Below are 133302 nucleotides of genomic sequence, written 5' to 3' on the forward strand. Positions count from 1 at the left end.
GGTAACTCCCCAGATTGTGAAAAACCTAATCTCTATTCGCAAATTTACTCGAGATAATTGGCGTTCTATTGATTTTGACCCCTTTGGTTTTTCTGTGAAGGACCTTCTCACCAAGAAAACCCTGCTCCGCAGTGAGAGCTCAGGCGATTTGTACTCTGTTCCAGCTTCCATCAAAACGCAATCGCCTGCACCTTCCACTGCTCTTTTAGCGTCTTCTCGTTTTTGATGGCACAAACGACTTGGCCAAACAAATAAAGCTGTTTTAAATTCCCTTTTTTCTTCAAATTCTATTCAAATCAATAAGACTTTGTTTCCATCGTCGTGTGAACCTTGCCTAATTTCCAAACAATCAAAATTACTATTTCACAAATCATCTACTCAAACTACTACCCCTTTTGAAATCGTCCATTCGGACGTTTGGTCCTGATGCGCCCTAAATTAGGGAAGGATCACTCAATCGGACTTAAGGAATATGAACTCGCCAAAAGAGAGAACTGATGGATTGAATGGTGACACAATGGGTTGCGGATGGTCCAATGATAGTACCAGACTTCAGTTGGTGCTTGATGTGACTCACAAGTCCACCAAAAGAAGGATTTCTAAACGTTGCCTGATATGACGCACAAGTCCAACGAATTAGAGGCTGTTTACTCGGAGATAACCTCACCAAGAAACAAATAAGTGTTCTACAAAGAACAAAGAGTTAAACTCAAATAAAAGGGGAAAAGCTTGTCTTATTTCGTGGCTCTTAGGCCCTATATATAAGATTACAAGTTGTAGAAATCCAAAGAAGAATGTGCTAAATGATGATAGGAGTTTCAAGGCTCCTAATCAAATGTTGTAGAATAAAGGATGTCAAACCAGTTATAAGTGATTCTAAAGCAAAGGGAATGCAAGACCATCCTTAATCTAAGTGTTATCAATTGGTGAGATGATTTTTGAACTAGAATGATACTAAAATGCAATAAAGGACAAAGCTTTCTTTCTTATAGGATAAGAGAACTCATGGGCTAAAGGAATTGACCTTGGGTGATCAAGTTTCAATCTAAAGATGTTAACTTTAAACCAATCTATCTACCTTAGACCTAGACACCATCCTAAACAAACTCTATCTCTAGATGAATGTTCATTTACTAAGATAACTCAAGCAACAAATCTCTTTGGTTGAATGTCATCTAAGTAATCATTAATCTCAAATCTACTAGCCATCTTAACACCTTTAACAACAAATCTCTTTGGTAAATAATGTTAAAAGCTTAGGAGAGTTGGTTCAGACATTTCATCAAACACCTTTCAGGCATGAAATGCCTAGAGCTCAACTTTAGAGAGGCCAACTCTAGAGTTGCATTAAAAGCACTCTACTAGCAAGGAACAAGATAGATCTATACTAAAACACCTTAGATCTAGCTTATTCACCCTTAGGCTCCTTAACCCATGAATCCAAAGATGACTACTCACTACTCTTCATGATGAGCCCAAGAATCAATGATGATTTAGTGCTAATCATGATTAGTGATCCCAATAATCAGACAATCATAAGAGAAAATGATCAAGATAAGATCTTTCACCTAAAAGTTCTTTGTGATTAGATAGAGAAAACAAAATCCTCCAAAACTTTGAGATTACAAGAGTATTTATATCTCCTTGGTAAACCTAATGGTTTCCACTAAAAAGTCTAAAAAGCCCTTAAAAACATTAAAATTTGACTTAGGATAAATATCGACTCGGGCTGGAGCGACTGGGCATACTGTAGCGACCGTGTTCCGAAGATCGATGTTAGGATGATCTAAGGACTGACTGGCTGAACTGTGAGAACGTACTGAATGGATTGGATGATGCTAGAAAGAGCTGATCAGAGTTCGAAGGACTTTCCGTGGGTGGATGGGAGAACTTGGATCGGCGCTTGATTAGTAGCGACTGAGCGGAACCATGTACCCGATTAAAGCTAGGAACGGATCTGTTTTTGAGCCAAACAAAGCTCCATCAGTCGGTCTTACGCTCGGGTTATTGGACAGGCCGTTCGGTTTGTTGAAACTCAGGATGTTCGGACAACTCGATGAAAATCCAGGCAAAGCGGAATGTTCAGACAGCTATGGTCGGATCCGGACAAGTGTTGTTGGATTCGGACAAGACGGTTGAGCTGGTCGGCTAGACAGCGATTGTCGGAAATCAGACAAGGTGGTTAAGTCTGCCGGCTAAGCTGTGATGAGCTGATTTAGTAGTATCAGTCTGATTCGGACAAGGCGTTAGAGTTGTCGACTGGATCAGTCAGCTCTAGCTCGAGTTTTGTCTAAGTAAAACTGGCGGGAACAGTTAAAGTCCGAAAAGGGGAAAAACTCGCGCTGGAACGCTTTGGAGCGCGGGGTGGCGGTTACGGACTTAAGGGCCGCGAGTAAAATGAGCGGGGATGGTTAACTTGGCAGTTTTTCGGGCCTAAACCGCCCAACTGCCCATTTTAATCGTCTCCTTTGCCTTATTTTGCCATTGCTGTACGGGAAACAGAAGGGAGAACCAGAGAGAAACTCCGAAGGAGAAAAGTCCGATTAAGAGAGAGAGTTTTCGATATTTGGCTGGATTGATCAAGTCCGAGTCAAGAACGATCGTCTGTGGGGTGAATCCGACTGTCTGAACGTTCGAAGATCCGACGGAAACCGCTCAAGGGGTGTCAGAAGAGACCGAATCAAACAGAACAAACCGACTCTAAGAAAAAGGTGAGTGCGTGACCGTAGTCTAACGTATTGAATCGTAGTCTGATTGATAGGAATGTTCTGTGTACTGATTGCTTGTCTAATTCGAATTATCTGCTAAGTTCTGGCTTGGTCCGAACAGTCGGTTCCTTCCATCGACGCATCTGGATCAGATCATGCGCCTAGAGCCGTATTGGCCTGCTAGGGCTTGACTGAATCTGATGGCGCTTTGGCTTGGAACGATTGGGTCGGCTAAGTAACTGACTGATGATAAGCATGTCCGTTTATTGACTGATTGACTCGATTGCTTTACTTGGCTGAGTGGGACGGGATGACCGCTCTCACTAAGCAAACTGTTGCTTATGCCTCCTTGTTTGGATGCAGATCAGGACCAGACCCGAAAGGGTAAAGACATAGCTTGAACGCGAGACAAGGGCAGGAAAGAAGGATGGTGGGTTTGGGTAGATATAAGACGAGATTAACATGTAATAGCCTATAGCGAACTGACTTGTTAACTCGAACCTCAGATTATCTATTCAAATCGTATTATGCTTTACTTGACTGTCTGAAAAAGAACTAAAACTCTGAAATAATTCTAAGTAAGGAAAAATTTGGAAACGGCCCAAGTCTGATCGAGGAAGTCGAGCCAGACTCGTACTGGTGTTACGAAAAAATGGGTCGGGTCCTTTCAAGTGGTATCAGAGCGGAGTCGAGTTCTAGGACAATCTAAGTATAGTGGGTTATTGGGGCAAACCATCCTTCCACGCCTGACGTCTCGCGGTAAATTCTGTGATCCCAAGTTAGTTTTGACTAACTTGCCTGTGATCTGTTTGCAGATGGCAAAAAGTAACCGTAACACAAGAAGGACTGTGAATGAGACCGCTGAGGGGTCTGCGAGCTACGTGGCCAGGAATGAAGCTGGTACGGAAGAGGCTCGGAATGCTGCTCAGAATGCAGCGAATTTGAACAATGCTGCAGCGGCTGGTGCTGCTGCTGGAGCTGCTGCTGCTCCGGTGGGATTGGAAGCCGTTTTGGCTATTTTGGCGCAAGTCTTGGCAAGATTGCCTGCTGCGGCGGCACCTCCAGTGGCTCCACCTGTTGTGGAGGAAGTGGAGAACGTGGTGCCGGATGGAGAAGAGGCACACGTTGCTAGGAATCCGTCTTACCTCAAGGTTATGGACCTCATGCAGAAACTGGGAACGAAGTTCTTTTCTGGTGGTTCCAAACCAAAGGAAGCAGATCAATGGATTGACAGGATAGGGCGGAACTTTAAGTCGATCCGTTGTCCTCTTGCTTACAAGAAGGACATTGCTGTCCACTACTTGGACGGTGATGCACACCTCTGGTGGCGAGGTGTAGCGGCTCGGATTGGTGCAGAGCATTGCACATGGGCCAACTTTAAGACTGAATTCCATGGGAAGTATTTTCCGCCGGAAGCATTTGACCAGCTCGAAGGAGCTTTCCTCAGACTGGAACAGGGAACTATGACTGTGAGGGAGTATGAAGCGGAATTCAACAGCCTCAAGAAGTATGCTGGGCGTGAGGCCGAGTCGGAAATCTCCTTGGTCCGCAAATTCATGCGCGGACTCAGGGTTGATCTCCGAACTCGTTGTAAAATCCGCAACTATGATACTGTGGCCGAGCTGGTGGAAAAGGCCGCAGAACAGGAAGCTGGAATCAGTGAGGAAGCCAAGGTGTTTGGCACAGTGGCGCATGTCCATCCTGGTAAGCATGCGGGAAAGAATCAAAAGCCGGTGAAGGCTGGCTCTTCCAGCAAGCCGAATGCAACAGGTCGCAGTGCATGTTCGACTTGCGGGAAGATGCACTCTGGTGTCTGCCGTGCTGCTACGGGAGCTTGTCACCGTTGCGGAAGTATGGACCACAAGGTGCGTGATTGCCCTGAGGAAGACCTAAGGCTGAAGAGCCAGAACAAGGGTACTGGGGAACGTGTGTGCTACAACTGCGGCGAAACGGGGCACTACAAGAATCAGTGTCCGAAGGATGCACAATCTGCTGGGAAGCGTCCGAGTGATGGGCCTCATCCGGCGGCAAAGAGGCAGGCCATCATGCCGCGGGTGTACACAATCGGTGATGAGTCAATGGACCCAAGCACGTCTCGTCCGATCACTGGTGAGTCATCCTATCTCTCACTTTTGCCTTAAGAATTTCTGTGTGAAATTGCTTGCTTGTAGAGTAGGTCCTTAGTGTTCCGAGTGAATATGTAGGGACCTTAGTCATGGGTGGAGTGGCAACCCATGTTCTGTTTGATTCCGGTGCATCTCACTGCTTTGTGCAACCTGAGATGATTGGAATTGGGGAATTCCAAAAAGAACCAGAAGAAGAAGTAAGAGTGGTTCGGGCAGCTGGTGGTCAGATCATGTACACTTCAGGGAAAATCCGAAACGTCTCTGTGATGATCGGAGGAGTGAACATGCCAGCCGACTTGGTCGTTTGTCCAGTGAAATCATACGATGTGATCCTTGGAATGGATTGGCTGAGTAAATACAAGGCACATCTTGATTGTCATCGTGGCCGAGTTCAGTTTGAGATAGGCAATGGGAAGCTTGTCTATCAAGGGGTCAGACCGACCAATGGGAGTCTGATCATTTCAGCACTTCAAGCAGAAAGAATGCTAGAAAAAGGATGTGAGGCTTATCTGGCTTCAATCACAACTGTGGAAGTCGGACCTGATACTGAGTTGGAAGGGATTCCGATTGTAAAGGAGTATGATGACGTGTTCGAATCCTTGGTAGGATTACCACCGGACCGTGCTGATCCTTTCACGATTGAGCTTGAGCCGGGCACAAAGCCAATCTCGAAAGCTCCATACCGGATGGCTCCGGCTGAAATGGCAGAACTTAAGAAACAGTTGGATGAACTGATGGAGAAAGGGTTTGTGCGCCCAAGCAGTTCACCTTGGGGCGCACCGGTTCTGTTCGTGAAGAAGAAAGATGGTAGCTTCAGGCTATGCATTGACTACAGGGGAATTAACAGAGTCACAGTGAAGAACAAGTACCCTCTTCCAAGGATAGACGAGTTATTGGACCAACTCCGAGGTGCTACTTGTTTCTCCAAGATTGATTTAGCTTCGGGATACCATCAGATCCCGATTGCTGAAGAGGATGTCCGTAAGACAGCCTTCAGATCGAGATATGGCCACTATGAGTTTGTGGTCATGCCCTTCGGATTGACCAACGCCCCTGCAGCCTTTATGAAGATGATGAATAACGTTTTCAGAGATTACCTGGATGAATTCGTTATAGTCTTCATAGACGACATCTTGATTTACTCAAAGAATCAGGAAGAGCACAAGGACCATCTGAGAAAGGTTTTGGACAAGCTGCGGGAACATAAGTTGTTCGCCAAGCTCAGCAAATGCAGTTTTTGGCAAAGAGAAATTGGTTTCTTGGGTCATGTGGTCTCGGACAAGGGAGTGTCCGTGGACCAAGAGAAGATCAAGGCCATTGCGGATTGGCCCAGACCAAGGAACGCAACTGAGATCAGGAGTTTTCTCGGACTGGCTGGATACTACCGACGGTTTGTTAAGGGATTTGCCAGCATGGCTCAACCATTGACAAAGTTGACCGGGAAAGATGTTCAGTTTGTGTGGACAGAAGGCTGTGCTGTGAGTTTCAGCAAACTCAAGATGATGTTGACGACTACTCCAGTATTGGCTCTTCCAATGGACAACGAGCCATACGTGGTGTACACAGATGCATCCAAAGTTGGACTTGGGTGCGTATTGATGCAGCAAGGAAAAGTGATCGCGTATGCTTCTAGACAGCTAAGGAAACACGAAGGGAACTACCCAACACACGACTTAGAGATGGCTGCTGTCGTGTTTGCCCTGAAGATATGGCGGTCATATCTCTATGGTGCTAAGGTCCAAGTCTTCACGGACCATAAGAGCTTGAAGTATATCTTTACTCAACCAGAGCTGAACCTTAGACAGAGGCGTTGGATGGAACTGGTTGCAGATTACGACTTGGATATTGCCTACCATCCGGGAAAGGCAAATCTGGTCGCGGATGCCTTGAGCCGGAAGAGAGTAGCTTCGGCTTCAGAGAAAGACATGGAGGAATTGGTTCACATGGTTGGAACCTTACGATTAGCTGCCTTGACTGACGAATTGGAACCGTTGGGTCTTGGTGCAGCGGATCAGGCGGACTTGCTGTCCCGAGTTCGCCTTGCACAGGAAAAGGATGAGGATCTGATCAAAGCTTCCAAGAACGAGAAGACAGAGTATCAGACTTCAAACAATGGGACAATTCTGGTTAATGGCCGAGTGTGCATTCCTAACGACAAAGGATTGCGGGATGAGATCCTAAAGGAGGCACATCAGTCAAAGTTTTCGATACATCCAGGAGCCAATAAGATGTATCGAGACTTGAAGAGATACTATCATTGGGTTGGAAAGAAGCGGGATGTTGCAAAATGGGTAGCTGGGTGCCAAATCTGCCAAATGGTTAAGGCAGAAAATCAAGTTCCGAGTGGACTACTTCAGAGTTTACCCATCCCAGAATGGCCTTGGGATAAGATCACGATGGACTTCGTGACTGGCTTGCCCATCAGGAACGGCAAGGACGCTATCTGGGTGATAGTGGACAGATTGACCAAGTCCGCACACTTCTTGGCTATCAACAAAACAGACAATGCAGCGGTGCTAGCCAAGTTGTACGTGGAACAGATCGTCAGACTTCATGGAGTTCCGGTAAGCATAGTGTCAGACCGAGACTCCAAGTTTTATTCGGCCTTCTGGAGAGCTATGCAGAAGTCGATGGGGACCAAGGTCCATATGAGTACAGCATATCATCCGCAAACGGATGGACAATCAGAGAGGACAATCCGAACACTTGAAGACTTACTGCGATCTTGTGTTCTGGATTGGGGAGACAAATGGGATCAGTACTTGCATCTGGCTGAGTTTTCCTACAACAACAGCTATCACGCAAGCATTGGAATGTCGCCTTACGAGGCATTGTACGGACGTCCGTGTAGGACACCGCTATGCTGGACCCAAGTGGGGGAGCGCAGCATATTTGGCCGAGATTTTGTGGAAGAGACAACTGAAAGAATCCGAGTCTTGAAACTGAAGATGAAAGAGTCTCAGGATAGACAGAAGAGTTATGCAGACAGACGCAGAAAAGACCTTGAGTTCGAAGTAGGAGACATGGTATATCTCAAAACCGTCACCTACAAAGGAAAGGACCGATCCTCAAAGAATGCTAAGCTAAGTCCAAGATACATGGGACCGTACAAGATCCTGGAAAGGATTGGAAAGGTCGCCTACAAACTGGAACTGCCCTCATCGATGGCTCAGTTTCATAACGTGTTCCATGTATCTTTGCTGCGAAAATGCATAAGGAATCAAGACAATGTGGTTCCTGAACCACCATCTGACTTGAGAGAGAACCTTACTGTGGAGGGACGACCAGTCCGGATCATTGGTAGAAAAACCAAGCCTGAAGGCAGAAAGAATATCAAAATGATTCAAGTCGTTTGGGACTGCGATGGAGAGGAAGAAACGACTTGGGAGCCAGAGGCGAGAATGAAAGTTGAGTTTCCAAAGTGGTTTGACAAACTCACAGAAGATTCAGGAAGAAAGACTCGAGGACGAGTCTGAGCCAAGTGGGGGAGAACTTGTAGCGACCGTGTTCCGAAGATCGATGTTAGGATGATCTAAGGACTGACTGCCTGAACTGTGAGAACGTACTGAATGGATTGGATGATGCTAGAAAGAGCTGATCAGAGTTCGAAGGACTTTCCGTGGGTGGATGGGAGAACTTGGATCGGCGCTTGATTAGTAGCGACTGAGCGGAACCATGTACCCGATTAAAGCTAGGAACGGATCTGTTTTTGAGCCAAACAAAGCTCCATCAGTCGGTCTTACGCTCGGGTTATTGGACAGGCCGTTCGGTTTGTTGAAACTCAGGATGTTCGGACAACTCGATGAAAATCCAGGCAAAGCGGAATGTTCGGACAGCTATGGTCGGATCCGGACAAGTGTTGTTGGATTCGGACAAGACGGTTGAGCTGGTCGGCTAGACAGTGATTGTCGGAAATCAGACAAGGCGGTTAAGTCTGCCGTCTAAGCTGTGATGAGCTGATTTAGTAGTATCAGTCTGATTCGGACAAGGCGGTTAGAGTTGTCGACTGGATCAGTCAGCTCTAGCTCGAGTTTTGTCTAAGTAAAACTGGCGGGAACAGTTAAAGTCCGAAAAGGGGAAAAACTCGCGCTGGAACGCTTTGGAGCGCGGGGTGGCGGTTACGGACTTAAGGGGCGAGTAAAATGAGCGGGGATGGTTAACTTGGCAGTTTTTCGGGCCTAAACCGCCCAACTGCCCATTTTAATCGTCTCCTTTGCCTTATTTTGCCATTGCTGTACGGGAAACATAAGGGAGAACCAGAGAGAAACTCCGAAGGAGAAAAGTCCGATTAAGAGAGAGAGTTTTCGATATTTGGCTGGATTGATCAAGTCCGAGTCAAGAACGATCGTCTGTGGGGTGAATCCGACTGTCTGAACGTTCAAAGATCCGACGGAAACCGCTCAAGAGGTGTCAGAAGAGACCGAATCAAACAGAACAAACCGACTCTAAGAAAAAGGTGAGTGCGTGACCGTAGTCTAACGTATTGAATCGTAGTCTGATTGATAGGAATGTTCTGTGTACTGATTGCTTGTCTAATTCGAATTATCTGCTAAGTTCTGGCTTGGTCCGAACAGTCGGTTCCTTCCATCGACGCATCTGGATCAGATCATGCGCCTAGAGCCGTATTGGCCTGCTAGGGCTTGACTGAATCTGATGGCGCTTTGGCTTGGAACGATTGGGTCGGCTAAGTAACTGACTGATGATAAGCATGTCCGTTTATTGACTGATTGACTCGATTGCTTTACTTGGCTGAGTGGGACGGGATGACCGCTCTCACTAAGCAAACTGTTGCTTATGCCTCCTTGTTTGGATGCAGATCAGGACCAGACCCGAAAGGGTAAAGACATAGCTTGAACGCGAGACAAGGGCAGGAAGGAAGGATGGTGGGTTTGGGTAGATATAGGACGAGATTAACATGTAATAGCCTATAGCGAACTGACTTGTTAACTCGAACCTCAGATTATCTATTCAAATCGTATTATGCTTTACTTGACTGTCTGAAAAAGAACTAAAACTCTGAAATAATTCTAAGTAAGGAAAAATTTGAAAACGGCCCAAGTCTGATCGAGGAAGTCGAGCCAGACTCGTACTGGTGTTACAAAAAAATGGGTCGGGTCCTTTCACATACCCCGCGTCACACCACCCACGTCGGATGGTTCTTTTCCGTCATGCACGCGGGTACTGGAACCCACGGCCTTCGTCCCGCGTCAGACTATCGAGGCTACTCTCTCGTCATGCGCACGGGTAGTCGATCCCGCGTGGCTCCGTCCCGCGTGACTCCTCGGTCCCTTCTCTTCGTGACGCGGGTTGAGACGATCGACACCAACCCGCGTCATCCTCCCCGCACTGGATTTTCGATGATTCTTCTAGCTCGTGCGAGCGGGTACTCGACCCCGCGTCGCTCCAAGCCGCGTTGGAGTTCTTCATTATGTTCTTCTCGACGCCTTGACGCGGGTAAGAGAACCCGCGTTGGCTCAACCCGAGTTGTGCTCGCTTGAACTCGAACTAACATCATTTTCCGATTCTTCTTGAGCCATAATGCTTCTAAACACTTCCAATTACTCCATAGGACACTCCACTACCTGATTAGGACATATGAATGCAATATGGATCCTAAAGATGCTAAATTCCTAATCTATATGATCATTATATGTGAAATGGGAACTTAAAACAATGCAAATATGCAAGATATCAACTCCCCCAAACTTGTTCTTTACTTGTCCTCAAGTGACTTTGCAAGAACTCATAAGGGAAAGAGGTTTGAAGGTGGGAAATCATAGCCAAAAGTAACACTCCCTAGTACTCAACTTAACATCCTAAGGAAACATAGCAAATAGCATGAGCAACTCTCTTATTATACTCTAGCTTCTCTAGGCCTATCAATACTCCATGTGCCTCTACACAAGTTGCAATACTCATCAACCAACAAGTTCTTTAAACCAGCTCTCACATTGATTCACACACACACACACACACGGTGAATTCTCACAAATGGGCACATGATCTCAATTGTTTGGCTAGGTAAGGATGGTCTAATATGAATGAAGAGAGAAAGGTTCAAATGTCATCATTTCAAGGTGGTTATCACTCAAAAACAAGGAGCTTGATCATTATGCAAAATTTATCTAAGATTAGAAGCAACTCATGCATACATAGATTCATTCTCATTATACTACCCCTTTTGTTATAATCACAAGTTCTACCCCTTTTTATCATCATCTCAAAATCAAAGCAAACCCCTCACATCACTCACCCAATGAACAACTCTCTTTTTCTTTGACTCAACTACTAGGGATTTTAATTCACTCTTTACAAACTCTAACTCTTTTTCATTCCCTTCCCCAACTTCTCTTTGATTTTTTTTTTCTTTTTTTTATATTTTTTTTATTAGGGGGAAGGTTCTTTGTTGCATAATCAAGAGTTTCACATTTTCTTTTTATCCCTAGAGTTTTCATTTCTATTTAATCTCTTTTGCTCATCTCTCATATCTTTCTCACTCTCCAAAACCCAAGATATTAACATTTAGAACACACAAACCCCTCTCACCATACCCAAATACTAGCTTATTTTGCTAGCAAGAGATGAGAACAAATCTATGTCGCCTCCAATACTATCAAGATTTTGCACATGACAAGCTATCAAAAGAGGCCTCACTCATGCAATTAAATGTTTGGTTTCAAAGAATGGCTAGGGTTGTAGGGTATGGAGTGCCATTTGGGTTAACAAAGATTGATATATAAAGGAATAAGATAACCCAAATGTGTATGAGATCCATGATCAAGTATGCAAATGCCCATATGCAAGAGAGATTAAGTTCATTCAAGCCAAGTTCGGGTTGGAGCTGATCTCAAGAACAATGCCAACATCAAGCAAGCAAACAAGTTTCAAGAAGAGTTTTCAAGGCTTGAAGCGTGCAAGGTTTTCAAGAGATGCTTAAGCTACTTGTGATATGTTTAACTAGGATGTCATTTTGAGTTCTAGACATGGGTTCTTTGCAAGTTATTTTAAATCATTGTTCCCAATGCATGTGAATGCAACCTATATGTTTTAGACTCAATCCTAAAAGTGCAAGTGATGCAACTACATGTTTCTTTTTGTGTTTTTTTTTTTTTTTTTTCAAATTTTTCGATTTTTTTTGGTTTTTCTATGCATATATGTATGTATAATGCAATGCATGAGACTCAAATCATCAAAGAAACGTGATCAAATACTTGATACATCCCCCAAACTTAGTTCAGACAGTCTCGGTGTTAGGAAGTTGAAGGAGATATCGAAAAGAGAGAAAAATGCAAAGGAAAACTGGTATATACAATGGGAAGTGGTAGAGTACCTCTCTATGAAGCGTGGGAGGAGGCCGATGCCTCATCCTCGGTGTCAGCTTTCTCATCTGTAGAGGCAAGGGATGGAGATTTGTTTCCTGAGTCGGACTGTTGAGCTGGTGGGTTTCTCTTCTGGCGGAGCAGCTCTTTCTCGGTGGCGGGAAGTCTGAGTGCTAAAGGACCAATTGAAGGCTGAGGCTGGGGGGTAAGGAAGTCAAAGTCTGATGATGAACATCCCGCTACAGCTCCTCTAGTCAGTATATCAGCTACCTTCTTCATGAACTGAGCTGAAGCTTCTACTTGCCTCTTCACAGTCTTACTCAACGCCTTACACTTGTCTTTGAGCTTGAAGATTGTTCTGTCCTGAGCCTTGTTCCATCGTTGGAGTTTGCTGATATGCTCATGAGCCTGGCGAAGGGGTCCATGGGGAAGAGCTCCCGGATGCTGCTCAAAGTAGCAACGAGGAGGACCATATATGAGCTCGGAGTTTGGACCGGAAGCTTCTTCTTGGAAAACACCACATCTATCTGCTCTCTTCTTCCTCTTGGGAGATCGTATGGGGCCTAGAGGACCATGGGGACCAAGGAAGTGCTCACTCCCAAAATCAAAGCTAATAGTTCCAGGCCTAGTCAAGCTTGTCAGGGCGGTGTTTGGGAGAAACACTTCAACTTCTCGTGTAGACTGTATGTAAGAATACACGCAAGTTCCATTGAACCTTCCACTGAAATACTGAGCTTTCTTCAAGTAGCTTCCGTCTAAGAAGGCGGGACCAGTTGGATTATCTTCTAAGGGTATATCCTTGAACTGAAGCAATGGGGTTATCATACCACCAATGCCAACCTGAGGCTCTGAGTCACTTGTTGTCCAAGCCCATTCCTTGTAGTGGACGAGGCGCTTCACAAAGAATCCCACCATGCCAAAGTTCTTGTCGAAGTCAGCATCGACCAAAGGCAACTGAGAGGGATGAGCATAATGCTGAACGGTTTGGTGAAGAAGTTGTAGCTCCTCATCATTAACAGTGCCTGGTTCCTTTCTTGGAAAGATGGTGTGGACAATTAACCGGTGGAGATAGCGCACTGAAGGGTGGCGAATGGAAGCATTCTTGTCACGGCTTCGCTTGCGAGTCTTCCCTGCCAACACTTTCCAAACCATTCTAGCCATGCTTTCCTCCCTAGGGACATCATACAGGATAGGGATGGAAGATTCCTCCAAATCCTGAAGACCAAGAGCTTGTCCAATCTCCTTGAAGGTCATGTTGTAAACCTTCCCATGGATTTTGAACTTGATATTTTCCCATCCTTGCCTCACATGTTTGGCGGTGTGGAAAGTAGCTACCAATGATGACAAGAACTGACAAGACTCATCTTCGTAGGTAGGATAGGCCATAGTGAAGAAGCTTTGCATGTTCATGTGCTCCAATATTTGCTTGATGTCGCACCTATCTCCAACTCTTCCATGATCTTGATATCTGCAAATCAAATTGGAGGCCACAGTACACCATTCTTCAAGTGCCCATATAGCTCATCTTCAGTTGGTGTCTTGGTTCTATCCCTCTCAGTGTCGACCTTCTTCCCCGTAGACATTTTGGCTCGCTTGTGCGGGGCTTGGTCTTCTTCAGTGATGTCCTCATTCTCCTCATCTTGGGGAAGAGCTACCCCCTTGCCTTTCGGTTCCTTTGACCTTTTGGAATGGGCTGACCTTCTACCACTTGCATCCACACTCTCAGCAGTGGCGACTTGCTTGCCTTCTCTCTTTTTTGCTGCCAATACTTGCTGCCTAGAAGTTTCCTCCCGGCGTAGATACTGAGGATAGAGACTTCCCATGTCTAGCAGTCTCTTGCCTTGCAAGCTCTTGTTTCTCTGCTTCCATCTTTTGTTGATCCTTTCTCCCCATTTGTACCTGAAAATTTCAAACCTTGGAAAAGGATAAGCAAATGGAAGAAGGAAACATTATAAATGCAAATGTGAATTCAATTCATGATCACTTAGCTAAAGCTAATTAGCACAATGCACACAAGTTATTTATAGAAAGCTACAAGAGATGATCACAAGCAAAGAATAAGGCTTTTAAGTAAATTTTAAGTATCAAATGAGTTCTTCAAGTGGACACTTATCAAATGAGGTTCCCAAACATCTTAACTAACCCAACCTAGCCAAAGTCGTATGGAATTATAGGAATTTCGAAAAATCTCCAATTCTCATGAACCCTAATTTTTCAAAGTTCAAATTTAACTCAATTTCACCATAGAATCAACAACCCAACATGAAATATAAGCTTTCTCTAGTCTATTTCACAAGTATCAAGCAAAAGAAAGATCAAATTTCAAGTTTAAATTTCTAGGGTTCATGGGACCTACGAAATTGAACTTTAGGATACAATACCTTGTTTTGGATGAAAGGAAATGTAGATGCGAAACAAGAAAATAGACTACAGGGACGAAAGTTTTGATTTAGGAAGAAGAATTGATTGATTTGGTGAAGAATTGAGTGAGATATGAGTGATTTGGTGAGGGAAGTTTTGATGTTTTGTAAAAGTGAGATGAGGGAAAACGAGAGAGAGAGATGCGGGGTAGGTGTTTTTAGGGTGTAACCGGGTCGGGTTTAGGGTTAGAAACCATACCTGAGCGGGTTAGACCCGAGTGACGCGGGTAGAAGTCAACATCGGGACCCGCGTTGCCTTCCCCGCGCCGTCAAGCTATCGAACTTGTGCGTCGTGCGAGCGGGTTGAGCACCCCGCATGACTCCACCCCGCGTCAAGACATCGACTTGTGCATCGTGCGAGCGGGTTGAGCACCCCGCATGACTCCACCCCGCGTCAAGACATCGACTTGTGCGTCGTGCGAGCGGGTTGAGCACCCTGCGTGACTCCACCCGCGTCAAGACATCGACTTGGTGACGCGGGTAAGGCATCCCGCGTGGACTAACCCGCGTTTCAACTGTTTTTTTTTTTTTAGGTATGTACAAGGATAGACTTGGGACTTCTTCCCAAGTGAGCTTGTTTTAAGTCTCTAGCTTGACTTTGCTTCCCTTTGGCTAGGCGGTGATGGGGTCGGAGAGTGAAACCGAGATTCTTTTCTCCTCTATTGTGGTTCCCATGTAGAGCTTAACTCTTTGTCTGTTGACTGTAAAGTCTCCACCATTCCTATCCCATAACACAACTGCCCCATATGGCCTAACTTCTTTGATCTTGAAAGGACCGGACCATCTTGACTTAAGTTTCCCGGGAAACAACTTCAGTCTAGAGTTGTAGAGAAGCACTTGATCTCCAGCACTGAACTCTCTCTTCAAGATCTTCTTGTCATGAAAAGCTTTGGTTTTCTCCTTGTAAATCTTTGAGTTCTCAAAAGCATCCAGTCTAATCTCATCGAGCTCATTGAGTTGGAGAATCTCTTCTCCTTGGCACTTTTGATGTCAAAGTTCAGTAACTTAACAGCTCATAATGCCTTGTATTCAAGCTCAACTGGTAGATGACAAGCCTTTCCATACACAAGGTTGAAAGGTGTGGTTCCTAAAGGGGTTTTGTAAGCTGTCCTATAAGCCCAAAGTGCATTATCTAGTTTGATAGACCAGTCTTTCCTTGTTGTCCCCACAGTTTTCTCCAAAATAGACTTAATTTCTCTGTTGGAGATCTCAACTTGACCACTTGTCTGAGGATGGTAGGGAGTTGCAACCTTATGCTTCACACCATTCTTCTTGAGAAGACTTTCAAACAGTTTGTTGATGAAGTGGGAGCCTTCATCACTGATGACAACTCTTGGAACTCCAAACCTTGGAAAGATGGTGCTTTTAAACATCTTGATCACCACTCTAGCATCATTGGTAGGACTTGCTACAGCTTCTACCCACTTGGAGACATAGTCAACAGCTATAAGAATGTATTTGTTGCGAAAAGATGATGGGAATGGTCCCATGAAATCAATACCCCACACATCAAACACCTTCACTTTTAGAATTGGGTTTTGAGGCATCTCATTCCTTTTGGTGATGTTCCCTCTTCTTTGGCATGAATCACACCTAGAGACAAAGTCTTGAGTGTCCTTGAACATATGAGGCCACCAAAACCCAGCTTGTAACACCTTTGAGACAGTCTTGAAAATAGCGAAATGACCTCCATAAGATGATCCATGACAGTGTGTGAGAATCCCTTCAACTTCTTCTTCAGCTACTACTCTTCTATAGAGTTGATCTCTACAAAGGATGTAGAGGTAAGGCTCATCCCAATAGTATCTCTTCACATCTTTGTAGAACTTCTTCTTGGCATATTCGTCAAGACCCATTGGCTCTCTTCCACAAGCTAAGTAGTTCACCAGATCAGCATACCAAGGACCTTTTTCTTCAGTTGCCTTCACCTCTTCAAGCTTCTTTCCAGTTTCACAAACCGCTACCACTGCTCCAATTGCCATGATCTGTTCCTCTGGAAGCCCTTCATCAATAGGGATCCCACTATCAATCTTTAGTCTAGACAAGTGATCAGCTACACCATTCTCGACTCCTGGCTTGTCTCTGATCTCAAGGTCAAACTCTTGTAGCAGCAAGATCCACCTCAACAGTCTTGTCTTAGCATCCTTCTTGGCCATGAGATGTCTCAACGCAGCATGATCAGTGTAGACTATGACTTTTGACCCAACCAAGTAGCTTCTGAACTTCTCAAAGGCGTAGACAATGGCTAGCAGCTCCTTCTCAGTTGTAGCATACTTCATTTGGGCTTCATCAAGAGTTTTACTCGCATAGTAGATCACATGAGTCTTCTTGTCCTTCTTTTGACCAAGAACAACTCCCACAGCATAGTCACTAGCATCACACATGATCTCAAAGGGGAGATCCCAATCTGGTGATTGCACAATGGGGGCACTAACCAGCTTGTCTTTCAACTTCTTGAATGCTTCCAGACATTCCCAATCAAAGTTGAATGCAGCTTCTTTGCATAAAAGCTTAGTCATTGGCCTTGCTATCAATGAGAAGTCTTGGATGAATCTTCTATAGAATCCAGCATGACCAAAGAAGCTTCTAATGTCCTTAACCGTCTTTGGTGAAGATAATCCAATCATCACTTTGATCTTGGCCTTGTCTACCTCAATCCCCCTTTCTGAAATCTTGTGTCCAAGCACAATCCCTTCCTTAACCATGAAGTGACATTTCTCCCAATTCAGCACAAGGTTTGTCTCTTCACATCTCTTGAGGACCCTACTAAGATTGGACAAACAAGCAGAAAACGAAGATCCGTACACAGAGAAGTCATCCATAAATACCTCCACAACATCCTCTATAAGATCAGAGAAAATAGACATCATGCATCTTTGGAAAGTGGCTGGAGCATTACATAGCCCAAATGGCATCTTTCGATAAGCAAAGGTACCATAAGGGCATGTGAAAGTCGTTTTCTCTTGATCATTTGGATGTATGGGGATTTGGAAGAACCCTGAATACCCATCAAGAAAATAATAATAGGGATGAATTGCAATTCTCTCTAGCATTTGATCAATGAATGGCAATGGAAAATGATCTTTTCTAGATGCTGAGTTAAGTTTTCGATAATCTATGCACATCCTATGTCCTGTTATTGTTCTTGTTGGTATTAGTTCATCCTTATCATTTTTGACCACAGTAATTCCTCCCTTCTTTGGGACAACATGCACAGGAGACACCCATTTGCTATCTGAAATAGGATATATTACTCCTGCATCTAAGAGTTTCAGAATCTCTTTCTTAACAATATTTTTCAAGTTGAGATTCAACCTTCTTTTATGTTCTATAGAAGTCATAGATTCATCCTCTAGATGTATCCTATGCATGCATAAATAAGGTGATATCCCTTTCATATCATCTAGTGAGTAGCCTATTGTCTTTCTATACTTTTTAAGTTCATTCAAAAGTTTAGACTATTCATCTTCACTAAGCTCACTACTCACTATGACAGGGTAAGTTTCATTAGGGCTAAGGAAAGCGTACCTTACACCATGGGGAAGAGGTTTAAGCTCCACTTTTGGTGCCTTGAGTTCACTCCAATCATCCTCTTGGAGGTTCTCTTGTTGAGTGGCCGAGGAAGCATGGTGAGCCTCATATGTAAGCTCCTCATTCTAACCTTCACCACTAATCCCCTTGTGAGAATCCAGCATTTTCACATAGGCATCACTTTCTTTGTTCTCAATCACTTGGACTTCTCTCTCAATTGTTAAAGCATGCTGTAGAGAGTCTTCAAGTGCCAACTCTTCTAGAAGCTCATCAACTAGAGCATCCATTTCATCAATGTAGAAAACTTGGTTTTGGATGGTTGGCTTCTTCATCACTTCATTGATGTCAAAGTGGAGAATGTTCCCTTGTCCAAGATGAAGATCAATCTTTCCTTGTCTAACATTCACAATAGCTCCTGCTGTGGCTAAGAATGGTCTTCCAAGGATCAAAGGGTCTTGGGCTTCCTCCCCCATCTCCAACACAACAAAATCAGTAGGGATCTCAATGTTACCAACCATCAAGGGGAGGTCTTCTAAAATACCTACAGGAATCTTCACTGATCTATCAGCCAACACCAAAGAGAGTTTACACTTCTTGTATTGAGTAAATCCAAGCTTCTTTGCAATAGACAAAGGCATCAAGCTGACACTAGCCCCAAGATCGCAAAGACACCGTTCAAATGCCATGGGTCCTAGAGCACAAGGTAAGGTGAAACATCCTGGATCCACTAGCTTCCTTGGAACATCTAACCTCTGGATAATGGCACTGCACTCGTGGGTAAGGATCATCATGCCCTCCATCTCTTTCTTCTTTGCAGCTACAACATCTTTCAAGAATTTGTTGTATTGAGGAACCAGCATAAAAGCATCAATGATGGGCATTGTGATCTGAACTTCACTCATTTGTTTCTCAAAGAGTGCCTTGTACTTCTCCAATAGCTGTCTTTTGAATCTTCCAGGGAATGGTAGCTTTGGCTCATAGGGAGGAGGAACAAAAGAGGAGTCCTTTGTTGGAGTAGCAGTTTCACCATGTTTCACTGTCCTCTTCTCTTCTCCAACCTTTCCTTTACCCTTAGCTTCAACATTCTTTTCTAGAATTTCTTCATCAACCTTCTCATCTACAATCACCACTTCATCATCAATGTTGATAGCCACCTCCCCACCTTGCTTTTCACCATCCTTGGTGAGAATTCTTGGAGATAACTGTTTACCACTCCGTAGGGTGATTGCTTTCATAGTTTCCTTGGGATTTTGCTCTGGCTTTCCAGGTAATGCCCCTTGTTGGCGACTTGGTTGAGAATTCATTGAAACAAACTGGTTCTCCAAATGTCTGATCTTGTTGTTGAGCTCATTGTAGCTTTCATCAATCTTGGAGTGAATGTTCATGAACTCATACCCCATTGTCTTCTCATTCTTTGCCTGAAAATCCAAGAGTTTCTTGAACATTGCATCCACACTTGTATCTGAAGTTGGAGCTTGGGAAGAACTTCCTTGAGCCTGAGTAGACTGATTGTTGTTATTGTTGAAACCAGGAGGGGTGTTTTGTCTAGGTTGATAGCTCCCTTGCTGAGTGTTTTGCTTCTGTTGGTATCCTCCTTGCTGGTTGTTAGAGTAGGACCTTTGCTGGTAGTTGTTGTACTGAAAGTTAGGCTCCTTCCTGTACCAAGAACCATTGTTGATGAAGCACAGCTCTTCTTGGCCTTCAAAACCATCAACCTCATTGATCTTGGGAGGAACCTCTTGATTAGGACCACCCACAAAGTTCATATGCTCTTGCTTAGCTTGGTTGGAAAGAAGCAAGTCCATCTTCTCTTGCAAGGACTTGATCTCTTTCTTTGTCTGTTGATCATCACTTCTGTTGACCCTATCATGCTCCTCACTGTAGACCAAGTCACTCTTACCCATGTTCTCTACCAGTTCCTCTGCCTCTTCCTCGGTTCTCCCCAAGAAGAAACCATTGCTGGCAGTGTCAAGCCTGTTTCTGCACTGTGGTAGAGCTCCTCTGTAGAAGGTGCTAAGCAAACTCTCCTTGCTGAAACCATGATGAGGGCATTGAGACCAATAGCCCTTGAACCTCTCCCATGCTTCACTGAAACTCTCTAGACCTTTCTGTTGAAACCCAGAGATTTCGTTCCTGATCTTATCTGTCCTTGAAGTAGAGAAGAATTTGTCTAGGAAAGCTCTCTTACACTCTTCCCAATTGGTGACAGTGTCACTTGGAAGAGTCTTCTCCCATTGGTGTGCTTTGTCTCCCAAAGAGAAAGGGAACAGCTTCAACTTGAAGGCATCTTCAGAAACACCATTTGTCTTGGACAAGCCACAATACTTATCAAACTTGTACAAGTGATCAAAAGGATCTTCAGCAGCAAGACCATGATACTTGTTGTTCTCTATGGTGTTAAGCAGCCCTGACTTGATCTCGAAGTTGTTGTTCTCCACTGGTGGTGCTCTGATTCCTAACCTATGACCATTAATGTGAGGTTGATCATAGGCTCCAATGGCGCGAGCTTGGCGTGGTGGGTGTTGTGGCTGGCGCTGTGGTCTAAGGTGATCAGCTCTTGGATCAATGCCTCCTTGGGCATCACCATCTTGAGGTAGATTTTCCATATCAAACCCCAACCTTTGCAAATGAGCTTGTTGCTCTATTTCTCTTCTCTGTCTTGCAATCTCCCTCTCAAGTGCTCTAATGTCTTCAACTCTTGGAACTAGGTTTGTTGGACCTCTGCTCCTTGTGTTCATACACCTGAAATCCAAAGGGAGAAAGAAGAAAGAAAAACAATAACACAATTAAACAAAAATTGACTTAGTCTCAAGCAAATGACTAAATCCCAATGTCACAATCAACTTAGAATTTGGCAACGGCGCCAGTTTGATGATAGGAGTTTCAAGGCTCCTAATAAAATGTTGTAGAATAAAGGATGTCAAACCAGTTCTAAGTGATTCTAAAGCAAAGGGAATGCAAGACCATGCTTAATCTAAGTGCTATCAATTGGTGAGATAATTTTTGAACTAGAATGATACTAGAATGCAATAAAGGACAAAACTTTCTTTCTTATAGGATAAGAGAACTCATGGGCTAAAGGAATTGACCTTGGGTGATCAAGTTTCAATCTAAAGATGTTAACTTTAAACCAATCTATCTACCTTAAACCTAGACACCATCCTAAACAAACTCTATCTCTAGATGAATGTTCATTTACTAAGATAACTCAAGCAACAAATCTCTTTGGTTGAATGTCATCTAAGTAATCATTAATCTCAAGTCTACTAGCCATCTTAACACCTTTAACAACAAATCTCTTTGGTAAATAATGTTAAAAGCTTAGGAGAGTCGGTTCAGGCATTTCATCAAACACCTTTCAGGCATGAAATGCCTAGAGCTCAACTTTAGAGAGGCCAACTCTAGAGTTGCATTAAAAACACTCTACTAGCAAGGAACAAGATGAATCTATACTAAAACACCTTAGATCTAGCTTAATCACCCGTAGGCTCCTTAAACCATGAATCCAAAGATGACTACTCACTACTCTTCATGATGAGCCCAAGAATCAATGATGATTTGGTGCTAATCATGATTAGTGATCCCAATAATCAAACAATCACAAGAGAAAATGATCAAGATAAGATCTTTCACCTAAAAGTTCTTTGTGATTAGATAGAGAAAACAAGATCCTCCAAAACTTTGGGATTACAAAAATATTTATATCTCCTTGGTAAACCTAATGGTTTCCATTAAAAAGTCTAAAAAGCCCTTAAAAACATTAAAATTCGACTTAGGATAAATATCGACTCGGGTTGGAGCGACTGGGCATACCCCGCGTCACACCACCCACGTCGGATGGTTCTTTTCCGTCATGCGTGCGGGTAATGGAACCCGCGGCCTTCGTCCCGCGTCAGACTGTCGAGGCTACTCTCTCGTCATGCGCGCGGGTAGTCGATCCCGCGTGGCTCCGTCCCGCGTGACTCCTCGGTCCCTTCTCTTCGTGACGCGGGTTGAGACGATCAACACCAACCCGCGTCATCCTCCCCGCACTGGATTTTCGATGATTCTCTGGCTCGTGCGAGCGGGTACTCGACCCCGCGTCGCTCCAAGCCGCATTGGAGTTCTTCATTCTGTTCCTCTCGACGCCTTAACGCCGGTAAGAGAACCCGTGTTGGCTCAACCCGAGTTGTGCTTGCTTGAACTCGAACTAACATCATTTTCCGATTCTTCTTGAGCCATAATGTTTCTAAACACTTCCAATTACTCCATAGGACACTCCACTACCTGATAAGGACATATGAATGCAATATGGATCCTAAAGATGCTAAATTCCTAATCTATATGATCATTATGTGTGAAATGGGGACTTAAAACAATGCAAATATGCAAGATATCACTAAAAACAAGCATTGAAAATAGAAACAAAGACTTGACTAAATAAAGTCTTTGACTGAAACTTGGACTGCCTCTTGATATAGCCACGACCATGACTTTGAAAATTGAAGAATATGCTCCTGATATGGGCCAAGACATGTCCCTTTGAGGCCTGGTAGACATCCATCTTTTTCCTTAGCCAATATTTTATCGGTTTCTCTATTTGGCCCAAACAAGTCTGTTTTTGAATCTTTTTGAAAAATATCAAGCCCAAGACTTTCTTGGATATTTATAACATGAATAATCACCTTTGACATGATTTAATTGGTCGCTGTATCATCAGAAAGAAGGTTAGTCATTTCCAGCTTCTCGGGTATTCTGTACTCGCGAGAACTGAAGATCTCCTGATTTGTAAATGGCATAACTGTCACATATGAACTCCGTTTGATCTGATTCTTCTTCGAGGAGGTCTGTAATTGAGTTGAGAACATTCTCCAAGTGATTTCTTGCATAGAAGCCTCGTGTTTTGGAAGATATGAGGTAAACAATGAACATATATCTTTACTGCTTCTCATGATCAAGCCATGCATGTTTGTTTTGCCCGGTGCGCTACCCAAGGGCACATCATTAACTCCCTCTTGAAAAGGATTTGACCTCAAATCCATTTCACCTGTATCAAAAGGAAATGGATGAGGAAAAAAGAATCTAAAGAACATGTAAAATATAGTGAAGGAAAATTTTGGAAAGAAACTTCCTTGGAGTTTTGAAGTTGTTTTCCTTAAGTACTTCCATCTCCAAATCTTAGGCTGATAAGCATGGTCTATGCTTTTGTTCCTTACACTTCATTGAGACTGAACCTGTTTATCCTAGACACTCAGAACATAAACTAGAATACCATGATCATATGTGCAAGACATGTACTTGTTCAAATAAGAAATCAAAGTTTCTTTCCCTAGAACATGTAGCACACGTTTCAGCCTTTCAAAGATCACATCAAAGTAAGCATTACAGACCATAATGGTATCAAGGCACAAAACAATATTGAACATTTTCAAAACGTGCCTATCCTTCTCAAAATCAGAACACAAAAGAGTAAGTTCAGATTGAGAATCACTTATCAAAGGCTCAATATGTTTTTCAAAGAATGTGTTGTAAACCAAAATATCATCAAAGCTCAAAGTTACATAATTTTTAAGCAAAGATTTCAACACAAGCCAAGGTCTATCAGTTTGAACACACAAGATATCATACTTCAAAACAGAATCACAAAAATCGGTTTCAACTGTAGCTGATTTCTGTTCCAGCAAGGTCTTAACCATGAATTCGTCTAAGGCACACGTGGGTGCAAACAATTGACCAGTGATCAGTGCATGTCCATAAGAACTCAGACTAAAGCTATTTTCTTTGAAGACAAATGAATCAAACGATTTTCTAGAGCAGAAAACTAGTTGTTGCAAATCAAGCTCAAACAACTTTTCAAGATGATCAAGACCAAAATGTTTTATGTCATTGGAACTGACTTTATCAAACAGATCAGGCACATAACTGATGATACAAAATTCCTTGCAGTGCTCTTTGGATAAAAGCGTAGGAGTTGTGCCGGGATCAAAGCAAAGTCGGTTCTCCATGATGATGGATGTCATGCTTGGTGCTTTCTCATCAAAGGTAGGACCAAGTTCATCCAAGTGATCATCTTCCTCATCAAAGATGGGATATAGATCAACGTCCATGGGTATCCTGGTGCCAAGAAGCGGTCCTTGATGTAGGTAGTCGAATGGCTTCTCCTCAAAATCTTGTGAAAATAGAACAAGACTACTCGGATGCTCCGATTGTAAAAAGGTTAGTTCTGCAATAGTCTGTTCTTTATCAAACATAAAATCAGGTTCTAGAAAAGGAAGATCACAATTATCTTCACAAATCATCAAACTTTCAATCAGCTCTTCATCATACTCATCAAAAATTGGTAAAGAATCTGAAAAATCTTTTAGATCTTCAAGGTTGTTTTCAGATTTACCTTTGGGTTTTTCACAAATGAATAATGATGGCTCAGCTACAGGTGCACGTGTGGATGTGCTCTTCTTATGGATCTTGCTGAGGTCCTTAAGGATGTTCATCATTTCCTTCTCAAAGTTGTCACAGATCTCTTGGACATCAAACTGAAGAAAACGCCTCTTTGGATCAGCTTCGCCTTTGGACGTTTTGAACTGCTCTTTGCACCTCCTGTTCGGCATCTTATGTGGTCTTTTTTGGGCTAGTCTTTCCTGCACAGGAACAAAATCATCAAAAACATTCAATGAATTTTGAGATGAAGATTTAAAGTTAGCCTCTCGCTGGAATTTCTCCTTGCTACTTACCTTGTGAAGACCAAACATCTTTATCCTGGAAAATTACTCAACACAAAAGGGTTAACAGATAAAATAATCCTCACACTCTCAAGTGTTTGATCTCACCCACACAAGTGTTTATCTCAGATTTTAGTGGTCACTCAAGAGTCTCCTCTCAAAGTTCTAAGAGAACAAATCAAGTAACCCAATGGATTTCTCCAAGCAAGCAAGAGATGAAACACAAGATAGAAAGATAAGAGAATTGATTTTGAAATCCGTATTGACCACTCCAAGGCTGGATTTCTCTTCCACCACCTAGCCAACAAATCAAACTTTTTTTTTTTTTTTTTTGATAGATCTTTTTCTTTTTTCTTTTTTTTTTTTTTAATAGAAGAATGACGATAGGTAAGGTAGTGGCCCGAATTTGAGATAGAAAGAAGAAGATGAAGTGTTTAGAAAATGAAAGATGAGAAGAATGATAAATAGTACCGGTTGAGTGGCTCTGATACTACTTGATGCGCCCTAAATTAGGGAAGGATCACTCAATCGGACTTAAGGGATATGAACTCGCCAAAAGGGAGAACTGATGGATTGAATGGTGACACAATGGGTTGCGGATGACCCAATGATACTGCCAGACTTCAGTTGGTGCTTGATATGACTCACAAGTCCACCAAAAGAAGGATTTCTAAACGTTGCCTGATATGACGCACATGTCCAACGAATTAGAGGCTGTTTACTTGGAGATAACCTCACCAAAAAACAAAGAAGTGTTCTACAAAGAACAAAGAGATAAACTCAAATAAAAGGGGAAAAAGACCTGTCTTATTTCGTGGCTCTTAGGCCTTATATATAGGATTATAAGTTGTAGAAATCCAAAGAAGAATGTGCTAAAACCAAGGCATTGAAAATAGAAACAAAGATTTGACTAAATAAAGTCTTTGACTGAAAATTGGACTGCCTCTTGATATAGCCACGACCATGACTTTGAAAAGTGAAGAATATGCTCCTGATATGGGCCAATACATGTCTCTTTGAGGCCTGGTCGACATTCATCTTTTCCTTTAGCCAATATTTTATCGGTTTCTCCATTTGGCCCAAACAAGTCTGTTTTTGAATCTTTTTGAAAACCATCAAGCCAAAGACTTTCTTGGATATTTATAACATGAATAATCACCTTTGGCATGATTGAATTGGTCACTGGATCATCAGAAAGAAGGTTAGTCATTTCCAGCTTCACGGGTGGTTTGTACTCGCGAGAACTGAAGATCTCCTAATTTGTAAATGGCATAACTGTCACATATGAACTTCGTTTGATCTGATTCTTCTTCGAGGAGCTCCGTAATTGAGTTGATAACATTCTCTAAGTGATTTAATGCGTAGAAGCCTCGTGGTTTGGAAGATATGAGTCAAATATTGAACATATATCTTTACTGCTTCTCATGATCAAGCCATGCATGTCTGTTTTGCCCGGTGCGCTACCCAAGGGCACATCAGGTCCTCTCCTAAATTAAGCTTAAGTGGCCTTCGCTACTATATGTTATTAATGGATCAGTTCTCTCATTATGTCTGGGTATATCCCATAAGAAAGAAAAGTGAGGTCATCTCAAAATTCCTTCACTTCTCTGCCTTAATCAAAAACCAATTCAAAACAACAATCAAAAACTTCCAATGTGACAATGGAGGGGAATATAACAACATTCAATTTCGAAAGTATCTTGATACGAATGGAATACAAGTTAGATTTTCCTGTCCTCATACGTCTCAGCAAAACGGTAAGTCCGAACGCATGATCCGCACGATCAACAATGCTATCCGGTCTTTACTTGCTCAGGCTAAACTCTCACCGAGTTATTGGGTTGAAGCACTCCATGTTGCTGTTCATCTCATCAACATCATTCCTTCTGCAGCAATCCAGAACCAAATACCACATACTGTCCTCTTTCATCAAACCCCAACTTATGACCATTTAAGAGTGTTTGGTTGCTTATGCTTTCCAAACCTCAACCATTCCCATCTCTCTAAACTCTCACCTCGCTCTACACCTTGCCTATTTCTTGGCTACCCATCTCAACACCGTGGTTACCGCTGTCTAAACTTAAAAACCAACAAAATAATCCTCTCTAGACACGTCTACTTTGATGAGGACAAACTCCCTGCTGCAGAAACAAAAAATGATGGTTCAAAGTATCACTTTCTTGACCATCAAGATGAACCCGCACCCATTTTCAAAACCATACATACCAAACCTCTACCCGCGCCTCAGCCACCATAACCCAACCCACCCATTAACCCCATTCAGACAGCTCCATCTCGTCACCCAATGACAACGAGAGCATGGTCTGGAATCACAAAACCTAAACCTATTGTTTCTCTTCTTACCACTACCAAAGAGCCATATCCAAGCCTTAGCCGACCCAAACTGGAACCCATCAATGTTTGATGAATATGGTGCTATGCTTAAGACTAGGACTTGGGACTTGGTACCACATCCGAAAAATGTCAATATTATCAAGTCAATGTGGCTCCACAGACACAAATATGATGGAAATGGGAAGCTCAAGAAGCACAAGTATCATATAGTCGCGAATGGTAAATCACAAGAGGCAGGTATTGACTTTGACGAAACTTTTAGCCCGGTGGTGAAACCAGCAACCATTCGGACTGTACTCTACATTGGTGTCGCAAACAACTGGCCGATACAAAACGACTTCCTCCATGGTGACCTAGAGGAGACAATCTACATGCATCAGCCGCCGGGTTTTGTCAGCAAAGAACATCCCAACCATGTCTGCAAGCTTCGAAAGGCTATCTATGGCCTAAAGCAAGCTCCACGGGCCTGGAATGCGCACTTTGCAAAATTTCTAATGAAACTTGCCTTTGTCATTAGCAGGGCGGATACATCTTTATTTGTTTTCATGAAAGGAGCTGAACTCGCATACATTCTGTTATACGTTGATGACATTGTCTTAACAGCATCATCAACGACACTCCTAAACAAGATCATTGTGGCACTCAAACCGAATTTCCCATGACTGATCTTGGTCGTCTTCAGCACTTCCTAGGAATAAAGGCAGACTTCAACAAAGAAGGCCTCTTCCTTAGTCAAAGCGTGTATGCTCAGGACATAATCGATCGCGCAAACATGGGAACGTCAAAACCGGTCACCACGCCCGTAGACATCAAATCCAAACTTTCAGCAGAGGAAGGAGACAAGCTTGAGAACCCCACAGAATATCACAGCTTAGCAGGTGCCTTACAGTACCTCACATTCACACGCCCCACATCTCCTACGCAGTCCATCAAATTTGTCTCTATATGCATGACCCTCGCGTTCCACACTTTCAAGCATTGAAGCGCATCATACGATATGTCAAGGGTACAATTTCACATGGACAACAGCTCTATAGAGGTAATATCGACACATTGACAACCTATACAGATGCGGACTAGGGAGGTTGTCCTGATACTCGAAGATCAACCACAGGGTTCTGTGTCTTTCTCGGCCCAAGTCTTGTCTCCTGGTCAGCTAAGAGACAACCAACGGTTTCAATATCGAGCTCTGAAGCTGAATACAAAGGCGTGGCCAACACGGTTGCAGAACTCTGCTGGATACTGAACCTAATGCTTAAACTCCACTACAAGATGAACAAAGCCTCTCTCATCTACTGCGACAACATTGGATCAGTATACCTATCTTCTAACCACGTCAAACATCAAAGGAGAAAACACGTGGAGTTGGATATCCATTTCGTTCGCGAGAAGGTGGCCATTGGTGAAGTGAAAGTGTTACACGTCCCAACATCACTCCAATATGCGGACATCTTCACAAAAGGACTCCCGACAACACTCTTTGAACAGTTCCGCTCCAGTCTCACCATCTTACCATACGATGCTTCGACTGCGGGAGGGTGAAAGAATATAAGAGAATATTCCTAATTCTCTAGTATCTATCTCGTTAATATCTCAACTGTATAACGTGATATGTGTAACAACTTTGGCTTTATATAGCCTATCTAATATAATGAACCCCTCAAGGGGAATTCATCCAATAACACCCCGCTAATTCAGTGTTGCCTCTTCTCACTTATCTAATTACATCATGGTCAACAAATTAACCGCTAGAGCTTTCTTCTACGGATTCACTAAGTCACCGCCAAGTCAACACCTTGAATCAAACCAACTAGCTCAACAGTGGTGATACCGCCTTGGAATCACTCCAGTGCTCTAAACACTTAATCTCAATAGACTTGCCAGCTCTGATGTGGAAGATGGAATCGTAGTCGAGATAATGATGATGGACAAATTGACTCACTCAATCAATGGGGGCTTGAATCACCCTAAAACACTCTGGTCATGACTACTTTAGCATTCAATGAATCACTCAAAAAGAAGTAGAGAAAATAGAAAACAAATGCTCAGTTTTGTGAACTGAATATAATAAAATTAGTGCTCACATTTGCATTGATAACAATTCACGTTCATTTATGTCTTAGTTGGAGTTACTAATAATTCCAATCAAAATTTGATTCATATTTGTACAAATATGTTGTTCAGCTGGAATTTAGATTGGAATAATATTTTACCATTACAACATATATGTATGTAAAAATTGTTGAGATGAGATCAATATATAGGAAGAGAAAGACATGAGGAGTTGAGTATGATGAAGAGACCGTAGTAATACTAGTTACCCGAGTAACTTACTAGTATACTAGTTATACTAGTTACCCGGGTAACTTTGGAAGAAGAAGAAAAGAAGCCCTATTCCCTTAGCTAAGGCATCAGTCCGTTGCAAGGGAAGAGGAGGCGCGTGTGACAGGCTGGAGAAGAGCTGGATAAAGCAAAAGGAGCTTTATGCACAAGGAAGAAGCTCATTGGATGGTTTGAATTAAAGCAAACCTTATCTCTTGTAATAGTGCTACTTTATGAAACCATCATCCTATTGTTGCCTCCTCAAATATATTGTAAACTCTAATCAGATTAATAATTAAGAATTATGAGATTATCTCTCTAAACTCTCTCTCTTGTTCATGATGATTCTTAAATACTCTTAAACATGATTACTACCTAATCTCTCTACAAATCTCCCATTAACCTTCTCTAATCTACCTTTAATCTCTCAATACCTACTCTATTCTCTAAAATCATATGGTATCAGAGCCTGGTTGGCTTTGGTATTGAGAAACCTCGTTCCATTTCTTTCTTTCTCTAGCTCTTGTGTCCTTGTGTTCTTGCTCTTTTGTTCTTGAGGGTTCTGTGAAGCTGTGTGATAAAGTTGAGTCTTGTGGTGTTGTGCTTTGAGTTCGTGTGTTCTTGAAGTCTGGTACTGTGTGTTCTTCAGCTGAGTTGCAAGTTTGAAGCTTTCTGGTAACTTCTGGTAATTTCTGGTTCAAGCAAGAGAAGATGGAAGGAAACAACTTCAGCAAGCTAGTTACTGTCCCGGTTGCGTTGAAGGGTGGTTCAAACTACCTCTTGTGGTCTAGATTGGTGAAGACTGCCATTGGAAGGCTAGGGCTGTGGAGCCACATCACTGATGATGGTCTGAAGCCAGTGGCCAAAGAAACTGAAGAAAGTGAAGACGAAAATACTCTCACCAAAGCTGAAGCCAAGAAGTGGGTACAAGAAGACTTGATGGTGCTCTCCGTGCTGCAAGGATTTCTTGATGTTCCTCTTCTTGAAGCTTACAGCTACTGTGAGACTCCCAAACACTTGTGGGAGACCCTCTCAAAGACGTTTGGAAACGTCTCCAACTTCAGCCGTGTGTTTGAGCTGAAGAGAGTCATTAACTCCATGAAGAAAGATGGAGGAGAGCTCACCAAACACATGGGAAAGTTTGGATCATTATGGTCTGAACTTGAAAGTCTAAGACCTAACACCACTGATCAAGCAGCTCTTATGGAAAGAAGAGAACAAGATCAAGTGTTTGGGTTGTTGATGACATTGGATCCTTGCTATAAGGATGTTATCAAACACATCTTGAGATCGCCTAACCTACCATCCATGGAGGAAGTATACGCGCAACTTCAGAAGGAGGAGGGATCTCTTGGCCTGTTTGGAGGCAAGGGTGAGCTTACTATGGCTCATCAAGCTGAAGGAATGCAAGCAAACAAGGCTGCATACAGAGGCTCAGGTAGGAAGTATGAAAAGTATGAGGGAGGCTGTGAGCATTGCAAGAGGACCGGTCACAAGAAGAGTGAGTGTTGGATCCTACATCCTCACCTCAGGCCACGCGGGTTCAACAGGGATAGGGAAGCAAAGGCTCATCTTTCTGCTGAAGCAAATGGTGCTGGTTCATCCGGAGCTAGCTCAGGCGCTAAGGTGGGTGAAAGTGAAGGTAGAGCCTTGGCGTCTCATCAACTGATTGAAAAGGGTATGGATGAGGAGGTGTTCAAGAGAGCTGACCTTGAAGCCTTCTTCAAAGCTCTTAAGGAGTCTGGTAACACCCTCAGAAACACCCTTGGATACTCATATGCTGCTCATACATTGCCTAGTAATACTGATAAATTACTAGACATTTTTAAAAGCTCTTACACTGCTGCTAGTAATCCTAGTAATACTGATAAGTTACTAGACATGTTTAAAAGCGCCTACACTACTGCTAGTGAGCCTAGTATAACCAGTAAGATGTTAAGATTACTAGGACACCTGATAAAACAAAATGAACCATCAAGGACTAAGATTACTAGAAACATGCATAAACCTTTGATCATTGATTCTGGTGCATCTCATCATATGATTAGTGATAATAACCTAATTAAAGACATAGAACCGGCTCATGGACATGTTATGATTGCTAATGGAGATAGAATTCCTATTAGAGGAATTGGTAAACTAAAACTGTTTGAGAAGGATTCAAAAGCATTTTTCATGCCTGAGTTTACTTCTAATTACTTCTAATCTTTTATCTGTCAAAAGATGCACCACTGATCTTCAATGCAATGTTATCTTTAGTCCTGATGATGTTAAGTTTCAGGATATTAAAAGCAGTAAGTTGATTGGGCAAGGAGCAACCAAAGGAGACCTTTATATGCTTGAAGATCTTAGTCCCATCTCTAGTTCTTGTTTCTCTTTTAGTTCTGTTTCTTCCTTAAGTAAAGATGCATTGTGGCATGCTAGACTTGGACATCCACATGTTAGGGCCTTAAGCATTATGTTACCAGGTGTCATGTTTAAAAATAATGATTGTGAGGCATGTATTTTGGGCAAACATTGTAGGACAATGTTTCAAAGATCATCCACTATTTATGAGAATTGCTTTGATTTGATTCACTCTGATGTTTGGACTGCGCCTTGTTTATCTAAGGATGATTTTAAGTATTATGTCACATTCATTGATGAAAAATCCAAATACACCTGGTTAACACTCATCAAAACAAAAGATAGGGTTCTTGATGCATTTAAAATTTTTCAAAGCTATGTTACTAACCATTATCATGCCAAGATTAAGATTTTCAAGTCAGATAATGGTGGGGAATACATAGGCCACACATTCAAAGATCACTTAGCTCAACATGGGATTCTACATCAGACTAGCTGTCCTTACACTCCACAACAGAATGGAGTTGCTGAAAGGAAGAACCGACACCTCATGGAAGTGGCCCGTTCAATGATGTTCCACAAGAGTGTCCCTAAGAGATTTTGGAGTGATGCTGTGATGACTGCTTGCTATCTAATCAACAGGATACCAACCAGAATCCTAGAGGATCAGTCTCCATTTGAGGTACTCAATAAGAGTCGACCAGTTCTAGATAACTTGAGGACATTTGGGTGTGTGTGCTATGTACTGGTGCCAGGAGAGATGAGAAACAAACTTGAAGCAAAGAGCACCAAGACTATGCTTATTGGATATTCCGCATCTCAAAAGGGATACAAGTGTTTTGATCCCACTGCTAGAAGAGTCTTGGTGTCTAGGGATGTGAAATTCATGGAAGATAAAGGGTATTATGAAGAGAAGAATTGGGAGGAGCTTGAAGGGCTTTCTCAACCATCAGATAGAGCTGCTAGTTTGAGAAACATACTAGAAGAACTCGGTATTTGCGTGTCCCAGGATCAGAGCAGGCATGAAGAGCCTACTCAAGTGGCCGCTGAAGAACCAACCCACTTTGAACATGAGGGGGGAAGTGAATCTGAAGCTGAAGGGTTAAAAGATCAAGGCTCAGAAAAAGCTGGAGGTCTAGAAGATCAAGGCTCAGATTCTCCTGTCCAAAGTGGAGATGAATCAGGAAGAGAAGTTCAGAATGAAGGTCAGGAAGCTGGAGAAGAAATTCAGCTATAAGAGGAAGCTGTTGAGGAACAAGTAGAAGTTTCTTTGAGAAGAAGCACACGAGTAAGGAGGGATGCTTCCAAGTGGACAAACACAAGAAACTGGGTAAACACGAGAGTGTTATACAATGCCCAGGCTGTGGAACATCCTTCCCAAGCTGTGTGCTCCTTTGCTGAGTTTCCGGAAGAGCACTACTCCTTTATGGTAAGCTTAGATGAAAGCTATGTGCCAAGAAGCTATGAAGAAGCAATGATGATTCAAGAGTGGAGAGATTCATTCAATGATGAGGCTGATGCCATGATTAGAAATGATACATGGTATGAGAGTGAGTTGCCTAAGGGGAAGAGAGCTGTGTCATGCAAGTGGATCTTCACCATCAAGTACTTACCTAATGGGAAGATTGATAGGCGTAAGACAAGGCTGGTAGCAAGAGGTTTCACACAAACCTATGGAGAGGATTACATTGATACTTTTGCACCTGTTGAAAAGCTTCATACCATTAGGATTGTACTATCAGTTGCAACCAACCTTGGGTGGGATCTTTGGCAAATGGATGTGAAGAATGCTTTCCTTCAAGGAGAGCTAGAAGATGAAGTCTATATGCTACCACCTCCGGGTCTTGAAGGAATGGTGAAGCCAGGAAATGTTCTTAGACTGAAGAAAGCCATATATGGATTGAAACAATCACCTAGAGCATGGTACAATAAGCTAAGCACAACACTGAATGGTAGAGGCTTCAGGAAGTCCGAGCTTGATCACACTCTCTTTACTCTAAATACTCCATCAGGTATTATTGTTTTGCTTGTGTATGTGGATGACATCATCATAACAGGCAGTGATAAGGAAGGAATCCGAGCCACCAAGGAGTTTCTGAAATCAGTATTTGATATAAAGGATTTGGGAGAGATGAAGTATTTTCTTGGGATTAAGCTGTGCAGATCCAAGGAAGGGTTGTTTATCTCTCAAAGGAAGTATGCATTGGATCTCTTGAAGGATGCTGGTGCGTATGGAGGAAGAACAGCTAAGATGCCCATGGAGGATGGGTACAAGGTTCCACGTGAGGGGGAGATTGAAGACAGCAAGCTGTTCCATGATCCAAAGCTGTATAGGAAGCTTGTGGGGAAGCTGATATACTTAACCATCACTAGGCCAGACATTTGTTTTGCTGTGAATCAAGTGAGCCAGCATATGCAAGCCCCAAAAGAGCATCACTGGCGCATGGTGGAGAGGGTTCTCATGTACCTGAATGGAACTCAAGGGCTTGGAATATGGATGGGCTGCAATAAAAGCACTGAAGTTATGGGTTATTGTGATGCTGATTGGGCTGGTGATAGAGCAGACAGAAGGTCTACAACAGGCTACTGCACTTTCATTGGAGGAAACATGGTTACTTGGAAGAGTAAGAAGCAGAAGGTTGTATCATGCTCTAGTGCTAAAGCTGAGTATAGAGCTATGCTAAAGCTTACCAACGAGTTGGTATGGATCAAAGGGATTCTTAGGCACTTGGAGATTGAGCAAGCAACACCAATGACTATGCATTGTGACAATCAGGCGGCTATTCACATTGCTACAAACTCAGTGTTTCATGAGAGGACGAAGCACATTGAAGTAGATTGCCACAAGGTGAGGCAGATGATAGTCTTGGGAGTGATCTTGCCATGTTATACAAGAAGTGTAGATCAGTTGGCAGATGTGTTCACCAAGGCTGCAAGACAAAAGACTATGGAGTCCATTCACATCAGATTAGAACTCATAGATCTTGGGAAGAGAAGGAGCTGATCCCCTAAGTCATGAGGTCTTTACTCTTTTTCCCTCATCAAGGTTTTGTCCCAATGGGTTTTCCTTGGTGAGGTTTTTAATGAGGAAGATCTCATGGCTATCCAAGCTTAGACTTTCACAAAGCTGAGCTTGGGGGGGGGAGTGTTGAGATGAGATCAATATATAGGAAGAGAAAGACATGAGGAGTTGGGTATGATGAAGAGGCCGTAGTAATACTAGTTACCCGAGTAACTTACTAGTATACTAGTTATACTAGTTACCCGGGTAACTTTGGAAGAAGAAGAAGAGAAGCCCTATTCCCTTAGCTAAGGCATCAGTCCGTTGCAAGGGAAGAGGAGGCGCGTGTGACAGGCTGGAGAAGAGCTGGATAAAGCAAAAGGAGCTTTATGCACAAGGAAGAAGCTCATTGAAAAGTTTGAATTAAAGCAAATCTTATCTTTGGTAATAGTGCTACTTTATGAAACCCTCATCCTATTGTTGCCTCTTCATATATATTGTAAACTCTGATCAGATTAATAATTAAGAATTATGAGATTATCTCTTTAAACTCTCTTGTTCATGATGATTCTTAAATACTCTTAAACATAATTACTACCTAATCTGTCTACAAATCTCCCATTAACCTTCTCTAATCTACCTTTAATCTCTCAATACCTACTCTATTCTCTAAAATCATAAAAATATGCATAGCATGAGCCACAATCCCACGGGACAATTGTAAGACACAAACATGTCTATGTTCTGAGACTGAAATAGCAGCAACTCTAAGGACGATTTAAACCGATCTAAAAACTCACCGAAGTTTTCAAAGATGGATAAACCAAAAATTAATTAGATGGCTTAAAAGAAATAAAGATAATGATGATAGAGAGAAAGAGATGAAGAGACCCTAGTGAAGCACCACAAACACATTGCACTGCTCCAATCAAACAGACCGGAATTGCAAAACGAGATGATTAAACCGGACAATTGAAATAAACCCGAACAACAAGGGTAAGTAAACCGTTTGCAGTATTGAGTAATTACCCTTCGAACCCTACATTTTACTTTTTTTATTAAATTTCGCCCCACACGGCGGCTACATCCGTCGGCTTCACACGACGAGCCTTTACGAACATTGAAATATCTCTTTCGAGAAACACACAAAAAGATCGTTCAATCAATCTTTCCTCCAATCTCCGCCAAAAATCCGAAAATGGGGAAGAACGAGAAGACATCTCTAGGCCGATCCCTAGTGAAGCACCACAACCACGCGATCCAGGAAACCAAGGATAAAGGGAAACACTACAAGTCCCAAAACAAGAAGGTTCTCGAATCCGTCACGGAGGTCAGCGACATCGACGCCATCATCGAGCAAGCCGAGGAAGCTGAGCGTCTTTACGCTATTCATCACGAATCCGCAACGCCTCTCCCCATCAATATGTAAGATCGATTTTGAATCCTTTCTCTCTAGTGTGTTGTTGTTGATCTTCTTCTTTCGTTTTGGTGAAAAACAGGGACGCAGGTTCGAGCTCGAGTGGTGTAACGGCTAAAGAGTGGAAAGAGCAGCGGATGAGAGAGGAGGCTTTACATGCTAGTAGTCTTCAAGTTCCTAGAAGGTCTCTTTTGCTTCTTTGGGTTGTTGTTATGGAGTCAATATAGAGTCTGTTCGGTTTAGTGATGTTCTATTTGTTAATATTCAGACCTCCTTGGACGCCTAAAATGAATGTGGAACAACTTGATGCTAATGAAAAACAAGCTTTTCTCTCTTGGCGCCGCAAACTTGTCAGGTTTGTTCTGTTTTCACCTCATCTAAAGGGTTCTCTATCTTCTTCTTCTTCTTCGTTGTTGTTGTTGTTAGTAGAATTTGGGATTAATCATATGCAAAGTGTTCAAATGCTTTGCTACAATGTTTGTGTATTAAGAAAACGAATGGTTAAAAGGATGAGAAAGTTGTGAAGAATTCATACTTGCATCAGTGTATACAAATGAGATACAAAACTGCAATCTTTTAGCCATCGCTATAACCATGATTGCTTTAGTTGAGAATGATTTTTTTTGTTTGTTTGTTATTATTGTGGATAAATTTGGCTCTTATGCTATGAGTTTGTGTTCTTATCTCTAAATAGCCTTTGAGAATCTGAACTTCTTTGGGAATGCATTTGTAAGTTCAATATTTTGGAATAGAGTAACAAAACAGTTATAGCTCATTCAAGATGTTATTTTGCTGCTGTTTTAGATGCGTGGTTTGATTTTATTATGTGCAATTCTCCTTGGGGACATGGTGATATACACTTAAAGCATACCTATTTGTTTTCCTGCATTCAATCAGCCTCGAGGAAAATGAAAAGCTTGTGCTGACACCATTCGAGAAGAACCTTGACATATGGAGACAACTTTGGCGAGTTCTTGAACGAAGTGATTTGGTATGCCATTTTCGCCTCCTAGAGCCCATTTGAATGGGTTAAGTTCATTTCGGAATATAATTGGCTCTTTTTTTACTTCTCTTTCAGATTGTTATGGTTGTTGATGCTAGAGATCCTCTGTTTTACCGTTGCCCTGATCTTGAGGTAACTCTCTCTCTCTCTCTCTCTCTCTCTGCCAACTTGCAGCTTTCTCTTAATAGAGTTTTCATTGATCCACCAATCATTTACAGGCATATGCACGAGAAATTGATGAGCATAAAGAAACAATGCTTCTTGTAAACAAGGCGGATCTCTTACCTCCTTACGTCAGGTAAACTTGCCCCTTGCCTCTTTTTCTCTAACCTCTTTTTATTTTGGCTAACCAATTTGGATTGTTAACACAGGGAGAAGTGGGCGGACTACTTCACCCGCAACAACATTTTATTCGTCTTCTGGTCAGCCAAAGCTGCTACTGCTACCTTAGAAGGCAAACCCTTAAAAGAAAAGTGGACGACATCACCTGAAACCTCACACAACACAGATGATCCTTCCGTTAAAGTATACGGAAGAGACGAGCTTCTGGATCGGTTAAAACTCGAGGCTCAGGAGATAGCGAAAAGGAGGAAAGCTTCTGCGTATTCGCACCGAGAACGTGTTGTGGTCGGCTTCGTTGGGTACCCTAACGTGGGGAAGAGTTCAACGATCAATGCACTGGTGGGTCAGAAGCGGACAGGCGTCACATCCACCCCAGGGAAGACAAAGCACTTCCAGACATTGATCATCTCCGAGGAGCTGATGCTCTGCGATTGCCCCGGTCTGGTCTTCCCTTCGTTCTCGAGTTCGAGATACGAAATGATCGCTTGCGGAGTGCTTCCGATAGACAGGATGACGGAGCACCGCGAAGCTGTTAAGGTTGTGGCTGAACGTGTTCCTCGAGATGTTATCGAGGGAGTGTACAACATCTCTTTGCCTAAACCCAAAAGCTATGAGTCTCGGTTCCGTCCACCTCTTGCCTCGGAGCTTCTTAGAACTTACTGCCTGTCTCGTGGGTACGTTGCCGCTAGTGGACTGCCTGATGAGACGAGAGCTGCTAGGCAGATTTTGAAAGACTACATTGAAGGTAAGCTTCCACATTTTGCAATGCCTCCCGAAGATGATGAAAACGAGACGGGCGAAACTGGAGATGGTGGTTCAGTGTCTGAGGTTAGTGAAGAAGCTCGTGGGCTTGGGCTTGATCAAGTTTTAGAGGATTTGAGCTCGTTTGATCTTGCAAATGGGCTTGGGTCTTCCAAGAAGAAACAAGTAGACTCGCATAAACAGCACAAGAAGCAGCCACTGAGGAAAAACTAATCGGTTTCAATGTATTGATCAAAAATGCCTGAAAATAACAGTGTTGGATTCTTATTGTGGAAGTGTTATATGTTGTGTCCTTGTGAAATTATCGAGACTTTTCCAGGTCGATGCTGGTCACAAAGTCTTTGTGCGATTGACATAATATAGATCGCTAATATATATATAGATCGCTTACTCGTACGCATAGCAGCTTTGACTAGTTTCGTTTATAAACGTTGTCAACCAACCGAATGTGTGTTTCTTAGGTGTTGATCTTCTAAACCTTTTGACCTTTTCATCCTTCAGCATTACTCGTGCATTGATTGATCAATGTGCACATGCAAGGTTTCTTGTCTTTTTCAAGCAAGATCACGATCTTAATGTTTGCATTTTCACCTCTATTTTCATAGCTTTGGACTTTGGAGAAATTTAGTTACTTCCCTAAGTTTATGTATCGTCATTTTTAGCATGGTAGGTATTTTAATGAGCCACAAAACTTACCACGTAGAGGAAGCCAACACGTGTTTTAGGGAATTAGCAAATAGGAGTATTAAAAATCTTAACAATTGTTTTGTCAACATTATGAGACAGAAAGAAACCTAATGCAATCACCAAATCAGGTATATATATAAATGAACAAATATGATGGATTGTATTTAGCTAGAATCCATATGTACTATTTTAAAATAAAATAAATGATCTTATTTCTATTTTTATTAGTCATTTGTATACAGAACTCGAGTTGATACAATATTATTATAATCATAAAGTAGTAAATAAGAATTAATGGAATATAAAGGGTTTAAATTCCAATATTATTAAGTTTGTTTTTGAAAGAAGGTAATCAGAAAACAGATGCCGGATGGGAATTGTTATGTTGATTAAGTTGGAAAGGATAAAAAATTAGGAACACAAAATATTCAACAGTCTTTTTTTTTCTTTCTATTCCATGGAGAGTGAGGCGTTGATATGGTATGGCCATAAAATAGTCTGCTTTCTTGCATTTTGATGAATTTGAACGATATACAACGTTTTTTTTCTCCTAATTTTGTCACATGCATATTTGAAGAACAATATAAGTTGGCAACACATACAATTCTCCATCAGTTAATGATAAAATGTCAATTTTATATCATCGGTTCGAATTCCTAAACCGTTTCAAGTAGCTTAATTAGTTGTTGTTGACAAAATAAAAATTTAAGTTTTGTCTCAAATATGTTTGTATTGCAAGAAACTAATTTATTCACTAATGATTTGGGTCTCAACAAATTTGAACTAGAACTATTTCCCTATTTAATTATTTATATTTTATAAAGTAATGATAAAATGATTAAAAATTAGTGACAAATTATCTGGCTGAAGAGAGAGAGAGAGAGTGAGAGAGTGAGTGGAGGTTTTGTGTTTGTCTCTCGAGTTCGTCCCTCTGTCTTTTCTTTCTCCTCTCGAGGGTTAGTAGAGAACTAACAACTTCGTAACGATTACAGAGAAGAGAGAAGAGAGAAGAGAGAAACTCTAACTTAATTTCACAATCCTCTGAGAATCTCACCGGAGAAGAAGCTAGGGTTTTTGCTAATGCGCGAATCCTCCCTCCAAAATTGACCAAAAAACATGGATTCGGATTCGTCTATGCTACACGAGGAGAACGATCAAGATCCCGCGTCTCCCAATCACCAACCTCCACCTCAAGATTCTCCCTCAGAGTCCCCGGCCCAAACCGGATCCGAATCGGCTTCTGCTTTCACTCCCACTCCGGCGACCTCAGCTCAACAGCAGCCGCCGGCTGTGGCTGGTCCGAGATGCGCGCCGCCGTACTCGGTGGTGAATGCGATACTAGAGAAGAAAGAGGACGGGCCCGGTCCTAGATGCGGCCACACTCTGACGGCCGTTCCCGCCGTCGGCGAGGAAGGCTCCGCTAATTACATTGGCCCGCGTCTCATCTTGTTCGGTGGCGCTACGGCGCTCGAGGGCAATTCGGGAGGAACGGGAACGCCAACTTCTGCTGGAAGTGCGGGAGGCATTCGTGCGTTTTTGTTTCCTAATCAAGATTCAGTTTTTAAAAAAAAAAATCAATTCTTTGTGTATATTTGATGATTTAGAGTATTGTTTACTGTAACAGGTTTAGCTGGTGCAACTGCTGATGTTCATTGTTATGATGTCCTTACTAATAAATGGTCGAGGTGAGGTTTTAGATAGAAACTCTTTTGTCAAATTTTTTTTAGAAAGTGTGAAGTGAAGTGCGATTGGTGTGATGGAATAATGGTTACAGGCTTTCACCGCATGGAGAACCACCTAGCCCAAGAGCTGCGCATGTGGCTACTGCTGTTGGCACCATGGTTGTTATTCAGGTAGGGGGAGAGAGTATATGTTAGTGGATCTTTGTTTACCAATTTGAGGTTACGTTTTTAACCTTATACCGGATTGTCTCTTTGGCGCAGGGTGGAATAGGTCCTGCTGGTTTGTCAGCTGAGGATCTTCACGTACTTGATCTGACTCAGCAACGGCCACGATGGCACAGGTTCGACTTATATAAGTCTGCCGGTTCTTGTATAAGTCTCTTTGTGTTGCTTGATTTAGAATATACTCTTTATCCAGGGTTGTTGTACAGGGTCCTGGACCAGGACCGCGTTATGGACATGTCATGGCATTGGTAGGACAGAGGTATCTCATGGCGATTGGTGGGAATGATGGTAAGCAGTTTTACTCGCTACCTCAAGTAAAAGTGTGTTTATATCCTCGTTAAATAGCTCATTTTCTCTTAACTTCTGTACACCACTAGGAAAACGTCCGTTAGCTGATGTGTGGGCTTTGGACACTGCTGCTAAACCTTATGAATGGCGTAAGCTGGAACCAGAAGGGGAAGGTCCACCTACATGCATGTAATTTTGCTTCCTTGGCTTAATTTCTGTTGTGTGATTGTTTTATTTTGCTCTTTAGTGATATGGATGTCTTGGGTTTGTACGTTAACTAGGTACGCAACTGCAAGTGCACGGTCTGATGGACTTCTTCTCCTCTGTGGTGGAAGAGATGCTAATAGTGTGGTAAGCCAAATAGTTCCCCTGCTACAAAGTTTATCCCCCTGTTTGGAAATAGACACTTGCTTTGCATTGAGCCTTTAAGTTTATCAGCTGGAGGAAATTCATATGTTGTATTGCTCTCAGCTACCATTATATTAACGCTGCAGTGAGGTGATAGGGAATAGCTTCTCTTGGCCAATTATTTTAAATAAAAGTTCAGATAGAAAATTATCTACCATGTTTCCATAAATTGAAAATTATCTATCATGTTTCCATAACTAGAGTTTAAGAGCTTCTTTTTCCATCTTATCTTCAATGTTTGATTGACATGCTGTATCTCTTTGTGTACCATTATGTGATAGCCCCTTGCAAGTGCATATGGGCTTGCCAAGCACAGAGATGGACGTTGGGAATGGGCCATAGCCCCTGGTGTTTCACCTTCTGCCAGATACCAGCATGCAGCAGTATGAGATGCTGATTCTTTTCTTTTATTCTCTTATCTATAATCATCAGAAAAAGCAACATTTGGTGGAATATTCTAGGTCTTTGTAAATGCAAGACTCCATGTCTCTGGTGGGGCACTTGGTGGTGGACGCATGGTAGAGGACTCATCCAGTATTGCAGGTTAGCAATAGGAGAGAAACAATCTCATGTTTGTGTTGTTTTGGAGATTTTCAAATGAGAGAATACTTGGAGTTTCTTCTTATACATGCAATATCTAAAACGATGAATATGTTACTTTTATACAACCTTAGGCCGTCGTAGTCAGTGAATCTTACTGAAACATATAGTTTCTTTCTAAAAGTATGTTAGCTGTCGTCCTTTCCTTATCATTCTTCCTAAATGGACTGCAGAAGCCAAAATTTTCTTTCAGATGTGAGATTCATCTAAAAGCATCAAACAGGGATTGTAATTTGTTGCACTCATCTACTATAGCTATCTTCGAGGGGCTACAATATTCGATTCATAATAAAGTGTACATGTGGACATCTAAATTTCTCTGACTGGTTCATGTGTTTTTGCTTTGTTTCAGTGTTGGATACTGCAGCAGGTGTTTGGTGTGATACAAAATCGGTTGTTACTAGTCCTAGAACTGGTAGATATAGCGCTGATGCAGCTGGTGGTGATGCTTCTGGTGAACTGACTAGGCGTTGCAGGCATGCTGCTGCTGCAGTGGGTGATTTGATATTTATCTATGGTGGTTTGCGTGGAGGTAACGAAAAAATCTTTATAGTTGTTATTGGCAATATACAATTGCATATTGAATGAACCATTTTATAGTATCTGATAATCCAATGATTCTGCCAATTTGGCATAATATTCCATCGAGTTGCCGTATGATACTTCACACTTTCTTGTATTGGTAGTTGATCTTTTGTCGAAGTCTGGTACTTTATATTATGAAGTATTACCATTAATCAGTCCTAATATTCTAGAGTTTCTCTTTTCACCAAATATCAGTGCCATTTCTTCTTTCTCTTCTCTTTGTAGACGCGTGCACTTTTTTCAAATTATAGCTGCAAAACTTAACGATAGTCTATTGATGCTTTAGGAGTGTTACTTGATGATCTACTGGTTGCTGAAGATCTTGCCGCTGCGGAAACAACATCTGCGGCCTCTCATGCTGCTGCTGCAGCAGCAACGAACTCACCACCTGGCCGTTCACCTGGAAGATATGGATTTTCTGATGAAAGGACAGGGGAACTATCGGAATCAGCTCCTGACGCTGTTGTGCTGGGAAGCCCTGTTGCACCGCCTCTGAATGGGGATATGTATACTGATATAAGCACAGAAAATGCAATGCTCCCTGGAACTCGGTTAGCGTCTTAATTTTTCGTTTGCTGTATTGTTAGCGCGCCTCTGCATTTCTTCATGAAAAATATTTAACAACTAACATTGTAGGAGAACAAGCAAGGGTGTGGAGTATCTTGTTGAAGCATCTGCTGCGGAAGCTGAGGCTATCAGTGCAACATTAGCTGCAGCGAAGGCACGGCAGGTCAACGGTGAAGTTGAGCAGCCAGATAGGGATCGTGGTGCTGAGGCGACACCCAGTGGAAAACCTTCATCCTCCTTAATTAAGCCTGACTCTGCGGTGTCGACTAGTGTTATTCCTGCAGGGGTTCGACTTCATCATAGAGCTGTGAGTCAAACTAACTATATTAAGTAAAATCTCAAGTTTTTTCTTTTGCCAAATTATTGAAGTTTATAAACATATTTCCAACATCATGCTTCTTCACTTGCTAGTGTTGTACGTGTCTAGTTATAAGTGCTAATACTTTTTTTATTATTTCTGGAACTTTGTAAGGTGGTGGTTGCTGCAGAAACAGGTGGAGCCTTAGGTGGAATGGTTAGACAGTTATCAATTGATCAATTTGAAAATGAGGGCCGCCGTGTTGGTTATGGGACACCCGAAAGCGCAACAGCAGCAAGGAAATTATTAGATCGGCAGCAGTCGATCAATAGTGTTCCGAAAAAGGTAAATATTTTTTCTCCAAAATGTAGTACTGCAAGAAAGCAATATGTTCATGAATGCGGATTTAGAAGAATTGCAAAATATTGCTTCCTTAAATTGTTGCAGAGAAATTTGATTGCTGTAGCACCGGTCATTTGGTTGATCTGATCGGAATCATAATAGTATTTAGATACTGCTTGTTTAATAAGATGGGAAACTTTTTTGTAGACCTGTAGTCCTACTGGATATTGTTTATTGTTCAATGATATTAGTAGCCTAGAGGTTCCACTTGGCTGTTCCAACGTGGGACTATTCAATACCTTATGATGAACAACTCTGTTTTATTAGGTTGTAGCTCATCTTTTGAAGCCTCGTGGGTGGAAGCCTCCTGTACGACGCCAGTTTTTCTTGGATTGCAATGAGATAGCTGATCTTTGCGACAGTGCAGAACGTATCTTCTCAAGCGAACCTACTGTATTACAGCTTAGAGCTCCTATTAAGATATTTGGTGATTTGCATGGTCAGTTTGGGGATCTCATGCGACTTTTTGATGAATATGGTTCGCCATCAACAGCTGGAGACATATCGTAAGTGTACAGCTCAATCTCTAGAGCAGTATCATCCTTACTTTCGCTATGGCTATTGTTGATCTGACATTGCGTATTAATGGTTATCAGATACATTGATTACCTCTTCTTGGGGGACTATGTAGATCGGGGTCAACACAGCTTAGAAACAATTACTCTCCTGCTTGCGTTAAAGGTAGTTTTTAGAGCACCATATTAATGATATCTCTTTTCCGGTATTCTTGATAGAAATGGGTGTGACGTTTTATGGTTGACACTGCAGGTTGAATACCAACATAACGTACATCTAATTCGTGGAAACCATGAAGCCGCCGATATTAATGCTCTTTTTGGTTTCCGGATAGAGTGTATTGAGCGTATGGTAAGTGTCTTATCTTTATGAATATCTTGTTCCCACTTTTAGGGTCTCATGAAAGTTGCTACTTTGCAGGGTGAACGTGATGGGATCTGGGTGTGGCACAGAATAAACCGGTTATTCAATTGGCTACCTCTGGCTGCATTGATTGAGAAGAAAATTATCTGTATGCACGGGGGAATTGGTCGGTCAATAAATCATGTGGAGCAGATCGAAAATATCCAACGTCCAATTACGATGGAAGCAGGGTCAATTGTGCTTATGGATTTACTATGGTAAGTTCATGTCTAATACTATTTCGTTCTTGTTTTTTACCTTGATCCTCTGCTCACTAGTATGTCAATTTGCAATCTGTTAGGTCCGATCCAACTGAAAATGACAGTGTCGAAGGTTTAAGGCCAAATGCTAGAGGCCCTGGGTTGGTTACTTTCGGGGTGAGTGGTCTTTGTTTCTTTGGTTTCATATAGTTCACATTTGAAGCGATCTCTCTTTCTCTTTCCCTCTGCCACAAGTATTTCTTCCGGTTCTACTACTAACCAAAAGCCTGGCAATTGCAGCCTGATCGTGTCATGGAGTTCTGCAAGAACAATGATCTTCAATTGATTGTACGTGCGCATGAATGTGTGATGGACGGGTTTGAGCGTTTTGCACAGGGGCATTTGATAACGCTCTTTTCGGCTACGAATTATTGTGGTATGTCTCTGGAATCGAAAACCTGCTACTAAGCCGACTAAAATAGAAAAACTTAACTGATAGTAGTGTCTTATGAAATGACATGTTTAATTCTTCTCAGGAACTGCAAACAATGCTGGGGCTATCTTGGTGTTGGGGAGAGATCTTGTGGTGGTTCCAAAGCTCATCCATCCGCTACCTCCAGCAATTACATCACCTGAAACTTCACCAGAAAGACATGTAGATGACACATGGATGCAGGTTTATATCACAAACACATTTTAATCCCTCTTTTTGTTCACTTGGAAAACTGGTGGAACTGAGCATTTATTTTCAGGAATTAAATGCAAATCGACCACCAACACCAACCAGAGGACGCCCACAAACCCCAGACGACCGTGGCTCTCTTGCTTGGATATAAACCACTCCAGAGAAACAGAGACACTTCTGAGATTGCATACTTCTCCTGCTAAGCCGCTTCTTGATGTTGATCCTCATGTTGTATACATATCCAACCAAAACCATCCTTGATCCACAATGATCGATTGCGAGATGGATCACAATGAGAATAAATGAGAGCTCTTAAGATGATGAAAGAGTAAAGAAGTCAAGTTGGATGGTTTTGGAGGCGGTGAGTATTAGTGAGCGTGAGAGAGAGTATTTATTGGGTAAAAGGGTTTTTGTTCATTTTTGTTTGTCTTCTATATATTTTATTAGTTTTGTTTATTTGTCTGTGGTATTGGGATACAACACAAGTGACTAGCAAAGAGGTTATGGTCAGGATTCTGTGGTAGGACACAACACAAGTGACTAGCAAAGAGGGTATGGTCGGGATATTAGAGGTGTATTAAGTTTTTCTTTTGTGAGGAGAGGGATGTGTGTATCTTAGAGAGGTGTGTTGGCATTGTGTAATTTCTTTATTATTTTCAGTTTGTAATTTGTAACACCGTTGGAGTGTTTATTATGATTCGCAAAAAATTGTCTTCCATTTTCATGCATCACAATGAAGAGGGCAAATAAACTAAACCGAACCGATCTAAATCCGATATAAATATTGAATAGATTTTGTTTTATGGTATTTCGGGTTATATGTTTTATTTGAATCTAAATGGACACTCCGAAAAATTCAAAAATTTAAAATCACAAAACTTTTTTGTACCGAACCTAATCTTAATCTTTAATATGTATCTAAAACACACTAAATATACATGTAAACTAAAGTTACATTTTAAAAAGAAAAAGTGGGTTCCCAAAAGTAAATGGTCGTCCCTGGCCTTTTATGGGTTTTTGATATAATTTTGGAAATTTTTTTTTATTACGCCAAAAAAATAGTAACATTGTCCCTTTAGACTAATTAAATCTTTTCTCCGCGCTACGCGCGGATTAGGCGTGAACATTTTATCCGATATCTGAATTCATACCCGAATCTGATTTGAAAAATCCAAACCGAAATTCGACTGAAGTGGCAAAATACCCGAACGGATATTAAGTTAGGAGAGACTGAATATCCGTACCCGAATAGATAATATTCGAACCCGAATGGATATCCAAAGATAACATAACATATGTATACTTAACCATGTGTTTCTAATTTAGTTCTCTTATTTTATTCAAAATATTTATATTGATGTTGCATATGGTTCAGAGATTAGATAATATGCATATAATTACGGACAAAGTGATTTACTTCTCACTTAAAATGCATGTCAAGCATTTTTCATACATAAATAAAAATTGCACTCAAAATCTCAAAATAACAACCAGATTAATTTTTCAATTTTAAATTTTTATCTCCAAATATGTTAATCGTCCAACCAATAAAAAACAGAAAATCAGTTAAGTTAATGGTAAAAATTTTAGTACAAAAACTTGAGCAATGAAGAATTTAAATTTTTTGTCTAAATCTAAATATCAGAACCCGGCCCGAAATAACAAAACCAAAATAAAAAAATATCATAACCTGACCCGATATGTAAAAATACTCGAACGGGTTCTAGAACACGGTTTCAGAGGACAAAAAGGAAGTGAGATAGATTTATATGAACATATAATTCTTAAGAATATTAGATATCTTAAATCATCTTGCACCGAGTAACACTTTAGAACCATCGATGACTAAATCACGTCTTCATCTTAGGTTTTTGGGAATGATTCTTTTGTGGTATGTAGTTGGGATTGAGAAATCTCCTAAACGGTAGCAACAAATATCCACTTGTTCTGTTTTCTTTTGTTTTATGAGTATTTGACTGGTGTTTTTTTTGTTCTTAAAGCCATTTTCATGTCGTCGGTTCAGACAAAAGAAGTATCACAGTGACACAAACAAAACCTCGTATCGTTAATAATTTACTATTTATCAGAATCCTACAAAATTTGAAAATGTGGCCGTTACTTCTGTATGTTGAAACTCTATTGGAATGTGATATTAATGAAAAAATAAAACATATAGCAAAAAGATAATAAAACTAAAACATTTTTACTAAAACAGAAGAAAAAAAGATCAGATACTTGGTAATTCGGTCACCTCAAAAGACTTAGCAATCACCAGAAGATTATCGAGCAAGATCCTAATTATAATAAGGTCCATAAAACATAAAAGCATCCTACAAATCTATGAGAAGTCTGTGAACCTCATAGAATACATAAAGAAAATAATCTTTCAATTGCACGTTTGGTTACCATGTGCATATGAAAATAGATAAACAAAATAAAATTATTCACCCACATGTACCCGGTAGTTCCAAATACACAACGTTCCAGAAGAAACTTGCTAGCTAGAAACCTGCAAAATAATGTGATATCAGTTTCCATCCTGAGTAGCAGAAACTAAAGGTAAAACTATAAAACAACGAAAGTGGTGCTACTCCACAAAATTAAGGATACCAAATGGTCAAAAATTTTCTTTCGGTCACTACAACTAAGCTGCATGAGAGAACACTGAAATGCTTAAATTACCATGGTTATGTATGATGCAGATCCAGAGACCTTACTCTCTCGAACCTTTGAGCTAATTCTTTCTGGTCCAAAAAATAACATGTAAACACAGTTTAAAACCATAGTGAATGATCTAAAAGAAATCTCCAAAATACATACATGTATATAGTAAAACAATACGTTGATCTCAAGTCTAGGAAGATGTTTTACCAAAAAGAAAGAAACCCGTAGTCTGTATCAACCATAAATAAGATCGTAAACTAAAAAGAAATTCATGAATTAAAAATACAAACTTTACCAAAAGCTCTCCATCAAAATAAACAATGGAACCTCAACCAAACACATATATACAAAACTAATCGCTTGTAACCAACCAACCGGGTTCGAAATTAATAAGAAACACAACTGTATTATCAAACAAACTTATATCTTACTAATGAAAAGAAACAAAACGTTGTATGATTCTTTACCGTATATGGAAGTCCTTCTTTTCCAATAACATATGTTTTTTGTTGTCCATCGTCAAGAACTACTTCCAAGGTAAGTCCGGTCCATCTGAAATCAAAAGTAACATTTTGATATGAATTAACCGACAATACTTGTTCTTCACTATCAATGTTTGCATGATCCTCACCTCAGATTCAAAGGTTATTGTGTCGCCTTGTTCTGTCAGAAGCTCCCTTTTTCTGAGGTTGTCCAAGTAGTCCAATGTCTCTAATATTTTGCTGATGATATCTGAGAAAGAGAGGTAAGTATGATATGAACATGAGATGTTTCTAGCAAGAGAAATCAATGAGTCGCCATTATGGAAAATGAAACCCGAAGACAGAACAGAAACTGTAAAAGGAAACATACACAAACAAAATTCAGAATCTGTAAAGAGAAAGAACATAAAAGGCATGATGTTGGTTTTACTTTTACCTGTCAGGCCAAATTCAGCTCTCTCTCTCTCTCTCTCTCTCTCAACTTCTCCGATGCCGTTGGATAACGACGGTGACTGTAGTTTAACGAAGCTCATCTCCTCCATCCTCGACCACATCCCCAACCTTCTCAGCTTCAAATCCAAATGGTCTTCGATCCGCGTCAAACTCGCCAATCTCAACACTCAGCTCTCCGATATCGCCGCCTCTTCTTCTTCCAACCAGCTAGCTCTGGATCTCCTCCTCTCCGCCCGAGAGACGCTCCACGCCGCCGCCTCCGTCGCGGCTAGGTGCGAGGGTCCGAATTTATCTGAGGGAAAGCTCAAGACGCATAGCGACGTCGACTCGGTCATGGCTCGACTCGATCGCCACGTGAAGGACGCTGAGGTTCTGATCAAAAGCGGTCTTCTCAACGAAATCGTTTCGATTTTGTCGAAGAAGGAAGCTGCGGCGAGGAATCTAGTTATCCAATTACAGATCGGTAAACCAGAGTCGAAGAACTCGACGATGGAATCTTTGCTTCGGGAAGATGATAAGAACGTGATGATCTCCATAGCTCAAGGACTTGTTCCCGTTCTGGTTCGGTTGCTTGATTCGTGTAGTTTGAGCATGAAGGAGAAGGTTGTAGTCGTGATTTCGAGAATCTCAACGGTGGAGAGCAGTAAACACGTGTTGATAGCTGAAGGGCTGTCTCTACTGAACCACCTCCTTCGTGTGTTGGAATCAGGAAGTGGTTTCTAAATCAACATCAAAGGTTTGATTAGAGCAAGGTGAAGTTACTCGTTGAAACGGTTTGGAGAGAAGAGTAATGGAAGATGTTGAAGTCGAAAGGTAAGAGAAGAACGAAGTTATGGTTACGACGTTATCAGTCGCGGAACGAAGTGGGCTATAAGATGCAGAACAAACAGGCCAAAAACAAACGAAGCTCAAAACAAAATAAATCAAAGATGACAGATGACGTGGATGATTGTTGCAATATTACTGGCTGATTTTTTCAGCTGACGTGGACGCGCTTAGAGGACTTGATATCTTCCTTTTAGTATTGTGATTTCATATACTTTATGTCCCTTTAGACTAATTATTTTCAAAATGACAATAATGCCCTAAAATTATTAATTTTAATTTCCTAATTATACTTGAAAAATAATTTTTAAATATTAAAATACAATAAATAATTAAAGTAATTTTAAAATTCTGTAAAAAAATGAACGTCGTGATTCTGGATCGAGCGAGATCGATCGATCCAGTATTGTCTGGTCGATCCAGATCAATATGCAGAAAATTAAAAAAAACGCGGCACATATTCTGATCGACCTGGACCAGTTCAGTCGTTTGTCACAGATCGATCCAATACAGATCGACCGATCGCATATCCAAATCGATCGATCTAGTGCCCATGTAAGTCTCCCAAATCGATTTTATGGTTTTCTTTGGTTAAATCCGGTTTGATTCCCACTTAATTTGAACCGACCAAACACTATTTCAACGGTCTATATTCGATTTCTTTGTGTTCAAACCCATTATTTCTCTTGTACTTCACGAACAAAAGGGAGAAACTCAAAGTCCCAAGTTCATAAACCCTAACTCACTCAATTTCACTCTGCTTTGGATGATTCTTCCGTCCTACCCACACGATTTCGAAAGCTTTTTTCAAATCTATCACCCTCTCGTTCGATCTGCAAAGGTATCAAACTCTTTCTCCACTTTTTGAGTTCAAAAATTGTAAGGTAAAAGGTGAAATTTTTGAGTTTGTTATGATGTTTAGGCTTCAATCTTGTGTTAAGGTGATGATTAGGGACGATTTCGCACACAGCCCATGCCTTAAATCGTAATTTTAGGATAGAATTATGAATTTTAGGTTTTGTTTTAAAAAAAAAAAATCAAAAGACCAGAAAGAATTGATACTGTGAGAATGCTAATTTTTTTGATGCTAGTTGTTGAGTTGCATTAACTGTGACATTGGTTATTGATAGAGTATTAAGAGACATTATTATACCGAGCTGTGATATTGGTTTTTGATAGCTAATCGGATTTATTATGTTTAATTTTCAGGTATGGATTTAGAGTTGTCTAGTCGTATATACAGTGAGGGCTTAAAACCTCAGGTTAAGAAGATTAATAATAGTTGCCGAGTAGAACTTCTCGAGTTTCTGAAAAAAAATGAAGCCATAATTCGATGGAGTGATGGAAGATCCCCTTTTCTCGCATATTATGGTTATCAAAAAGAATAATCTGAAGTTTTCAGCGAGGCTGGTACACTCTTTCTTGTCTAAGGAGTTGATGACAAGCAAGAGACATGAGAAGTGGTTCATCTTTGCTAGGAGTCCTCTCCGTTTCGGATTGCAAGAGTATCATGCTGTACCATTGGTCTGAAAGTGAAGCAAGAGAAGAACAGTGGGTTAGTGACATGGAAAGATGATGATGGTTTTTGGAGCATGCAGATAAGGACTAATGGGAAAATCAACTTGCAGAACATTAAAAAAAGTATTTGGAAGAGAGCAGTAGCCGGACTTGGGTTGATAGGGTGAGGCTGGTATATCTTTGCGTTATTATGGGTGTGGTGATGGGGAGAGATGAGAAGGTTAATATCCCACATCTGTACATGAAGTTGGTGATGGATTTGGAGAAGCTTCGTAATTACCCATGGGGTCTGTACTCATTCGATTTTCTGCTGAACCAGATTGATAAAACAAGGGATAAATTGGAGCAGAAAGATGAGTACCTCATGGAAGGATTCTTGTTTGGTTTCCAGATTTGGATAATGGAAGTTATTCCTGCTTTAGGAGAGATTTGTGGCACCAAAGTCAGCGACAATTTCACAGGTCCTTTGTGTGGTAATTGGAGAGGATGTGTAAATGTTCTTATGAAGATATCATTGGTGTTGAGACTATATTTCCAGATAATGTATGGAACTATTTTTGTAATAAAAATGTTTTGATTGTCTTGTTTACTTTACTAATGATTTGATTGTTTTGTAGGGAAATTTGCATTCATTCATGGAATTCCACAGAGATGGAGTGGTCCTGTTGGCTACTGATTTTGCAAGAAAGGATGAAAAGAAAGAAGAAAGAGCGGATCACATTGTGGATATGATCCAAAGAAAACATGATTGGAGCAATCATGTTTGGGGAGTAAAAAAAGTTACAAGCTCTGAATTTGAGGAAGCAGACAAAGAGGAAGGAGAGGATCAAACACCTGGTACTGAAATTGGCGAGAACAGTCATGTTGCAGAGAATGTTGATGGCACAATTGATGTTTCAGGAAGAAACAAGAGAAAGCATGCGGATCGAGGAGCAGAGTCAAGGAAGAAGAAGGTGTTGTGCCAACTAGCTGTTTTATCGAAAGGGAACATTGACACAAATATGAAAAGTTCTTAGAGGATATGGTACAAGCTTCTTTTACAACTTTTGACAAGAAATTCAGTCAACAATTCTCGGATAGAATTGACAAGTTTGAGACAGTGGTAACCGACAGGTTGGGAAAGATTGAGACTGGGGTTACACAGCTAAGGACAACTTCAGATAGAACTGAGCAGTTTGAGACAGTTGTAACCGATAGGTTGGAGAAGATTGAGGCTGAGGTTACACAACTCAGAACAACTGTACTAACAACTGAATTGGTGGGGAAGAGTGATCAACGAAGCGGTCCTAGCAAGAGAAAAATTGACACTGCTCCTAGCACGAGCAAAAAAGACACAGCTCCATCAAAGAAAAAGGTAACCACTAAGAGTCAGCGTTAAAAGTTATTGGAACTTGGAAGTTTGGAACTAGGCGATGAAATGTAGGTCTTTGAAACTAGGTTGTTGGAACTTGGAACTAGGCGGTATCACATTTTGTAACTGTAATATGCTTTGTTTGAACTTGATGTTTTTGTGTGTGATATGTATTTGGAACTTCACGTTTATGTAATGGATGTAGTTTGAAGTTGACATTTGTGTGTTTAATATGATTTTGGAACTTGTCGTTTATGATATTCTACTCTTTGATATCCTTTAATGTTTTTCAACAGGTTTGTAAAAAAAAAAGAGTTAAAGACTGATGATTTGTGTGCATTAAATATATTAAAGGCAAAAATGATACAAAATAAAAATTAGTCTAAAATGAATAATGCTATCATTTTTTTGGCATAAAAAAACAATTTCCACTATAATTTTTACCCTCATCATCATCATCATCATCACATCTCCTTGTTAGAGAAGTTACGTTTCCCTTTTTTTTCCTTTTTCTTTTTGCTAAAGTTACGTTTCCTTTTTAACACTGTTTCTCCTTCTTGCTTCCACCACAAGACCTCACGTTTCCTTTTTAACGCTATTTCTCCTTCTTGCTTCCACCACCAGATCTTGAGTCACGTCGTAGCTGCTAGACCTTCATCTCCGTGAGACCATGGCTAGAAAAAGTTCTGGCGTTATTAATATCCCTCTGGATCTAATGGTAGAGATACTCGAGAAACTCCCTACCAAATCTCTAGCGAGATTTCGATGTGTCTCCTATCAGTGGGAAAGTATGATCAATAAGTTCATAGTCATTGACTCGATCATGACACGGAGATTGAATCAACCACCCCGTGATCCCCACTTCCTCTTCAAGAGGCATTGGTTCCAACCACGGCTTGATCATATACCTCATACCATCTTATCGTATACTTATCTTTATCATCAAGTTACAGACGAACAACAACTCTATCACGAGGAGATCATTGAAAAAGAAGAAGGCTATCTGATGGGCTTTCAGTATGCACGTGGTTTGATTGGGTTTTGCTGTTCACGTAATGATCAGTTCAGAATACATAACCTTACAACAAGGCAATCTCTTTTCTTACCCGTTACACGTTTACCCGGAAGCTTGTTTTACTTATTCGGGTACGACACTTTCAAGAATCAATACAAAGTCTTGTGTCAAACACAAAACCAACATGGCATGCCTTGGAAGCTTTTCATATTGGGAGATGTCTCAAAAGAGTGGCGGGACTGTAAGATTAACTTTTATGATTTCTAATATGAAATCTACCCAAGACCATATTCTAGTTTAGATTAATTCAACCCTAATACTTTCTAGAGAAGAAGAAAGAAATACTAACCTTGATCCATGCTTTCCTTGGTTGAGTATTTGCATCAATCCACAATTTGATTTTCTCCTTCCTTTGGCCTTTAATCCTTCATGATTCCCTTTGATGGACAAAGGAATCTAAAACCTCTTCTTATCACGTTTTGTTCCCTTACGGTGGCTTATATACGTTTCTTACGTAATTGTTATACCGACACAATCGTAACTCTTCTCTCATATAAAGTCACTTTTCTCTTATTTTGTAACCACCACCACACGTGACAATATATATAGATATGTGCTATAGTGCCTTTTCAATAATCACACTTTTTCTTTAATACTCTTTAAAGCACAAACAATTCTTTATATGTGATTAACATATTATAAGCACAACCATACACACATATATCTAAATGATATATAATCATTATTGAAGAAGTCATTCATAACTGAATAAGGTAAGGGAGGAGGGTTATCAATACACCCGATTCTAATGCTTTAACCGAAACCAATCCATCACGGTATCGTCTTTTATATTAGAATCCATAACATTAATATGAACTTGATCTTTTTATTGAATCAATAGACACATAGGTCATATAAAAATATAAAATATTCTTACAGGGACATCCAATGCAGTATTGGAGTTCACTTCCTTTTCGAACAAGCAATTTGCATCAACGGGGAAATCTATTACATAGCAAGGAACGCAAACTGTACTCATGTTTTGGTGAGTTTCGATGTTAGGCATGAGAAATTTAGTTATGTTCAGACTCCGGGAAATCTTTTGGCTTATCATCACCATGAAGATTTGACTATTGTAAACTACCATGGGAAGTTAGGGTGCATATGTCGAAACAAAGTCGATGTGGATATGTGGGTTATGCAGGACGCTAAGAAACAAGAGTGGTCGAAGATTACATTCTTAGACATGCTTCAAAGTTTACCAAAATTGAATACCAGATTTGCGGGTGTCGCTAATCCTGGAGGCGAAATCGTTATAGTCCATCAACCTCATCTCATCATTGAGTTGGCACTAAATGTTTATTATTATGATACGAAACAAAATGGTCTTAGAAGATCTGAAATCCAAACTACAAGCCCTAGTGATCTAGTTTCAATCAGGGCTGTCATGGATCATGTTGAGAACATCATGCGTTTGAAATTCTCTGCATTAGTTAAGAGTTTTGGAATACTAGATATTTTTTAACACTGAATTTTATTCATTTGAGATGATTCACTACATACCAATATAGCAAAACAGTCTGTGGGTAAAACACCCGAAACAAACGCAACAACAAAACATTAAAAGTAGTAAAAGATACCAGTAGGTGCCATCAAAGGCTATAGAACACTCCAAAAGAGAAAAAATGAATTTTAAGAAGAGCTAGCGTAAGCATGAAAAGATATTGCAGATCCATTAAACATACAAGTAGAAATTCAGACGAGGGTCTTAGCTTTGAGAGTGATGACATGAGTTAACTAAATCAGACCACCACAGGCTAGTAAATATGAGCAGCATCACAACATTAATTACTTGCAACGACACTCCTACAAATTGTGTTCTTGTGAAACCTGAAAGGAGGAACTTAAGGGGACGAATGAAAATCCATGAGTTAGAACCTTGAACATTGCAAGTTCTACTTTTATCCACAATAGCGGCTTAAGAAGAACACATCGTGATCCAAAGTCTGACTCCAAATGATGAATTCCACACATGAGTCTAGATATATGCTACATCTTTATTATTATGGTTATTTTAAACACTATTTATATGTGTCGTCTCATCTTGTTTGACTCTGGAGGATAATAACTAATAAGTAATTATCAAGTATGAAAAAAAAGTAATAATCAAGAACGTAAACATCAGCTGGAAGGGAAGTTATTTGTTCGTTTTGTTAATTGCTTTAGTACTGCATTTCGTTTTTTATTTAAGTAATTTCTTTGTATCTAGTTTCATGACTCTTGTAATCTGATTCTGAGATGGATAAATTGATGTTGGATTATGCTTCAGGACATGTTTTTCTTTCTTTCTCGGCTTATATGCTGTTGGGACCATGGTAGTTAATAGTTATTGAGGTAGGAAGGAACTATCTATCATGGCAAAATGTTTCGAAAATGCGGCCGTGGAAGCAGGTTAAACGGCGCCGAAGCGCCTGGCTGAAGCTTACCATGGTGATTAAACCATAATTGCGCAACCAATCGGTTTCACTAAGAATTTCGTTTTTTATAGTTTTGTGCGTTAATATATTAAAGGTTAAAAGTTATTAATTTGATGCAACACAAGAAAACTCATAAATTTGGTAATTATTTAGGTCACGTTTCAATATATTCAACTGAATCAAACTTGATTCAATATACTTTTAATATAAAAATTTTAAAATCATATTAGTAAATATAATACATTGTTACAATATAAATACATTTCATATATAAATCATTGTAAATATTAATGGTTTATAGATTTTTAATAATTTTAGTGGGTTTTATTGAATTCAATAGTTTTAATACCTAATCTGGCTAGTGGCTACATAATCAGTTTAAAATTGAACCAATTATTAGATCTAACTCAACTACATAATATCTAATCTGGTTTATAGATTTTTAATAATTTTAGTGGGTTTTATTGAATTCAATAGTTTTGATACCTAATCTGGCTAGTGGCTACATAATCAGTTTATAATTGAACCAAATATTAGATCAACTCGACTACTTAATATCTCGGTTCATGGTCGAATCTAGTCTAGACCATCCGCAACGGCGGTCCAAGACGAGTCCGTAGCCCAAATGGAATATAATATTGTAATTTGGGCTAAGATTATGACGGATCAGTCCGTAAATAAGGGGTAGAAGGATCAAGTCCTTGTGCACTTGGCGTCTGATGGTTGGCTCGGTGAGCTATTGTGTTCGGTTTTGTGAAAAAAAAATTCATTCGCGACCGAAGGCGAGAAGAAAAATATCAGAGCTCGAGACGAAAAGGCGATTTCTCTCCGTCGTCGATCGTCTTCTCCCGTGAACTTCAAAGGTAAATAGCCTTCTTCTGGGGTTTCAAAAAGTTTCTGGTTTTCAATTCGTTTTCAAATCGTTTTCAATTGGGGATCTTTTGGTTTGTAGTTAGGGTTTCAATTCGTTTTCGGTTTCAATCGATTTAGTTTGCTCAAAAACTCAATACTCGTTTTCGGTTTCAATTCGTTTTCGTTTTCGGTTTCAATCGATGTAGTCAGTGTTTCAATTCGTTTTCGGTTTCAAATGATCTTCTAGTTTGTTCTTTGATATCTTGCATATTTCTAATGTTTTATCCATTCACCCATGTGCATTTTGATCATATAGATTAGGATTTAGCCATGTTTAGGTTGCATTTTGCATACATGAGTCCTTATCAGGTATTGGAGTACGACATGGAGTTCTTGGAGAAATTTGGGTGCAATTGGAGTCCAAAAGAAGTGTTTAAAGTGATCATTGGGCGAGCACCTTACCGGAGCGACCAGTCTGGAGCGACACCGTCAAGTCGCTCTGATCTCCCTATCAGGGCGACCTTACCAGAGCGACAGGGAAGAGTCGCTCGCGTTTTGATCACCCGGAGATGCGAGAACGAGTCCGGAGCGACCTCTCGCAGCGACACAGCGAGGTCGCTCCCGAAGCATGGAGCGGCTACTCGGAGCGACGAGCGGAGGTCGCTCGCGTTTTCATGTCTGGAGCGACCTCTCGCAGCGACACAGCGAGGTCGCTCCCGAAGCATGGAGCGACTACTCGGAGCGACGAGCGGAGGTCGCTCGCGTTTTCATCACTCAGAAACGCGAGAACGAGTCCGGAGCGACCTCTCGCAGCGACACAGCGAGGTCGCTCCCGAAGCATGGAGCGACTACTCGGAGCGACGAGCGGAGGTAGCTCCGCGTCTTATTTCTGCTCGAACTTATGATTTCTCAAGGGCCTTTTGGTCATTTCATGATGCACGTTTTTATTTTCTAAACCTATGTTTTAATACTCTGTAAGCCACCAGGAGGCAGATCATCTTTGTTCTTAAGAAAAACCACCAAAAACCTTTGGAAAGTCATCTCTTGAATCAATTGATCAGTTTTGTTATTGTTCTTATATCTATTTTTTTGTGTTTCTCTACATGATTAATCTGAAATCCAACATGGGTTTAAGAGGAATCATGGAGATTAGTGAGTAATCCCCCTTTGAATTCATGGGTTAGGGAGATTAAGGGTGATTAGGTTAGAGCTAGGATGTTTTAGTGTAGATCATTCATATTTCCTTGCTAGCAGAGTGAACCTAATGCATCTTCTGAGTTGGCCACTCAGTTGTTGATCCTTAGGCATTTCTCACCCGAAAGGTGTTCGAGGAAATGCCCGAGACAACTCTTCTTAGCTTTTAGCATACTTTGCCAAAGACATTTGTTGTTAGAGGTGCTAAGATAGCCATTGGACTTGCTAGTTATGATTACTTTCATATTATTCAACCAAAGACATTTGATGCTTGGATTGTGTTAGTAAATGAACATTCATCTAGACATAGAGTTTGTTTAGGATTGTGTCTAAGCTTAAGGTTGATAGTTTGATTGATCGTTTGCCATCCTTAGTTCGAAACTTGATCACCCGAGGTCTAATCCCTATATCCATGAGTTCTCTTTTCCCATAGTTAAGAAAGTATCATTTAGTTATTCCTTTTAGTTAGTTATAGTTTAAAAAACCCTTTTAAAAACCATTGGTTGCACTTAGATTAAGTGATTACTTGCATTCTCGGTGCTTTCATATCGCTCAGAACTGGTTCGACAATCATTTATACTACAACATTTGTCTTAGGAGCCTTGAAAACTCCTAACATCAAATTGGCGCCGTTGCCAAATTCTGAGTAGATTTAAACATTGAGATTTAGTCAATTGCTTGAGACTAAGTCATTTTTATTTTCTTTTGTTACTGACTCTTTTTCACCTCCTCTTATTCTACAGGTGTATGAACTTGCGGAGCAACGGTCCATCAAACCTAGTTCCACGAGCTGCAGACATCAGAGCTTTAGAGAGAGAGTGTGCTAGAAAGAAAAGAGACGAAGAGCAACAGGCTCAACTGCAAAGACTGAACACTGATATGGGAGACGTTCATCAGCATGATGCAGGCGTCAATGGCGCTAATAACAATGCTCCAGCTAACCAACAACGAGCAGCTCGACCCATTGGCACTTACGATCGCCCCAACATTCATGGTCATAGATTGGGAATCCGAGCACCCGCTGTGGCAGCCAACAACTTTGAGATCAAATCAGGACTCCTCAACGTGATCGAGAACAACAAGTACCATGGCTTGGCTCTAGAGGATCCATTTGATCACTTGGACAGGTTCAACAGCTACTGTGGGTTGTCAAAAACCAATGGTGTGTCCGAAGATGCCTTAAAGCTCAAGCTATTCCCTTTCTCTTTGGGGGATAAGGCACGTCAGTGGGAGAAGTCTCTACCCAGCGACTCTATCACCACTTGGGATGATTGCAAGAGAGCATTCTTGGAGAAGTTCTTCTCTACTTCAAGAACTGCTAAGCTGAGAAATGAGATTTCCAGCTTTCAACAGAAGGGCTTGGAAGGATTCAGTGAAGCCTGGGAGAGATTCAAGGGCTATCAAGCTTAATGCCCACACCATGGTTTCTCTAAGGAGAGTTTGCTGAGCACATTCTACCGTGGTGCTCTTCCTAAGTACAGAGCCAGACTGAATACAACTAGCAATGGGTTCTTCTTGGGGAGAACCGAGGAGGATGCAGAGGAGCTGGTTGACAACATGGTTAAAAGTGATGCAGTCTACAGTGGAGACCACGACAGAGGTAGTAGAACAGATGATAAGCAGACGAGGAAGGAGTTGAAGGCTCTACAAGATAAGATAGACATCCTCATTGCTGACAAAGCTACCCAAGAGCAGCTGCACTTTGTTGGCAACCCAAGCCAAGAGACACCAGTTGTTGTCCATGAAGTTGAGGGTTTGGAAGGTCAGGAAGAGCTGTGTTTCATCAACAACAATGGTAGCTGGTACAAGAAAGAGCCCAACTTTCAGTACAACAACTACCAACAGAAATCCTATTCCAACAACCAACAGAGTGGTTATCAGCCTCGGAATAATCAGCAAGGCAGCTATCAACCTCAGCAAAACCCTCCTCCTGGTTTCAACAACAAGGGCAACCATTCTTGAAATGGACTTTTTTCGGGTCCAATGTTTCAAATCAAAGTAGTATTTAAGATGTCAATCCATTTCTAAGCATTTTGAATCAAAGAGAATACAAGTTCATACTTAATCTAAGTGCAATCAAGCGATAAGATGTTTTTGGACTAAAATACTACTAAAATGTAAGTAAGAACAAAGCTTTGATTTGTTTTATGAGATGGGAGAATCCATGGGCTAAGGGAGTTGACCTTGGGTGATCAAGTTTCAATCTAAAGGTGGTATCTTTCAATCAATCTATCAACCTTAGGCTTAGACACAATCCTAAACAAACTCTATCTCTAGATGAATGTTCATTCACTAAGATAACTCAAGCATCAAATCTCTTTGGTTGAATATCATCAAAGCAATCATTAAAATCAAGTCTATTAGCCATCTTAACACCTTTAACAACAAATCTCTTTGGTAAAGAGTGTTAAAAGCTTAGGAGAGTTGGTTCAGACATTTCATCAAACACCTTTCGGGTATGAAATGTCTAGAGCTCAATTTTAGAGAGGCCAACTCTAAAATAGCATTAAGATCACTCAAGAAGCAAGGAATAAGAAGGATCTACAATAAAACACCCTAAATCTACACTTAATCACCCTAATCTTCCTTAACCCATGAATCTAAAGGTAACTACTCACTACTCTTCATGATAAATCCAAGAATCAAAGATGATTTGGTGTTAATCATGATTAGTAATCAAGATAGTCAAGCAAATTCAATAGAACAAGAAAAAAAAAGAAACTAAAGATTCAAGCTTTCTCTCTCAAGAGTTCTTGTGTTCTTCATACAAAACTAGATAGATCCCCCATTATTGTCTGAAAAGTAGTCATATATTACTAAAACTCGAGCTGGGGTTGACCCATAAAAACAGATATTTTTCTCCGTAGTGACCATAAAAGGTCGCTACAGGAGGTCACTACGCCTGTAGCGACCTGAAATGCCCGCTACGGGTGGCCGCTAGGACACTTAGACGATTTTTTCGCATTCTTGAACTCATAGCGACCTCATTATGCCGCTACGGAAGACCGCTACAGAAAGCGCTTCAACTATAGCGGTCTCTCTAACCCGCTACATACTCCCGCTACGGTACTTAGGCGCCTCAGCTCTATCTTCTGTAGCGACCATCGTTTGCCGCTACGCCTGGCCGCTAGGAATGTCATACTGATATGTGTGTAGTATTTTGATCATAAATCCCTCAATACAGCTCCAAACGACTTGAAACCACCTCCATTGTAAAGCTAACTCAAATTCCAGTGTCTCCACAAATATTGAGCTTCAGAAGAGATCTTTAAGGCCTTCATCTGTGTTCATCTTTCACTCTTTGGACTCAAAATCCCTCCAATGGTCCTCTAACTCATCCATGTTGCTCTCCAACACCTGATATGTACAAATGCAATGATATGCAACCTAAATGTGCCTAGATGATACTCTAAATTACCAAACCATGCAAGAATAAGAAGTTAAAAACATGTAAATTCACAAGATATCAACTCCCCCAAACTTGTTCTTTACTTGTCCTCAAGTAAACATTCAAGACCAATTAAAGAGGAGGGAATTGAAAATGGAAATACATAACCAAAAGAGACACTTTTTAGCCTTCAACCTAACATCCTAAAAGAAACATAGCAAATAGCATGAGCAACTCTCTAGTGCACTCTAGTTTCTCAAGGCCTTTTAAGACTCTTTTATCTCTACACAAGGCTCATTGTCATCCAACCAACAAGTTCCTTAGCCAACTCTCACGTTCATTCACACACACACACACAAGTTGAATTCTTGCAAATGGATATTTGATCTCGATCATTTGGTTTGGTGAGAAAGAGTGGTCTAGTGTGAAGAAAAGTGGGTTTCAATTGCATCATTTATAGTGGCTCACACTCAAGAATATGAGCAAGATCATTATGCAAAATTTATCTAAGAAAAGAAGCAATTCATGCATACAATGCTTGTTCTCATCATTCTTCCCTTTTCTTAAGTAGCTTTAAGTTCTACCCTTATTTTCTTTCTTTCCTTTGATTTAACTAATTAGGGACTTATTTTTTCTTTTTGAATTTAAACCTTTAGACTTTGCTCTTTTTTTTTTTCTTTTCCACCACTCAACAATTGTTTCTTTGATTCTCCTTTTTTTTATTTGGGAGGGGGTTCTATTGATACCTTAGAGCTTTTCCTTTCTAACTTTCTTTGTCCCTAGGGGTTTCTTACCTTAAACACTCTTTTTGGTTCATCTCTTTCGCTCAATCTCTCTCATTCCCAAGATCAAAAGAATTTAAGCTTACAAACCCAAAAACCATCCTACAAGATTAGAACAACCCATTGTCGCTCCTAATACTCTCAAGATTTTGCACATGACATGCTATCAATAAAAGGCCTCACTCAAGCAAATTAATGTTGGCTTCAAAGAATGGTGAGGGTTAATGGGTATGGAGTGCCATTTGGGTTAACAAAGATTGGTACAGTGAGAGGAAGATAACCCAAATGTGTATAATATCCATGATCAAGTATGCAAATGCCCATATGCAAGAGAGATTAAGTTCATTAAACCTTAGTTCATTTGGAGTTGGTTTCAAAAACAATGTCAATCATCAAGCAAGCAACATGTTTCAAGAAGAGTTTTCAAGGCTCGAAGCTTACAAGCTTTTTCAAAAGATGCTTAAGCTACTTGATATATTTAGCTAGGATGTCAAATCGAGTTCTAGACATGTGTTCTTTACAAGGTTTCTCCCTATGCATGAATGCAATCTAAATGTTTCTAGACTCAATCCTACAGATGCAAATGATGCAACTAAATGCTTCTTTTGTGATTTTCGAAATTTTTCATTTTTTTTTTATTTTTTTTTATAGGTATGCACAATGGAATGCATAAGACTCAATGAAAAGTAGACAAAACAAAACACAATATGAGATAGTAGACTCTCCCCCAAACTTACTTCACACAGTCTCTTGTGTGAGAGTAAACTTGAAAGAGAGATCAAAGGAGAAATAAAAGATGAAAGAACTAAGTATTTACAAGGGTGGAATGCACTTACTTGAAGTTGGCTGTCATGATAGAAGGGAAATGAGGAGGGAGGACTTGTTGTATTCTTGGAATTTTTGACATGATCTTTGGGAATTTTTTAGAATTCCCCCAAACTTGTCCCTAAGCTTATTCAAACACACTAAAGCAAGAAAAACATATATAAAAATATATACAAAGGATACCATGGGACTTCCTCCCAAGTGAGCTTGTTTTAAGTCTTTAGCTTGACTTTCCTTCCAATTGGTTAGTGAAGAGGAGGATCTTTCCCACCTTCAAGGGTGATGGTGAGGACTTGAGAGAGGAGCTCTTGTAGTTTGATTGGATCATCTTGGAGCTGAGGAGTTATGATGGCCCTTGCACTTGAGAATGGTTTAGACTCTCCCTTGCACTTGATCTTGTACTCAATCACTCCATCTTTGATCTTGACTGGATAAAGAGTGAGAATGTGCGAAGATTTCTCAATAGGAGTGGGATGAGGTTCTTTGATCATCTTCTTCTTGTCATGAGTAGCCTTTGTGGCTCTACCCACCTCCTCCAAGTGCTGATCACATATCTCATGAGATGAATCTCCATCAAGAATTTGTTTTTCACTAGCCATCACTTCATCTTTGATCTTCTCATGTGGAAGTTCTCCACAAGTGATGGTTCCACAATACTCGACATTCATCAAAGGAGACTTGATTGGGTAAGAGACAGCTTTGTTGACATTTAGAAGTGTAACCTTCTTGTTGGCAAAGTCAATGCAAGCTCCTACTGTTGTGAGAAATGGTGTTCCAAGGATCAATGGGACTCTCTTCTCAGTTGCCATCTTCAAAACAGTGAGGTCAATAGGAATGGTGCAAGCTCCAATCTTCAATGGAAAGTCCTTGATGAGACCGATTGGGGTTGTAGAAGAGGAATCCCCAAACATTAGTAAAGATGTGTTTGGCTCCATGTTTTCAATCCCAAGACTCTTCACCATCTCTATTGAGATCACATTCACACTTGCACCAGAATCTACAAGAGCATCATCAAGTGTGAACTTACCAAGGGAGCAAGACAAGGTGAACTTCCCTTGGGTTTCTAGTTTGGGAAGGGACTTTGGTGTGACTGGTGGATCAAGCTGCATAGTAGAGATGTCTAAGAGCTCTCCTACTTCTTCTTTATGAGCTAGAATGTCCTTGATGAGCATCATTTGGACATGAGCTTCATGCCTATTTGATATATGTGGAAGTTTGACTCCTAAATCTCCCATGTCTTTTCTGAACTTAGAGATCACCTTCTTTTGAGCTTTAGTGAGGAACCGTTGTGGAAATGGGAGCTTGTCATAAGGTGATTGTTCAACCGCATTAGCTTCTTCTAGGTGGACCTCCTTCAGTTGCGTGACAGCTTTCCCAATAACCGGTTTCTCAGCCTTGTGTCTAACCGGTTGCAAAACATTTTCCTCAACCTTCTTTATTGTTTGTATCGCAACCCTTTCCAAAATCTTGTGTTCAACCTTCTCCACAATATGTGCTTCAACCGTGGCAAGAACTTCTGTTCCATACAAGAGTCTTTCAAGCTCATCTAATTCTCTCTTATGATCACTTAACTCACTCTTAGAAGAAGTAGAGAGGATAGCATTGCAATACTCTTTAGGGTGTTGCTCTGATTTTCCTTGTAGAGATCCCATTGGAAGCTTGGAGGTTGAAGTCATAGAGGTAAACTGATTCTCCAAAGCCTTGAAGTTAGAAGCAAGGTTTGAGAATTTGTTGTTGAGATCATTGTAGCCTCCATCAACTTTGGTATGAAGGTTCTTTAGCTCATACCCAATGTGTTTCTCACTTCTAGTTTGAGACTCCAATATTTGTTTCAACATTTGTTCAGTGCTACTTTCTTGTGCGGCAGATGTAGAGGATCCGGCTTGTCCTTGTGTAGACTGATTTCCTTTAGGGGCGAAACCTTGAGAGTAGTTTTGTTTAGCTTGGTAACCACCTTGTTGGTTGTTGTTGTAGAAGGGCTTTTGTTGATAGTTGTTGTACTGAAAGTTAGGTTCCTTTTTGTACCATGTTCCATTAGCATTTACAAAGCACAATTCTTCTTGACCTTCTAGACCATCAACTTCATTAAGAACAGCAACCTCTTCTTTCTTTTGGTCACCAACATAGTTCACTTTCTCTTGTTTGTCTCTATTCATAAGAAGTAGATCCATCTTGTCTTGTAAAGCCTTCAACTCTCTCTTTGTGTTGGAGTCATCACCCCCACTGCATCTGTTGCTCCTATCATGCTCGTCACTGTAGACTGAATCACTCTGAACCATGTTCTCTACAAGCTCCTCAGCCTCTGTTTCACTTCTTCCTAAGAAGAATCCATTGCTGGCGGTATCAAGTCGGCTTCTATACTTTTGTAGGACACCTCTATAGAAAGTACTAAGTAGGCTCTCTTTGGTGAAGCCATGGTGTGGACATCTGTTTAAGTAGCTTCTGAACCTCTCATATGCTTCTCCAAAGCTTTCCATATTCTTTTGCTGGAACCCAGAGATTTCATTCCTAAGCTTGGCAGTCCTTGAAGTAGAGAAGAATTTGGTGAGGAAAGCTTTCTTGCATTCATCCCAAGTGGTGATAGAGTCACTTGAGATGTTCTTCTCCCATGTGTGAGCTTTGTCTCCCAAGGAAAATGGAAACAGTCTCAGCTTGAAAGCATCTTCCGAAACACCATTGGTTTTGGACAAACCACAGTATTTGTCAAATCTGTCCAAATGATCAAGTGGATCTTCCAAAGCAAGACCATGAAATTTGTTGTTCTCTATCATGTTGATCAAACCAGATTTGATCTCAAAGTTGTTGTTCTCTACAGCTGGTGCTGTAATGCCCATCCTGTTCCCATGGATATTAGGTTGATCATAGGTGCCAATGGCTCTAGTTTGTCGCTGTGGGTGTTGTGGCCGAAGGTTTGCAGCTCCTTGGCCAATGGCCTCTCCTTCTTGAGGCTGATTATGATGTTGTTCCATCACAAACCCCAATCTGTCTAGGTGAGCCTGTTGCTCTTCTTCTCTTCTTCTCCTTGTAATCTCCCTCTCAAGTGCTTTAATGTCTTCAACTGGTGGAACTAGGTTTGTTGGGCCTTTGCTCCTCAAGTTCATGCACCTGAGATACGAAAGGGCTAGGATAGAGTATCAGTAACTAGATATAATAAAAGTAAGACTTAGTCTCAAGCAAGGACCAAATCTCAATGTCAAAACAACTTAGAATTGGCAACGGCGCCAAATTTGAAATGGACTTTTTTCGGGTCCAATGTTTCAAATCAAAGTAGTATTTAAGATGTCAATCCATTTCTAAGCATTTTGAATCAAAGAGAATACAAGTTCATACTTAATCTAAGTGCAATCAAGCGATAAGATGTTTTTGGACTAAAATACTACTAAAATGTAAGTAAGAACAAAGCTTTGATTTGTTTTATGAGATGGGAGAATCCATGGGCTAAGGGAGTTGACCTTGGGTGATCAAGTTTCAATCTAAAGGTGGTATCTTTCAATCAATCTATCAACCTTAGGCTTAGACACAATCCTAAACAAACTCTATCTCTAGATGAATGTTCATTCACTAAGATAACTCAAGCATCAAATCTCTTTGGTTGAATATCATCAAAGCAATCATTAAAATCAAGTCTATTAGCCATCTTAACACCTTTAACAACAAATCTCTTTGGTAAAGAGTGTTAAAAGCTTAGGAGAGTTGGTTCAGACATTTCATCAAACACCTTTCGGGTATGAAATGTCTAGAGCTCAATTTTAGAGAGGCCAACTCTAAAATAGCATTAAGATCACTCAAGAAGCAAGGAATAAGAAGGATCTACAATAAAACACCCTAAATCTACACTTAATCACCCTAATCTTCCTTAACCCATGAATCTAAAGGTAACTACTCACTACTCTTCATGATAAATCCAAGAATCAAAGATGATTTGGTGTTAATCATGATTAGTAATCAAGATAGTCAAGCAAATTCAATAGAACAAGAAAAAAAAAGAAACTAAAGATTCAAGCTTTCTCTCTCAAGAGTTCTTGTGTTCTTCATACAAAACTAGATAGATCCCCCATTATTGTCTGAAAAGTAGTCATATATTACTAAAACTCGAGCTGGGGTTGACCCATAAAAACAGATATTTTTCTCCGTAGTGACCATAAAAGGTCGCTACAGGAGGTCACTACGCCTGTAGCGACCTGAAATGCCCGCTACGGGTGGCCGCTAGGACACTTAGACGATTTTTTCGCATTCTTGAACTCATAGCGACCTCATTATGCCGCTACGGAAGACCGCTACAGAAAGCGCTTCAACTATAGCGGTCTCTCTAACCCGCTACATACTCCCGCTACGGTACTTAGGCGCCTCAGCTCTATCTTCTGTAGCGACCATCGTTTGCCGCTACGCCTGGCCGCTAGGAATGTCATACTGATATGTGTGTAGTATTTTGATCATAAATCCCTCAATACAGCTCCAAACGACTTGAAACCACCTCCATTGTAAAGCTAACTCAAATTCCAGTGTCTCCACAAATATTGAGCTTCAGAAGAGATCTTTAAGGCCTTCATCCGTGTTCATCTTTCACTCTTTGGACTCAAAATCCCTCCAATGGTCCTCTAACTCATCCATGTTGCTCTCCAACACCTGATATGTACAAATGCAATGATATGCAACCTAAATGTGCCTAGATGATACTCTAAATTACCAAACCATGCAAGAATAAGAAGTTAAAAACATGTAAATTCACAAGATATCAATTCTTCCCAACAGCAATCTAATCCCTCTACCTCAACTCCTCAGGTCAACACCACTGAAGCTCTACTGAAACAAATCCTGGAGTCTCAAACAAGAAGTGAGAAGCATGTTGGCCATGATTTGAAGAACCTTCACTCAAAGATTGATGGGAGCTACAATGAGCTCAACAACAAGTTCAGAGCTTTGGAGAACCAGTTTGCTGCCATGAACACTCAACAAAATCGCCAACAAGGTTCTCTACCTGGAAAATCTGAGCAAAACCCAAAGGAAACCATGAAAGCTATAACTCTCAGGAGTGGTAAGGAGTTACCTCAGAGAACTCTCACCAAGGATGCTGAGAAACAAAGTGAGGGGGTTGCCATCAACATAGATGATGAAGTGGTGATTGTTGATGAGAAGATCAATGACGAGATCTTAGAGAAGATAGTGGAAGCCAAAGGAAAAGGAAAGGTTGGAGAAGAGAAGAAAACAGTTAAGGATGGCGAAGTTGTCACTCCTGCCAGTGAAAGTTCTTTTGTTCCTCCTGCCTATGAGCCCAAGCTCCCATTCCCAGGTCGATTCAAGAGGCAGCTGCTAGAGAAGTACCAAGCTCTATTTGAAAAGCAAATGAGTGAAGTCCAGATCACAATGCCCATTATTGATGCTTTCATGCTGATTCCTCAATACAGCAAGTTCCTGAAAGATGCTGTAGCTGCAAAGAAGAAAGAGATGGAGGGCATGGTGATTCTCACTCATGAGTGCCGTGCTATCATTCAGAGGCTTGTCATTCCAAAGAAGCTAGAAGATCCAGGATGCTTCACATTACCTTGTGCTCTTGGACCTATGGTATTTGATAGATGTCTCTGCGATTTGGGAGCTAGTGTCAGCTTGATGCCTCTATCTGTTGCTAAGAAGCTCGGCTTCACTCAGTACAAGAAGTGTAGACTTTCTCTGGTATTGGCTGATCGTTCAGTGAAGTACCCTGTGGGTATCTTAGAGGACCTCCCAGTGATGGTTGGAAATTATAAGATCCCTACAGACTTTGTGGTGCTTGAAATGGGTGAAGAAGCTCAAGACCCTTTAATCCTTGGAAGGCCTTTCTTAGCAACAGCAGGAGCTATTGTTAATGTGAAAGAAGGCAAGATTAATCTCCATCTGGGTAAAGGGCACATTCTCCATTTTGACATCAAAGAGGTAATGAGGAGGCCAACAGTTCAAGGGCAAGTGTTCTACATTGAAGAGATGGACGCCCTTGCTGATGAACTCCTTGAAGAGTTGTCACTAGAGGACCCTCTACAGCATGCTTTTACTGTAGAGAGAGAGGCTGTGGTGATTGAGAACCTGGAGAGTACTGCCTACGGGATGATGTTGGATTCACACCAGGGGTTTGTCAGTAAGGATCAGTACGAGGAGTTTCCACAGATGGTTCACCAAGAAGTCTCAGCCACTCAGCAAGATGACACCCAGCAGAATGACTGGAGTGAGCTTAAGGCACCTAAAGTGGAGCTTAAACCTCTACCCCATGGTGTAAGGTATGCATTCCTTGGTCCTAATGAAACTTATCCTGTCATTGTGAGTAGTGAACTTACTGAAACTGAGCTATCTGAACTTTTGAAAACGCTTAAAAGATTTAGAAAGGCAATAGGTTACTCACTGGATGACATCAAGGGAATATCACCCTCTTTGTGCATGCATAGGATACATCTTGAGGATGAATCAATGACTTCTATCGAGCATCAAAGAAGGTTAAACCCTAACCTGAAGGATGTTGTAAAGAAAGAAATTCTTAAACTCTTAGATGCTGGTGTTATTTACCCTATCTCAGATTCTAAATGGGTATCACCTGTGCATGTTGTACCAAAGAAAGGTGGTATCACTGTGATTAAAAATGACAAGGATGAATTGATACCAACAAGAACCATCACAGGTCATAGAATGTGCATTGATTACCGAAAACTAAACTCCGCATCTAGAAAGGATCATTTCCCATTACCATTTATTGATCAGATGCTTGAGAGACTTGCAAATCACCCATTCTAGTGCTTTCTTGATGGGTACTCAGGATTTTTCCAAATCCCCATACACCCCAATGATCAAGAGAAAACGACATTCACATGTCCCTATGGTACCTTTGCATATCGAAGGATGCCATTTGGTCTATGTAATGCTCCAGCCACCTTTCAAAGGTGTATGATGTCAATTTTCTCTGATCTGATTGAGGATGTTGTGGAGGTATTTATGGATGATTTCTCTGTCTACGGATCTTCGTTTTCTGCTTGTTTGTCAAACTTGTGCAGGGTCCTACAGAGATGTGAAGACACCAACCTTGTGCTGAATTGGGAGAAGTGTCACTTCATGGTCAAGGAAGGGATTGTGCTGGGACACAAGATTTCAGAGAAGGGGATTGAAGTGGATAAAGCCAAGATCGATGTTGTGGTTGGTTTGCCCCCACCAAAGACAGTGAAAGACATCCGGAGTTTTCTTGGTCATGCTGGGTTCTACAGGAGGTTCATCAAGGACTTCTCCATGATCACTAGACCTTTGACCAGGCTGCTGTGCAAGGAAGTCACCTTCAGTTTTGATGTGGAATGTCTACAAGCTTTCAAGAAGCTGAAAGGTGAACTCATTAGTGCTCCAATTGTCCAGCCACCTGATTGGGATCTCCCTTTTGAGATCATGTGTGACGCTAGTGACTATGCTGTGGGAGCTGTTTTGGGGCAGAAGAAAGATGGCAAAACCCATGTGATCTACTATGCCAGCCAAACCCTCAATGATGCTCAGATACGGTATGCCACAACAGAGAAGGAGATGCTGGCAATTGTTTTTGCCTTTGAGAAGTTCAGGAGCTACTTGGTTGGGTCTAAAGTCATTGTCTACACAGATCATGCTGCCTTGAGACACCTTTTGGCCAAGAAGGATGCAAAACCCAGGCTTTTGAGGTGGATCCCTTTGCTTCAAGAGTTTGATATGGAGATTAAAGACAAGCCCGGAGTTGAGAATGGTGTAGCTGATCATTTGTCCAGGTTGAGGGTAGAGTCTGGTATTCCTATTGACGAAGGACTTCCTGAGGAGCAGATCATGGCTATTGAAGCAGTGATAGCAGTTTGTGAGACTGGTAGGAAGCTGGAAGAAGTCAAGGCAACAGAAGAGAAGGAACCTTGGTATGCTAATTTGGTGAACTACCTAGCCACAGGAAGAGAACCTTTGAATCTTTTGGGCTATGCCAAGAAGAAGTTCTACAAGGATGTGAAGAGATACTACTGGGATGAACCCTATCTCTACATTCTCTGCAAGGATCAGCTTTATAGAAGAGTGGTTGCAAATGAGGAGATTGATGGGATCCTTACACAGTGTCATGGATCATCTTATGGAGGCCACTTTGCCACCTTCAAGACAGTTGTGAAAGTATTACAAGCTGGATTCTGGTGGCCACATATGTGCAAGGATACACAAGACTTTGTCTCAAAGTGTGATTCTTGCCAAAGAAGAGGAAACATCACAAAGAGGAATGAGATGCCTCAGAATCCAATCCTTGAAGTTGAAGTGTTTGATGTGTGGGGTATTGACTTCATGGGACCATTTCCATCATCTTTTGGAAACAAATACATCCTTGTGGCTGTCGATTATGTCTCCAAATGGGTGGAAGCTATTGCAAGCCCCACCAATGATGCTAGAGTTGTAACCAAGATGTTCAAGAGAAACATCTTTCCAAGGTTTGGAGTCCCAAGAGTTGTGATCAGTGACGGAGGTTCCCACTTCATTAACAAACTGCTTGAGGGACTTCTCAAGAAGAATGGTGTGAAGCACAAGGTGGCAACCCCTTATCACCCCCAAACAAGTGGCCAAGTTGAGATTTCTAACAGGAGATCAAGTCTATCTTGTAGAAGATTGTGGGGATCACAAGGAAGGATTGGTCCAATAAGCTCGATGATGCACTTTGGACTTATAGGACAGCGTACAAGACACCACTGGGCACCACACCTTTCAACCTAGTGTATGGGAAAGCTTGCCATCTGCCAGTGGAGCTTGAGTACAAGGCACTATGGGCAATAAAGTTGCTGAACTTTGACATCAAGAGTGCCAAGGAGAAAAGGATTTTTCAGCTACATGAGCTTGATGAGATAAGAATGGATGCTTTTGAGAACTCAAGGATCTACAAGGAGAAGACTAAAGCTTTCCATGACAAGAATATCCTGAAGAGAGAGTTTAAAGAAGGAGATCAAGTTCTTCTCTACAACTCTAGGCTGAAGCTATTTCCAGGAAAGCTTAAGTCAAGGTGGTCAGGTCCTTTCAAAGTCAAAGAGGTTAGGCCATATGGAGCAATAGTTTTGTGGAGTACTGATGGAAGAGACTTCACAGTCAATGGGCAAAGGGTTAAGCTCTACATGGTTACTGCACCAGAGGAAGATGGGGTTTCAACTCCACTGTCTGACCCTACCCCGGCCTAATCCAAAAAGAGGCAAAGTCAAGCTAGAGACTTAAAACAAGCTCACTTGGGAGGAAGTCCCATGCGTATCCTTGTATATATTGCATTGGTATTTTCATTTTCATCTTATTGAAAAAAAAAAGAGAAAAAAAAAAGAGAGAAGTCGTGTGCAGGTGCTTGATCGATGCAGGTTCGAGCAAAAATCGTGCGTGGGAGCGACCTCTCACAGCGACACTTCGAAGTCGCTCCATCTGGGAGCGACGTTACGGGAGCGACACCTCGAGGTCGCTCGGCTTAAAGACGTTTTGTGCTCCAAAAACGCTCTCGGAGCGACCTCTCAGAGCGAGCACATGAAGTCGCTCCAACTGGGAGCGACGTTACGGGAGCGACACCTCGAAGTCGCTCGCATTTTCGTCGTCACGGAGCTCAAAAACTGGCTTGGAGCGACGTCCTAGAGCGACACCTCGAAGTCGCTCCAGCTCCAGAGCGAGGTTTCGAGAGCGACACTCCAGAGCCGCTCGTGTTTTCGTCGAATCACGACGCGAGAGAAGGACTCGGGAGCGACCTCTCGCAGCGACACCCTCACGTCGCTCCCAAACCTGTCCAGGTAAGTTTTCTGACTCTAAACCCTGGTTTACTTCAAGTAAGCCGACCCTAACCACCCTATACCGAACCGGACGACCCTAAACCTACCCCCAGCCCCCGCGAATCCATCTCTATCACTCTCCCCTCCTCTCACAAGCTCTCAAACTCTCTCAAACTCACCCACACCAAAAATCACAGAACTTTCTCAATTATCACCCAAATCGACTAGTTCTTGTTTCTAAATCCAAGCTTTCGCCCCTGTAGCCTATTCCTCACCTAGAAGGCCAGTCCCTACCCAAGTGTGAGAACCTTCCCACGGAGCTTTGGAAGTTGATCACTGGAAACAAACACACTACCGGAGCTGACAAGAATTCACACATCCGACACCCGTCCGTACGTTACCTCCACAGGATGCTAGTCCATGCATTCTACCCACGGAAGCAAACTGGCACGGTTACTGAGGAAGACATGCGACTGCTCTGTCCGGCTATCCGTCCCTATGCCCAACCTGGAGTTTTACCCCTTCCCAGCACCGACATCTATGCTACCTTCGGGATGGTCAGTTTCTTTGTGGGTCGTCTCCAGCACTACAGAGACTGGGCGTGGTACACCACTGATTCGCGCCCAAAGATGGGGATAGGTGGAATGATCACACCACTGCTCCAATTTCTGAATGTTCCCTTGGGAAAGGACGCAGTGGGACCGAAGTTCATTGATGGCACCTACTTGAGGATTGCTACCTATTTTAGTGGGATGTATGGGAAGGACTACGTCTACCACTACTATTTGCAGGGCAAGCCAGTCGAAGTGGTTCTTCCAAACCGGAACCTGACGAGTTTAGAGATACCTGGAGCTATTAGCTTCAACATACCCCAGGAGTACTTTCTTGGAGAACACGGGCCTCTCGATCCAGTTAATGCTGCTCCATCAAGGAGAAGAAGTGTTCCTACGCGACATGACTCGCCTGTTGCAGACCCTTCTGAGCATATCTATGGACCTCCGCGCTACTACTTCAAGCCACATGACGGAGTTCTTCCCCCTGGAGCTCTTCGTGATGCTCATGACCACATTAGTCGCCTTCAGAGGTGGAATAAGGCTCAGGACAGAACGATAGAAAAGCTGAAGGATAAGTGCAAGACGCTAAGCAAGACGGTAAAGAAGCAGGCAAAGACCTCAGCCAAATTCATGAAGAAAGTAGCTGATGTCTTAACCAGGGGGGGGGGGATAGCTGGATGTAGCTCAGCAGACTTCGCTTTCGCGAACACCTCGAACCCCCAGCCTCCACCTCCGCCTGATGCTCTTGGCTTCCCCCTCACTGCTGCGCAGCTTCAGCGTAAGTGGAGGAACCCACCCACTCAACCTTCCACTTCCGGTAACAAGTCCCCATCCCTCGCTTCTTCTGATAGTGAGGACGAGATTGACGAGGTTGAGAGCCAGCCATGGTATGGAGGCTCCGGTTCAGCATCCGGTGGTTACTATACCACCTTCCCACCTGACGACGACGATGCTGGGGCATCAGCCCCCACCTACCATCCATAGGAGGTACTTCTTTCTCTCCCTTGTATATACCATTCCCTTTTTGCGTATTAGTTTTCATTTCGGTATCTCTCTCTTTACTTGACAACACAGAGACTGTGTAACTCAAGTTTGGGGGAGGTACCAAGCATTTGATCATGTTTGCTTTGATGTTGTTTCATGAGTCATGCATTGCATACCTATTTGTATATAAAAAAAAACAAATTCATTTAGTTTGCATCATTTTGCATTTCTATGAGAGTCTAGGGCATATAGGTTGCATTCACTTGCACTGGGAGCAATGATTTTAAATGCCTTATAAAGAACACTACGTTTCACCTGAAAAGCTATGCACCCCTCGAAAAGACTTGTATGTTTCATGCCTTGAAAACTCTTCTTGAAACTTGTTGATTGCTGAAACCTACTCTTTGAAGCCAACTACAACCCTATTTGAACTAAACGAACTTAATGCTTCTTGCTTAGGGTCCCTTGTGTACTGAGTCATGGCGATACACACTTGAGTTGTCACATCTTTTATGCCAATCTTTTTTGACAAACTCTAGTGGTAGACCACTCCCAAAAACCTTTCCCTCCTTTTAAGCTTTCATTGTTTGATGAGTGAGGCCTTCTTAGGAAAATCTTACATGTGCATAATGTTGAGAGTATCGGGAACGACAATGCTTGATCTTCATTCTTGCTAGATTAGGCACATCATTGTCTAGCCATAGATGGGGGTGAGTGTTGTAAAGTTTGATTTGGGAGTTTGAGAAAATGGAAGGAAAAGAGTGAACTCTTGTGCTTAATTGGCTAGTCTTTATGGGATAAGTAGAGAAACTTCTAGTTCAGTTTATGAAAAGTCTTGGCCCCCGAAAAAAAAAAAATAAATAAATAAAAAAAAAGAAAAAGAGAAAGAAAAAGAAAAAAAAAAAAGAAAGAAAGAAAGGGGGCTAGCAAAACTGTTTAGAGCTATATAAGTTTTGTTTTGAAGTTGAGAAAAAATCCTTATGAGATTTCAAAGAAAAGAGTTTTGTCGTGCAAGGTGTTCTTGAGATCTTTTGGTGAGAGATGTGAGTTGGGCTTGACATTTGGGAAAAATTGTGTAATTGTATGTTTGGGAAAAGGGTAGAACAATGGAGATTGAGCATTGTATGCATGAGTTGGTCCCTTTCTTAGATATATTATGTGCAATGTCAAGGCTACTTGTTTCGAGAGTAAACCACCGTAAAGATTTTATGTTTCGAACCTTTTGAATCACTTGAATAAAAGCCTTCCCTTACCCAAATGACTTGGACCGACTGACCATTTGCAAGAATTCACTAGATGTTTTGTGCTTAATGAATGTGAGAGTTGGTTGATTTGAATATGTGGATGCTTGATGATGAGTGTAGGGACAAAAGGAGTTGAGATAGGCCTAGAGAAGCTAGAGTGTAATAAGAGAGTGTGCTAATCGTGTTTGCTAGTTGTGTTTCTTTTGGCTATGAGCTCCCACCTTCAAACCTCTCTCCCTATGAGTTCTAGAAAGTTCACTTGTGGACAAGTAAAGAACAAGTTTGGGGGAGTTGATATCTTGCATATTTCTAATGTTTTATCCATTCACCCATGTGCATTTTGATCATATAGATTATGATTTAGCCATGTTTAGGTTGCATTTTGCATACATGAGTCCTTATCAGGTATTGGAGTACCACATGGAGTTCTTGGAGACATTTGGGTGCAATTGGAGTCCAAAAGAAGTGTTTAAAGTGATCATTGGGCGAGCACCTTACCGGAGCGACCAGTCCGGAGCGACACCGTCAAGTCGCTCTGATCTCCCTATCAGGGCGACCTTACCAGAGCGACAGGGAAGAGTCGCTCGCGTTTTGATCACCCGGAGATGCGAGAACGAGTCCGGAGCGACCTCTCGCAGCGACACAGCGAGGTCGCTCCCGAAGCATGGAGCGACTACTCGGAGCGACGAGCGGAGGTCGCTCGCGTTTTCATGTCCGGAGCGACCTCTCGCAGCGAAACAGCGAGGTCGCTCCCGAAGCATGGAGCGACTACTCGGAGCGACGAGCGGAGGTCGCTCGTATTTTCATCACTCAGAAACGCGAGAACGAGTCCGGAGCGACCTCTCTCAGCGACACAGCGAGGTCGCTCCCGAAGCATGGAGCGACTACTCGGAGCGACGAGCGAAGGTCGCTCCGCGTCTTATTTCTGCTCGAACTTATGATTTCTCAAGGGCCTTTTGGTCATTTCATGATGTACGTTTTTATTTTCTAAACCTATGTTTTAATACTCTGTAAGCCACCAGGAGGCAGATCATCTTTGTTCTTAAGAAAAACCACCAAAAACCTTTGGAAAGTCATCTCTTGAATCAATTGATCAGTTTTGTTATTGAAATTCTGTGTTCTTATATCTATTTTTTTGTGTTTCTCTACATGATTAATCTGAAATCCAACATGGGTTTAAGAGGAATCATGGAGATTAGTGAGTAATCCCACTTTGAATTCATGGCTTAAGTAGATTAAGGGTGATTAGGTTAGAGCTAGGATGTTTTAGTGTAGATCATTCATATTTCCTTGCTAGCAGAGTGAACCTAATGCATCTTCTGAGTTGGCCACTCAGTTGTTGATCCTTAGGCATTTCTCACCCGAAAGGTGTTCGAGGAAATGCCCGAGACAACTCTTCTTAGCTTTTAGCATACTTTGCCAAAGAAATTTGTTGTTAGAGGTGCTAAGATAGCCATTGGACTTGCTAGTTATGATTACTTTCATATTATTCAACCAAAGACATTTGATGCTTGGATTGTGTTAGTAAATGAACATTCATCTAGACATAGAGTTTGTTTAGGATTGTGTCTAAGCTTAAGGTTGATAGTTTGATTGATCGTTTGCCATCCTTAGTTCGAAACTTGATCACCCGAGGTCTAATCCCTATATCCATGAGTTCTCTTTTCCTATAGTTAAGAAAGTATCATTTAGTTATTCCTTTTAGTTAGTTATAGTTTAAAAAACCCTTTTAAAAACCATTGGTTGCACTTAGATTAAGTGATTACTTGCATTCTCGGTGCTTTCATATCTCTCAGAACTGGTTCGACAATCATTTATACTACAACATTTGTCTTAGGAGCCTTGAAAACTCCTAACATCATTCTTACGGTTTCGAAACACCAATTGTTTTCAGCGAAGATTCGACATCGATTTTTTTTCTTATACTCGGGTTTTGTATGTGTTTGCCTTATACAAAACGTATATGTATGGTTTGCTGTTGCTTATCTTGTTTTCTGTTTAGCTCGAAAACTCATTACTCGATCCCTCTGTTAGCTTTATGTGTAGCTAGTAAACTGTTTATTTGCTTATCAATCTAAGTTAATGTGTACATAAACTCATTACTTAATGTGTTCTTAATCTTTAGTCTCTTTTGTTGCTTTGTGTTCTTAATGTTTTGTTTTCTTCTTCGCTAACAAAGTTTCTGTTTTTTTTGCAGGCCAACGAACCATGGGACAAGACTATAGCTACACTCAGCCTTCTTCATCAGACGAGTTTGAAGCTGATCTCTACGCGGATGAAGGTGAGAGTAGCTACACAATTGCAGAGGCGGATCAGTACTCACCGGAACCTGAGGCTGATGAAGGAATCCCGAGGACATGCTATTGCGGTAGTGAGCCTGTTGTTGCAACGTCGTACACTCCTAAAGATCCAGGAAGGAGGTACTTCTCCTGCGACAACGTTGACGATGGAGACTGCCACATCTGGAAATGGTGGGATGTGGCGATTCAAGAAGAGCTTGGTGAAATGCAGACACAACTTAGGATGCTCAAGGATCAATTCTTTGAGAGTGATCAGAAGGTGGCTAAGCTAGAGAAGATCATAGGTGTGTTAACTAAGAAGAAATCAGTGGTTAAATATGGGTTTGCAAAGGGAGTTTGTCTACTGGTCTTGGTAATACTGGTCATCGTAATGGGCTGGTAAGTTTCATTCCTTATTTAGATAATATCTTTGACACCAAATTAAAATTTTTAACTGTTTTATCTTATGTCTTTCAAGGAAGAGCTTCGGAGAATTTAAACAACAGTGTCTGAACTCGAGATGGGCTTCATAGGTACAATACTTTCACTCTTTTTAGTTTCAGTAATAAAAATTAACTATACTGGTCATGCTTTAATGGTTTTTAATGCTAGTATTGCTTCCTAACTCCTTAGATTTGATAGAATCGTACTTGTTAGCTTTAAGTGTAGCTAGTAGAGAACTTATTAGTCTGATTTGAGTGGTGGTAAATGCTTGTTTGCTTTCTATCTGCCTAACTACTCTGAACCTAAATGCTAGTTTACTTTCTATCGCTTACTTAAGTGTCTGTGTTGCTAATAGAGTAACACAAACCATCATCTAAACAAGAATACAAGAACAGGGTTTGTTAATCTAATGTATAGTCAATCTTCAGTTGACCTTGAGTCACCCGAACCTGCTTGGTTCGGTAGCCAAGGTCCTGATGAGTATGGTTTCCACCCTAGTGTCGAGTCTTCTGTCCAGCCTAGTGTCGAGTCTTCTGTCCAGCCTAGTGTCGAGTTTGCTAGAAAAGTGCGGAGGAAATGGTCTCTGATTGAGGATAAAATCCTCATTGGTGCGTGGCTTAACACCAGTAAAGACCCCATAGTCAGCTGTGACCAGAAAGCTGAACGTTTCTGGAAGAGAATTGTTGACTACTAACACGCAAGCCCTCAACTGGTTGGGACAGTACCTAGAGAGCTTCGTCCAGCCAAGCAGAGGTGGGCTAGGATTAATGAGCAAGTCTGTAAGTTCGTAGGATGCTATGATGCGGCGTTGAGGGGGCAGAGAAGTGGTCAGAATGATGATGATGTGATGAAAGCTGCCCTCGACTCATTCTTCAACATTTACGAGCACAAGTTCAGCCTCGAACATGCGTGGAGTGAGCTGAGGCATGACCAGAAATGGTGCAAGACCTATATGGTTAAAGACGGTGGGAAGGAGAAGCGCAAACAAGTGGTTGACGTTGATACAGAAGATGAAGTATCCGAACCTGAAGCCAGACCAGTTGGTGTGAAAGCTGCTAAAGCTGCTTGTAAGAGGAAGAAGAATGGCAAATAAGAAGAGATGTCACAGCTACAGGCCATCATGGAAATGAAAGGAAAACTCTCTAAACAAAAAATTCTTGAACGTTTACTTGCCAAAAAAGATCCACTATCTGAGATGGAAGAATCTCTAAAACTGAAACTCATGTCTGAGATGTTATGATGCTATTAAGGTACTAATGTCCGTAAGAGGTATGCTCGAGTAGTTACATGTCGTCTGGTGCATTGAGTAGTTAGATGTTCGAAGTATTTGTTACATGTGCGCATTGCTTTTATTCTTTACTAACTCTTGTCTTTGTCTTGTTTCAGGTTCAGCAGTAGGACATGTGAACCAAGTCACGGGTGTATTTGGAGTTGCGAAGTTTGTTGTTGTTTTCCTCAAGTGACCAGAGTCACGGGTGTGCATTGAGGTTGTATAAGTATCATTCTTTGCTTGCGGAATTAGATATCTCTTTTGCTGTGTTTCCTCTCTATCAAACTTGTCTCCTTTTGTTGTAATCCGAAGTTGTAATCTTGTTGCTACAAACTCGAAGTGTAATCGAAGAAGTTTGCTTCTTTTTAGGTAACTTCTCCAAAGTTGTAGTCTTGTTGCTGTTTTTGTTTATTATAAGAGTTTGCTTCTCATAAAAATCCAATTTGCACTTATATATACATTTTTGTTTCTCATAAAAATCCAATTTGAACTAAGTTTGGGTGTTCTCATATATGTAGTCTTGATTATGCTCATATCCAAGTACATTAATTTACATTGTGGTCTTACATACCAAATTAAATTAATTACTATTTTATAGTAATAAAAAAATAAGTTATAGATAAAAAAAACTATACATAATTTATAGTAATACAAAAAAAAGAAGTTATAGATAAAAAAAAACTTATAGATTAAAAAACTTATAGATAAAAAAAACTTATTATTTTTTGAAGCAGGATACCTTAAAATGTCGTCATCTTCATCCGACGAAGTTTTTGAAGAAAGATTTGACGAAGTTTTCGAAGAAATCTTCGAAGATACGTTCACCAACATAGTCGAGGCCCAAACCAGTAACCAAAGGAGCCGTGCTTATATTGAACGAAACCGTGAAGGAGGACAAGACCGCTTATGGAATGACTACTTCAGCGAAGATTCGACATTCTCGTCACAATTATTCAGACGCCGTTTCCGCATGAATAAGGACTTATTCTTGCATATTGTCCATGGGCTATCAGAGAACATTCCATTCTTTCAGCAAAGAAGAGATGCAACCGGGAGGTTCGGTCTTTCTGCACTACAAAAATGTACGGCAGCAATTCGTATGCTTGCTTATGGTTCTACGGCTGACACGGTTGACGAATATCTCCGACTTGGTGAGACCACTGCACTTTCGTGTTTACATAATTTCACTGACGGAATAATACAGTTATTCGGAGATGACTATCTACGACGACCCACACTGGAGGATCTTCAACGACTACTCGATATTGGAGAGAAACGAGGGTTTCCTGGGATGGTCGGGAGCATTGACTGTATGCACTGGGAGTGGAAAAATACACTCCCTCGCAGCAGAGAAACAAATCTAATATAGATTCTCAATCTTATTAAAGTAAAAGTTATCAGCTTAGATAGTTTTCTTAACCTCTGAAAAAGTTTGGACGTGCACCGTTCGCCGCATCAATGTCTTCTGCGGACGCCACAGCCACAGCCATAGCAACACCTTTGTCTCTAACAACATCTATTGCTTCTGCGAACGCTTTAAGGCCCTTTAGACTGTGGAACAAAGAGATGATCAAAACACATTAACACCTTTTAATCATGTAATATAGAGAACAATCATTGAGAGAATGTCTTGTCAATTAACCTCGGTTAGCTTGAGCTGGAATGCAGAGAAACTCAATTATCTGTGGAACGTCAAAGAACATGTAGAATGAGTAGTGTAATTTCCAGAGGTTTTCAATTTATATAAGTGAATATGTCACCTGAGGCTGGGCAGCGATCACATATTCATTAAGCTCAGAGATGGTGAGTGGCTCAATTTTCTGGACATGAGCTACCTTTGACGACGCTGCCATCTGCTCTGTGCCATCAGCTCAGTCTGGTAGGGGTTAAGTGGGAGAAGACAGTCAAAGAAAGAGGAAATCAGATGCCAATACAATCTAAGTGGACGAAATGGTGTTTAAAATGAGTGGTACTTACTTGTCAAACTTCTCATTTCCTAGAGCTGTCTCACTGTCAAAGTAAATATGTGTTCCACATGTTGAGCTCAGAAATAGCCTGCCTACAAAGAATACATCAAGTTTATGTGAAGTTATATCCGGTCAAAAACAAATTCTATGCAATGCATTACTCCAAAGCTATATTAAAATGAATAAACTACACATAGTAAAGTGTACAACCTCCAACTATCTTTGGATTGGTGCTGGTGGCAAGGACAATTTTTGGCTCACTTCTGTAGCTTTAAAATTATTTATCAAAGGAAACAGCTAAGGAGTCAAATATACTGACACAGAGGGTTACATCCCTGAAAAAATGCAATGATGTTGAGACACAATAGGCATACGTATGAATATGGACTATAACCACTCCTAAGTACCTCTCTTGACGTATAGTAAGCGCATTACATGTTGAGCCCCCTGTGAACGGTCGTTGATTGTGCTCCTGACTGCACTTACCTCACCAAGTATGTCTAAGAAATTGTTAAGTGGAAATCTGTAAGAATGTGATATAACAGAAACCAACTAACTCTCTAAAATCATATAAACTTACCAGGTAGCTGTCTGTTGGTGTTCGCCTAAGCACGTAGTTGGTCGGACGGACGAAACCCGGAAAAGTTCAGTTGGTTTCGGCTTTGCGGATTCCGTCAACTTTTCAAAAGAAGTGGCATTATTGAAGCGTATGGCAAGAGGGGGGGCATCAGGGAGTCGGAAAAAGTGTTCAGTACTGCAGAGAACTAAGGTTTGCTAAGATCCTCTGTGTGGCTTTTTGGAGTAACTAAGATCCTATAATCTGCAACTAAACTTTATATAGAAGATTCTCACTTCTCACAAACGTTTTATGTAAAAATCAAAAGGCTAATTTTATCTGCAATATAAAACCTTTAATACACATGTGACCATTAAATTAAAAACAGATATCAAACATACGATTCATGTGAATATCAGAGCATATTAAATAACTTCATGGGTTAACTAACCTTTAAACTTTTATCTGCGAGAGCCAGAAGCAAAGTTGATTTTCCAGAATCTGGTCGTCCTAATAGCAAAGTCATCCGTCGAGATGTTAAGTGCTTTAATAATCTCACTGATATCTTCAAAATCATTCGCTTGTGTATTCTTCTGGAAACATGTAAGAATATAGTCAGAAAAAGAGATATTAACAACTGGAAAAAAGGAAGTGGAAACCTTGTTGTTGGAGCTCGTCATTGGGCCGAGAAGCTAGGTGTACTTTTCTGAAGATTATTATCTCTTTGATAGCTTTTCTGGTAATGGCGGCCGATTACATATGAAGATGGTGAGGTCGGTTACATGATATAGAGTGGGAGGAGTGGGATGAAGCTAGTAAATGAACGGATTTAAGGGGAAATCAATGGAGTGAGAAGGCGTTACAGGAGATTCATCGGAGGAGGTGTTTTGAACTGAAATTGAGGTCTGTTATCATGTAACCGACCTCACCATCTTCATATGAAATTGAAGTCGGTACTAACATCTATTACAAAGGTTGGCAGAGGTTGGGGTTCTTGCTCAGTAAAGATACATGAAATGGTGAAGGTTTGGTGTTTTGAACTGAAACTGAAGTCTGTTAGCTTGAGCTGGAAATATATATGCAAAATCTTCTATAGCTGCTATGCGGTGATTATTAATCACATATATTTGCAAACGTAGTGAATTTTATAAATGTCACATGTACACCTTTTAACAATATTGTTGATATCAGCTGGAAGGGCCGTCACTTGTTCGTTTTGCTTTCTCTTTTTTTTTGTTAGTTTGTTTATCACTTCAGTAGACTGCATTTCGCCTTTCTTTTGGTACTATTCATGTTTTTTTTTGTTTCTAATTTCATGATTTAGTAATCTGAGATGGATATAACCAATACTTGAGGTTCGATTATACTTCAGGACTTGTTTTTTTTTTCTTGGCTTACATCCGATGGGGAATCAGATCAGGGCTCAATAAATAATAACAAAATCCCCTCAGAGACTTCATCCGTAATTTTTAGAGTGAATGCGTGGAATATACCCAATTAAGGTCCAAATTAGCTGAATGCCCATAATTATGGATAACCCAAAAAGAAGTAACTTTTTGACACTGTGCGGACGAAAATACCCTCATGCTTTATCGAAAACAAGTGACTCTAGATTTATCAGCTAAATATTTAAATAGCAGGTAACAATCTACATATCAACTAACATATCAACTAATAATTTCAGTATCATCTGACAATCTATGTATCAAACAAATGTATCGACTAACAAATCATATATTAGTTAATGAAACTATTAACAATTAATTAGTTATTTATCAATTAGCCCCAAAACTATTTGTAACAGCTAACACTTCATGTATCGATTAAGAATCCATTAAAATCTAAATAATAGCAGGTAAGTAATAAAATACCTACTAACGTATATATTATCTAAAAGTTGATTGTGAGTCGAAATTAGAAACATTGGAATTGGGGTAAGATAATAAGATTAGCATTATGGATGTCAAAAGAATCAGAATAAAAAAATAAAGATTTGTGTTAAATTAGAAGATGATTTGAAGAATCTATACGAGAGATAAAGTGATTAGAACACATAAAAGGAAAAAGAGAGAGAAATAGAGATAAATGTATTATAGTCATAAAAAATATTAAAAAGAAACAAAGATATATGGCAAATTATATGGTCTTTTGGGTGCATTCTTACCAATTACTCTAATTTTTATTCATTACAAAGTATTCTTAGCTATTCTAACAGTTACCTTAAACAAAATATAAACCAAAAGAAGAAATCCAGAACAGTAGTCAACTGAGAGCATGCGCAACGGTGAGACTCATTGGAGTCCTTAGCGACAAGGGCATTTCGGATTAATCCTGGATATTTTGGATTTTTTTTTAAAAAAAAAAAAAAAATGACCATTCACGGGCCGCCACGTAGTCGTGGAGACCCGCAAATAGTGCAAGGATTCACTAAGAAAGAGTCCTTATTTAGGAATTTTAAAGATTGAATCCTTAGCTTTTGGTGGAATCCACTGATTATTTAATTATTTTTCTTCTAAAGACTCCCAATTCCGGTTGCGGATGCTCTGATAGCTCTTTAGTGGATGCGTTACTTAAATGTTTTTATATAAAATAACAAATAAACTCGTATGCATAGGTATGCTTAAGAAATGATAGTTGAGGCTGTTGCCTGTTGTAACACATTGACACACATGAACACATTTATAAAACACACACTAATGGAGATCTCATGGTTGACCTGATCTCTATTTACACCCATTTGTCAAGCATTCGATCGATACTATGCCATCTTGAATTTAGCAAGACCATTGTGTATCTATAGTCTTAAGCTAAAAATTACTATCTACAGGTTTTATCAAACTCTATATTTTAGTCTTCTGCCTATGAAATCACCCATGGACTAAGGCTACACACAAGAAGCCACAACAACATGCAGATTTATATTTTTATGATATCTATTCAGATCTCTAATCGATGTTTTGATATGTTAAAGAGGGAGGATATTTGCCCGAGATCTTAGTTTCATTACTTGTCGACCCAAACTGAATGTTGTTCAGGGATTGGTCGCAAGAATGAGGCATGCCAAGAGAAAGGGAGACACTGTTTCCAACCATTGCGTGATAGTTTTCGAATCCTCCACTGAATTGGATCAACTTAGCTTGGTTCGCGTGTTGCTTCCCGAACGTCATTACGCTGCAACTTGAGAATGAGTTTTGCATGGAAGTTTCATTTTTGATGAATCCTTGATGAAACGCGGGTATGATCCAATTCGACGATTCATCTGAAGTTGTATTATTACAAAGTTGCTTAGAGGATGAACCTTTGTTACCATGTTCACTGAGGTTTCCTCTTTTTCTGCTTTCTTCAATATTCATTTCTTCCAAATACATCTCCTCCACCATTGGTTTCCACATTCGAACTCGAGCATTTATGAACCAATTTGATACCTACATTCATTATACACAAAAAAACATAAATAAGCTATTACAACACTGATAAAGAAAATATTTAAAATAATGCTTTTCTTTTCCAAATTTTGGATATTTCTGGAATACTTCCAATACATAATCTCAGAAACTTACCTGGCTTTTAGTAAGGCCAGTCTGTTTGGCAAGCATTTCTTTATCTAAATCCCTTGGATATCTACAGAACCCAAAAAAGGCAGGACTAATTGTTAGGTTGCACGTCTAAACACAAATATCTATAATCAATTATCATCACCTGACCTTACTATTGTTTCATTTTTTTCCAAGAGTGTACTGTTAGAAAGTCCAACTTCAGAAGTAGAGATAATTCTAAATTAGTCAATTCACTCACTGTCAATTAGTTCTGAAATTGAAGTGTATGATTTCTAGCTAAACATTTTTTTTTTCAGATCCTAGCTAAACATTATAATATTTATCCTAACTAAGCATTCTAATATTTATCCTAGCTAAACATTCTAATATTTAATAGTTGCACTACATATCTATTAGAATCGGAAAAATATAATATGTAGGTAATATTTCTTACGGGTGAAGAAAATGGTTAAAAAGCCAAGCCCGAAGAACGGAAACAGCTGTTTCGGGCAATCCTCGTTGTGGTCTCCAAGCATTTGAATGGTTATGTGGCATCTTCCCCAACTGCTTGGCTAAACATACACCTTCACATTCTTTTTCTCCTAACAAATTGTTTATGTGTTTGATTTGCAAACATATCATGTCTTTCACAGCACGAAATTTCTTTGATATTGTTTGCAACGCCATATGTGTGTACGAGTTTGCTGAGCCTAAACCCGCTTCTTGCTCAAACGATGAGATTACTGTCTGCATTTGGTCGTGGTATTGCTTGTATATCTGTTCAACCTGTGTAATTTACCCAATTCATTTCCCAAATCAATCACTAAATCTTCAAAACTGTACTGATCAACAAAATAATCAATATATGATGTATGCTAGTTTTTTCAGTAACGGCTTAACATATTACGGTTTGAGTCTTTTTCATGTAAAGCTTTTGATTTATATATAACGGCTTAACAACTCCATTACGCAACGAATGTCACACTGTTATTTTGTCTCTTCCCCACTCGTAGCGGAAGGACTAGCACTGAGAGAGGCAATGACGGACTGTGTCGCCAGGGATACTAAGCGACTACACTGCAACACGGATTCTCTTATCCTATTCAACTCTCTGAAATCAGGGACTCCGATTGCAGAACTGTATGGTATATTAGCTGATATTTTTAGCTTGTCTTCGGCTTTTGAACACTTTTCTATCTCATGGATTCGACGTACAAATAACAAGGAAGTTGATGTTCTGGCAAAGCAAGCCTTGTTAAATGCGTCTGTTGTACCAGCCCCTTTTAACAGGGCTTAAACTCTTTCGAATTAATGCAAGTTTTATTGTTACAAAAAGAAAAAATATATAACCAAGTAAATCATGTGCATGAATGTCATATATGTACTACTTAGAGAATATGTAAAACATAGTTGTCTTGTCAACTAAAGCATAACATGAAAGTGTGGTGTTGCCTCAACAAAACAACTTTATCAACATGCGTTGTTTGTAGAATATTCTTATGCTTGTGTATTTTTTTAGACCAAACGGTTCTGCCAAAATAATCTTCTCGGGCAATACACAAGAGCAAGTTAAATGGGATTAATCAAGTTGCCTCCCTTTACGGTGGCTTGCTACTAAACCAGTTGAGCTACCAACGCTGAATAGTTATATTGGAATATGTGAGTATCTATATAGGTGGGCATAGATAGGTTACCTTTTCCACCATGGAGATGAGCTTTGCTCTCTTCAACTGCAACTCCTGCCGACAAACGCCAGGCTTAGGGCCACCGTTTATATTCCCAACTCCATTGTATAATCCATAAGTCGCCGACTCATTATTCATTTGTTGCTCTTGTTTTGCGCCACGGCTACCGCGTCCAACATGGACAATCTCATTGAGCAATTCTTGAGCAACTCTTAAGTAGGTCGGAGCCAAAGCCCTGAAGCTTTGCGTTACTCTCCCGTTTGAAACCGTGGAGATCGCCGAACAATTCGCTTGTTCGATATGATCTAGTACTTCATATTTGTTCATTCGCTGTGGATGTTGTTGGGGCGCGAAGCACAAGTTGTAGAAGTGATTGTTATGAGCATTAATGGTCATTGTCTGATCAGGGGAAGGATTCAGGTTCACCATAAAAAGATCGGAAGAGGGTTCTCTCATTTCAGTTTCTCCTTGGAAGAAAACGGCCATTATATTGTTACCTCAACCTACATATATATATGCATGTATGTTAGGATAAGAAAAAAAAAACAAATATTTCTGACAAGAATAAAAAAGTACCCCTCCAGAAAATTATAAATCAAGAACAAACCTCAAATTATAATATACATGGATCTGAAATGATCTAGCTTTGCTTGAAGAAGACGATAAGAGCATACGAAATAAAAGAGATATGAAAAATGAGAATAAAGCATATCAAGACATTTTATTTACCGTTTTTATTATTAGAAATGATGAGCTGCAAATTATAGGTGTGAGTTTCCAATTGTCCTCTGAGTTCAATGCTTCAATGATCTGTCAACTAGAAAGTCCAAGAGCGATTTATAATATGAGGACATTTACACATTTCTGCCTAGTAAGTCGCTTTTATATATAAACTATGATTGGACTTTTGAGAAATTGGAAATGTATACTCTCTTCTTTTCATCTGATTGGATAACTAAACAGTGACACTCACGATTATTTTCTTGTGCTGTTTTGAATTTCAATAAATGGTCATTGACTAATGACCAATCTATGTATGAGTCCTCTTACAACGATGATTGTTATTCATCATGCATGACATATGCACAGGAAGTTACATATCTCATTTTAGAGCCTAGTCAAAAAAATGATCTATATCTGAAAAAAATTATACTATTTTGTACAAATATATATATATACAGGGGCGGATCTAATTAAGGTAAGTATGGGGCAGTTGCCCCCATGAAATTTAAAACTTTCTTTTAGTATATATTTCAGTTGACCCGTTCAAAAATACTTTCTGCCACCCTAACAAAATCTGTTCTCAAAGCTCAGTTCAAAATCTCCATTATTTCCATTTTTTACAAGGCCATTTATTATATTTCTTTTAGCATTATAATGTTTTCATATTTGATTTGCGAACATTAAACCAGTGTTTCCGTTTTATATAAATAAAATCAATTTCTTTTTTTTCTTGAACTTAAGAAAATCAACTTGTTGCTTAAAATAAGTATTTTTTATAACAGAAAATAAATATCTCTTTAGTTAATATGTTATAATAACCAGTTTTCTTTACTTTATCGTAATATATGCAATGACAATAAAAAATATTATTTTCATTTTACTTTTTGATATATAATTATTAATCCATACTATGAATGAGAAAAAAAACAATATTTAGAAGAAAAAAATGGTATGATCTGAATATATGTACTTGTATTTGTCATATCATGAAAAACCTGACTTTTTCTATTTATAATTTCTGTTATTTTTATTTTTTAATTTACTTATATAAGATATTTTTTTAGTTTTCCCTACAATGGATCTGTATAATATACTTATAAAGTTGATAGAAAATATATCTATAAAATATATAATGCAAATTTTATTAATGATTATTAATTGTTTGCCCCTGGTGAACTATTCGGTTAGATCCGCCACTATATATATATATATATATATATATATATATATATATATAATGTATGTATGTGTGCCAATTATTTTCTCTGGGTGTAACTTTTTCTGAAATCGTATTGAAGAAGGGGTGAAAAGGTAGATAGAATTAAATAAAATAGTTTTGTTCATTGTATTTTGAACCTTTCAGTTGTGCATGGGTGCCTAGACTGGGGATTTGGTAGCATGCATACTAGATAAATATCAAAATATTTAGATGATCGAATATAGGGAACGTTTTAGTCGAGGAGAGCTCCCACAAAATAATTATAAAAATAATAAAAGGAAATTTTATGAATTTTGAGGATCATGTTGTTTTTCTTTTCTTTTCTTTTCTAAACATACTTTTATTTTGTTTAATTTTAATTTTAATTTTATTATTTTTTAAACCGGTTACTAAACCCGTAAAGATTACTGTTTATTTCTCTAATAATATTAATTTTGTATAGCATTTTTGGATAAATTTTGGATCCATTATAATAAAAGATTGACAAAAAATTAACTATGTTTAGTGATTTTTTAATAAATATGACTAAAATAGAAAATTTCACTTGTTACATAAATTAATAAATATTCTTATAAAATAAAATAATACACGATTTATTACTTATTTTTTAAAAGACTTACATGATTTTCAATATAAAATTTTATTTTTCCTCTAAAATGGAGGTGGTCTTATTTCAACCCTCCTCCATTTGGAATTAAAAATGGAGCAGTAAAAAAATAAAATAAAAGCATTGCTCTATTTATAGAATAAATTTATTTTATATTATTACAGAGTGAAAAAGAAGTATAGTTAAAGTATTTATTACTCTAAACTCTGTTTTGAAGTAAAAATATAATGGAATTAGAGATGCTAAACTTCAACCATTTTATATGGGATTCATGGGTCACCCAGCCCTATCACGCAGAAAAATAGCAATATCAAAATTGTCGATATATTGATTGATATATTAAACCACTGCAAACGATATACTAATGTGCATCCAAATCCCCTCCTTAACACAAGAAAATAGGGTTGATGTAAACTATGGTAATCATATAAAATATTTGGTATCGGGTTGCCGTAAGCCACAACATAGTTTTCTCGCAATCATGATTAATCCCAAATGCTTAGACGGTATAGTAGTGAGAAAGTACTATCTCTACCAAGGCAATCTAAGCATATGTGTATTTAATTACTATATTGTAATTGAAAGAATCATACTTGTAATTTTTTTATTTTGAAATACTACTTGTTACCCATCTTCATTCGTTTTGCCATTTGTAAAGTAAAAGTGAATTAATACTATAAGATAGGAAAATATCTTATCATGTGATGTACGCACGTTTCCTATATGGTAGCGCATACATATGAGCCAAACATGAATAACTTATTCGGGTCAACATTAATTACTAGTTATACAGATTATAATACTACTTTTGTTACTAAAATCTACAATAAATCTATGTATATGTCAATGAGTATAATGAAAATGTATGGGAAAGATAATAGAAGTGGGTCAGCAGAACCATGGAGATACTTGTGGAACGAGGAAACGTCTACTTTCACTCCATACATCAAAAGTCTTTTCTTCTTTCTTTTTGTTACCAAAGAGTTCTGTTTAAAAATCAATAAGATAGCCAGATCAGTTTGGGACAAGTCACTATTTTCTTGTCATCTCCAACAAAACTAATACTGTATTGCAGCAGAAAAAAGAAGATATGTTTTGTCAACGAAGATAAATACATTTTCTTTGCCCAGACCTGATTAAAAAAAAAACAATCTTATAATTTCCAGAACATATTTTATACTTTTGACCAAAACAAAAGAAAAGTGTTGGAATGAAAAAAATCTAGAAGAGATGGAAAAAGTGTAAGTATTTGAAGAGAAGATATTTTATGAAAATGGGGATTTTTATAAAGAGGAGCTGTCTTTATTACTAAAGAGGAACAAGATGTTTTTATTATTAGAGAATATTTTTTTATTGTTTGGATGATTACAAATGATACAATCACCCGTGTTTTTTTTTTTTTCAGTTCAAAAAAAAAACACAGGTGAAGAGCTAGTTATTTCTAAAATATTCGCTTAATCTTAAACATAAGAGCTAGTTAATTAAGCTAAGTTCAAAAAAAAAAAAGAGCTAGTTAATTCTAAAATATTTCTCTTAAATAAGTTTGAGATTCCTTTACACCTAGAATCACTTTCAAGAGATTTTATTGATAAGTAAGGGGTGTCCGCGCTTCGCGCGAAATATTATTTTATTATGGTTAAATATGATGTTTTTGGATGATGTAATTATGTGGTCAATATTTATTTGTGAAGAGCATGATTTAATATTTTATTGTGTTATGTAGTATTATATTATAGGTTAATATATCATGTGTTCGTCTTTTCAATAATGTATTATTGTGTATATAGAAGTATTTGTTAGTGGTGAATTGAGCTTCTAATATAAAGCATATTGAATTTCAATAACTTTGAATTCAAGCATTTGTTGATTCTAACATTAACGGTTTCAGCGTCAAAATTGTATTTCATATTTGCACATTTTTGAACATATATATATTTTTTAACAACATTGCACATTATTCTTCTAGGATGTTTTTTCGTTTCCGCATATTTTAACTTGAGCCGTCACCATCTATGTATTTTATTTACATTTCCGGTATGTGGTGTTTCTTACCATCACCGGAAAAGGCTCACTTTTGTTGCTCTTGTTTTTCCTCTTCTTCTTCTTCTCTTGTGAGATTATCTGATATTTGTTGTAGATCAGATTTATGAGTTCCCAGTTGTGCGGTTGTTTCTCATGATGTTGTACGCTGTTCTGGTCAATATTTTTCCTCTTCTTCCTTAGATTTTGCTAATGTTAGGAACTACATCTCCTTGGGTTGAGCCAGAGTTTAGTTGTCTTCCTCGTAGTTGGCTTGCCGTTGATAGTCCCTGCTAGTCTTGGTTTTCAAGATCTGGTTTTTGGTAATCTGACTTTTATGTTCTCTTCATAGCTCGAGGATGCTCTATAGTTTGCTAATTTTGTGTAGTCTCTTTTTCTTTCTTTGTTCTCTCATCTCGTTGCACTTTTCATCGCTGGTTGCGTCTCTGGTGGCTCTCCATTTCATATATATGCCACTCAAGGTTTGGATAGTGTTTTCCTTCGTGTATGTTTTGTGGGCTTGGAAGATTATTTCTTGTCTCAAACTTGAGCTCTGATTTCTCTGTGGTTGGCTTCCAGTCTCCCTCATTTATGTTGCTTTTCTTCTTCTCCTGCTTCCTTTGTTATAGGTGTGTGGAGTTAGTCTCTTGGTGCTTTGGTCTCTTCTATTCAGAGCTTTGTGGCTCTTCATTGACATGGGCTCCTTGTATGTGGTTGTTTTGTTTGTGAGGTGCTTCATACTTTTTAGCTGGTGGTTGTGCATCATGCATGTGTTTTCCTGCTTGTGATGACTTTGGTACGGTGATTATTTTTTCTGTGATCCTTTTTTGGTGTTTTGGATTGGTGCTTGATCGCGTTCATTTGTGTTCCAAACCTTTGCTGAGTAAGTGTTACTATAGTATTATATTTTTTTCTTTGTGACTGTGGAGATTTAAGTTTAGATTATGTGTCTTACTCTAGTTTTTTTTTAGTTTAGTTATTTTATGATTTGTAATAGTAAAATAAATTATAATTTGTAAATAAAATAATAGAAAACAGTAAAAAATAATAAAATAGTAAAAATTTATGTTATTTTTAGTTGTGAATAAATAAAATATTTAAAATCTATTTTTATTTTTTCTTTATTCATCTCTAATTTTATTGACTAATAAAATATATTATAAAACTTCATATAATAATAGTTAGTGTGAGAAAAATAATAGTGCGAAAGTACTAAGCCAACTTTCAATAGTGTAAAAGAAGAAGGACCTAAAATGTAAAAACAAAAATACATGGGGACACATGTCATCAAACCCCCTTGCCACTTGTCATTAAGAAGAGAAAAATCTAACTTTATATATATAGATTTTACCTTCACTAAGACAAACCGAGAAGCTTTGTATTTTCTGTTTTATGTGCTATAATAAGGGCCACATGTGGGAACCGAAATTCGCACTGTCGATTTCCGTTTAAATTAGGAAAGTTAGGAAAACCCTAATTTTCCAGAGGTTCCGGATATCTAAGACTGCAAAACCTAGTTGAGTCGCAGCTCAAAATAACAAAAACGGAAAGTTGCCTAATTTCTCTAAGTGCTAAGTTTGCTCTGAGAAAAGTCCCCCTCGTGCCTCTCGCCTAGGAATCCTTATATACTAGCTCCAAGGTCGGTTTACGCTTTTCCCCTTCTGCCCTTAAGCCTCATAGCATAAAATGGAGATATTCCATTTTTTCGATCTTCGTAATTATCTTCAAAATTTCGTATTTATCCGCGGAAACTTGACATTTATCTTTCTTTGCGAACCAAGCGTAAACCGTCATGCGGCTTACGGGATGTTGGTTAAGAAATCGTAAGTTGGGCTTCGAGTCATCATGTCTTAGGTCCCTTTGGGCCGTCTTCAACTCGAAGCGTATGTTACGGCTTCTTTCGATAAAGAACGAACTTTCCGCGGTTTTTACTATAAAGTTTGATCGATAACTTAGAATGGCGGAGAATCTTGAAATGGGTTCGCTATGGTCTTCGGGAGATAGCATCGAAAGGTAGACGAGAACGCATGGACTAATGTCGTATCGATATTTCGGAAGAGCTCGGTCGCTACGTAGCGACCGAACTTTGGTTCGAGCTCGGTCGCTACGTAGCGACCGAGCTTTGGCTCGAGCTCGGTCGCTACGTAGCGACCAAGCGGAACATGTGTTCGGTTGCTGCGTAGCGACCCTCTTCGAGTTCTTGTCCGATGACTCATGCTTCTTCTGCAAAGCTTTTCGTAAAGAAGAATCTATTTCGAAAAAGTATTTGTCAAAGAAGGTTTCTACGTTTTCTTCTTCGGGGATTTTGACGTTAACTTCGTTGCAACCGTTTTTGACCCCAACAACATTGATTCCGTCGTGACCGATTTTAACCCCAACAGTTAGCCCCCCAGCTCGTTAGAACCATGAGCTTATAGCGTGAGGTTTTAGCGAGTGGCTTGGCAAGTTTGGTGAGTTAGGCAAAATTAATGGTCAAAAAGGTTCGTTGTAAGTGGTCATCTCGCTCTTCTAAGAGTAGAACGCGATAAAATTGGGGCTGAGCCTTATGACGGCTGCCTACGTACCCTTGTTGAAGGGATCAAGCCTTTCGTAGTTCGTCTTGGAGTTAAGGTTCTTATGACTTGTTTTCCAGCGAGACCTTTACGGTCTAGTTTTTATGTAGCGGTTATCAGGCGTGTTGCTGCCGATGGCATTTTATATGGGTGTAGAAGGAAGATTACGAGTTGTCATCTCGTAATCTAACTCTGTGTGAACTGCTATATCTGTGATCTGTTTCGAGAGTTTTCCGCAGTGTGTAAATCTTGCGGGATTTCTGAAGACGCTCGAATATTGGCAAAGAGACAAATTTTGGGATCTCGTAACAAGATTTTTGATACTATGCCTAGAGATGTTAGAGACCAGTGCGCTGGGTTTAGGGCAAGACCTAGGTTTACTCCTAGTTTTAGAGGGTGCGATGACTAATTCGACTTACGTATCCCGTTTCGGTTTCATCCTAATTCCATACCGATTTAAAGTCTGCAATAGGTTCTCGGCTTATACGACTTGTATGGTTGGAACCGAGCATCTCTCCAAGGACAATTTTTAAGCCTCCTGGAAGTGCTGACCAAAAATTTTGGGTTTCATTTATAGCGCTATTATCCTTGTGTCGGATGTACGAGAGTCATCTCCACGAGATGGCTAAGTCTGTTTAGGACGTTAAGAGTTTGTTGTGATCAGCAACAAACTTAATGGTAAAAAATACCGTTTCGAGTCTTCGCGAAGGATATATTTTGAGAAGATGTTAATGCGTATGACTGTCCGGTCTTCCAAGAAAGTGTTTTATCGAGGAAGGAAATTTTGTCGAAGAACAAATCTTCAGGCGTCTGCGACGTCTTGCGAGGCTGAAGATTTGTTATTCTTTCGTATGCCGCGTTTCGTGCTTGAAATGTTCGCGGGCTTGAAGATGTTTTGCGATGTTGCAAGGGTTTAGTCTTAGCCCTGCGTTTGAGAAACGTTCTTGTTTGACTACGGATGTTCGTAGCCAAAATTGTTGTTCCTGTTTGGATGCTAATAATTTGATTTGCGATCGAGGAATTAGGACTGAGGTGTCGCGTAAATTTTTCCATGGGAAGAAGCGTTTTCCTTCATAGTGCTTTGTGAAGTGTTGGCTTTCCGAGATCTATTTCGTGCATTTTTGAGGATGTTTCGTATAGCTCTAGAAGCTTTGTTACGAATTTTTCCTTACATGCCACGTATTATGGGTAAAACGTTGCAGGCTTAAAGTGAATTGTGGAGCGTATTGAACTCGGTCAATTTTCGAAAAGTTTAGATCTTCCTTTAACCATTTGGTTGTTATGACTGAGTTTCGTTACGAAGAATTTATCATATGACTTCCGACTGTAGGCTATACGATAATTATTCTATTAATAGTCACACGACATTTTTAGACAAATCGTAGATTGTCGTTTAGCCGTTAAGTGATAGAGTTATGGTTTCTCAAATAGTTTGGCTTGGCGTGAGGGACGTGTTCACTCAGATAGCCAAGGATGTTGTAGGTCAAGGATTAGACCATGGTACTTTAACATTTAAAGTCATGTTAGTTTACGATCGTCCTTAAAGGGGATGGCAAATATTGGTTTGGACCTTTAGTGGAAGGCGTAAGTGACCGAGGGCCAAAGAGAGCTTGTTGAGATATATGCCAAGTTTGCCGGGGTTATCCATGCTAATATGGCCGATAGTCGTAGAAAATGATTCTCCGCTCTAGGTTTCAGTTATACGACGAATATTTCATACAATGTGACCTATAGTCTTATGAAAATCGAATCTTTTTTGCTTGAGGAAGATGAAGCCCAAGAGGTTTGCTACATAATCAGTGTGGAGTCAGTGGCGGGACGACTGCCTTCTCGGATGTGACCGAGGGAAAGGAAAAGAAGAAGCCAGCGAGCCGCATGGTTCTTCATAAAGCCTGTTATGTTAACTTTAGAAAGTTTCTTCGTAAGACTTGGTCTGATTGTACGAAGGATTTTTCGCGTAAGTAATGGGGACCGATTTTACGAAGGTTGTAGATCGGTGATATCTAAACATATGTTAAAGTAGCGTTGTTTCTGTGGGTTTCACGAGAAACGTTTCTGCTGTGATTTCGATCCTAGGTGAAAGTTGCTTGGAGTTACTCATGGAGTGTTACCGAAGTTTAATTCATTACGATCTAGTCGCAGAACGTTTTTCATAGGCTTTATGAAAGGATTCTCATGACACATTCGTTTCTGGAACGAATTGGTCGACCAGAGGTGGATCTAGCCACCATCGGGAGGAAAGCACCTCTTTATGCACGATGCTACATCTATTCTCGAGTTTTCTTTGTCACAAATGTTTTCGATGCTTTTCCGTGACTCACTTGGTACAACAGAAACTGAAAGAAATGCTTTGGTGATTGAAGATTTCTCGTAGAAATTTTTAAACGAAACTGGCTTTCTAAAACTGGCTTTCGTTATGTTGCTAGCGTTTAGACGAATTTTAGATTGTCGTTTGCCTATTTGAGACGATTTGCTTTGACAAAATCGTTTTTTTTTTGACGATTTGCAAAAGTTTTTGAAGTTTGGGAGTAAACGAGTATAGTATACGTACCTACTCCCCCTTTTTTTTTTACGAAAGAAAACAGTTGAACCGATACTTTGAAGGGTTGTGTACGTTTCTTCTTCTAAGGTTTGAAATCATCAATAATCCTGGACGATTTAAAGAAGACACTTGGACTGTGATTTGGTTTGTTTCCACTTTGACGACTTGGGATATGTCGGTTCTGAGAAAATTGCTAGAAACGAATCGGTTTTAAGACGACGTTCATGTCTCTCATTTTTTCTCTCTTTGGGAAGCGAGCTTGATATGCGTGGCGATCATTTCTCGATTTTTGGAGAGTTTAGATCGGTTTGCAAGATCTGGCTGAACAGTTCTTAGTTCGCTAGACTATCCACCTAGGTTTTACGTTCCATGAAGTTTTATGGCAGTCTCAAAGGCGTTTTTATTTCTTAGTAATTTCCTACGAAAATTCCAAGTCTGATTTCAAAAATTTCAAGTCGGAAATACCTTAGTTCTCTCGAAGACGCAGTTTTGTCTTTTCTCAGTTTTGCTTACTTATTTCCCCTTCCTCTTCTCGTGTATGTTCGCCATTTTCGATATTGGTCTTTATCCTTTAAACTTGACATTTATCTTCCGAACTTGGCTGTTATCTTCTCCTTAGATACGACGTCAATTTTATAAAAAGGTTCAACGTAATCGTATAGTTGAGGCGGCTAAGGTGTTAAGTTAACCGTTGCTGTTTTATACGATTAACCTGAATCCAAGCGAGAAAACAAGTCTTTGTGGTTTTTTTTTATCGTAAAGTTTCAATGGTAACTCCAATCAAGACAAAACAAGAGACGTTTCGATCGAGATTTGAAGGAGAACACAAAGATGGAGGTAAGGGCGAGTAGGAGCAAGCGAAGGAGTTTAGACGAGTCTTACTTGTTTTTGTCGTAAAATCTTAACGGAAACTCTGATTAATCTCAACAGAAACTCCGATTGAGACGAAACGAAAAGCGTTTCGATGAGGATTCAAAAGAGAACCTAAAGGAGGACCTTTCTGAGGCCTGACAGGTCGCTATGTAGCGAGTGAAAGTATGACAGGTCACTACGTAGCGAGTGGAAGCAAGCCAAGAAGAGTCCTACTTATTTCCGTCGTAAAACCTCAACGGAAACTCCGATTGAGACGAAACAAAAAGCGTTTCGATGAGAATTCAAAAGAGAACCTAAAGTAGGACCTTTCTGAGGCCTGACAGGTCACTATGTAGCGAGTGAAGGTCTGACAGATCGTTACGTAGCGAGTGGAAGCAAGCCAAGAAGAGTCCTACTTGTTTTTGTCGTAAAATCTCAACGGAAACTCCGATTGAGACGAAACAAAAAGCGTTTCGATGAGGATTCAAATGAGAACGCAAAGGAGAACCTTTCTGAGGCCTTTCAGGTTGCTACGTAGCGAGTGGAGAGTTGGCTTGAGCTCGGTGGCTACGTAGCGACCGAGCCGTGTGCGTGCTCGGTCGCTACGTAGCGACCAAGCTGTGTGCGTGCTCAGTCGCTACGTAGCCACCGAGCTGTGTTAAGGCTCGGTCGCTACATAGCGACCAAGGTGTATGCGTGCTCGGTCGCTTCGTAGCGACCGAGCTGTGTGCGTGCTCGGTCGCAACGTAGCCACCGAGCTGTGTGCGTTCTCGGTCGCTACATAGCGACCGAGCCTTGTGCGTGTTCTCGGTCACTACGTAGCGACCGAGCTGTGTAATCGAATTTCTGCGCTTCCTTTTTCCGCGATTAACCTAGGTGTTTTCTGCGGTTTTTGGGAGAACAAGTTTTACCCTTCCAAAAAGTTTTTGGAAAATGTGTTTTGGTAAAACCCTTACGCATTGAAATTTCTTTAGCTCGGAAATGAGCCAAACTTACGGGATTTGATAAAATTTATCATTTTCCTTTATGTTTAGACAGAGAAATCGCAAGCTCGTTTCGTAGCACTTCCTGTTGGTAAAAGTCGCGGCTAGGTTTTTTTTTTGATTTTTTATTTAGGCACTATGGCGTTTGCGTAATCGTTGGCCATAGGCGCAGTGGCGGCTGGGTTTGTCTTACCAGCGTTGTTGCGAACTGCGATTTTGTCTTTCATGTTTCCAGACATTGTTTTGATCAAGTGGCTGAGAGTTAGATTGATCCGTACCCCCGCTCCTTCTAGCGCCAAACTGTAGTAACCGAAATTCGCACTGTCGATTTCCGTTTAAATTAGGAAAGTTAGGAAAACCCTAATTTTCCAGAGGTCCCGGATATCTAAGACTGCAAAACCTAGTTGAGTCGCAGCTCGAAATAACAAAAACGGAAAGTTGCCTAATTTCTCTAAGTGCTAAGTTTGCTCTGAGAAAAGTCCCTCTCATGCCTCTCGCCTAGGACTCCTTATATACTGGCTCCAAGGTTGGTTTACGCTTTTCCCCTTCTGCCCTTAAGCCGTCATAGCATAAAAATGGAGATATTCTATTTTTTCTGATCTTCGTAATTATCTTCAAAATTTCGTATTTATCCGCGGAAACTTGACATTTATCTTTCTTTGCGAACCAAGCATAAACCGTCATGCGGCTTACGGGATGTTGGTTAAGAAATCGTAAGTTGGGCTTCGAGTCATGTCTTAGGTCCCTTTGGGCCGTCTTCCAACTCAAAGCGTTTGTTACGGCTTCTTTCGATAAAGAACGAACTTTCTGCAGTTTTTACGGTAAAGTTTGATCGATAACTTAGAATGGCGGGAAATCGCGAAATGGGTTCGTTACGGTCTACGGGAGATAGCATCGAAGGGTAGACGAGAACGCATGGACTAATGTCGTATCGATATTTCGGAAGAGCTCGGTCACTACGTAGCGACCGAACTTTGGTTCGAGCTCGGTCGCTACGTTGCGACCGAGCTTTGGCTCGAGCTCGGTCTCTACGTTGCGACCGAGCTTTGGGTCAAGCTCGGTCGCTACGTAGCGACTGAGCTTTGGCTCGAGCTCGGTCGCTACGTAGCGACCGAGCTTTGGCTTGAGCTCGGTCGCTACGTAGCGACCGAGCTCCGGCTCGAGCTCGGTCGCTACGTAGCGACCGAACGGTTGCTCGGTCGCTACGTAGCGACCGAGCTTTAGCTCGAGCTTGGTCGCTACGTAGCGACCGAGCTTTGGCTTGAGCTCGGTCGCTACGTAGCGACCAATCGGAACATGTGTTCGGTTGCTGCGCAGCGCCCTCTTCGAGCTCTTGTCCGATGACTCGCGTTTCTTCCGCAAAGCATTTCGTAAAGAAGAATCTATTTTGAAAAAGTATTTGTCAAAGAAGGTTTCTACATTTTCTTCTTCGGAGATTTTGACGTTAACTTAGTTGCAACTGTTTTCGACCCCAACAACATTGATTCCGTCGTGACCGATTTTAACCCTAACACCACACGATCATAAAAAGAATGTCAATCCAACGGCTTATATTAAAAAAAACTAGTTAGTACATCGCGATATAAAAAACAAAAATTGTGGACATATGGACGAGAACACATGGACATAAAACTGAAAGTTGTGGACAACATGAATTGTGGACAAGGTTTCTTGAAAAAAAACTAAAACCCATATAAAAAAACTCAAAACTTTGTTCTGAATGAGCTTACATGATTGATGAATCTGAACCACAGCATCGAGAGGGGATACTCTATTTCGTCTCGTCACACAGTCTCGTCTCCACCCTTTGATTACATATGGACGTTTATTATGTGGACAGGTGATGTGTAGGAGGGTGATGCATAGACAGGTGATGCGTGGACGAGTGATGTATGGACGGGTGATGTGTAGGAGGGTGATGCGTGGACGTGTTATGTATGGACGGATGATGTATGGATGGGTGATGTGTGGACAGGCGAAGTGTGGATGAGTGATGTGTGGACAGGCGATGTGTGGATGGGTGATGTCAAATCACCAGAAAGATCAAAGCTTTCAAGTTCCTACCAATGGTAATCTCTCTTAAACCGACGATCCTGACCACCACCTATGCTTCCTCTTGCTCTCTATCAACCGTACTCAACGTCGCTTCATCTCTCCAACAAACACAACATATCCTCTCCATCGACCGACTCATTATTCACTCACCACCACCACTACCAGACCCGAGTTTGAATCCACAATCCATCTCGTTTCTCCTCAACTCATCATCTCCACTATCTCTACGGCTTCATTCCGGAGACACTCTCGTCGCATCACAACATCACGAGTCGCCTTAATCCTCTCCATTCTCGCATCATAACATCAAATCAGGTTCGTCTGTACCTATATGATATGGAAATATAAACGAAAGTCAATTGTGATTTCAAAAATCGAATCAGAAAAAAAAATCACCGGAATCACACTACAAAAAAGTCTAAATTGATAGCACATTGTTATAGCACGTTTTACTTAACTGCTATCGTAGATGATTTAGAAATTTCTGTATTATATAATAGCTTTAGATAAACGCTATAATAGAGTTAAACGCTATGATAGAATTTTAATAAGCGGGAACCTAAAATTAGATTTTCCCCGCGACATACTTAGTGAAATCAGTGAACTAATAAATTTCCTTGTCTTAATTCTCATTTTCCCTCCCTCAATTCTCACATAAACCCTATCTTTGTCATTCCCTTTCTTTTCCTAGGGTCTGAGACACGAGTGCACAAAAACAAAGGGTCGGAAACATGAGAGACAGAAGAGAAAGTGAGACGAGACGAAACAGAGATAGAGAAGAGACATAGCTCAGGTGTGTCTTGCTTTGTCTCCAATAAGCAGAGCTTACGTTGGGTCGGATCTTGCTTTGTGTCCGCCGTTTCCCCCCCTGCTTCATAGATCCGCTGTATTCGAGCTCTGTCGCTGCTTGTACCTTTCTTCAGAACTCGTCTCGATAGAAGATGACTAACTGGAGTTTGAGTCCAGCGAGAAGAGAAGGGAGAAGACGACTCCGTCTTCTCGAATCACTCTTCCCTCATCAATGGTGACCCACGACTCTCACTCTCATTCTTCTCCGCCTTTGCTCTGGAGCTATGTCTTAGATCGCAGAGGAAGTTCGTTCTAAAGCTCTGTTGTATTGCAAGATGGTAACTTTAATTAGATTCTATGTGCTCTTTTTGGTTTTCGGGTATAACGTTAAAGCTTGAAACTTTAGATGTCTAGGATTGGTTTTTTTTTTCTAATGAGATTACAATTGGTTTCAAGGGCCGTATTAGTCATGATCTCAAAACCGGCTGATAACTGTTAGGATAGACTTTTATCAATTCCATCACAAGAAGCAGACAAGCTTTCAACAAAGCTTAATGGTGGAGAACATGAGTCAACAATTAGTATCACGGTGGTTGGAGCCTCTGTTGATCTTGCTAAAAAGAAAATATTTCCATCTCCTGTAGTTTACTGCAAGAAGGTAGTTGAGACTTCCAAAACGATAATCATCTAGACTTGGACCAAATCATGTTGTGCTTATGAGATTTTGAACCAGTCATTGCTTTGGTGAGCGGACTATCTGGATCACCTTTTATATAGGGGTACCTATGATGGCTGCCAATGACATAGCGTTTACAAATTCGCTATTAAACATCTACGATAGCATATTTTCCATGCTAAGAGTGTACATAATTCTTGTAGTGTCAAATCGATGAATGTTAAGGGTTACGAAAAATCGTATCAAAAATAAGAAAAGTGAGGGTTTCGAAAATCAAATGAAAGAATGTGGAAGGTTTCGGAAGTCGAATCAAATCTAAGAAATTTGAAGGTTTGGAACGTCAGATTTAAGAAAATTGAGTTTTTTGAAAAACGAATCAAACAGGATGCTACACAAAACTGACATTGCATGTACGGATTTTTCGATCTAAGGGTTTTCCGCTTCGTCATGACGGTTGATTGACGAAAGTGTGGCTGCAGATTTGGAGTTTTTCTAGAGACTTTAGGGTTTCACAGCTTTTAAGAGAAAAAGAAAAAAATTATTTTGAGCAGCTTTAGGCTAAACGAATTGAAAAAGGTAATAGAAACCGTTCAGTTACGATGTGTGTAGTTGAGGGGTTGGAGTGTCTTTCCGACATTTAACAATGTACATCTCAAGTAGGAAGTGGCTTGAAATATAATTTCAAAGTTGGAAAGTGTTTTCACCTGGAAAAAAGTTCAGAAATTAAACTCTTCTTGAAACTGGGTGCTAGTTTTGAAGTTCATAATTTAAATAATATGCATGGACTGGACCCTCACTACGTATCATATCGTCGTCATCGGAGGCTTTATAATTAGGGTGAATTTGCCAAATGACCAAATTTGAAAATGAAATTAAGTGCAGAGCATTGATTTTGACATTATTAAGTCCATAACAATTATGTCAACTTCTATCCGGTACTACCCTTTTTTTATTCAAGTTGCCAGTAATAGAGAGAGAAACTGATGACATCAACAATTTGACACCCCACAATTAATTATCATACGTAATACAACCAAAACCATACTTTTGTTTAACACATAAATATGCATCTGATTTTTTATACCATATAACTAAAATTAATATGATTCAAAATCCACTCACATCTAGTAAATACTAAAACTCCAAACCTCAACTCCTAAATACTAAACCCTAAACATTAAACACCACCCTTTCATCTAAATACTAAACCCTAAACCCTAATTAATGAACCCTAAACCCAAATATAAACCTTAACCCCATTATCAAAATTTGAAAATAGTATATAATATTATGTAATATTAAACTAAATCCAAACTTAATTTTTGAATAGTATAGGACTCCAATCCAACACACAACTCCTCAATGCTAAACTCAGACCTAACTTTTGAATACTAAACCCAAAAATGCTATCACTGAACCCAAACCTAAACTCTCACCTTCTAAATACTAAACCCTAAACCCAAGTATAGACTCTAAAACCAAATAGAATGGAGCAAAATACATAGTATAGTAAAAATTGGTGAGCAAAAAAGAACATTCTTTATTAATCGTCAAATGGAACATACATAATACGGTCACTAAACCCAAACCTCAACCCCCACCTTCCAAATACTAAACCCTAAATCTTAATCACTAAACCCTAAACCTAAGTATAAACTCTAAACCCAAATAGTATAGAACAAAATACATAGTATAGTACATATAGTTGTAAACTAGAAATTGATAAATAATGAATTTATCAAATAATCGATGGTACAATAATACAACAACCGTAGCATGCTATTTAGTTTGGTACTTGCGAATGGTACAAAAATATAAGAATCGTACTATACTATAATTTTCTTTCACTACATATAGTATAGTCGGCGAGATCATCTTCTTCACATCTTCCTCTTTTTGCAGACATTGTGATATACGCATTCACTAGTCCAGCGTAATTATTCTTCACTATACCATATCAATACAACATACTATAACAATTTAAATAACAATGAAAAAAATCAAGATCACCACGTCGTTTTCTACGGTGTCATCTTCTCCTATAAACTCAATTCCACAAGCCCAGAATCCATGTTCTTTCTCCGTCTAGTGGTTTGTGTTTGTATGTATGAAAAACAAACAGAGATTGGAGGAGAAGAGGAAGAAGAAGAGAAAGAGATGTGCACCAATGATAGCCACAATTTATTAAATTATTTATTTAAATTTTTTTTAATAAATAATTCTCAGCAGGTTACACATGTTGAATTGAAGGGTAATATAACATTATTACATAAAATACATATACTGTAGATGAAAGTTAGGAATTTTAGTTATCTAATGAATTATAATTTGTTTGAATACGTATCATGTTGAACAAGAAGAAAAAAAACAATACGTATCAATAGTTACGAACGTATATGGTTAGAGACGTTAACGAATTTATTATAAAAAGAAATTGCGACAGAAATGTGAGCTAAACCAATTTCTCATAGGTTGATTGAGACTATACATGGGACCCTATCGTGTCGGTCGAATCCAACATTGGCACACTCATCGCCATTCGATTTATATGGTGTAATGCATTTGTACTGTTTGCATCCATGGTTCTGTGTCGTGTTCCAAGCTTAAGGAAATAAAGATCAAATGATTTTTGGACAAACAATAACAGAAAATGTTGATAAACTTCTTTTTTTTTTAAATGTTGATAAACTTTTCGCAGCATATCTTTGAAAAAAAGTGTTGATAAACTTAAGCAGGGAACGAACTAAATAAATGTAAATTGATTACTTCATGTATTGAATCGGAAAGATATTAAACTAGATGGCATTATAAAGTTTTTTCAACTAACTAAATTAAGCCAAATTCAAATTGAAAAAATAATCAATCGAACTACAGTAAATCGGGTTACAGATGGTTTGATTTGGTTCCAGTTTTTATAAATTGTAAATTGAAATAAACAAGGAGAAAAGATATATAACTGGAAGCAAAACCATATGACAAACTGTTTATCCCATCGAAGGCATCACATTAAATTGGATGCTATGACGCAGCTTTGGCTTAGTCGGAATGCCCATTGACGATCTGTTTCAGGTTCTCTTCTGTTGATTTAATTGTTTACAATGTATACGATGGATATTAAGATTTACTTAGAAATTAGGGTTAAGAATTAAACTAATAAAAATAATATTTACTGATAATTTTTTTTTTTAACTTATTTTACTGATAATTTGGTATGAAAAATATATATTTTTGAGAGCTCATACAACTATGATGAACATGGGGGATTCATACACGTAAATTCGAGAGTAATTTATGTAGAGCTACTTCAATGTTTTTCGAATCGGATTGCCTACAGCTGGTAAAACTGATACATGAAGAAGAAAATTGGTCAAGTTTAGTTTCAGAATAGAATGAATTCATCTTTCTGGTCTCTGAGTTTACTGCCTTTTCCATTTCTTTTATTAAGCGTACTCATAATGTAAGAGCGGACCTCCTTGCTAAAAGGGCGCGACTTCAGAATTCTATTTTATCTCATGTAAACTCTTTGATTCCGACGTGGTTAGCCTCACAAGCTAACCTCTTCGTCCTGAATTAATAAAACTTGGTGTCGTCAAAAAAAAAAAAATTTATGTAGAGCTATGATGTATCAAATTTGGATCATCTTTTCCTTTTCCTTTGTCGTCATTTTCAACGTGATTTTCAACGAGGATCTGGCGTTTAAAAATCGTTTTTAATACTCTGATCATTTTAACGTTTTAGTTTAACCAGGTCAACTAGACATTGATTCTTCTCCGAGTTCGGGGATGACCTTCATTTTTCATGGGTCTATTATTCTCTTAACGGACCTTCAAACTATTAACCCGAATTCTTAGATCGGATTTGGAGTGGGGTGAATCCACTTCCAAGAACATAAAAAATCTTTTCTGTAACATTTTTTGTTGTTGTTGATAAATCAATTTCACATTAAAGAAAAAACAAAAACAAATTGGCTAACCGATCTTTCATCTGTTTTTTTTCTATGAAACTGGTTTTCTTTGTATATTGTTAATGTTGGTTTTTTCAAAACACACAAACTCGTTAGTGCTGGTTTCGCTTCGGTCAACAAATTGGTTCCACAATAGCAATTTTCTTAAGAATATCAAGATAAGAAAAATTATGACCTCTGACCTACAATTAAAAATCAAGAAAAACTATGACCTCTGACCTACAATTTAGTTTCAGAACTAACGTTTGATAATGTGTGACTGGATGATGTACAATATATAACATCTATTATGTTGATTATATCACGAGGTTAAGTGAAACAAAATATTGATGGGTATTAAGGCATGACTTGGATATTCCACTATATCATTGAAAAAGTGGGGTTAGCATGAAATATGATTTTTAGAACATGAATCATGAATTAATCTAAAGTCATGTCGGAATCAGAGATTGACAAGTGTATTTTTACTTTGGAAAAACCATCATAACTGATGAATCGTCATCATTATATAACGCTAAGATTAGGTTATAAAGCTAATTAAAGTAAGTGTAAAAGTAGTCATCTCGTGTGAACTGCATTATCATGCAACTTCTTATCCTAGATGGCCACTATGGAAACAATTCGTTACTTTGTCATTTTATTTGAACTTTTTGTTTATTGACTTCTTGTTACTAATTGATGTTTATGGGATGGTCCGGATAAAACCTAATATTTTTCTTCTGCCAACTGTCATTTGCAAAGATTGAATGCAACTTGTAATTAAGCGAGGACCAAAATAACCCAAACAACCTTCTTTGTTTTACTACGCCAGCTTAATTTTCCTTTTTGTAGTCTTTTCTGTAACGAAACATGGAAGCAATAACTCCAGTTTAAGTGATTAGTTGTATGGTATATAATCAAGAAATTCCTTGGGAGTTAATTCCGTGTCACCATCAACTAAAGATGTATTTGATCTACCATCAATAAGATTCATAAGAAAAAGAGCCATTCACGCGAGCCAAGCGGTTGAACATGAATTAAGCATTTGGTAGAATATCAACATGACATGTATCTAATTAATGTTTTCGTAAGAAGACATCATTACAGCTTTCTGTCTTTTATAAATTACATAGTTTTGAAGCTGGTTGTCTCTCTATTCTCTTTTATCTTTCAGAGAGAGTTGAAAATTCTGATAGCAATCAGATTTAATTCGGAACTGATCTCCGGTGTGTCCAGCTTTTGTTAAATTATACTTTTGTTCTTGACATAACTTCTTTTCCGCCTTATCTCGTTTTTATTTTCACTTTCTGCACCTTTACATATTTATCTATCCCAAAAATTTGAGCGGATCCGCCTTCACCGTTTGCTTGATTAATCTCTCATGTGAGAGTAACTCTTTGCGTATGGTATTCAAAAACCTTGGGCCAACACATCCTAGCATACACCAATATGTTAAAAGTTAAGTTACAAAAAAAAATGTCAAAAGTTGATAATGATGAAATAGGCTCTACGATCTGATTATCAGTCAAAAGAACAACAAAAAAAATTTGACTACCATGCTTGTTTCTAACATATAACAAATATAAAACTGATATAGAAGATAAATATCATGCTTATTTTACTCCTACGCATATCCTGTGAATGTTGGTCGTATTTATGCCAACCTGTCTTTGGGGAGATATAGGTTTCCAATCTATTGGACGACTTTGATCATCAGCCTCACCATCAACAAAATAGAAATTAGAAAATAATCAACTGAAATAGAAAATCAGTAGGATAGAGATGAATTAAAACCTTGTCTTTGTTGCACTTCCAAGTTTTGAAATAATAACTCTTTTACGAGCTGATCCATGACACATGAAAATATTTCTACACACAATGGTAGAGTTTTAGGACCTGGTTTTAGGAGACTCTGGACGAGCTTAATCAGGGACAAATCAGGGCCGTGATTCTAATAGCACCATTCTGGTTAAGTTCGTTGAAATCGTCGAAGGGTAGTGCAGTATGTCATCCCCAACCTTTGGGAGCTTTGGTCAACAGAGTTCCTCTCAGCTTGAAGTCCCCAAACAACATCACTTCTCTTTTCGACGGGCAGATCAGCTGCAAGAACAGAGGAGAATATATGTAGTGTGTTGTTATAGAAATCAATCATTTTCGAGAAAATTTGAACGCATGAAATACAAGTTCGACAAGAAAACTATAAATTAGATGCATCAAAACAGCACTTAAAAGTTTGTCATTTCCGCGCATGAATACCATGTAACTTGAAAAGGATCATAGATACATACTCGGTGACGTGCAGTAACTTTGTCACGAGGATCTATGTAAATGTGGACCTGAATGAGGAAAAGAAGAGAATGTACTTTCGGAAGATATGACTACTCAAGTAGCTGCGGGTTTGGTTGGGACGAACAAAAAAGAAAAGTGAGCTTCCGTACTGAGTCCACTAACTCTGTTTTACGATGGTGAAGAAACAAACGTGTAGAATGGATCATCATGTTAGGTATTATAACATACCAATTTAATGAGGAAAACATGTGATCTCGCTGTTGAGTTGAGTCAGGTTACCAATAGTTCGGCGTCCTTGAGGTTCCTCATTATTGACGTCTGAATGCTAATCGGGATATGGTATTTAAAAGGCGTTTCATCAAACCAAAATTTCATCAGTGAATGTCTCCAAAGAGAAAGCTTGCTGACTGAGATATGAGTCTGTTATACCTTCCAAAGAGAACCAGTATAGAAGAATTTAGGAGGATGCTCTACATAACCATTAGCTAGTCTTTGGACATCCTCAAATTCAACTCTGTACAACGGAAAGAAACGCAGCTGAGAGAAACCATTTACCAAACAGAAAAAAGCAAGAAGTCACAGTTAAGCGATAACAGAGCAAGAGAGTTGGTTATAAGTAAGCAAATCAAAACCCGTACCCAAAAGTCGAAAACCAAAAAGTGGAAAGTGACACAAAGGTGTCCTTGTATCAACTGTATGGTACAACTCTCGTTCTCCCGCTCAGTCTCCCTACTGAAGGTTCCTTTGGTTCTGCTCATGATAAACGGAAAGACATTATCGCATTTATGCAAGCAAACATATAACACGTAGGACTGCTCATGATAAATGCCTCCAACTTTACTCCAAAATATTAGGTTACGTAATTTCCTATCTTGTATTATAACGTAATAGGTACATATATATCAGAGTACAAAGAGTAATAAGGAAAGCTAATATACAGCACTAAAGAGAGAGCCGTTAGTGCATAATCTTAGTATGTCTAATATATACTTTCTATATCTTTACACACCCCCACAAGACGGACGGACGGTAGAGAGTCCGATCTTGAGCATTAGTGTCTCAAATGCAGGCCGAGGAAGAGGTTTAGTAAGAACATCTGCAAGTTGGTCATGAGTAGAGACATGTGAGACTCGAAGTTGGCCTGCCTGTATGTATTGTTTGACAAAATGATAATCTAGTGCCAAGTGCTTCATGCGTGAGTGGAAGACCGGGTTGGCCGCTAAGTACGTTTCACCAATATTATCAAAGTAGATGACCGGTGTTGTAGGAGACTTGATGCCAAGTTCAGTTAGGAGTGAAGTGACCCAACAAACTTCGGCTGTTGTAGAGGCTAAAGAGCGATATTCTGCCTCTGTCGATGAGCGGGAGACTCCACTCTGTTTCTTGGAGGACCAGGCTATGGGATTAAGGCCAAGGTAGACTATGTATGCACCAGTTGAGGTATAATCATCTTTGTTGCCTACCCAGTCCGCGTCGGTAAAGGCATGAAGGGATGGAGTGTTGTTTGCGTAAAGCATAATGCCTTTGGTCATCGTACCAGAAAGATATCTCAGTATTCTCTTGACTGCGTTCCAGTGTTCATCGGTTGGTTTGTGCATGTATTGAGACATCTTGTTCACCGGAAAGGAGATGTCCGGTCTGGTGAGAGAGAGATATTGGAGACTGCCTACAACAGCTCGATACTCTGTGGGATCAGCAAGGGGAGTTCCAGAGAAGAGAGTGATTGGTGTAGTGGCGCACATTGGGGTCGCAACGGGTTTGCATGTTTCCATATGAGTCCTATGAAGAAAATCTGCAATATAGCGAGTTTGAGTTAGTAGCATGCCTTTAGAGGATCGCATTACTTCTATACCAAGAAAGAATGACAGATCATCTAAATCTTTAAGTGAGAATCGTTGAGAAAGTGAGGCAATGAACTGAGACATATGAGAAGAACTATTTCCAGTTACTATCAAATCATCAACATAAACAAGCATGTAAAGAAAAACTCCCTGTTTTCGGTAATGATGCATCAGCCAAGGAATTGGTAAATTCCGCCTGAAGAAGAAACTGTTTGAGTTCATTGTACCAAGCTCGGGGAGCTTGTTTCAGGCCGTAGATGGCTTTGTGAAGCCTGCAGACTGCGTCGGGGTTGTCTTTGTTGATGAACCCTGTTGGTTGCACCATGTAGACTTCATCTTTGAGTGTGCCTTGTAGAAAAGCGTTGTTCACATCAAGTTGGCGAATGGGCCAATTTGCGGAGATTGCAGTGCTCAAGACAATACGAATGGTGGCTGGTTTGACTACCGGACTGAAGGTTTCATGGTAGTCGATCCCTGGTTTTTGTGTAAAGCCTTTCGCAACTAGTCTAGCTTTGTATCTCGCAATCGTCCCATCCAGATTCCTCTTGATTGTGAATATCCATTTGCAACCTACAACATTAAACTGAGAATCATCAGTCAAGTTCTCTAGATCCCAAGAATGATTACCCATTTGAGCATTGTATTCATCAGTCATGGATTTTCGCCAGTGGGGACTCTTTAGAGCTTGAGCAACTGTCGTAGGAGGCGTTTCAGTTGTTTGAACAACTTTTGCGTGAAGGTTAAGCTTTTGAACTGATTTTCGTTGTCGTGTGCTCTGTCTGGTCGGAGCAGAAGGATTAGCCGGCTGAGGTTGCTGCGGTTCTGAAGGAGCTTGATTCGCTGGAGCTGGAGCTGGAGCAAAGGAAGTAGTTGTAGGGGGAGGCATGGAGTTGACCGTGTCAGATAGCACTGGCGCGGGCTCAGTTGAAGACGGTTGTTCTTGCGGTGTAGAGACTGAACCTGCAGGATTAGTATGAATAGACACAAGCTTGGCAGGAGTGTAAGTCGGAGATTCCATATCATCAGTACCATCAGATTCTATATTCATAGGGAAAGAGAAGGGAAAAACATGTTCATGGAAAAACATGTTCATGGAAAACTACATGTCTAGACGTATAAATCCGAGATGTTGATCTATCTAAACAAAAATACGCACTTTGCATGAGGGAGTAGCCTAGAAAGACACAGGGTGTTGATTTGGCATCTAACTTATGAGAGGCATAAGGTCGAATCCAAGGAAAACACAAGCACCCAAATACTCTAAGTTTTTGAAAATTTGGACTATGACCATGAAGAGCTTGAAAAGGATTTTTAAAATCTAAAGTCGCTGATGGCATTCTATTAATTAAGTAGACAGCCGTCGCAAACGCATATATCAGTGTATAAGGTTCGTAGCTTAGTTTGAAATCAATTTTCAACCAATGCTTTAAACCGAGTGAACACGTCGAAAACTTGCGATTTTAATTTTAAAGGATACAGCCATGTGTATCGAGTGTAATGATAGACAAAAATAACATAATATTTGAAACCATCAACTGAAATAATAGGTGATGTCCAAACATCTGAAAATACTACTTCTAGAGGTTGAGAAGATCGAAGAGTAGAATTTTGAAAAGGTAACTTATGCATTTTATTAATCGAGCAAGCATTGCATGGCTGAGCCATTAAAGCGTTTGAAACAAGAGGTAACTGAAATTGAGAAACTACTTTTTGAAGAATTGTAAAAGCTGGATGTCCCAAACGGGAATGCCAATCTGACAAGGTTGTCTTCACGGCAGATGCAAATGCAAGAGATGGTTTCGATGTTGAGGAGTATGGCCACTGGTACGTGCCATCTCTAGGTTTCCCTTCTAGACGAAGTGTCCTGGTTTCCAGATCCCTCACCTGAAAATAAGTTGGTGTAAAAGTAACCGCAACTCCATTAGCAGTACATAATTGAAAAATAGAGATAAGATTCTTTTCAAGAGCAGGAACACATAAGACTTTATTTAAGAAGAAAGGTCTAGTATAAGAGGGAAGAGAGAGGGAACCAGAGTGAGAGATGTTAAGACCCGAACCATCTCCGAGGAGAACACCATCACCACCACTATACGGATTGTGCAGTAAGTCGGAGGTCATATGGTGGGATGCTCCGGAGTCAAGTAACCATGTGGAGGAATCTGACATCATTGTGGGGTTAGCAGTAGGTGGCCACTGTTGAAACGGAGAAACATTGTTCCAAGGACCATGATTCCTCTGCTGAGGTTGCGCCTGTTGGTTTGATGGAGCACCAGGGACGATACGGAACGCAGGGCAGTGACGAGCACTGTGGCCTTGTGTGTTACAAGCTTGACATCGGCCTAGATAGGGCTTTGAGAAGCGTTGTTGATTGTTGTTGTTGTTTTGGCGATACTGGTTGTTGTGATTGTTGTTATTGTTGTTGCGCCTCCAGTTCCGATTGTTGTTTTGAGTGTAGCGTGTGTCAGTGGCATGAGAAACAATCAATGTGACCGGAGCTGCTTCAGTTGACATGATGATAGCTTCACGATTAAGTAAGCGCTCATGGAGTTCTGCATAGGAGATGGCTGTATCACGGCCATGGATAGAGTCAACTTCTGGTTTGAAATCGTCACTAAGACCAGCAAGTATTCTTTCAATGAGATCCTCATGATCCATTGGTTTACCCAAGAGAGCCAAATCATCAGCTTTCGACTTGATGAGACGTAGATACTCCGTGATTGTCTTGGTACCCTTGACACATCGCTCGATCTGCAGTTTGAGTTGTCTGATATGTCCACGAGAGGCATTGCCAAAGGTTGTAGCAAGCGTGGTCCAGACTTCTTTGGTCGTGTTAGCGCTGGACACAATGGACTGAACAGCCAGAGAGATGGAGACGATAATAGAGCTGTAAAGGAGACGATCTTGACGACGCCATGGAGCAAACGCCGGATTCGGAGATGAGACACCGCTGAGGATGATCGTTTCTGGTGGAGCAGTGTTGGTGTCTTCAATGAAGTGTTGGAGCTCATGTCCTTCAAGCAGGGCTCTGACCTGTCGACTCCACATCACGTAATTCACATTAGTAAGCTTGGTAACACTTGACATGTTAACCGAGAGCAGAGTACTTTGGGGATCTTGTGTGTTGAACACAGAGGTTCTTTCTGCAGTTGATTCAGACATGATTTTGAGAGAAAGAGAGAATCAGGATGAAGAGAAGCAGAGAAGAGAAGAGACGGCGGAGAAAAAAAAAACTTGGAGCCTATAGCTCTGATACCATATTAGGTTATGTAATTTTCTATCTTGTATTATAACGTAATAGGTACATATATATCAGAGTACAAAGAGTAATAAGAAAAGCAAATATACAGCACTAAAGAGAGAACCGTTAGTGCATAATCTTAGTATGTCTAATATATACTTTCTATATCTTTACACAAAATACCCTAAGACGCATTACGTGCAAATATATCAACAAAGCATGAGCTAATCTACAATTCCTACATTTCTGACTAGCCATCGTTCACAGCTTTACTGTTAGGATTTAAACCTTTGCCTAGTGCTTTAAACTTAGATTGAAATCAATATCAAATGCTCTTCCTCTTTATTCACTATCAATGAGTAACCTTACAAGAACAAAATAGAAATCACAAGCTTCTCTTTAAAACCAAAACCTTAACTATTGATTCTCTTTATCTCTCTCTATTTGCCTCGCTCTCGTATCTTTGTTTCGGATCATTCTAAAGCCATGACCACCTCTTTTATTTATAACATCATCAGCCTGTTAACTTTCATATTCCTTGTTGTCTTGGTTCGTCTTTGACCGACATAACAAAACAAGAAACTAACTTCACGTTTCCTTTTTGTTTATACAGGATTCTTGCTGGGCTGGAGTGGGCCAAGACAGAATTGGGCTTTTCTCTCTACAATCTCCACCTATAGCCCATATTCTTGCCTTCTCTCTCTTGTCACCTCCTTCAATGATACCGTAGACGCTTTCAAGCTTCCATCTCCTTCCACCTTTGATCTGAAACTCTATCTGTGACAACTTCTCTGTTGAGTCATTGTCGCCATGCTCCTTGTCCTTATCTTTGCAGTGAGCCATGAACACGAAACTAGAAACAGCTATCTTCACTCATCTCCCTTTTTTCCGCCTAGAATCTCTTGGGACGGTGATGATGTCTCGCCGACGAATCATTCCGTCTCCAGCGAGTCCTGTTTCTTCACCCTATCTATCTCACTTTGATTCCTTACACCGGATTGCGATGAAGACGTGCATCTTCAAGGGAGATGAAGATAACCTCTGAACAAAACCTGTCTCATCCGGTGAACTGTGAATTGTGTTTCTACAACCAGCGTCACATCTACCCTTGTCTTTAATCCCTCCATGGTATTTCTCTGCAACTCCGACATGCTCCACGCCAATGACGTCCCTGTAGTGATCAAAACCACTGATGACATTTAATCGGTTATCCGATTTCTCTGTCCAAGAGTTCTTCAACTTCTCAAATCATTAACTCAACCTCCTGTAAAATCGCATCATCTGATAGTAACACCAGCTTGTTCTTCATCGTGAGATGCCCGTAATCTCCAAGAAGCTCGCGATTTCTTCATGGTGACTGACGAATCTCTAACTGCTGGTGGTGATCGATTTAATCTGTCTTGCCGATGATACTGCAGCTTTCCGGTAAGATCATATGAGTTGTGACTCTGCTTTGAAGACTTTCACTTATTTCCTTGAGAAGTTATAAGCACTAATCTCTTTTGATTTTTGACAGGCCTTCCTGCGTTTCCGGTGACCCTTTGGAGACTCCTCTGTTACTACGAACCTGTCTCCCTTCAACTTCCTGGTAAGGTAATTTACGTCTCTTTAACATGATTAAGATGATGCATGTGATGTTATTATACTTTTCTAGTGATCTGCTTCGATTTCTCCGGTTGCGATACTCGTTTCCCTTCGACTCTCCTTGGTGTTTATCCTCCACCACAGCAACTGTCTAAGACGTTCTCTCCTCTCCGGTGATCTATTTCTTCTTTCCCCGACCTAGATACTCGTCTCCATTCAGCTTCTCTTGCTGTTTAAGACGTTTTCTCAGGTCATCCTTAAACTTTAAACTTCTTCATCCGACTACATAATACCTTTGAGTGAATTGTTCATGTGTTTCAACTGCTCCACCTCGAGCTGAAACCCTTTGCCTCGCATCCATACTCACAGGTAACTCTTCAAACTCCACCTTGAGTTTCCATTATCAATATAAACCTGAAACTTACTTGTTTCTCCTCCTCTGTCTCTGCGAGCTTGAGACAGCGTTGATAATGGAGTTACTTGGAGCGTCTTTCTTCTTAGGCGATTATGGAACAGCAGCGAACCTGAAGCTCCTTTCCAGGTACTGCTTTTCTTTGTAAACCATCTTGATTATTGGTATGGATCTTAGATAGTGTTGCATCTCCTTTAACTCTCTCTCCGAAGATACCATCCTCCAATATTTTTGAAACTTTTCCCTCAGCTTCATTCCCAAGTTCCATATCCACGTTCTCCTCAGCCTCCTTTAAACACTTTTGATCCTTGCTTTCTGATTCTTCTTTCATATTAAGCTTTTCCGGTGCATCCAAAACGTGTGCTAAGAGATCACCATCCATATGCCTTGCTTCTTTTTCAAACAAAAAATCATCCCTTGAAGATTTTGTTGTCTGAGATTCTTTATTGCTACTCTTAGACTCAATTTCTCCTGTCAAGAAAGAGTCTCCACCTTGAGCTGATGAGTCTCTTGTTTGAAACCCGTGTGGAGTTGGTCCCCGTATCAGACTTGTTGTGAACGTCACCTTCTTTGACTTCTTCTTTCTGATTTCTTTCTCCACTCTAGGCATGTTCTTCTTACTCTTAGCAATTGTGTCTTGTAGATAATAAACTCCATCGTGATATTTTCCTGTTATCACCTTCCTGTTATCTTTGTAGAAGTGCACCTTGAAATTGCTTCCTTTATACTTACAACCTGATTTCTCTAGCATCCCATAGGAAATTAAACTTCTACTCACCTCCAGTATGTATCTAACACATGTGAGTATCACTTTAGAGCAATCTGAATTCTGAATTTTTATTTTCCCAATTCCTTTGATCTCACATTGAGTGTTATTAGCCATTAACACTGAACCACCATTGAACTCCTTGAGATCAAACATAACCTCCCTGTCTGATGTACTATGATAAGAACATCCAGAATCCATGATCCATTCTTGCTTAGTGTCTTGCACACTAGCTGTTAACACTAACGGTTGCTTCGGCTCCGTCGCAATGTTTGCAGATTCTTTATGTCTCCTCTCAGAGCATTCTCTCTTCCAGTGCCCTTCTTCTCCACATATAAAACAACTTGTTTTGCTTTTATCGAACTTTTGTCTTGACTTAGATCTGCCCCTGCCCCTGCCGTTAGATTTTCCTCTATAACCTTTTTTCTCTGATCTGCCCCTTGATTCCTCCACGTACAAACCCTCTGCATCAGACCTGGATTTATTCAGCAATCCCTTCTCCTTTAGTTCAACGTCTTTGGAGTATGCTGAATTAATCACGTCATTCATGGTAAGAGTTTCTTTTGTCGTTCCATACTTGAGCGTGTCAACAAGTGAATCAAATTGCTGGGGCAAGCTAGATAGAACTTGAATAGCCTGGTCTTCATCGCTGATGTTGATGTTAAGACTTGCAAGATCTGAAACTAGCTTAAGAAAAATATCTAGGTTTTCCTCGATGCTCTTGTGATCATCCATCTTGAAGCTCGCAAACCTCTGCTTCATGTAGATCCTATTAGGAAGTGTCTTCGTTTGGTAATCTCTTTCCAAAGCCTTCCAAACTCCTAACGCAGTCGTTTCCTTCATCACCTTACGCAGAACCAAATTTCCTAGGCTCATGCATATAATATTCTTTGCCTTTTTGTCCTTCAGCAAATCTACTTTGACTTCTGAAGTTCTTTGCCTTTCTCTGTGTCTGTATCAGACAACGTGACCGTAACTTCCTGAATCGTAGAATCTAACCCTAGAAGCTCCAACTGCATTAGCATCTTGTACTTCCATAACCCGAAATCACCTTTTCCATCAAATATCTCAACCTTGAACTTTCCGGACATTGATTCCATATCTCCTCCTAGCACTTGCAATCAAATCTGGATTGCTCTGATACCACTTGTTAGGATTTAAACCTTTGCCTAGTGCTTTAAACTTAGATTGAAATCAATATCAAAAGCTCTTCCTCTTTATTCACTATCAATGAGTAACCTTACAAGAACAAAACAGAAATCACAAGCTTCTCTTTAGAACCAAAACCTTAACTATTGATTCTTTTGATCTCTCTCTATTTGCCTCGCTCTCGTATCTTTGTTTCGGATCATTCTAAAGCCATGACCACCTCTTCTATTTATAACATCATCAGCCTCTTAACTTTCCTATTCCTTGTTGTCTTGGTTCGTCTTTGACCGACATAACAAAACAAGAAACTAACTTCACGTTTTCTTTTTGTTTATACAGGATTCTTGTTGGGCTGGAGTAGGCCAAGACAGAATTGGGCTTTTCTCTCTACATTTACAAGTGAAACCCAAGTCTTCAAGTTGTTTTCTTGCTTTCAGAAGAACTTCAAATGACATTGCAATACAGAAGTAAACACCTTCAAAAGTTCACAAATGTAATGTTATAAAAAAAGTTCACAAATATAATTTATAAACTGAGTATCTTTATTGGAAAATATCCAAATTACCGAAAACGATTTATCCAAAATATAAAATTATCTAAAATTTCTCAAATATTTATATTTAAAAGATCTGAAACTAGCTATTTACCTGATTTTTTTTTTAAATCTAAACACTTGAATTGTTTCATATCTATCTTTTATATATCTATAATATTATTTGAAAAGTAAATTTGCTTACTTGTCGTATTATCCACGATTTTAGGATGAGTTATCATTTCAATTAATATTATTATTTGAAATTTATTTAATATATATATTTATCATGATATTTTAGATAAGAAGTGAATTTTTTACTTTTCATCTTATCAATGATTTTAGGATAAGTCATTAGTTTAATTAATATTATTATAAAAATTATATATATATATATATATATAATGATATTTAATATAATGAATGAACATCAACCAAATCTACCTATACATAGCTATTACTTTCTTAAAATATATTTTAATATATAAAATTATCATGAAGTTTAGGACATTTAATTAATATATAGATATTACCAATATATACTGATAATATCATAATCAAGTTTATCTTATATTTAGTCTAGGGTTTTAATAACTAATATTATAGCCAGTTTCTCTAATTTTTATTAGAATTATTGATCCAAATACATGTTATTAGTATTACAATATTAAAATTAAGATTAAAGCAACAGCATCAATGAAAATATGCAATAAAATATAAACTATATATATGTATTAAATATTATTTATATATTTGATATTAAACAATCATATTTTTAACCTAAAATAAATTAATTTATATTTGTACATGACATACATCAAAATCACAAATAAATTTATCCGTAAAATCACTAATATTATAAATAATATATTTAAAACCAAAATAGTAAATATTATATAAACTACAACATGAAAGCTAACTAAAAATATTAAAAAAATATATAGAAGGATGAAAAACTAGGATTAAAAAATTAAATAACACTAAAAATGGATAAATAATAAACATAATATAAATATATCTAAGAGGATACATAAATAATGTTTTGTAGTTTATTATTTTTGTATTTTTGTCTCACTGTTTTTAAATCTAAATCAAAAAGAATAAATAATTTTGTTGACTATTGTTATTTCATTGATGTTTCATGAGCTGTGATTATTTATAATCCTTTCGGTGTCATTAGATTTTTTTTTTCAGTTCAGGAATAAAATAAGTGTCTAATTTCAAATCAAAGTTTTATAATTTGATTATATTAAAGAAAATATATTGATCCAAAATCTTCATCCAATAAATAAAACTATGAAATAAAAGAATATAATTTAATACATTGATTACCAATATGAATATTAAAGTTTTATAATTAATCATATTAATATAATTTTTTATCTAATTTAATAAAAAAATAGAAAATAAATATTAAAAGTAAAATTGTTAGGTATATATATATATATATATATATATATATATATATATATATATATATATATATATATTAGTCCGTACCTTTCAACTAGTTTTTATTTAAATTACCTGAAATTTCGCAAAAACAAAGCAAAAAAATTTGAACATAACCGAGCCGCACCCAAATTATTGTGGGAATTAACATTTTCCATTCTTTATTATATTACCTGAACGAACAGAAATTCAAAAGAACTCGATAAAAACCGACCAATATTTTATAAGTATCCACCTAATTATATATCTTTATACATGAAATATCAAAAACTAAAATTGGCTCGAATCGGACAGAATATCCAAATATCCAAACCCATTATTCAATGTGAACAAGACAGTTTATATACACTTGCTGTATATATTTGCTCAAAAAAGAAGAACAATACAGTTTAATATATACTTTATGTATATCTACTAGACTACTGCTCGTTAGCTCATCTCACTTCAGTATTTTAGCATAAATTAAAATTTATTATTTATCCTAGTATAGAAACATCTTTTAAATATGTAAATATATTTTAATTAGAACATCAATATCGGTTAAAAATTCTTTAGAGTTTTCAAAATATACTATTTAGATTCTTGATATGATTTACTTTTTTTTATTATCAAAATCTTGATATGATTTACTTATTTTATTAATTTTTAATTTTAAACTAAATTGAACAATCAGTTAAAAAACGTTTACCAAGTTTTTTTTGAGAATGTATTCCCTTTATGATAAATCATATCAACAAAAGATTAGGGCTCTATGTAATTTTTTTAAAAAAAAATTGTATTGGATTAAATATATCCATTAATTAGGTGGTAGATAAGAAAACATTGGTTCCAATTATTCCAATGAAGACCGACTATTCTGATTTGGTGAATATAATAGAAAATTTAGTAGATTGATCAGCTTTCTCCATGGAACTAACCTTTTTCATATACTACATTTAAGTTTTAAGTTGATTACTCTTCTCCACATTTCTAGAAGCTGCAATGGGCGATTAAATTTCTTAGAAAAAGAAGTTAGAAGATCAAGTATTCTCATCTTCCATATAAATTAGATAGTTCAAAATTTGACTTGATAGAGTGAGTTTTTGACCCCAAAAAAAAGTACACCATGCTTTGCATTCCAATATTCTAGTCCTTGATTATAATGGTTGAGACCGATAAACGGAAGCTCAAAAGTTTGTAATTTCAGTTAAAAAAAAAAGTTTGCAACTTCGAACTGGTCAGATAACTGTTTTGTTGAGTTAAAGAACAAGAGAAAGCATCAATTGGAGAATCTTGACATGCTGACTCCTCATTTAGTCATTTCTCACTACTGTGAGACAGTGGGACAATTACTGTACATGGCAGCAACCAGAGGAAAAAATAAAGGAGAGTAATAATACAAGAATTGTTTGAAATACCAATCACAAAAGATCTAGGAGAATTGCGAAACAGAAAAACGTGAATAATGTTGCATTGTGTTGTAATCGGAAGAGTTTAGAGACTGAATATTTGGGTGTGTTCTTATTAATGATCAATGGGGGTTCGTTTATATAAAGATTACAAGATAAAGATAAATGGAAAGTATCCAAAACCTAAACTCACTAGGATAAAGAAAAACTAATACATAATAATGGAAAGATTACATCTACTAGGAAAAGAAAAGGGTTTCATTTTCTCCAAGCTTTGTGGCCGCCTTTCTCTGTCCTGAAGTCGGCTCTCTCTCTCTCTCCTCTCTCTAGGCTTCGGCCATCTCTCCATCTTCTAGGTATTGGGCCGATCTTGGTCCGGGCCTGGTTAATGGCAATCCACTCCATGATTTATAACACTCCCCCTTGGATGCCATAACCATACAGGATTTGTAGTACGCTTCATGTTGCCTCATTAAAACCTTATCAGGAAAACCTAGTGGGACAAAACCATGATGAAGGAAAAAGAGTACAACACGCACTACTCCCTCTGATGTGAACCTCAGTGTAGGTTTCTACATTCTACGTATTTGGTGCGTGATCTTTCCTGTATATGTAGGAAGGGAGTAATCGGCCAAGTTCATTACTAAGCCGTATCTAGACCACTTTGACCTCTTAGGTCGTTTCTCATGTCTCTTGACATCGAGTGTCCCGGTAAAGCATGTGTGCTAAATAATGTGAATCATATTGTTCTCGGGGATCACTATTGGGTCTTTGCAAATCTTGTTTGCATGTGTCCATAGTCTAGACGTGATCGTCTACTGTTAACTCTTTACTTTGATCAGACACAATAAGTACTTATGGAAAATGTACTAGACATGGTTATCATGAACCTATGTTTCGATCTGGCCGATCCATGTCTAGGTCATAGACCTCGTCTATACATGTCCACTACTTGTCTCATGAGTGTTCAAGATCAATGATCATTGCTGTGAGTTTATAATCTCTTATTATGGCTCTGCGGCCGAACACTCTCATGGATGTGGACATCGATTTCTTTGCCTTAGGCAGTACCATATCTATCTCGGACATTGTAGTCATTTATCCATCTCTTGATGGTGTCTCATGACCTATGTTGCTGTGGATTATATCACACACTGAAATATATATTATTAGGCCATAGATCTCGGCTCTCACAAGCTTATGGACTACAATACATTTGTATTCGGTTGATATTTTGTCTCTACTAGCCCGTGATCAAGAAGAAGGGCCAGACGCCTTTTAGTCTTAAAAGCCGGACGCGTCTAGTAGAAGAGCTAGACGTTCTTTGCTGAAGAGCCGGACGCCCTTAGACGGACAGAGTCGGACATCTTTAGTTTGAAGGGCCGAGGCCGGACGCTTTTGGTCGGACACCCACATAGATTTATTCTATGCCTACTAACCTCTTTTAGGTTTAGTATAATTACAAGGAATTTCAAATATATGGACTGTATTGGGTTGTCTTTTATACAATTTCAAGATCAATGATCATGCGTGATCAATTTCTTTTACATACTATATGCAGCTGCTTTATGTTTCAGTCCATGAATCAGCTTAGGAACGAAGCTGTTCTTTCATCTTATCCAGTGATCCATATGATGCTTACTACATCATTGTATCTAATTTCTTTCTTATGACCAGACCATTGTCAATTTCAAAAATCTGTAGCAACATCCACCACATAGGAGTTTATCTCCTTATAATATGTTCCTTTGATCTCTGTGAGTACCTTGTGTAACAAGCTATAATCTAATGCTGTTAAGTAGGAAGACATGAACACTCTTAGACCTCGTGATCATGTGCCTTCTCTCACGGTTTCTTTATCTCACAAGATCCATCTATTTCACTGATTTATCAGATGGTGTTTTTGTATATGTATATGGCCAATACGTTCATCTCTCTTTTAGATACTTTGAACCTTCACGTTTTATCTTTTCTAATCTCTATGATCTTTTATGATTGTATGAGTACTCTTTCGTGGGTTCATGATCCTCGTTCATCTCTTTATGTTCAAGTGCTATATCTTTATGTATCTTTATACAAATGTGTTTGTGTGTCGACACTTTCATGTGGTTCCATTATGTTCCAGACATGATCTATAGATTTGAGATTTCATTATCCAGGACCTTTGTTACCTAGTAGCTTGGCGTCCCAAGCCACATGGTTTGGTACCTTAGATGTGTAGCTGCGCAGCCTTTTCTCAATGTCTGGTATGGTTTCTCTTATAATCTCGGATCTGTATTCTATGCATCATTCTTTTCTATCCGAGATTTCTTTATCTTATAGAACACTTGGTCTATCTTGTATAGACTCTATAGCAACTTGATTATGTCTCTTCTAGGACATTCATTTGGTGCTAAGCTGGTTAGTCATTTCTCGGGTCAGTGTCTGGCATTTCGATTAGCTGCTCAATTAGCTAGCTTTATATAATCTTTCTTTGGACGTCTTAAATTATAATCTCTAGTCCGAGGATATTTGCCAAGACAATGATGGTTAAAACCATTCGTACTTTTAACATTCTTTATCCAGCTTATAATCTTTCTCCTTTAATATTCAGATTCATTTGTTTCATGCAATCCGTACCTGGCCACTATTTGATCACCCATGTTTTGGCTCACGGTCCTTTGAATTCGTGGAGAAGATCTTATTCTTATATATTCTCAATCCTCTTCTGAGGTTCCATCTTAGACGGCACATGTATGTATGTGGTGGTTTATTCAAAATCTCTTAAGATGGTGTATGTCTGGTTTTATGACCCGTATTCAATCTGAGATGGGAATATCTATGCTCACTTATATGGCCTGATGCATATGATCATATTATCATTCTATACATGAAAATCATAATGTCCCCAAGCTTATAGACTTTATAGTTTTATCCTTATAGGTAATGGCTTACATGGTCGATAACTTATAGGTAATAGCTTACTTGGCCGAACCTTTATAGGTAATGGAACGTTTGCGGCCAAGCCTGCACTATGCGGCCAAGTCACGACCAAGTCACGGCCGAGCCGTTTATTCTCATGGTCTCTTCAGCCGGGTAATGGCCTCTTTGGTTTGGCCGTTTGTATCATGGTCTCTACGGCCTAGGAAATGCCTTTATGGCCGAGTAATGACCAAGCCATATAACATGGTCTTAGACCATAGTGGTACACGAACTTGTAGTATTGATCATGGGTTTATCCTCTCTCCCTCTCATGACCATACTATAAGGTCGTGGTGCTTGGGATAATTAAGCCTAATGAGTTTCCCTTTGTGTACATGTTTCACAACGTGAGATCTTTTACGGGATAACTCTGTGTCTTTTCAATCTTTGCATCAAGTTTAGACTTTAGGATGGCTAATCCTATCATGCCATATAGTGTAAAATTTCGTGGTGTTATCTCAATATGGTTACCACATCTCTTGCCTCTTTATCATACTGATCTGTAGCATAGTTTTGATCAGTAGAGATCATAGGTATAATCTCGACTACTTTCTTTCAAGGTCTTAGGCGTTTTTCTTCTTAAAATCTAAAAGAACTTGTTTCCTTCCTTACCCATTGTTTCTACTTGGAAACCATACATTATAACTTCAATGGGTCACATGTTCTTTTGGGTGTGTATAATGCCTTTTAAGGCAATGCCGTAGCCATAGTTTCTTTACTATGCTTACTATACCCATTCATGATTTCTTACTTGGTTTTATGCCCTTTAGGCAACTCTTTAAAATCATTTATATGTTCAAGTAAGATCAGGCAAGACATAATGAAGTCAAAACAAAATTTTATTTATATATATAAAAACGTGAATGCCTAATTAGGTTAAAGCAAAACACAAATCAAAGACTTAATAAAAATTATCATGTCGAGATCTTTCTTTAGTTAAATAGATAATCCGGCCTGTCCATCTATTGCATTGGACACGGCTGCCTTGGATTCATCTTGATCCATTTCCTCAGGATATTTCATCTCATTGCTTTTCTTTAGTACCTTGTCATTCTCAATCACCGTTAGGTAAGAGATCAGGTCATTGTAAGTGGTAGAACCTCTTTCTATGTAGATATGTTTTGACAACAAATCTTCTGGATGGAATGTGGAGTATGTCTTGAATAGACAATCATTATCTGTTACCTCTTCTCCACATAATCTCAGTTGGTACACGATTCTGGTCAAAGCAAAATGGTACTCGGCCACAGACCTAAAGTCTTGGTATATGAGACTCATCCAATCGTGTCTGGCCTTTGGTAATAACACAATAGTGTATCTGGACTTTGATTCTGTCCAAAGGTCACGAGGGTTCTTGATATGTAAATACTGATTTATCAGTTCCTTAGTGAGATGATGGCGCATTATTGTAATGGCTCTTAACTTTTCACTTTCAGTTGCATAATCACCCTGAATGATACTCCTTCCGAGTCCTCTTGATTTCAGGGTAACTGAAGTGTTCATTGCCCATTCTAGATAATTATCTCCAGAGAGATGTAGAATGGCATAATCCATGGGATTAAATCTCGGCATCTGAAATCATATTATCAATCAATGATTTAGAATTCTTGCAACCAATTTAAATAATCAGTGCATATGATTTCATAAGTCTATCTTTGATGCTTAGGCCATACGGCTTTGCATTGTGATGCTTATACCTCTCGGCCATTATAAGATATAACGATCTTAAGGATCGGATCATGATGCAATCCGGTTTATATAACCATCCGGATATTAGGCCACACGGTCACTTTGATATGCACTAAGCCACACGACTTTTAATCAATCAAGGGCACAAGGCCGCAAGTATGAACAATGTATTAGGCCACACAGCTATATACAAAACGGGATCTACATGCATTCAATCATATTTCTTAGTTGCATATCTATTAGGTTTTAGAATTAAATAATCTAGCAACCTAGCTCTCATTCAATATGTAAATTCTCTAAATCAATCTTTCAAGCTTTAAGTAATGAGAGATTTAAGGTTTCAAGGCCTTTAGGAATTTAAATTCGAGATTAGGGTTTTAGTTTAAACAAGATTCAGATTCAAGTTTTTAAAACAATCATAATCATAGCTCTAGGCGATCAATCAAATACTCAAGTTTCAAATCAAAAATTAAAACCGATTTTCCAAAATTAGGGTTTTAGGGGATTTCGAAAACTTTGATCTTTGATCAAGGGGATTGGATTTGAGATTCAAAAACCTTTAAGGTTCTGATTTTAATTGATCAATGGATCAATCTTGTTTTTAGGTTTTAGATCGAACTTATAGAGCTTCGATTTACTCATAGGGGATTGATCTATTTAACCTATGGCTTTTAGTTTTAGAGATTATCTTTTATGGTTTCAATCTTTACAAAACAACCAAATTCGATTCTTGTTTTCAGATTTCGAATTACCTTTATTTTGTAGGGTTGAACCGGACCACCAAAGTCAGATGAACCTCTAGTTGCACACGGACGCGAGCTGGCTCCTTATCGGGTTGCAAGTGGGACAGGACGCGAGCTGTCTTCTTCCTATCGGGTCTCGAGTCGAGACGAACGCTTGCAGTCGGGATCGCGAGATGAGGCTGAGACGGACGCTTCTCCTTTTATCGAGTTCGCGAGCTGGCTGATTGGGAACTCAAGCTGGCTGTGATGCGAACAGGACTAGCTCTGTTGTGAACAGTAAGCTGTGAATGTCCAGGATCAAGAACGCTTAAGGACTTAAGCTGATCGGGTATTTGCAAGCTGGAACACAAGCAAGAACAATCTAGGGTTCTTCGGGATTAGATCTTTGCATCAACTCCTCTTAGCTCATGAAATAAAAACAAGAAGTATTAGATTACATGAATACCATAATCTGAACAAGATATCATCAAACAACTAAGGTATGATAAATTTATCTTTCACAGGATTTGAATTTGGCTAGAAAATCTTGTTGGTTCGGATTAGGGTTCCAAAAGACCAAGACGGCGCCGCATATTGTTCCTGCGAGTGAGCGCGCCTGAGATTGGATCGATGAACGGTTTGCGGTGATGGATTCGTCTCGTCCAGGGCTTCAAGATGATATGTGGTTCGTCGTCTGGTTCCTCAGGGTTTGAGAGATAGAATGATTTTAAGTTACGCCTGGTTTAGGATTTATGTGTGACGGATTTTAGGTTAGGTTTTGTCTTAGGGTTTTAGAGTCTATCGTGCTGATAACGTGTTGTAATTGGAAGGGTTTAGAGACAGAATATTTTGGTGTGTTCTTATTAATGATCAATGGGGGTTCCTTTATATAAGGATTACAAGATAAAGATAAATGGAAAGTATCCAAAACCTAAACTCACTAGGATTAGGAAAACTACTAATACATAATAATGAAAATATTACATCTACTAGGAAAAGAAAAGGGTTTACTTTTCTCTTTTCTCCAAGCTTTGTGGCCGCCTTTCTCTCTCCTGAAGTCGGCTCTCTCTCTCTCTCCTCTCTCTAGGCTTCGGCCATCTTTCCATCTTCTAGGTATTGGGCCGGTCTCGGTCCGGACCTGGTTAATGGCAATCCACTCCATGATTTATAACACGAACCATTACCACCTTTTTTTTTCTTTCTAAAAATATTTATTTGAGATTTGGTAAGTGATGCATAAATTTTATTAAGCATTTATTATTAGAATATGTACAATGGTATTTAGTATTCAACACCTTCATTTATATTTTTTTTCTTACTCTACATGATCTTTTTTTATTTTCCACCTATTAATTCAACGTATGTTCAATTTTACATTTATAATAGTTTTGTTCAACAAAATTCAACATCTTACTCCACTATTTTTTATTTTTATTTATACTTATATACTTATATATATCATATCAAGAATAAATTAAAAGTAAATCAAAATGACTAGAATTTAAATAATTTAATAATTTTTTTGTCTTAGATTTGTATATGAAAATATGAGATTTTGGATAATCAAAAAGGTGTGTTATAAAATTTTGAGTGTTTATTTGGTATCCAAATCAAATGAAATAATTCTTTTTATAGGTTTTATAAAATAATAAAATTTGGTATAAAATTAATAATTAAAAAATAATTTACCATGTAATAACTAATCTCTATAAATTTGGATGAAAAATAAATTTCAAAAATCTGTTAACCAATAAGAAAATACCATATATTTAGTTTTAATTTAATTAAGAAGTATTTCCTTCACCGATTTATAAATGCTTATATTTTATTTTGTCCCATTTTAAGAGTTTCAATAGATTTAACATATTTAATCCACATCAACTGTTTTTATTCAACTTCTCATCGTAAGATATTTAACGGTTGAAAAAATATTCAACTATACATCGCAAATAGTCTAAAAAAATATTTATTATTATTGAAAATTTGAGAGGTTCGAAAACTAAGAAAATCCAAAATCTCTCGTTGAGGTTTCTAGATGGTTGGGTTTATGACCTTTTCGATGAGGTTGAGCCTATGTTCCTCTATTAGAACTTCTTTGTTGCTAGGAAGGATCTGGATTGGAGCTTGGCGGCAGCTCAGAGCTGGTTCATCAATCCATTTCCCGTTCTTAACATGTGAACACCAATGTGTCATAGTTGTATTTTTGATGGTAGGGAGTTGTCACTTGTAGGACAAATCCTCACTAGGAGGTAAGAACGACTATATGACATTATGTTTATGGAGATATTAATAAATAGATTTTTAGGAATGAAGCTCTTTTTAGAGTGAATTAGCTCAATATACCTAGAATAAGCTCATATTAGCAAAGTATACATGAAGTGACAATATCGGTCCACGCCATACCCCTTCGGCAATGATCGGACAAATTTTCCCTCGACGTGATGGAGCTATGGCAGGTTCGTACTCTGCCGCAGCAGGTAGCCAAAAAGCATGTCAGGTGAGTAGAGTGGCGTTCGAGGTCGTAGGTTGCCAGTTGTTTCACTTCTCCTCCACTCATTCACACCGGGTTTAGATAAATATAACTTATGAAAAGAAACTAATGGAGAGAAATAATTAACAATATAGTTATAACAATATAAAAAGAACTACTAGAACAAACTATCTCTCTACACAAAGACCAAACAAACTATCTCTCCACCACGATATAACAATATGACTAACTCATTTCTATATGATATTTATAATTTCGCCAAAAATATATGTCCTACAAATTTCTCTTCATTAGTCTCAATTTAGAAAAACTACGAGCATATGAAAATGAATATATTTGGGGGATCTTCTAATCCGTCTAACAACAACGACAACACGTAAAGGTTTCGCTAATGTAATTTGTAACCGCTAAGACATAGTTTTATGTATGATCTAACATAGCATGTACCAGATAACAAATTATATATCAGCTAACATAACATGTACCTGGTAACAAAATCATCTATCGGTTTTTTATATCAAATTATATATCAGGTAACAGAAATGTATCAGGTAACAAATATTTTATCAGATAAAAACAAGTTCATGTAGCATACCAACCATTTATTACTAATTTGATATCAAACTATGTATAAGATAAAATAACATGTACCATGTAACAATTTATCAAAAAAAATGTATCAACTCGCAAACTATGTATCTACCAATTTATCAAGTAACAAACCATGTATGAAACAATGTATAAGTCGACAAACTATTATTTATCAGGTACTAAATTAAGTAGCAATTAATAACAAATATTTTATATCTTATTTACTTCGGAAAATACCCATGAGCTTTCCAAAAGTTAATTAAACTCATAATTTGAAAATTATTAATCAAATTTAAAAATATCCATAATTTTTTTCAAAAGTTAATTAAACTCATAATTTAAAAATATTAATGAGAAAGGGTTAGAGAACATAAGTTAGAAACAACATAGATTATATGATCATGTCTTGTCGAACGGACACCATCAATACAGAAACTCATCTCAGTTCGAATTAATAATCGCTTCACGTCCATGAGACTGACAACGCCCTTTTAGCTGCGCAAAATAGAGTCTAGAGGTATTATGGTCTTGAAATTATTAATCAGAAAACATGGATATTTGCCGATATAGATGTCTGTTAGGGATACAGACACCAATTAACCCCTCTTTTTATTGGAGTGAATAATACTCCCTCCGTTTCAATATAGATGATGTTTTAGATGAAGTATTTTGTTTCAATTTACATGAAGTTTTGAAGTTTTAAGGTTAACTTTAACTTTATTGGAAACTGTTCAACCAATTAGATTTTATCGTTTTTTTTTATAATTGGTTAAATGATTTAAAAACTATATTTTTAATAATGCTTTTTGACTTAAATCTAACTTTCTTAATCTTTGTGCAATAAGGCAAAACATCAAGTATTATGAAACAGATGGAATATAGTATGTGAGTTGTTTTTCGGTAGAGGAGACCCTAGTACATACGTATGAGTAGTACCGATCCAACATTTTTAGATGTCTTAAACAAAAAATAAAATAAAATAATATTATATATTTTTGAGTTTTTTTGTTTTATTTTCAAGTACAAAGATGCACTGAAAAAAGAAATAAAAATGAAAAATAAACCTAAGACACAATGCATCTCATACGAAAAACCGAGTTATCGGAGTATCAATGACATGTTTTTTTATGTTTTATATAATATAATATACTCCATCTGTTTCAGAATACACGATGGACGTAAACCAGTTTGAAAATTGTTCGTGGGAACTTCCAATATTAAAAAAAAAAAACTTTCTAAAGAGATAGAGAATCATATATAGAAAACATACATAATTTATATATAAATGAGAGAAATCGAAGGATAGAATTTGAAATGAAACAAAGCAAAGCCTCTCAATCTCTCATCATTCTTCATTATTCGTACTCTATTAGACTCCCTACCCTACTCTACCCACGTGTCATTCTTCATCTGTCAAACCCACCAACATCCTCATTTTATAATTGCTATTCATGTCGGTATTTTATCATTTCTCTATTCCCTGTTTTCATAAATGATTACATCTGTGTTCTTTACAAACGAACGTGAAATATCTCGAATTTTTATTTGGGTGCTTGTGTTCACTTGGTAAAACGGAAGATAACGAACTATTTCTACAAAACCAAATATACTACAAGACAAAGAAAACAGTACATAATAATATAAATTTGCAACCAACATATTAACCAAGTTGTAGTAGATAAATGATTTCATTTTTTTGTAAAATAATGATTTCATTTTGTTGCTGTAGGTTAGTGGACAATTCGTCTAAAACATGGAATTATTCCCTATTTCGTACATAAAAGTATCTGAATTTATATAGACATCATAGATAAGTTTAGTATTGAGACTCAAATTCGAGGATAAGTTCGGCTATTTAAAAACAATGGACAAACAAGTGCATATTTTTATGATTGTATTATATGAATACACTTATACTGAAACAACATACTGCTGCAACCGTTAAAAAATTAGGTTTATTAACTATATCTTAAGGATACTATAGAATGCCACTCGGGTATTAATTAGACTACTAGGTTCAGAATAAATATTATATAAATTAGTTTTACGTATTATATATTCTTTTACATATTATTAAATAATACATATATATTGATAATTAAAAACTCAGTAAATATTACGTATATGATTAAATTAGTGCAAATACATAAATAAATTTTATTAATTCAAACAAACACTTTTTCTATTTTATATAATATAAAATTAAGTTTTAATGATATTAACATAGATATATAGTATATTTTTAATATTGATATCTGTTAATAATATTTTATACTCATATTATCTTTTGATCATTTGTATCTTTTGTAACAAAAATTTTGAATCAACGATAACAATTTTTTTTGTGGGATGCTTAATAGTTTTATTCATTTATAATTTCAAAAAAATTATGAAAAGTTTTAAAACTAAATATTAAGTTGTCAATATTTGTTCAAATTTTTTATCAAACGAAAAATCTAAGCAAATTTTGAAAGTAAAATACATATGTATTTTTATATGGTACATAATTTATTTTAAACAATATTAATATATTAATATTTATTAAATGAGACTTCTTATTATATAATTTTGTAATCATTTATATCTTGTTATTACAAAAAATTTAGACCATGAAAAATTCAATGTGAGATTTTTGACAACTTTAGTCATTTATATTCGTTTTTAAAAATTCAAAATATAACATATACAGAAAAATCTAAATTTTCACTATATAGTTGATGTGGCTGTTTAATTTATTTTAATATGTTAAAATTTAAAAAATGATAGAGAATAGACTAATTTTTATCAAATATTTATTATTCAAAATCATTAATTGTCATATATACTTAGCCACATTTGGTAATTCCGTTATTTTTATTTAAGGAAACAATGAAGAACATTAATATTCAATTTATGGTTAGTTTAATAAAAAACTTGTTATATATTTTGATGGACCAACATATTTTTCTAACGATTCTAAAAATGATTGTGGTGATGACACGTGGGTACAAAAAAATGTTATAATCTTTATATAGGGGATTAGTTGATGTGCTTGAAGCTTCTAGGCATTACACGCATATAATATTTTCGGTTAAATTTGAGACATATTGTTCGAATATATTAAAGATGGTCAAAAATCCAACATATTCTTTCCATTTATAGTTAAGAGCTTTTTCTTATAAATTTAGAGATCGATCTAAAATGTTAGTCTGTTTAAAAATTTATATAACTAAAATGTATACTGATTATTTTGTCAAATGAGGCCGTACAAAAAATTATTTATTTTCCAC

The 133302-nt window shown here is 39.1% G+C and overlaps 7 protein-coding genes, 1 long non-coding RNA gene and 3 other non-coding genes across 12 annotated transcripts; 8 read left to right on the forward strand and 3 right to left on the reverse strand.

Moving 5' to 3' along the window:
• Positions 1-20138: 20138 nt before the first annotated feature.
• Positions 20139-20245, forward strand: LOC125586521. Its single transcript, XR_007323054.1, has one exon. It is a non-coding gene; the product is annotated as a small nucleolar RNA R71 (small nucleolar RNA).
• Positions 20246-35894: 15649 nt separating this feature from the next.
• Positions 35895-38654, forward strand: LOC106411413 (GTPase LSG1-1-like). Its single transcript, XM_013852172.3, has 7 exons — positions 35895-36251; positions 36326-36427; positions 36512-36598; positions 37141-37234; positions 37322-37378; positions 37465-37544; positions 37618-38654. The coding sequence occupies exons 1-7, from the start codon at positions 36025-36027 to the stop codon at positions 38561-38563; spliced, it is 1593 nt and encodes a 530-aa protein (XP_013707626.1). The 5' UTR covers positions 35895-36024; the 3' UTR covers positions 38564-38654.
• A 1237-nt stretch (positions 38655-39891) lies between these two features.
• LOC106410869 (serine/threonine-protein phosphatase BSL3) lies at positions 39892-46613 on the forward strand. The gene is made up of 21 exons (XM_013851499.3): positions 39892-40565; positions 40662-40722; positions 40812-40890; positions 40981-41060; positions 41138-41232; positions 41322-41421; positions 41514-41583; positions 41922-42023; positions 42102-42183; positions 42593-42772; positions 43112-43376; positions 43462-43699; positions 43865-44035; positions 44360-44598; positions 44689-44773; positions 44861-44959; positions 45029-45228; positions 45312-45387; positions 45511-45646; positions 45747-45886; positions 45963-46613. The coding sequence occupies exons 1-21, from the start codon at positions 40154-40156 to the stop codon at positions 46044-46046; spliced, it is 2994 nt and encodes a 997-aa protein (XP_013706953.1). The 5' UTR covers positions 39892-40153; the 3' UTR covers positions 46047-46613.
• Positions 46614-48040: 1427 nt separating this feature from the next.
• Positions 48041-49006, reverse strand: LOC111207917. The gene is made up of 2 exons (XR_002660139.2): positions 48578-49006; positions 48041-48404 (listed from the first exon to the last, which is right to left on the reverse strand). It is a non-coding gene; the product is annotated as an uncharacterized LOC111207917 (long non-coding RNA).
• A 524-nt stretch (positions 49007-49530) lies between these two features.
• On the forward strand, positions 49531-50217 carry LOC106407795. The gene has a single exon (XM_013848656.1). It carries the CDS (start codon positions 49531-49533, stop codon positions 50215-50217), a length of 687 nt encoding a protein of 228 aa, XP_013704110.1.
• Positions 50055-55728, forward strand: LOC106407797 (putative F-box protein At1g32420). The gene is made up of 2 exons (XM_022706933.2): positions 50055-54436; positions 55143-55728. The coding sequence occupies exons 1-2, from the start codon at positions 53859-53861 to the stop codon at positions 55726-55728; spliced, it is 1164 nt and encodes a 387-aa protein (XP_022562654.1). The 5' UTR covers positions 50055-53858.
• On the forward strand, positions 52028-52853 carry LOC106407796. Its single transcript, XM_048756000.1, has 2 exons — positions 52028-52327; positions 52455-52853. The coding sequence occupies exons 1-2, from the start codon at positions 52028-52030 to the stop codon at positions 52851-52853; spliced, it is 699 nt and encodes a 232-aa protein (XP_048611957.1).
• Positions 55729-60046: 4318 nt separating the features above from the next.
• Positions 60047-60153, reverse strand: LOC125586649. The gene has a single exon (XR_007323186.1). It is a non-coding gene; the product is annotated as a small nucleolar RNA R71 (small nucleolar RNA).
• Positions 60154-66130: 5977 nt separating this feature from the next.
• LOC125586606 lies at positions 66131-66237 on the forward strand. Its single transcript, XR_007323142.1, has one exon. It is a non-coding gene; the product is annotated as a small nucleolar RNA R71 (small nucleolar RNA).
• A 14732-nt stretch (positions 66238-80969) lies between these two features.
• Positions 80970-81593, forward strand: LOC125586175. Its single transcript, XM_048756001.1, has one exon. It carries the CDS (start codon positions 80970-80972, stop codon positions 81591-81593), a length of 624 nt encoding a protein of 207 aa, XP_048611958.1.
• Positions 81594-85113: 3520 nt separating this feature from the next.
• On the reverse strand, positions 85114-89736 carry LOC106424294 (BEL1-like homeodomain protein 5). 2 transcript variants are annotated; one of them, XM_013865041.3, is made up of 5 exons: positions 88698-89736; positions 87978-88471; positions 86738-87069; positions 86308-86368; positions 85114-86172 (listed from the first exon to the last, which is right to left on the reverse strand). In XM_013865041.3, the coding sequence occupies exons 2-5, from the start codon at positions 88452-88454 to the stop codon at positions 85693-85695; spliced, it is 1350 nt and encodes a 449-aa protein (XP_013720495.2). In that variant the 5' UTR covers positions 88455-88471; positions 88698-89736; the 3' UTR covers positions 85114-85692. The 2 variants fall into 2 exon arrangements, with proteins under 2 accessions (XP_013720495.2, XP_022556987.2); XM_022701266.2 differs by having other exon boundaries at positions 88576-88698.
• Between the last annotated feature and the right edge of the window lie 43566 nt (positions 89737-133302).

The sequence above is a fragment of the Brassica napus genome, chromosome C4 (assembly GCF_020379485.1).
Source record: "Brassica napus cultivar Da-Ae chromosome C4, Da-Ae, whole genome shotgun sequence".
NCBI classification, from domain to species: domain Eukaryota; kingdom Viridiplantae; phylum Streptophyta; class Magnoliopsida; order Brassicales; family Brassicaceae; genus Brassica; species Brassica napus.

Coding starts and splice junctions, on each gene's coding strand:
- LOC125586175 (XM_048756001.1), top strand. CDS start 80,970: ATGTCGTCATCTTCATCCGACGAAGTTTTTGAAGAAAGATTTGACGAA.
- LOC106424294 (XM_013865041.3), bottom strand. CDS start 88,454: ATGGCCGTTTTCTTCCAAGGAGAAACTGAAATGAGAGAACCCTCTTCC. Junction 87,070..87,977: donor TCATCTCCATGGTGGAAAAG/GTAACCTATCTA, acceptor TAAATTACACAG/GTTGAACAGATATACAAGCA. Junction 86,369..86,737: donor TTTAACCATTTTCTTCACCC/GTAAGAAATATT, acceptor TGGGTTCTGTAG/ATATCCAAGGGATTTAGATA.
- LOC106407795 (XM_013848656.1), top strand. CDS start 49,531: ATGCCGTTGGATAACGACGGTGACTGTAGTTTAACGAAGCTCATCTCC.
- LOC106410869 (XM_013851499.3), top strand. CDS start 40,154: ATGGATTCGGATTCGTCTATGCTACACGAGGAGAACGATCAAGATCCC. Junction 42,773..43,111: donor CTATGGTGGTTTGCGTGGAG/GTAACGAAAAAA, acceptor TTGATGCTTTAG/GAGTGTTACTTGATGATCTA. Junction 45,647..45,746: donor TTCGGCTACGAATTATTGTG/GTATGTCTCTGG, acceptor AATTCTTCTCAG/GAACTGCAAACAATGCTGGG.
- LOC106411413 (XM_013852172.3), top strand. CDS start 36,025: ATGGGGAAGAACGAGAAGACATCTCTAGGCCGATCCCTAGTGAAGCAC. Junction 36,252..36,325: donor ACGCCTCTCCCCATCAATAT/GTAAGATCGATT, acceptor GGTGAAAAACAG/GGACGCAGGTTCGAGCTCGA. Junction 36,599..37,140: donor TGGCGCCGCAAACTTGTCAG/GTTTGTTCTGTT, acceptor GCATTCAATCAG/CCTCGAGGAAAATGAAAAGC.
- LOC106407796 (XM_048756000.1), top strand. CDS start 52,028: ATGGGTGTGGTGATGGGGAGAGATGAGAAGGTTAATATCCCACATCTG. Junction 52,328..52,454: donor GTGGTAATTGGAGAGGATGT/GTAAATGTTCTT, acceptor ATTGTTTTGTAG/GGAAATTTGCATTCATTCAT.
- LOC106407797 (XM_022706933.2), top strand. CDS start 53,859: ATGGCTAGAAAAAGTTCTGGCGTTATTAATATCCCTCTGGATCTAATG. Junction 54,437..55,142: donor GGAGATGTCTCAAAAGAGTG/GCGGGACTGTAA, acceptor ATATTCTTACAG/GGACATCCAATGCAGTATTG.